Source organism: Diadema antillarum, unplaced genomic scaffold (assembly GCF_040938485.1).
Source record: "Diadema antillarum isolate AM-2024a unplaced genomic scaffold, OU_Dant_1.0 seq00001411_RagTag, whole genome shotgun sequence".
In the NCBI taxonomy this organism is placed as follows: domain Eukaryota; kingdom Metazoa; phylum Echinodermata; class Echinoidea; order Diadematoida; family Diadematidae; genus Diadema; species Diadema antillarum.
Window position 1 is genome coordinate 59,929 of NW_027272165.1, and position 144,179 is coordinate 204,107.

A 144,179-nucleotide genomic window follows, 5' to 3' on the forward strand; every position below is an offset into this window, starting at 1 on the left:
TTGTGTCAGTTATAGAGGGTTCACTTAAAGGTGAAGATTAAATCTTATGAGTGAATTGCATGTCTTAACATTTATTTTGTGCAGTATTTGCCTGTGATGTGGCCTTAGTATTAGCTGAATATGTAGTTGAATTTTATTCCCATGGTGTTTCCATAAAATGTTTAGGTTAGTTGCCCTTTTCCGGAAAGCTGCATGGCGTTGGTGTTGAGTTCTGTTTCTACCTACCTACCCTTTTCATTTCTAGTAATGCGACATGTCTTTCATTCAACACATTTCGGCAGACATCGCACATAGAGGTCTTACATTCTAGCTGATAAAGTCTAGTCAACATCCAGTTGCCATGGCAACAGACATACATATATGCTTACATACAATGACACACTAGTGTATAGGTGAAAACTGCACCTTGGATTTAAAGAAAAAAGAAAAGAAGGGACACTGCAGATGAGATCATGTTTTGTATGCACACCTGCAGAGTGATATACTGGGTAAGTGTCAAAAGGAGGCCACAATCCCAGGTACATACTTGCTCAGTTCAAACAAAATTTGCTGTTGGGCTAGTATGATGTAGCACTCACCACAGAGGGTAAACATTGATGCATAGAAAGATGCAATTTACTTAACCTGCCAGAAAACAGTGATAATTGAGACGAAAGGATCCCTCATGCTGAGAATGATAGAGTCTAACATCGCAGTGAGAGTTCCTATTTAATAAAGGAAACCAAAACCCAAAGAGCAATGTGGATTGAGTGAAAGCAGTGCATTATCAAAACACATTGATCAGTGAAAGTTTGAGGAAAGTCAGACAATTGATGCAAAAGTTATGAATTTTTAAAGTTTTGGTGTTGTAATGACTGGACAAGGAGACTATTTCAGTTTATGACATCAGGTGTGGACAACAATGTAAAGAAAATATAAAAAAATTAAACATAGCAACTGATTGACAAATTGCCCTACATCGACGTAAATAAGCACTGAACTGATCAATTCAGTGCTTATTTACGTCGATGTAAGGCAATTTTTCAATCAGTTGCAATGAAAACACCTCGACGGAAGAATTTCATGAATTTGAACAATTAAACATACTTTCACTTTTCTACCTTAATGAAAGAACAATTGACTTACCTTGTTCAGAATGCAGGGGGGAATGATATTACCCTTAACATATATGTGAGTGTCAAGTTGATGGAGTGTGTAATTTTCATGAAAAATGAATTTTTGTGGATTGTGATTGTCACAGTGTCCAAAGGGTGGCAAAGTTCACCAGTTCCATGCACCGCTGCACGCACCACCACTGGAATGAGCAGGGTTCAGTAGAGCAATTTTTGAGCATCGATGAACTGGCTTGTTTCTATAGGAGTCACGTCCACTCTGGTGTTGGAATTCAAGCTCTTTGTGGCTTTTTTACCGAATTATGAGTTAGAAGTATCCTGGGACTGTGCAATATCATTGGCTGCTGTGCAATATCACTGACTGCTGTTCAATATTTTTAGATATCCGTAATTTCCACATTTTGACCTCTGTGTTTTTGTGTGTATATCATTGTTCATTTATACGGAATGTTGTTGCATGCCGTTACCAAGAATCAGTCTATTACGTGGGAGACAAGTGATTCTGTAAGTGATTCTGTAAGTGGTTAGATACCAGTGACTCTAGCCTGACTATGAAATTATACTTTTCAAACACATATAACGCTTTTATTCTTGTGGCAAGTCGTGGGGATCAAGTTTACGTGACACAGGTTGAATGTTTAGGCAGTTGCAAACAGCAATGAGTTCCGCAATGACCAGGAAGAAATTTGAATATGAAACTACGCCGTGTTCAAGTTGACTGTAATAGAGTAAAATTGACGGGATTGGGTAATCAGACACATTATTGGACAAATTTGGGTAAAATGAAGAATTTGATTGAATACAGATTTTTTTTTTCAAGATAATGATGTCAGTCACAATTGCATATTCGCAAATTAAGGCTATAATGATTTTTGCCTCCATTTATGTATGAAAATATTTTTTCTTAGAGGCAGTCATTATATAAGCAACTCAAATTTTTGTTCTTTCTACAGACTTATGGTGCTGAGTTATCACTTTAGATGATCAATTTAAAGTAAAATACAATTTCTGTGTCTTGACTTTATGTCAAGAAGAAGAAAAGAATTTTAATTAAGATTTGTCCATTCAAGTAACTGGAAGATTCTTGAGGCCTTGACATCATCCTCTCATCTAATTTGCATAATGTATGCAACTGATCGACATCACTTATTCTGGAACATAATTTGAAATTTTAAAATTTCCCAACCTTTGTATTTCTCATCCAATCCTTTAAAAATGTTAGTGTTCTGTATCCCTGAGTTTATTCTTATCATAAGTTTGTAAATTAAGTCTCTTTGCCTGAACCCACATATTTTTTTTCTTTTTTTTTTTACCACTTGACAGATTTTGGATGATTATATATCCGCTTGAGACACCAATTAGTGTCTTCAGAGGAATTTTGACTTCAGTATCATACGACATTCTAATCTATGCAGTTCAGTCAGGAATGGTATGTAATTGGCATTACCATAAAAAGCAACAACAGCATTATATGGTAGGACAATAGTAGTTCTGAGTAACTTGTAATTTGCCTGTTTAGAAAGTATAGCAAACTGTTGCCATTATTCAGTCTTATCTCATCAAATTGGAATTGCACAAAATCAGAGCAGGGTTTCATGGAAGGAAAATAAATAGTCAGTAAATAGCAGCTTTCGTGAAAGAGAAAACTTCAATCATGAACAGTAGAGCACAGAAAGGGCAAGTAGCATCATATAAAAAGCCATGAACTATGACTTAAGTTCCTGTCCAGTATTCTGGTCAGAATTATGAAAGCTTATCTCTTTCAGAAAACTTTGTTATAATTTGTCAATGTAAGAATACGTAACAGCCACTCTTACTCTTCAATTGTAATGTGCAGTACAGTATATCCTAATATCAACTAGGCAAGTAATTTTTATCATTATTATAACTGCTATGGCTACTTGTACTATTACTGTTGTTTTCATCATCATCATCATCATTATGAAATATCATTATTGTTAAAGACTGAAAATCTGACACTTTATACAAAAACAAAAGAAGAAAGGAAAATTTGTTTGCAAATGTGGTAAACTCCCCTTCGCAATTCCGCCCAGTTCTTGTGAAATTTTAGGAGCAGATTTATGATGGTGCTTAAAGAGAGATGTGTCAAAACTCTCTCCACCCAACTTGTCATCTAAGTTGGCAACAAGAACTGGCACTCTCCTGTAAATTCCCTCGCCGACTTCCTGTCACTTCTCAGAGCAAGTCATAGCTGCCTTGAGAAGGAATCGAAAAGTCTCCTCATAAATCATATGACCAGTCAATAATGACTTTCAAAGAAATTTTGAAATATGCCTACCTGATGACATATTTCATTTCATTTCATTTCATTTTTTTGTGTACCTGTAACAACTTTTCCGCATACAGGATTTGGCAGAGAGAACACAGAAATATAAAAATCATTATGAAATTGATGCATATGACATGGCAACTGTATGAGGTAATTCAGATTGTTTCGCAATCAGTGTAAATGATGGTTCATTGTATGATGAATTTCATTTCAACTGAAATTATTCATTTTTTTAAATTCATTTTTTTTTTGTTGCTTTTAAGGGTGTGTACAGTTCTGGTTGAGGTGAGGATTTAGTCTTTAACGTTTTGCGAGATATTCAGAAACCACTCTATGAGATGTCAAAGAGCATGCAATTCTAAGGGGTATTAAACAGTTTATTTGATGAAAATCGGTTTTGAAATGGCTGAGATATCCAAAAACAAGGTGAAACAAAGAGATCCTAATAAAAGGCGTGGCCTGTCGTCTTTTATTATTATCACTTTTTTGGATATCTCAGCCATTTGAAAACCAATTTTCATCAAATAAACATTGAATCCTTCTTAAAATTACATGCTCTTTCATATTTCATAAGAGGTTTCTCATTATCTCACTTAGGAATGTTTAAAACATGAATCTCCATCTCAACCAGTACTGTACAGTCCCTTTAAGGTTGTTTCCCAACATATGTGATACTTGCTTCGATACTATTGCACACACGTGTTTGACCTGCCTGAACTCATTGCTCAATGTGTGTAGCCTTCAAAGTTACCGTTAGTGTTCATTTGAAAAGTAACATGAAAAAACAAACAAACAAACATGCACACATACAAAAAGACCTGTAATTTGTCAGGTGGCTATTCCATTCACAGAAACAAAGCTGACGATCCTTTTTGACCACAGCTAATCTGGGAGATAACAAGGCCGTCCCTTGGCCAGTGAACGGAATTGGGAAGTCCCAACTACGGCGGATTGCCAATGGTTCCTGTGCGAATTTTTCACCACGTCTTAGTCACTACATTACCTAGAAATTGGACAGTGGCACATTAAGGGGGGGGGGGTTATATTCTGCTAATGTATTGTTGGTTTATTGTAAAGGATGTACTCGATGGGAACGAGTGTGGGAGAATGAGGGATTTTGTTTCCAGACCCCAAAGGGGGACAAGGGATGTGATGAATTTACCCATTAGAGGGCTTGTCACATGATACTGTTCATATGGTGATATACCTTTTTCTTTTCTTTTTTTTTTTGGGGGGGGGGGGGTTAAATGCCTGGCAATAATAGTTATTGCAAAAGTTTGTAGCACTCTGTGCTGGATTTCTTTGCTGATCTGTGATAAGTCGAAAAACATATCCATCAAAATCTGGAAACCAAAGAGGAAATTGATGATTCCCGCATGCCAGTCAAGAAGCGTGAACTGTCACTCTGCAACCACACTTTGCCTAAAATCCAATCACTGTACATAGTCATTTGATGCTGAAACAACAGGCATAGAACACTGATCACTTGAATACTGTTTGAGAATTTGAATCCTCGGATTGAATAGTAATGTTAGATATCTAATTGTGGTACTCTAACAGAGTAATATAAACTCCCAAGTCTTCATTTGTTAGTGCCGAAGTGAATATAAGATTTTGATATTCTTACAACTTGGTAAACTTTCATTTACCGTGTGAATATCAGATTTTAGTATTCTTACAAAATGGTAAACTTTCATATAGCCCAAGAGAACTCATTTACCCCAGGAGAGCCCAAGAGTGTTGTTGGACGACACTTGATTGACGATTGTGACCTTCTGCCTTTAATGTCTATGAAGACTCCAGATGATATCCTGTTTTTTCTTTACTGTAATAGCCTTAGCTTGAGTGATGACAAATTCTGTATGTGTTTGTTTATGTTTACTCTATTTTTTTTTTTTGGGGGGGGGGGGGGGTAAAAGAAGAGATAAAGTAATCTATCCTCTTGTTCGCAAATGAAAATTTGTTCTCACCGTTGTAAGTTGACGAGGTGAATGACTTGTGACCATCACTGCTGATTAGAGCTGTAAATCCTTGTGATGCGTTTCCTTCCATTACTCTTAATTACTTCCTTTCCCATGATAGTAACTCCAAGAATTACAAAAGGAAGTAAATGTTGGACAGCACTTTTTATTGACAATTGTGACCTTCTGCCATTAATGTCAACAACAGCTCTAGTGTCCTGTTTGCTTCTTTACTGTGATTGTAATGAGATCATCTTCTAATTGCCTTAATTTGAGTGATGATGCATTCTGCTCCTAAATGTTTTATTTTATGTCATGACAGCTACACATTTTCTACTTTTTTTTCCAATTCAGATCAGGTTATTGCTCACCAAATCATTGCCATGTGTTTTGCAGTCTATTTCTTCAAGGTTTATGAGTACTCCCAACCCCCCAGAAGAGTTAACTAGGAAATGTTCTGTACTGAGCCCTGTCATTATGAACATAACAATGTAGAGTAAAGGAAAGCTGTCCTTCCTCGCTAATTGCATTTTTATCAGATCCGATAGGTACATGTTTGAACAGTTCTGCTCTTGCAAGTGCTTACATAAGTGTATTTTAACACAAAACACACACATAATGTACGCACATACACACACACACACACACACACACACACTGCTGTAGAAGTTTATTTTTATTCTTTGTATATCCAGTAAACAGTAATCGGGAATATGTTTAATAACATGTTGGATTTGACAAACCAACAAGAAGTAAACAGAAAAGATAAAACTTTTTTTTTAAACTGATAAAAATTTCTGCAATTTGACGAGTGAATGTTGATATTCTTAAAGATGTGAACTATACCTTACAGTGTGAATGTGTATTCTGTGGTATCTTGTTTGTGTCATTTGTGTTATGAGGATATGCCTTGAAGCCATGCTTAGAGGTCGCATTGATATGACCAGACAGGAGTGGGAAATGCATTCTGGTGTGTCAGATGGTGATATCCCTTCCTCTGTTGAGAAGTGTTTCTGTGGCTTGCAGCACACTGAGGTTATATTGCCGTAATGCAGTGTGTGGGCTTGCTCCTGTCAAAGAAACTTTTTCACAATTGTTCCTCCTTCATCAAGTTTTATCCTATTTCAGTAACATCACTAACAGCACTTGACCAAGAGGCATGAAATGTCAGAATTATGAAATGAATGACATGCAGCATAGTGTGCATATATGGTATCAAAGATTTGTAAGGGAGTTCATCCATTCCATACAATCTGCAGAGCTTTGTGTGTGACCCACCTGTTATTCATAACCAAGTATGAGGTAATGTGGTGTCATGGAGTCAAACGTTGTAGGTTTTAACCATCAGAATTGAAACAGGTTGATTTAAAGATGATACTGGGATTCAGAATTCTGTCCGAATCTCAAAGTAGTGTTGAAGGTTCTGATGCTCTCGGGCAGGAGTCCTAGAGCAAAGAGAGCAATGAGTGGGAGTAGGAAGGGTGAAAGATGGTTAAAGATCTAGAGAGTAGATCTGTGTTATTGGTTTCCTGATTATATTCTCTAATTAACAGGTGGCCTACTTACTACAGACAGGTTGTGGTTTAGGGAGACAGGGGAGGGGGGGGGGGGGGAATGACTGAGAAGTAGAGAAGAGGAGGAAGGAGAACAGGGGATAGGGAGAAGTGAAAGTAGAGAAGAGGAGGAGGAGAGAGTAGTGGAGGGGAGATAGAAGAGGAAAGGGAGGAAAGGGAAGGCGGGGTGAGAGGAAACTGGATGGAGGAAGAAGGAGGGGAAAGGGGTGGGAAAACAGAAAGTAGAAAGGAAGAAGAGAAGGAGAGGTGGAGGGGAGAGAGAGGGAAGGGGAAGAAGGGGAGGAGGAGGAGTAGTTAGAGGAAACTTGATGGAGGATGGAGGAAGGGGAGGGATAGGAAAAGAAAAAGTAGAGGGGAAGAAGAGAGGGAGGTGGAGGGGAGATAGAGAGGAGAGAGGAAGAAGTGATGGAAGGGGAAGATGGAGGAGGAAAAAGGAGGAAGAGAGAGATGGAAAGGAGAGAGAGATAAGAGGGAAAGTGAGGGGGGTGGGGTGAGTGAAGGAGGAGGCAGAGGAGGTGAGGGGGAGAGGAGGAGGGGAACGTAAGAGAGGATAGGGTGAGTGAAGGAGGCGGAAGAGGCCAGGGGGAGAGGATGAGGGAAAAGTAAGAGAGGATGGGTAAGTGAATAAGGTGGAAAAGGGGAGAGGGAGAGGAGGAAGAGGGGGAGGAAAGATGTGAAGGGGGAAAACTTGTTTACAAAAATATGGGCAGTGAGACTGTTGACTCATAGCAATGGCTGGGTGCCCCAGCCTGGCCGGCTAAGGTTGTCAGGAAAAGCCCCATTGAAGTGCCATCCTCTTTTAAGCTGAAGATTGAATCATTTATTGAGAATTGGGAAAGGAAGGGAAATTGCACCTCGTGGAAGCACATGTGGAAATCCCCGCAGTTGAAATATCAGCAGCAAACAGTGTACAGAATTTAATGTGAATAAGTTGAATGTAGTGGCACCGAATGAAAATTTTTATTTTGCTTTTTCCACAACTTCCCAAGTTTCCTAATGAAGAAAACATTTTGACTACCTAATGTCTGATCTATTGTGTTGTGTGTGTGGTTTTTTTTTTTGTGAGAGAGAGGAAGAGCAGGAGAGTACTTGACGGCTTAGATTTTTAGGAAAAAACGGCAGTTGTTTTGGAGAAACTGACTAATTTTTCCTCTCACTACTTAGGTATTATGCAAAATCCTATTGAAATATAAACTTTTTATTAGATGATTTACAGATGACAGTAACAATGAGATTTTGAAGACTTACTGATGACCTTCAAAAAAACCCAAAAAACAAGAAATACCAATATGGGCTATAGGCCTTGATTATTATATCTCTCTTACTGGTATCAAAAGTTTGAAATCAGTGGTATGAATTATACTTCACACATGTGTGCACACACACACACACACACGCATGCACACATGTTACATTTTTAGTGATGTAGTACAAAGAATATTTTGTCTTCAAGCGTTTTTGTTAAGATCTTATGTACTATGAAGTATTTTCTTTCATGTGGCAGAGAAAAAAAGATACTTAGATTTTGCCATATTCTCACTGTTTTTTGTCATGGTATCTCTGGACTTTGTTTACCATTCAATATTTGAAGTCAAAAAGTAGTCAAAAAGTAGTCAATTACACACTACCAATTCCAGATGAGAATTACATTGCATTGCATGTAACAAATCAGATTTGAAATTCAAATGTGGCAGTCTTGCAAGATGAAAATTTAGATTTTTAGGAGATGAATACAGACTATAACTACCGGGGGCAGGCAAATTTTTACTTTTCATGAAATCCCTAGGTTGAATTTTTGAAATCTCATGAATTGGAAGTTGATGTTTGGAATGAAAAGGGGCTTGAGATTTGATGTTTGTTAACATTCATGCGGCTAGCATCTGTGCTAAAAAAGACATCTGCTTCATTTTGCCATCCGACAGCCAAGTAGCGGACAGGCTGCATTCTCTGTTGTAATAATTTAATTAAAACCACGTCCATTGTAAAACAGCTAGTGCTAAGGTCGGCTCCAACTTGGCTAATCATGAACAATTTTTGAAGTCCTCGCTCATGTTGAGGGATGCCAGCAAATGTCATTTGTTTCAAGGTAGCCAAAGGGACATCTGTCAAATCTCTCTCCCCTGGGTATTTTGAACCATTAGCTCATTCAAACTTAACATATAATATAAGATATAAAATATAAGATTCATCTGATATGATATTGATATGTTAACTGCAGGCTCTTGTATTTATTGTAGATATTATTTGTGTCCTATCTCAAGTTTATGTTTTTTCTTTATCATGTCATATGTTTTGTACTGACAAATAAATCTAAAGAAGATATTAATATTGAAAACTCATTCAAAAGAATCTGGCCTGTAGTGACATCCATTGTCATCACTTAAGCATCAAACATATATATATATATATATATATATATATATATATATATATATATATATATATGTATATATATATATATATATATATGTATATATATATATATATATATATATATATATATATATATATATATATATGTATATATATGTATATATATATATATAGATATTCATTCATTTGTATATTTATCTATTTCATGTATCTATTTCTTTGTTTAGCATTGCCTTTGCAGTACATATAGTCTCACAGCTGACACATTTATAATCATATGCACTTGTTGCCATTCTTGTCTGTAGTGAAGAGTAGTCTGGCAATTGGACAGCCTGACTGTATGAATGCTTGAAGATTGTGATTCCCTTTTTGTAAAAGTTGCACACTGGTCTTTAGGATTTGGTGCAAAAGATGCAATTTCTTTTCATTCTCTTCTGTTGTTGTTGTTGTTGTTGTTGTTGTTGTTGTTGTTGTTGTTGTTGTTTATTTCATTTAAAATGGGGAAAGTCAGTCGAGATTTGTATGTAGATTAATGGGAGACTTATATTGTATTGCACTGACATAATCACCTCTTTTGGTTTAATATAGCATTGTGACCAATATTATGAGAAACTCAAGTTCAAAAAAGTCCCAAAAACTGTCTCATATCATACTCAATTTCAATTTGAAAAAAAAAGCATTTAGGCCTACAGGTCTGTTTGCCTGACTGTAATTCTCAGTCAACTTGACCCAAGGGCGGAGTTTCACTTTTCAGTTTGTGTGTCTGTCTGTTTGTGTGTGTGTATGTATGTGTGTGTGTGTGTGTGTGTGCATGTTTGTCCGGATGGTCGTTGTTGGACTTCCTCCTGTCTGGCCAGGATCTCAGCAGTCTTGAGCTTAATGGGACAGATGATAGCACAGCTACAACCTCTGTCTTCAGAGTTTTTGGCAGAAATTCAAAAATATGAAAAATAGGATGAGCAGCATGTACCATGAGCATGAGGTAGTCACTATCTTTCACGTTCCTTATTAGGACTGCTATTCTCTTTCCTACAATAAGGTATCCCATAGGATAGCCTTATTACCTTTTGTTACTTCACAAAATGGACAACCTTCTGTAGTCATGCATTTTACTACAGGATGTTGAGTGTGAAAACAGGCCACTGGAGATATCTTTCAGTGAACAAACTGCTACGTAAGTGTTGGTCAATGCCAGTTATGCAGAAAACAAGAAGCTACATTCTGAATATTTCTTTCTCTGCCATACGATTTTGAGGTACCATAAGACTTATTTAGAGATTTAGGACAGATTGATATAGAATGCCTCTCAATGGTGAACTTAAGAATTCTTTGAGGTACATGTAGGATAGTGACCTTCAAAAATGTCACATTGTGTAGAAATCAACTTGAGATTTTGAATAAGATGATACTGTAAGTTGAGTGTGGAGGATAATGGTATGTTGTTTTTATTATCTCTTTTCTTTGTGACATAGTCTAAAGTCTTTATGATATAATCGTGTCATTCGTTTCATTCATTCTGTCTTTGTTTTTTGTTTGTTTATTTCTGTGGAATCACCTTCTATTACACAAGATCAAACAAGGAACAGATTGCCAGCATAAAATGTAGACACACAGGACATTCCTCTTAGTGTCCTGTGATATTTAGTAATTATCTGTCTTTGTGTCATTCTGTAAAGATGACACATGCACACGCATACACATACACACACACACACACACACACACACACATACTCTCACACATAATACACACACACCCTCAGCACATCAGAACAGATTAACTCGATGCCACTGTAGTTTCCATTTCACAACATTTAATTTACTCCTCTTCACTTGAACAACAAACTATGAATATGCTTCAAATCATGCATGTATTTAGTACTGACAACAGGGTGTGAGCCCAACACTTAAATCTACCTATGAATATAAAAAATGTCTGAGATCAAGAGCATCAAAACCTACAGGGTTCTATCAGTGATTAGAAATGTGACACAGAGTCGACAACTATCCTTATACAACTTGTATCTTTTCTTAATTTATATCAGAGGAATCTAATGTGGGGAACAGGTTTTTTCCTCTTTTCATTATAGTCAACCATTGTTATATCATCTTTGAAGGGAAACGTTATACTCTCACTGACAATATATTTTGTCAGCATGCCAATAAAGATTATATTGTAACATTTAAAGCAGCTTGTCAATATATAAAAAAGAAAGGGGAAATGTACATTAAAAATTGTAAGATTAGAACATGAAGGACAAAATATGCAAACCTGGAGAATTGATGGAGGTTTTTCATGATTATCAACAAGAAGTATAGACAAGTGTCAATAACTTAGGACATTTCAAAAGCATACATTTTGTAATTGTCATTTCGTTCTTCATATTTCAAGTAGAATACCTGGAATAGCTGTAAAGACTTCTGTCTCACATTTAGTTTTCAGACATAAGAAGAAAACACTATGAAGAAAAATGATACAGCAAAATGTTGTGGTCATGACAGGCATTGCACAACTTTAACTTTTCTGCACTCTTTTTTTGCATTTTCAACAATTTGTTTTTTTCACAAAAACTCACATCTTTTTAACCAACTAGATCAAATTGACCCTACAACGAACATTTTTTCTGTAAAGGGCCTCAATGACTGATGTGTCAAAGAATCTACATTATGGTCTTCACAATATAGAGGTTTAGTGTCAGACCAGTCAGCCTTGTTCTAGAAAGTTTCTTTACATATGATACAATGAGATCAGGCTACACTGAACTTTCAGGTCAAATTTCTGCACTAGATTTTACATCTTATATTTGAGCTTCACATCTATTTAAACTTTACTTTATGTAAATATAAAAAGCTCTGAAATCAAGATGCAGAATAAGATGTGAAGCAGCCAAACTACCTCCATGTTAAGAAATTCAGTTATAACAGGATAATTGTATCATTTTATGACAAGACATGAGGTCATCCACAATGATACAATTGAAATGATTTATTCACAAGCAGATCATTCCGTTACCATTGTTTCATGTGTTGTAGGATACAATGTGTTATTTTAAGAATACAGTTGAATAGTGTTCCTTGTGTAACTATTGTCTTGTACTTACAAGTTGATTTTTTAAGGGGGCACGGGACTGATATTGAAAAGATTTAATATTGCTGGCGTGTATAGTATATACGGAGTGTATGACTAACACATGTTATGATTAATAGTTTTTCATAGGTATGCATACCTCACTTGGCTGTGTTAACTGACAATGGCTTTCTGGCTGTTTGACAAAAAAATGAGATTACCCTGATTTAAAAGTACTAACATGTACATGTAAAATGCCAACCAGGAGGTACTAAGGCGAGACTGAACCAAAGCTGAAAAAATTCATAGGCAGATTCTAAAATGCTTCCTCGGTAACATCAGTATTATTTGTGATCAATGGTGGACTTTTGCAGTCCCCGTCAGTGCAAATCCCATCCAATGAAATGTTAATGGTCACATGTGATGGACATGTGTAAAGGGAGGAAATCCATTCTTCATTTCATTATGATTTCTTTTTCTTTTGGATGTGATAGGTGGAAATGTGAGCCGAATAAAGTATCACTCATCTATTACTGGTGTTAGCAGTCAAGAAGTAAAGACAACTGCCTAATTCATTGTTTCCCTTTGTGGCTTACTTGCTTCTCAAATCAGACGCAGACACGTCATTTTACTCTTACAATTGGCAGTCTGCTGCCAGGAGGTCTTATGTCACTACGACGTGGAGTCAATACCATCACGTTTGACCAACAGTCAATACTCCTTACAAAAGAGTAAAATGACGGGCAACCAGAGACATTTAAAATAGCAACATAAAATCCTGTCCATCTTATATGAAAAATGGGTATGATAGGCATGATTAAACCCTGTCTGAGATACAGAGAATGGCAATAAAGGCTGAAAACTGGTAATGTAAAATGGCGCTTCCTGCCTTAGTCTGAGCTGACTGTGATTCAATTACAGACTTCCTGTATGATGTGTTTGACTGTAACATCATTCCCTGTTGTCTGTCAGTCTGTCAGTCTTAACCAATGTTAAATTATCTCTCCCCCTCTTTCTCCCTCCCTCCCTCCTTCCCTCTCGCTCTCTTTGTCTCTGAGAAACACATTTGTTCTTTAGAATTAGAATATTACAGCAAAATAAAAACAACTTGCATGCAAAATTCCTGTAATTTCAATAATTCTCAGGAAAAATAAGTCAACATCATGACAATGACTTATCCATGATGTTGATGCTGTAAAAAGGGTTCAGTATTGAGGCCTCCATTTGCATTTTGTTAACTAGTTAGCTGAGACACGGTCAAAACCTTCCATAGTGGCCACCTGTCTGTAGCGGCCACCTGCCATATACGGCCACTGAAAACAATTCTCTCTCTAGAGAAAAGCCAAGGCCCTGTTTATAATGGCCACCTGTCTGTTATGGCCACTTTTTTGTCTCCCTTGGGTGGCCACTATAGACATGTTTGACTGTATTTAGATTTTTAGGATTTTGATGTCACGTTTGTGTCATCTTTGTTGGTTTGAGTTTGTTCGTTTGTTTGTTTTTTTAATCTTTTTTTTTTTGCAGTTGTAAGGTGATGCAGACAACCAAAGTCAACCAAAGTCATGCATGTTAACGTACATTATGTACACCCTGTTCCCACTAAATGTCAGAAAACAGATACAAACAAACTTCATAATTGTCAGGGTTTGGGGACAGGTTTAACATCTTGCAATAGAATGCGAAACATCAACCATCAAAAGACCCTCTGATACAAAGCATTCCTACCCATGAACTTCATGCAAATGAAGTCTGGTTAGTGATAAAATTATGCAGAACAAAAATACAAGGTTTTCATCAAAACACGATAGGTTCTTTCTTAAATTCTGTCAGTAGCAAACTTTTCATGTCAGTCAGGCATCAAGATTCAAATGTGATGGAAATCATAAAAAATTTACATCATATTAGCAGGAAGGCACATAAAGGCATGTAGTCTTTGACAAAAAGGCATACTCATTTATAGTCAATGCGCCTTTCCCACAATCAAGTCATCAGATCTCACAGTGGCGGCATTTATGTACTCCAGCATACAAGTCAAGCCACAAGTGTCATCGTTAATTATTCAACACTACATCAATCTTGGTTTCCGTGGATTGGTTCTTTCACACGTTCATTTTTGTATGATAAAACAGCAGTTGGTTCTAAATCCCAAAAGCACATCCCACACTATGCAATGTTTTCATAGATGTGCGAGTCATCATGCTTTTGTTGCTGCTTTAGCCTCATATACACAGAGTCCGTGCTGTGAACATTACTCTTGTCCAGTCCCTGGTACTCATGGACTGTCGCCGCCTTGCCCTCCTTCCTTGGCAGCGTCGGGGCGCGATCCTCTGGTGTTTCGTCAGTGATGGGCACGTCATCGTCCAACAGGGGTCTGCTGTTTCGGATCGCCTGGTAGTATTGGTGGTTTTGGTCTACGCTCTTCAAGAGTGTGCTCTCGGTGCTGTAGGCGCTCCCGCGACCGCTGTCGGTGCATGTGTCCTTCTCTTGGTAAATGCTCTCTGCGTCCTGGTAAATGCTCTCTGTGTCCTGGTACATGCTTTCGTACTCATCGGCCTCCTCGCTGGCGAGCTGTGGCCGCGGCTTGTTCATGTTGATGTAATCGTTTTTGACTCCGGAAGAAATGGTGTAGGGTGAGATGTCCTCAGTGCTGCAAACCTTTTGGCTGTCAGAGAATTTTGTGATACCAGTGTTCAAGTAGGGGAAATCGTTGCTCAAGCTGCACTTTGGAGGACTCTTGTAAGGTGTGTCAGCATATTGGTAGATGTTGTTACCCTCGTCATCTGTGTCATACGGTATCAGCTCTGGATGGACCGGCGGTCTGCTACTGATGCTTGGTGGTCTGGGATGTCTCTGAAATCTGGCGTTTGCTTGTTTAGATTTTCCTTTCATGAACCAGAGAAGAACATTGACAAGGATCACTAGAGAAAAGGCGCCGGCAATCAGCGCTGCAATGAGGGTCGTGTTGTATTGGGCTCCCGAGGTTTTCTTGAAGATGGAGTCTGTTTCATCGTTCGACAAGATCATCATGGCATCGGCACTGCCGTTACCAAGGATTGAAGTCACAAGGCACTGGATGTGCTCATGGCTATCAGACTTTGTGATGTTCCTCACATGCAATTCACCAGCATGAGTGTCCACTAAAAACCTGTCAGTGACGTCATGGGTGTCAATTTTGGCACCATGGTAGTACCAAGTCCGCTTGAAATCTATTCCGGGAATGCTCATGTTGACCTTGCAGGTGAATGTGGCATAGCTGTCCTCTGGAGTGTCCTTAATGTGGTAGAGTGAGTTGATGACCACACCCATGGTGGCTTGGATGGTACAGGATTGCTCCAGACTGACCTGATTATACATGATCTCACATACATACTCATGGGTATCATTTGGTATCACTTTAGTTCCATTCATCAGGTATGTGGATTTCATGATACCGTTTGTCTCGTTGGTTATCGCAGGCAGCACTTGGTTTCCGTTTCTCCACTGCAGTGTCAATCCATCTTCCGATCGTTGCTCGGACTCGCATACAAAAGCCAGGGACTTTGCTCCCGACTGTGTCACCTTGACCTTCTTGCTACATTGTGGATACAGGGGTTTCGGTCGCTTTACCACCAACACCTGCGACACGACTTGCTCGTAGTGGAAGTAACCTTCATACCAGATGAAGATGCAAGCATAGTCTCCCGCCTCCTGGGCAGTCACTCCCTGAATGTTGAGGGTGTAAGTGCACTGGACAGTTTCATTCCCATCCTGATGGTCAAGTCTGGCAGAGTACTTGGGGTTTTTGGGAACAGTGTTGTTCGTCACCATTACACTGTTGCCATGGTACCAGAAGAGGTATCTCCCATTACAGGTGATGCTGGGGCTGACTTCGTAGTGGCACTGGAGCTGGACCGACTCCGCCGGCTGGGCAAGAACTCTGGCAGGCGACGTACTCAGTATTCCAGCCTGTGAGAAGTGTAGCATGCAGGACACGGCTACCAGCAGGACGAGGCATGATCCAGATCTACCCATGGTGATGGAGTGAACCGCACTGTATGCCGAACTGACCAGCGGCAGGTTAAAAGGGGCTGCCCATTTCGCAGTCATGTTTGTCAGATTCACAGTATTTGAGGCTATATCAGTCTATTTCATAACCAATGACTGCTATGTCTTTCCTGTTGTGATGCCGATTACCAGAATACTTGGAAACTTAATGCGAAGGAAAGGGAGCAAGGCTCTTGTCATACAATGTCCAATATTCCCAATGTCCTCAAACTCTTGTTAGGTGTTGGAGGAGCTATGAGTAGAAAGTGTCAAATTATTCAGAAGTGAGATGGCTGATCAGTTGTGCTCCATAAAGAAGAAAGCTTTGTGCAGTGGGATAACAAGAGTTGGTGAATCAATGACGTACATTCGCATTTGCCCTATCCACCGTTGGTGCTTAACTGGTTGCCATTTGTCCTCTTTTCTTGAGAAAGATCCGCTGTGATTATACCTCAAAATACTGACAAAGCCAGCACGTCTGCTTAATTCGTTGACCCTCAGGGAAGTCGGACAGAATACAAGGTGAGAGCTCTGCATGTGTGTGTGTGCAGCATGAGAGTACGAGTGTGGTCTGAGTCTGCGGAACCTCCGACCCAGCGCTCTTATACCCACGGCTACCTGTTTGTTGGGGGCCTTTTCCTGTGCGTCGTCGTGAAGAGAGCAGTCAACAACAGAACACGACAGCAGCAGTGGCGCAAGCCGATCTGAGTCAGGAGCCTGCTGGATGAGTGTGTCATGGGAAATGGCAGGAAGTCTGACGTAGCCCGCTGAGACCCGTGTGCACATGCAACATGACACAGACGCACGCACACGCTGATTTACCCTAACCCTTTCCAAGGCTTGGAGAAATGAGCGCAAACTGCACCCAGGTTTTTATTTTTGTTTTGTTTGTTTTTTTGTTTGTTTGTTGTTTTTTTGTGTGTTATCTTGCAACATCGTGCATGGAATTTGCAGCAAGCCGGCAAATTCTGTTTTGACATTTTCGGGAAAGTTCTTGAGAGCTACACTTCACACAGATTTGATCTGAAAGAGGAAATAGCAGTCTGTTTATGTTGTTGTTGACATGTTCTCTTTAACTGATGTCTGAATTTGAAATGAAACAAGAGAGATGAGGCATAAAATTGCCTAACAAACCTGTGTGATAACCATGATTTTTAGGAAAAAGAAATTGACTCTTAACTAAAAATTTGCTGTCAACAGACTTTTTAAGTGAGACTTCTGTCATTATTTCAAAGCAAAAAATGATGATTTTTATGACTCTGCAAGTTTTGATATTTGGAATGAAGACGCAGTGCTTCTGTAATTGCAGTTTCTGTGAGTTGTATCATACAAAAGAAAGAAAAGCCTGTACGTATACAAATACCGCCATATTTTTATTATCTTATAATGCTGATCACACTTTACTAAATAGCATTCTTTCCTGTAATTGATGAAATGCTGTGTATCGAACACTGAAGAACATGGCATTCAAATAGTGAGAATATACCACTAAATCAGTATGAAGTAGCACAGAGTCTACAGAAGCACAGTCCAGTTTGTCTAACAGAGATGGTAAGACACATTATGCCGGCCGCTGCAGTAAATGCCAGTCATTGGCAGAGAATAAAGTGACCTGTTTCTTGGATGCTTCTTTGAGGAAATGAAGAATGAAGTGAAGAGATAGAAAGAAGGAAGAGGAAAATGACACACATTGGTCATTTATTATACAGGAGTTGGTGAAGAGACACACATTTTTGTTAGTCTTCATAAATATCAAAAGTTTATTTTACTGCAGCAATTCAAAGGCAAAGCAAAATTTTGTGGCTGGCAGTCATGCATTGTTGCTATGTTTATAACTTAGTACCTCAAAACTGACAAAAACTGGTGTAGAAGTTTTTTTACTCGCTCTCTTTCTCTCTCTCTCTCTCTCTCTCTCTCTCTCTCTCTTAATTGGGTCACATTTTGAAAGCAGTAAAAGCAGATTCTCACCTCTAGAATGATGTATAATTCATCAAAGTTAGACTGTCTTTACAAAAGAAAAGAAGTGATAGAAAGAGGGCTTTGGAGTTTTGAGTCCACAGAAGCACACCGACTCGCTCTTTATTGCACACCCGCAAAATGGGAATTCATATCACCATAGCAACCACCATGAAAGGAAGCCGAATCAACATGAAACTTTTCCCACTCATGAAGCACATACCAGTCATGATTATCCTAGCATGTCAATGCTAATTTTTACAGTAAAGGAAAGTTTTGGTAGGTTCTCATTATCATACTTTCAAGTGCCACACATGGACAGAAAATGAAAAAAAAAATCCACTTAGCAAAAAAAAAGACACAAAAAAGCATGTGACCCTCAAAAAGATGGAACACATTACTTTTATTCCACAAGTCAGACTTGGGTAGAGGATGAATTAATACTCTTCAGCAAATACCTCAAATCAGAAAACAAAGTTATTGACCTGAAGCAGATACTCAAGCCCACCAGGAAATTGACCTGTGCGACTTTTTGCGGCTCTAGTGCTGGAAGGTCACATATCTACCTGTTTTGGGTTTTTTTTTGGTGAATTATTCAGTGATAGTGTCATATTGATTTCCTTTTCCATGTGTGGGAAGAGCCCTAAATATCACATATTTCCAAAGTTACGCCCACACATCCAAACCTGGTTGTGTTTTGGTTCTTTTATCCTTCTATTTCTTTGTAGATTGACGTCTGGGAAGTCATAATTGTAGTCTCTAGTTTTTGATAGCTGGGAAGTGAGATTCATTGTGTTTTCTGCAAGTCATTGACTCTCAATTCAAGTGTTTATCCTGGTGACTTTAGGGAATCCATAACACTTTTTGATGACAAAGCGTGGGTCTGCTCCCTGCTTTCTCTTCTTTACATCCAGTTAATCCTCATAGAACCAATTCTGTAAAAGTGGACATTTTTCGCGATGCTGACATTTTCGCACATTTCGCGCAACCAGAAGCCAGCGCGAAAGTATCAAAAGCATGCAAATATTTTTGCTTGCTATATGTTCTAGTAGTTCATGTCTTGATTCCGTGGAATTAAGTACATGAGAAACTCATCTCACCTGGCCGGTGCGAAAAATTATTTCCGTGAAAATATTCACTTTTACAGTAACTCGGAAAATACCACAAGTAATATTGATAGGGGTAATGTAGAGAATATATTAGAGTAAATTTGCTGTAATCACCTGTTGCATATAGATTCCAGATAAAAAAAAAAAATAGTTATACTTGTATACTGTATACACCATATGCTTCGTGGAGTTTTCATTTTTGCAAATTTTACGAGTTGGGTGCTAATCACGAATTTAACAACTCCCTAAGATATTTACTCTGATCCCGGCATAAATGTGACGTGCACACACACATTTCTCTGTTCATTACTGTATTCCTCAATTGCAAATTTAACTACTCCCAAAATTGTCAGGAAGTCCTGATTCGTGAAAATTTAGGCTTGCTAAATATTTGTTGTATGCAGTATACGGTATAAATGCAGATAATGCTGTATTTGTCATACTCTTTTGAACGTCAGCAAGGAATGTCCAAATAAACAGGATAATAATATTTTCTTCATGTAAACAGGATATCATGGGTTGACTCTCACAGCCGGGGGTCTGAATCACAGAACTTTCCTCTATTTCTTCTTGATATGAATTAGGAACCATACTTGTGATAAAATGTAGTGATGGATGGATAAGGCCAGAGGTGGCACACTAGCAGAATTGCTCTATTGAGTTTTTTTTTCAAGTATTGTGACTCAAGTCTATTTAGGGCTGACCGTGTTTATGGCATCTCTCTTCTGTAACTGACTGTAATTGATGATGTCATTTCTAGTCAAGACCAGTTGTTACCACTCTGTATAGAGTGTTAATGAAAGGTTTTCCCCTGTATGCATGTTGACACAAACAAGTGTTGCGTAACAATGATTGTATAACCCCGTTGCCAAGCGATAAACTGTAGTATTGTCTCAAATCATTTGAAACCTTTTTTTTTGTGTGTGTGTGTGCATACTGTTAAAACAACCAACAGAGAGAAAACCGCAAATTGAGTATACATGTGCAATAAAAACAAAAACGATGTGATGGGGGATGTGGTTGGATATTCACAAACTTCAACAGTGGAATGTCATTTCATGCTCTGGTGTGCTTCAATAGAATAGATTAAAATCGAACAAACAATGTGTAACACAGATGCTATTAAAGTGAGGAAGTTACACATTTTCACAAAGCTAATTTGATCGTGACAACTTACAAATATTTAGATAAGGCGAAGGTGTCACTTCATACTCCATTTGACTTAAACGGTATGGATTAAAATCAGACAATGTGCTGAAACAGATGGGAATGGAGGAAGTGACACATATTCACAGAGCTAATTTGATTAACACTACATGTGTACATACAAAAAATTAAATGAGGCAGTGGTGTTCCTGACTCTCAACTCTTCTGTGTGTTTGAATTATTGAAAATTCTAAATTAATCAAATTTGAATTATTGAAAAGTATTAAGATTTTACATTTCCTTAATCTTGTAATGACTATAACCCCTGTCAGTATGATTTGTGATTTATTTTCTCTTGTGGCCTTTAAATGCAAAAGATTTTATTCTGTTTAATTTCACTCCCAAAAATGAAATTAAGTAAAGACACTGATTGTTTAGTGTTTGTTAGTGATAGCCATGATAAAAATCATGGTCATACATACTCAGGTGGGATTCCAACCCATGACCTCCTGACTGCTAGGCTATCATCATATCCACTAGACTTCTGAGCTTCCATGTGATATCCAGTAATAGTTCTGACAAGGAGCTATCACATAATATCTCCTTGGTTCTGATCTCTTATGATAGCAGGTACTGCATATCAACTAATTATACTTGTTTCAAGTTTTTTTTTCCTACTCTTCTGTAGCTGTGATTTCAGTCTCTTTATTATGGTCATATTGAGCATAGGAGTGGCTTCATTTTTCAGTCTGTGCTTGAGGTTCAACAAGATTGCATTGATAATCCATTCTCCAAGATTGTAACCATATAGACATTTACAGTTGCATGTTTATTTAAAGAGGGATTTTTGTCCCCGCCGAACGAGTTCGAGCAGGGGACTATGAAACGGGCTCCGTACGTGTGTGTGTCCGTGTGTCCGTCCGTCCGTCCGTGTGTCCGTGTGTGCGTCCGTGTGTGCGTCCGTGTGTGATCAAAATCTTCAATTTGCTACTTCTCTGTCATTTATGAGCCAATTTTGATTCTGTTTGCTTTATATGATAGAACTACATGGGAGCTTTGAAACTTCTACACAGAATTTCAGTCGTGACCTTTGACCTTGACCTTTGACCTATATTGTACATTTTGCTACAAAATGCTACTCCTTCGCCATTTCTAACCCGATTTTGATTCCGATTGCATTGATAATCCATTCTCCAAGATTGTAACCATATAGACATTTACAGTTGCATGTTTATTTAAAGAGGGATTTTTGTCCCCGCCGAACGAGTTCGAGCACGGGACTATGAAACGGGCTCCGTACGTGTGTGTGTCCGTGTGTCCGTCCGTCCGTCCGTGTGTCCGTGTGTGCGTCCGTGTGTGATCAAAATCTTCAATTTGCTACTTCTCTGTCATTTATGAGCCAATTTTGCTTCTGTTTGCTTTATATGATAGCACTACATGGGAGCTTTGAAACTTCTACACAGAATTTCAGTCGTGACCTTTGACCTTGACCTTTGACCTATATTGTACATTTTGCTACAAAATGCTACTCCTTCGCCATTTCTAACCCGATTTCGATTCCGTTTGCTTTATGTGATGGCACTAGGTGAGGGCTTCAAAACTTCTACACAGAATTTTGACCTTTGACTTCTTTGACCTTTGACCTTGATTTTTTGACCTATATTGTACATTTTGCTACAAAATGCTACTCCTTCGCCATTTCTAACCCGATTTCGATTCCGTTTGCTTTATGTGATGGCACTAGGTGAGGGCTTCAAAACTTCTACACAGAATTTTGACCTTTGACTTCTTTGACCTTTGACCTTGATTTTTGACCTGTATTGAACATTTTGCTACAAAATGCTACTCCTTCGCCATTTCTAACCCGATTTCGATTCCGTTTGCTTTATGTGATGGCACTAGGTGAGGGCTTCAAAACTTCTACACAGAATTTTGACCTTTGACTTCTTTGACCTTTGACCTTGATTTTTTGACCTATATTGTACATTTTGCTACAAAATGCTACTCCTTCGCCATTTCTAACCCGATTTCGATTCCGTTTGCTTTATGTGATGGCACTAGGTGAGGGCTTCAAAACTTCTACACAGAATTTTGACCTTTGACTTCTTTGACCTTTGACCTTGATTTTTGACCTGTATTGTTCATTTTGCTACAAAATGCTACTCCTTCGCCATTTCTAACCCGATTTCACTTCCGTTTGCTTTATGTGATGGCACTAGGTGAGGGCTTCAAAACTTCTTCACAGAATTTTGACCTTTGACTTCTTTGACCTCTGACCTTGATTTTTGACCTATTGATATTGTACATTGGCTACAAAATGCTACTCCTTCGCCATTTCTAACCCGATTTCGATTCTGTTTCCTTTATGTGGTGGCACTAGGTGAGGGCTTCAAAACTTCTACACAGAATTTTGACCTTTGACCTTGATTTTTTACCTATATTGTACATTTTGCTACTAAATGCTACTTCCGGCGGGGACATATATTACATTCTACTTTTCCTTGTTATTCTTTGCCTGAATCATGTCATACCATTGTGTCATTGAAATTTAGATCTAAATTTTCATCTTAGATATTGTTCTTGTGTTCTGAAATGTTCTTCATCTCCAGTGTACAGTACGTATGCCTTAAGTTCACACACTGTAATTAATGCATTGACAATAGCCCTATTGTACTCAGGGGGCTGATTTGATCACTACCTGGTAGCTATTTTTGCCTGATCTGTTTTTATTTGCACTGTATTTTGTTTAATATCCATTTACGAGTATGTTTTTGAACTGCCTTTTGCAAGTAATGAATATACGATTAAGAATAGAAATCTGTTAAACCTGACCAAGCGTACTGAGAGGTAGACAATAACATGGTTCTGGAAAGAGAAGGAGAAGAAGGTGTGTGCCAAAGAACTGCTATCAAAATTATCCTTCCAGAGTATTTTTATCGTTACAGCAAGAGAATGCATTCTGTTAGGCTCTCCAAAATAATGAAACAAGTAAACATTATCATTCATTGTAGAAGTTGTCCTCTGTTATAAGTGTATTGTGGTGCACTGGAGAGCTTTTGTCATTTTTGTATTTATTCAATCTAACAACAGTGTAGGACAATGCACAAGCTTTCTTGATATGATATATTTTGCATTGTTCAATATGCAGATATATATATATTTTTTAAATATGGAATAGCGCATACTGAAAAGAAAAACAAAACCTAGTGCATGCATGCTCCCCGTGTGTATGCTGTCTTTGGAAACATTGGCAGTGATATTTTGCTTTGTCTAGACATGATATGTGAGGTTAAATGTAGCTAACAACTAGCAGTGACTTGTTGGACTGCTTCTTCCTGTTACTTATAAAAAATATTTCCATTAAGTCCTTATTATTTTTTTGTGAGAGAACAATGAATTATAGTAATGAGATTTTCCTCTCTATGTTCGTTTGTTTTTCATTGTGGTGTAATATTTACTATCCATACTAGGACAAACATTTACTCGAATTAGTCTGGGTATATAAACTGCACATGGTGTTTCTCTTCATACGGTCAAGTGACAGAAAATGCAGATTTTCTCAGACTTGCAAAAGAGACCAAAAACAAAATATTTTTGGTTATTTGTTAATGCAGCCATAACATGCTCAAAATCATAAATGTATTGCCATCAAAGATACACATTGCATTTTCTCCCCAACTATTTTTGTGAAATATTTCTTTGACAATGAATGCATTCATACATCTTGTGTTTATCAATTTTCTAGGAATACCAGAAAGTTGTTGCTGTTGTTTGTGTTGTTTATCTTTTAAGTAATCATTATTCTGCTTTTCTTTATTCCTTTCATTACATGTCTTTATACAGATTGATTCCAGTATGGAAGCGCCTGTACAAGCATCTCAATAGGCTCCTGGACCGCTCCACTCATTCGAAAGGGGTGCCCAGCTTCAGCAGGGAAAATAATCAACTCATCCAGCTACTGTGCTGTGTGCAAACGAAGCTCCACCATCTCGGCTACAGCGTGCCGCTCCACCTCCATGACAAATGGACTTCACAGACTAGCAGAGCATACATGAAAGGTGCGACAAATCCTTGACTGTGTGAAATCAGGCTGTAAACTTCATTGGCCTCGTTTGCATATTATTTTCTTTTATGTATGATTGCATTTTTTTTTTCAACATTATGAACATATGCATACTTCAATACATGATTTATTAAGAGAAAGTACATAGTATGTGCCTTCATAAATGCATATGACAGCACATACAAATCAATACATTTTTAGAACATTATTTTATTATCATATTGTGAATTGTATCTCAATGGCCCGAATTCACAAAGGTGGTACAATTGAAACCATGGTTTAAACCATGGACAATTAGTATCAACGAAATGACTGATTTCGTGACGAAATAGGCCATGCGACACTTGGCGCTCCATACAAATTGTCCATGGTTTAAACCATGGTTTCAATTGTACCACCTTCGTGAATTCGGGCCAGAGAGTTTAGCGAGTTCAGATTGTTTTCACTATGAATTTCTCAACCCAGTTTACAGGTAGTGCAGTGGTATGTACAGTGTAGCTCGCCACTTGGCGGCACGTGTGTTTCATGAGGTGTTCAACAGGGATTCAATGGGGTGACCTTTTCACACCAGTATTTTGCACTGAATCATTGGGATTTACGTGTGTCAGAGAAGGATTGCCTTTTCTCAAAAGTTCAAGTGTTTTATCGATGATACAGCAGTGAGTTGATCAAAGAGACTTATCAGACCAAAGAAACTGAATGAAGCGCACATACTGACATTTTCCCAGCCTGCAAGGGATGTATTAGTTTTACACCTCTTACCTCTGAATACATCAGATTATGCTTATTAAGCTATCACACCTCTCCGCACCCTGTTGAACGGGCACATGAGGCAATGCATGGTACTGACCCCCATTCATCATTTACTGCAATCAATGATATGCAGGTTTCCCTAGTAACTCTGCAGGAGGCTCGATGAACACCATAATATCTCTTACTGTAAAAGTGTGACATTTTTCTGCATTTTGAACAACATGAAACTAGTACGAAAATAAAAGCGTGTTTTCAATTTTTCTGCTTGTTATATTTATGCAATGCTATGCCATACATTGACTCCGTGGAATAAAAAGCACACAGAGTCATCTTACCCCAGTCGAGTGCGAAAAATTGTTCCTGCAAAAATTTCCACTTAAAAGTATGTCCTGACAAGAGAATATGTTAGATATTTACACCTACAGGAGACAAGTAACAGATATTCAATTATTTATTGTTTTAGCAGTAGCCATGAAAAAAAAAAATCATTTGCATTCATTTTTTATCATGGCTTTACTAGAACATAATGATTGGTTCTTATTTATGTCAATGAAGGGCACTTTTTCAATCAGTTGCAAAAACACACACACAGAAAAAGAAAAAAACAACTTGATGCAAAATGATAAAAATTCATTTATTTGAATAGATATATGCAGTGAACCAGCACTGGCTGTTGGGGGGAACTTGGTAGTCAAGTGGGGTTTATATGACGCCTGTCTAGTAATCAAGGGATCATTGGTTTGAGTATGTATACCCATGATTTTTTTTGAATATTATGTCAACTCCAGAATCATTGAAAAATTGGTGATTATTTACATTAATGGAGGGCTATTTGTCCATCAGTTGCAACAAAATATGTAACACACATTCGAGCATCTCCCTGACTGGCTCTAAAGAACCTTCTTGATTGCGACGTGCTAACGTTGGCAGCAGTGTGTTTGTAGCAGTAGGATTCATCGCGGTAGTGTCATGGAGAATAGTGGGAAATACTGCACACAAAATGTGTGGTGAATATAATGCTCAAGAAGCTTAGGTCATTCCGCTCCCTTGTCAAGGTCAGCTTGGATCATCTGAGGGACATCTGCAGGTGCTGGGAATGTTCCTTTTCTCCCGTGTGACTTGCCTCGCCAGAGTGGTGCCTGTTTGCCCCTGTAAACAACCACTTCCACGTGTGGAGTCTCCCTGGCTAATGACCCATCATGCCCGTAGTGCAGACACACCCTTATTTATGAACCCTTACCCCTAAATTGGACTAAACTCTGCCAAGTTCTCCCCTTTTTTCGTCGTTAACAGTAATGACACAATACCCCTTTGGGCTCATTTTAATCATCATTAGGGCGTCATGTTAAGAGTGTTTTTTGATTGAGAATGACGGATATAATGACATTCATGTTGTGTCAGCAAAGATAAACCTTGATTAGGTACTTCTCCACAAACCTACATTTATGTGCTGACAAGAAATTATAGCAAAAAATGCTGAAGAAGCATAAAAACGCGATTGGTGAACACAATGCATGCATGCTTTAATTCCCTTGTAGCGCTAAACCAGTAGATTAAGGCTGACAGAGATTAATTAGTGGTTTGACAGGGATAATCGTTGTTTCTCGGCTTCCAGAAAAGAGCATTATCAACCCAGCTGCAATGGCTGCCTACTCATCATCCGCTTATATGGCTCACTATAATTTGCAGTAATATTTTTTTTTTCACTTGTGGCTTTCCATGGTGCACACTGGAACCAAATGCCTTGAATGTTTTTATAATTATGGCAATCTTTACAGTAATTTGTGTATTCATATTTTGTTTGCACATAATCTTTATTGCAGTATAATCTTTATGATTATACTCTCTTATTATGCACCTAGATATTTTGAAAGAATCCAATGCAGGAGCCTAAATTAGTCTTTTATTCCAGGATGACTGACTTTACAGCTTAGACATTTGTCAAGCAGCATCCTACTAGGAATGTGGAATATTTTGTGGTGTGCACATTTTCACAAATTTCTCTGATGGAAAGTGGAATACTTTGCGATGTGGAAATGGTCACAAATTTCTCGCTCTATTGAAATATAACAAAAATGGAGCACACAAGGATATCTTTTTAGGCATCAAATAAATTCTGTACAGAGATGCTTTCAACTATAAAATCATTAACAAACGCAATTCACACAACTTGGCCTGGTGAGAAAACTAAATGATGAGAAAATGTCCACTTTTAGAATTTTAGAATGGGAATTCTCATAAGAGCCAATTAAAGTAACAGACATGGAATGTAAGATACAAGTTGATGTATTTGAACATCAACTGAATGGCTTTGCATGAACAAATAATTCTATTTAATATTTAACACCGCTGGTTGTTTAAACACACTGTCATATGATAGCCGGGAATCTCCACCAGTTTCAGGAAAAGGAAGCAAAGCTTTATTAGGATCTGCTCAGAAAGAAGAAGAAGAAGGGATCTGTCAGTTGTTGTATATCCGGATAATTCCCATCCCAATCGGCGTTCGAGATTTCCCCCCTGTGCTCAGGTTTCACGCCGACTTCCATACTTGAATCAAGATCTGAGAGAGTTGTGCATCGTATTGGCAAACTCCCCTCAGTATTTGACATTAATTTTGGAGATTAGCTGACAATGATCCATTTGAGATGGGGATGGTTATCTCATCTGCCTCTATCATCCTCCAAGCACTGATGTCAAGATACTCCTGTTTTCTTTTCGTTTGTTTCAAACGTTTTTCCCAGGCCCTTGCTCAGTAATATCCTATCGTTTTCCTGCCGTAAAATTAGTGCATTAGGGTAGTTGAACTTCATTTCCTTCTTAATCACCCCCCCCTCGCCTCTCGTGCATCCCCATTGAAATGTGTCTAGGAAGTAACATCAGTATTCATAAAATGTGATACAAGGCCTATTCTAGCACCCATTTTTGCCTATTATGCAGTGCATCTGATACTGTACAATCAAACATACTTTTACTGTTGACTTGCAGACAGAAAATGTTGTCCCCCCCAAAATGTAATAAAAAGCTGATAAAAGAAAAGCATTCTTAGGATAGCAATCTGTGTGAGTACCAATGGTCTGATGGCCCATCACTATTCAGATAAAAGGGCAGACATGAAAACCGAGAGAACTGCCAAAAGAGCTGAGATCAAAAAAAAAAGAAGAAATTCTGTATCTTTCAAACATCGGAAATTTGATAATTCCAAACTCCATATAGATTATGTCTTGAAGTTTGAAACTTGCTTGTTTCAAGAAGTTTGTTCCCATGGCATTTCTGATGGACTTTTTCTGTTCGAATGCCCAATCCCCTCTTAAACATTTGACGGAACTTTTACTAAACTGCAGAACTGAGTTTCTTATAACTATGTCTGTCTGGCTTTCTTACAATATTTGTAGTAAGTTATTTCATATGAGTTGGGACAAATTGTATGCCACCTAGATAGTTTTAGAGCCTAGAAACATTCAGTAATTAAATCAGACTCTCATGGTGACCAGTCACAGATCCCAACCAAGTTAACATGCTAGCCACTGGGAGTATAAATCCCATGTGAAGAGCTGTGCAATGAAAATATCCACCACATGCAGGCAAGCACTGTGATGTAATCATTTATCTGTTGTGTCTTCCTTTTCCATCTCCTCCTCCTCCTCCACCTCTTCCTCTACCTCCTTTTCCTCCTCCTTCTCCTTCTCCTCCTCCCCCTTCTCCTCCCCCTTCTCCTCCCCCTCCTCCTCCCCTCCTTTTGCTGAATTCTCCAGGCTGCGAGTGTTACATCAAAGGTCTTCCGGAAAAGGCTGTGCAATTCTGGCTCCTTGCAATATCCAACTGCCACCAGCAGAAGGCAGACACGCCCGTCCAAGACCAGCAGCAGGGCGTCGCCGCTCCCCACCCCTCCTCCACCACCGGTGCCCCCGCATCAGCAGGATCGGTTGAAGAGGGCGGGGCGGAGTCATGGAGCCAGAGGCAGAGGGGCTGGTCTCCCCTGGAGGACGGGGTCGTGGAGGCCTCCTTGCTGGGGATTCTCTACACCCACCTGGGCACTGGGAACCTCGCCGGGGCCCTGGAGCTTGTGGACTCTCTGATAACTTGCCACCAAGTCGGGAGTGTCTCTGGTGGGGGAGAGAGAAAAGGGAGGCGGCTGCCGGACCTCCCTCGCAAGGATAAGCAGGTAAAAAAAAATCACTGTTGTCACTCGTAATCCTTGTCTGCTCACCCTCCTTCTCTTCCCGCCCACACAGTGTATAAGAATTTGGTGTTTTATTTGCTGCTGCAGTGTCACGTGAAAATAGATTTTCACCTTTTGCCTCCGACAATTTTTGGAAAGATCACTTTAAAGGGTTACTGTAATTTAGGTTCATCATTTTTATAGTGTGGTAAAGATTGTTTAGTAATCAATCAATCTGTTTTTCCATTGTAATACATACCAACTGTACAAATCAAAAATAGACTGAAAGGTTTTGTTTTTTTCTAACTCCAGAGAAATGAGATTAATATACAAAATTCATGAATTTAGCTTTGCTCAAGCCCTTGATTTTTAAAGCAAAAGCTGGAATATACTACTCATGTTTATCTTCTGTTATGTATGTCATCTCCAAGTAAACTTCAGGAAGCTAGATGCTGACAGCCATGTAAAAGGAGATAAACCCTTTAACCCGGTGTAAGAACTCACTCCCCTCATTACCTGTAAACACAGAAAACCACAAAACATTACACTGATCCCACAGGGAGATTCTGTGGAAAAACATAATCAGCCATAACTTGCGAAAACTGACGCATGGAATGGATTGTTTGGAATAAGGAGTCACTGCCTCTTTACGTCAGCGCAATACTTCCCAGGTGCCGTGGAAACGGTGAGGCAGTTCATGAGAGGTTTATAATCGTCGTTCTTGTGAGGGTGAGGTCAAATCCGTTTTCCTCTGCCTCTTTCACTTAATTTCTCCCCTCTGTTTTTCTTTAGCACTTTGATGACACCATAGCTGTTCTGAGTCAGTATTCTTCATTTTTCAAGGCAAAGTGGCTGAAGCAACACATGTGCAGAACAACAAGTTGATTTTAAGATTTTTTTTTGACAGTAAATTGCTACCTTTGCAATGCAATGGGAAAAAAACAAAACAGAGCGATTGCCAGCAAAACCAGCTTACAATGCTGCAAATCTGATTTTGTGTTGCTTGAAGGTTTTGAAATTTGATTTTGTAAAAGATAAGTTTCCATGTTTCTGTGTGTATGATTGTTTGTTGTTGTTTGTTTGTTTGCTTGCTTCCTTGTCTGAGGAAGGAGGAAGGACCAGTTCATAGTTGTTTGTTCAATCACTTGTGACGTGTCATCACGATTATGCATGGTCTTGTCAACAATGATTTATAACTTGTCCTACATGATTTCCAGACACCTGTCACAAAAAAGGTAAGGAAGCCTGTCACAGGACAAACATTGTTAAGAGAAAGTTGTGATGTGGTTAAGCATCTTCTCCTTGAAAGTGCATGGTCAGATTTTCACCACACTTACCAGGGGGCCCAGAATCCACATTTTAGAGAATCCCTAAAAGTTATCTTATGTAAAACTACAGTTAGATGTGATGTACATTATGTGAGCAAATGTATTTTCAAGTTTGTTTATGGCAGATCCAGGGATGGCCCCCTTTAGGCTGGGACCAAATTTAGGGCCAGTGTTTACATTTTGATCTTCTTTTTTGAAACAATCATGTGGTCACATATTCTTCAAACTTGACAGGTATTATTGCCAGTGTGGTGTATTACGATATACGACTTTAACAGCATGCACTCTTGGAGGTCCCCCAAAGTTCCCTTGTCCGTCCCCCAAAGTTCCCTTGTCCCTCCTCCAAAGGTACACTGGAGGTCCCCCAAAGCTCCCCTGTCCCTCCTCCAAAGGTACCCTGGAGGTCCCCCAAAGCTCCCTTGTCCCTCCTCCAAAGGTACACTGAAGGTCCCTCAAAGCTCCCTTGTCCCTCCTCCAAATGTACACTGGAGGTCCCCCAAAGCTCCCCTGTTCATCCTCCAAAGGTGCACTGGAGGTCCCCCCAAACTCCCCTGTCCCTCCTCCAAAGGTATCCTGGAGGTCCCCCAAAGGGTCCCTGACCCTCCTCCAAAGGTATCCTGGAGGTCCCCCAAAGCTCCCCTGACCATCCTCCAAAAGTACCCTGGAGATCCCCCAAAGCTCCCCTGTCCCTCCTCCAAAGGTATCCTGGAGGTCCCCCAAAGGTCCCCTGTCCCTCCTCCAAAGGTACCCTGGAGGTCCCCCAAAGCTCCCCTGTCCCTCCTCCAAAGGTACCCTGGAGGTCCCCCAAAGCTCCCCTGTCCCTCCTTCAAAGGTATCCTGGAGGTCCCCTAAAGTTCCCCTGTCCCTCCTCCAAAGGTACACTGGAGGTCCCCCGAAGCTACCCTGTCCCTCCTCCAAAGGTACCCTGGAGGTCCCCCAAAGCTCCCCTGTCCCTCCTCCAAAGGTACACTGGAGCTCCTCCAAAGGTACACTGGAGGTCCCCCAAAGCTCTCCTGACAATCCTCCAAAGGTATCCTGGAGATCCCCCAGACTCCCCTGTCCCTCCTCCAAAGGTATCCTGGAGGTCCCCCAAAACTCCTCTGTCCCTCCCCTAAAGGTACCCTGGAGGTACCCCAAAGTTTGCTATGATATGTAATCCATGAATAATAGTCTGCATGAATATGTAGAAGGTGAACTTGCGATACTCAGGTTAGCACAAGACCCCCTGGTCTCTTGTATAGTTTTCTCGACTCTTATATTCAAAAACTTAATTGCAGGGTCATGGTAATTGGTCACATTTGTACTTATACTTTATCTAGTATTCTTTTGTGTATCCTTTGAAAAGTCCTAGTACATTTACGTAGAGGTTTTTATTGGGAGGAGTGTGGGGGAAGGTTTTACTTGTTGAGGGTAGGCATATATACTGAAATACTGTCACAAGCATACTGCATACTCTACCCTGCATCATAATCCTTTATATTCTTTCTGTCTCGCCTTGTCGTGTAAGCCTCACATGTCTGTGCTGACATTTTGGCCCAGTGAACCTTTTGGAACGGGATGATCTCTGCGTGGTCGTCGTGTGACGTTTGTCATACAATATGTTGTTTGTTTTCTTTGTTCATTTTTTTTTTCTGCACAGCCCATTTTCATACCTCTGCTTTGATGATCCTGTGTAGTCATCTGCTGTCATGCCAAAACCTTGGGAGATAATAATTGATCAGTCGGAGAGATTAGAACCTGTCTTTGATTATGGTAGTACCTGTAATCTGGCCTACTGACATTTAACACTCCAGGGACTGCTCCTCACAAATGGACACCAAACAAAGCACGAGGGTATCACTAATTGCCTGACTAAAATGAATGTTTTATATCTTGATGGTACTTGTGTTTTTCTTTAGATCCTTTAAACAAGACTTTCATGGGTACCTTTTTGAAATACTAACAAGTTTTTATTTGCATTTTTTAATGTAAAGTGTACAATGTGAATTGATATGAATTCAAGAATCCCATATTTCATCCCAACGTGAAAGAGATATAAATTAAAATTAATGTAATTTTGTGTAAAACACATGATATCAAGTGATATCTTTTTTTCCCCTTTTCTCATGAATAATTCATGTGGGTGATGGAATTTACTATCAGGTTACCGTAGCAACAGGAGGAATTAAGGTCGAGAGATGAGATTAGAAGAGGAGAAAAGAGACCAAACACCGTCATCACTTGAGCATTGTAGACATGCTGCAAGAATGCATTTCTGTCGAAGAAATTGCAAGTTGCGATTGTCAGATTTCAAACTCACTAATGCATGGTTGTTGAATTGTGTGCGCATTAGACTCTGTCAAACATATCTTGGGTGTGGGTGTGTGGGTCCTGACTTAATGCGGGGATTAGAATGTAATCCGTGGCAGTCTACAATTTCTTGGAATGCTTTTTGTCTTTCCCCAAGTTTGTTTCAGAAATTGTGTTTTAAATCTGGCAGTGATGTATCCTTTCTTGGTTTTTAAATGTCATGAGTGTGTTTTTGGATTTGATGTAACATTCAGAGCACTGTTTGAGTTGATTATGACTTATGAATAAAAAAACAACAACTAATGATTGTTTGTTTTGCAGACACTTCATGTTGCTAATCACCATCCATGTTAAATATTCTTCTGTAATAGAAATTAGCCATGTATGCACAAAATATCTTCTATCTTGTTAGTCATATTAAAGTCAACATAAGATTATAATGAGATCAGTGTTGGGTTACTGTTCTTTTCAGGACATACACTATCAGTTAATATTGCCCTTGCTGTAAAACAATATTGTCTTCAACTTTGACCCTCCTCAATATGATTTTAAGGAAACCCCAGGCAATAATAGTCAGATGTCTTCATGGCCATTTCATATTCACTTAGCAAGGCTCAAGACTCTGAAGGTTTTCAATGAGAATTGAATGAACTGTGAATAAACTTTTTGAATCCTCCGTGATGAATGATGTAATATTTTTTTCTGCCTCAGTCCCATGTTGAAAGAAGTCAATATTGTTCAGCATCAATTTACCTCTTACATTGTTATACAATGCTATGACGCTTGCCAAATCACAATTTGTGCAGAGGTCGAAAGTGCATTTGCTGCAGCATTTGGCGCAATGGGCTTGCTTCTGTTGATATTTGTCGCAAGTGTTTTGGGCAAAAACATGCGGTCTTCATTTGGAAATGGTCCCAGTTGAACCCAGTCTGCATAAAGTCTGCCGTGCTGTTTGTCACACGATGGAGGCCAAAAGTCTTTAATGCAAAGTGATGTATGACTGAGAATCAACACTCCAAGATTTGATTTTCTAGACCGTCGCTTGTGCGTATCAGTCTGAATTTGAGCTCAGGAAATACTGAAAGACAAGTTATGTGTGGACAGCTAAGTTCCCGCTGCGAGTGTTGTATTCAATCCTCGTACTTGATAGTAACCGAGACTTTCTCTTTCTCGGCGAAGATAGATATAAAGTGAAGATAGATGTTTTCCCCCATGTAATGTACCTCTCTTTATGATTTTCAAGTTTGAACAGAATGTAAAGTTTAGTAATTTGACAAGAGAAATGAACAGGAAGAAATGCAGCGGAGAAAAAGATTTGATCTCTAGAAAGCCGCACGCTAAATGTCATTGACATGACGTCAGGGTAATATTGTTATCACGTCGAGCAGAAGTAGACTGTGCAGAGAATGCTATGGAATTGCGAATATTCCAAGCCAACAAAAAAGAGCGGAGCTGACAACTAATAGGTATGCAAGTGGAAACCCAAACTTGTTAAATTGCTCCTGTTGAAATGCTGTCATCAAACTGTGCGCACAGAGATCTTAACTCAGGGACAGGCTAGACGTTTGGGGATGATGAAGCAGAAATTTGCCGGACAAAAACAAAGTCTCAAGAAGTCAAAATCAATCAGGGCTCCATCTATTGCATTGGTCATTTCATGCCTAAGTTAATGAGGGAGCTGGAGCGTAAAGTATATTTCAGGAATTGACATTTTAGATGAAGAAGGGCAATTAATATGTGCTTTTTTAAATGTCTTATTAGATTAGGTTTAATGCTGCAATGATGAATGAGGAAAGGCTGGGCTAGAGTCGTGAAATTCTTCATTAGGGTCAAAACAAGTGATTTTTTTTTAAAATTACTATTTCGTGACTACCGGTATCTGTATTAAATCTTTTCCTCTGTAAAGTGTGTGTGAAGTGGCTGTTAATGGATTGTATGTTCACCAACATTGCTGTGTCATTTCTGAATGACTGTTTCATAATGATTAGACAGAATGTATAGACTGAGACAAAGTGCATAGAATTCCCACTTGTACTGGAATGCTGACCATAGACTTTTGAATATCATCTAGATAGCAAAAGCTATGAGGATGAAAGACAGCACCAGCAGTGAATAAGTTGATGTTTATTCCAGGCTCCAGCCCAATCCAGGCACAGTCTAGATTTAATCTCTGATCTGTGGCTTTGAAACTGCAGTGCTGGTTGGAGGCTGAAATCTAATTATGAAGTTTGTCGTGTAGATGAGCACACCCATTATTTTAATGATCAGTATTAAATTGTCATGGTGATGTCGTAAAATGATCAGACGAGTTGCAGAATGTGACTTTAAATCATACCTGTTAACCACACGACCCTTTTCATAAACTGATATTAGTAAATAGTAAATGTAAAGTGTACATAGATACGTAAAGCTATGTTTGAGTTGTATCAGTCAAGTAGATTTAATCAGTTATATGTTAGTCTTCCTGCATGTTGTCATGACAACACAGTGATCATTGCAACTGATTGACAAATTGCCCTACAACGACGTAATAACACTGAATTGACCAGTGTTTTAGTAGAAAAAGCACCTCAACGGAAGAATTTCATGAATTTGAATAACACAGTGATCTTTGTCAAATTGTCTAATTTGTTCCATTCGTCAGAAATTGCCACCAGCCCCAGCCACGACAACTCCGCTGTACGTGCCTTATTTGAGCCACTCTTGCCAACAGGGGGCGGTGCAGAGTTTGGCCCGCTTCATGGCCCTGTACTTCACCAATCGGCCCCTCTACGTCTTCCCACCGTGCTCAGCTCTCCCGCTTCCTCCGCTGCACCTGCCACAGACTCTGGGTAGGTAGAAGCTGATCATCATTTGTGACAGCCCAGCTCAAAACCCTCAAAAGAGTGTGCCAAAATGAATTTTTCGGTTTTGTTTTTGTTATTTTTTGGTTTTAAACATACAAAAAGGAATATTGCTTTAAAATGATACATAACTCGTTAACCCGTTGAAGACAGGCTGATTTTGCTATAACATGCGTTTCCCATAGACACCTTCCCAAGTATACTCGGGGCTAGTCTTCACTGGGTTAAAATTGGCCTATCCTAACTCATTCAAAGAGTGATGGAAATAAGAGAGAGTTACAGTAGGAGGTGCAGTTTCATAGAAAGTGGAGAAAAGATGATTTCAAGATTACGGTCGCTCAAGAATGCTGTGCAGAAGAATCAATGAAAAATTGAAAATAAGTCCAGAAAAAATAAAAGTAATATTCAATTTTCGTTTTGTTTTAAGCTGCCAAATTTTGACAGTAGGTAAAAAAAAAAAAAGATCACTCTCTCGGGTAAGGCAAACTTTAAAGAGTCAAGTTGGTCAACCAAAATGACACATTTTGGTCCATGACAGAGAATCTTAATTTGCAACTTTTTGTGGGGTTTTGAGCTGGGCAGTCACATTTGGTGTTGCAAAAAGGTACATACATTCTGGCAACTTCTTTACTGAATCTCGTGGTGCATGCACCTTGGGGCATTGCACTTTCATTCATGATATCTGTATTTCCATACAGACCTCAACTTTTGCCTTACATCACCCCTTCTCTTCCTCCTCAAGTCCAGATGTCTTCGTTACGGAGATTCTTGAATATATCAGAACCGGTCCCACCATCGCACTCCATAAATCCCATGCTACAAGGTCTTTTGAAGACAACATTTCTACAACTTTTGTTTGTTTGTTTTTTTTTTCAAATTGATTCATTAATTGCAACTGATTGACATATTACTCTTCATCGAAGTGAATAAGTATCAATTATTCAATGTTTTAGTAATGACCATGATAAAAAAAAATCACGGGCATACACTTGGGTTGGATTCTCACATTTCTTTTTTCTTTTCTTTTTTCAATGAGAACTGGTAAGATAGTGCAACAAATTGAGTCACATACATTTATGAGTACATTTGAAATTTTTATTACACATGTTATCCAATTTTTGCTGCTAATGTTATGTATTGAAGACATTTACATAACTGGTATCGTACTTGGATATTATATATCTGGTTATCTTCTAGTGTATCCGTGTCATTCCTCAAGTAGCAGTTAGGAATCTGTACTAGTAACCATACATGTGTTTGAAAAAAAAAAATACTTAACACTTTTTTTTTGGTAGCAAAGGGAAGGAAGAGAAGCAAAACTGAATTTATAAACATAAAGATAAGTAACATGGTTACAAATGAATCCAGTAGATCAAGTCCACTGGAATGAAAGAACAAACAAACAGACATTATAGATTCAGTTATGATAGTCTGTGACTGGTTGCCAGTACATGAAACTCCTTCGCCAGTTGTTTGAAGTTGACAAGAGAGCGCTTTCAGTCAAGGGCAGTTCCGTCAGCGATTGTTTCAAGCAAACCCCTCACGCCGTCGAGTCAGCCTTCACCTGTTTGGACTAATCCTGTGCCTCAGCTAGTGACGACATTGCGTTGCCATGGCAACTTGTGAGTCTTTCAATTTTTGGTGCCGAAGTGTTCCTTCTGATCATCAGCCATTTGGGAAGTCCAAAAAAATGTGATTGTAGCATTTTTCATGTACACAGTCATCTGTTCCTATTCCATGACAGCCTATTTTCCTATAGAGTATTTACTTCTCCTTCTTTTTTTTTTTTTTGGGGGGGGGGAGGGGTATGTGACTATTCTGTTGTTGTTGTTTAATCAGTAGTTTTTAATACATCAAATGTATTTTGCATTCTAGCATGTGTGTTTTCCATCACAAAAGAGTGGACTTCCATTCTAGTATAATGCTGATTTCAACCTATTTCATCTTTGAAAAGTTAGTCTACAGTCTACTTACACTTACAATGTATTACATTTAAACACATTGATACATTTGTTTTCCTTGGTGTGTTGACAATTGAAATGTTAAAACTGCTGGACAAAAATAAAAAAACACAAAACAAACAAATGGAGACTGTCTATGATACTGTATTTACAATCTAGAAATGACATACAATGTATAAGGGAAACTGACTTAAAAATTCAGTTCTATGTTATAAAGTTTACTAGTAATTGACCAAGTAATGATGAAAACAAATTGTTGCCAGAAAGTTAAGTATTATAATTGCTTAATATACAGTAAAGCCATTTTAGTTTGGCTGCATGATCTAATGCATACTTCATACTACATTCATTTAATTTCTCTTACATGTGCAATTTTTCATCAGTTCTTAGTATTGTGTACTTATTGATCTTCTGACAGTCTTCTTTATTAAATGCAAAGTTTATTCACCATTTGTTTAGGATTGGTGTTGCTCAACATGCCTTCTCTACTTCTGCACGTAGGAAAAAACAAAATAAAACATGGAGACAGAAAGAAAAAAAAAGATAAAAGAAATGTTTAGTCGTTAAACAAGTGTTTTGTCAAACGCACTTTACCGTTATCAGATTAGCGCAGTAACATGTGCCGTCTGCAGACGGAAAACTTTCGGCTGCCAGTGTTTTGTGATGGCAAACAAAGCTCCACCTGACCGAAATTCAAAGTCATTGCGTATTCATTTGGGCGGCACTTGTCAGCCAGGTGACTGGATGTTACTGATAAACATGCGAATTTCCCACAAAATAAGAAGAAAAAAACAAGCGAAAAGGAATACAATACAAGAAAGCAGACGAGGAGAGACATTAAGATTCAGGATAGACAGTCGCTTACATCCCGTTTAGCAGAGGTCGGTTGACGGACTGGCGCAGCTGTGAGGGGCAGTCAGCGCCTGCCAACCTCGCACTTCTTGTTTACTTGACACTTGCGAGCTGCTGCGAGCATTCGCACATATACCTTGTGTAATGATGATGATGTAGTTGCCAACGAGTCTCTCTCTCCCCCTCCCCCTCTCTCCTCTTCCTCTCCATCTCTCTCTCTCTCTTTTTGATGTCTCTCTCTCTCTCTCTCGATCTATCTCTCACATGTCCCCATTGTGGTCGCACTCTTCGACCGCAACATTAAAAGACGAGAGTCCAGACACACGGTCCCTACCTGTGGTTTGTGTGGTGACTGTGTCATACTGACCTTGGGCTGAGCAAAACACCCAGCCTTTTTGGAGATCATCCATATAAATTTATTTATTGCATTCATGTTGAAGTTCATGCTGAGATTCAACCCATGAATAAAAGAAACAATGGTCAACTTAAATCTATGCAGTCAGTATGGTGTTTATATATCTCAAGTAAATGATATCAAGTTTTTGTGATGCAAAGTTTTCTATTCTACAAACATCTTTTTGTGACAGAAATCATGGAGGATCTTGCTACATAAATGTATTTGGCTGGCCATTATTTATTTGTGCATATTGTTCTTTACTCTACTGTGTGTGAGTGTTTGCAAAGTCCATTCTCGAAAGTCATGACTAAGATGAACTTGAAATAATACTTGAAATTGAAATTGCACAAATCTTCCTGAGTGCATTTAATGCACTATTATAACAAAGGATGAGATCTTATCCATTGTACCTGCATGGCCTGCCATTAGATAGAAAAGACAAATCTATCCCAGAATTTGGAAACATGGAGCTTGTATTGCAAACAAGAACTTATGAATGTTGCCAATAATAATGGAATACTTCACCTTGAAAAGAAATATAGCAGGCAATTTTATTGTTCAGTTGTTGAGGTTTGATGTTATTCTTTTCTTTAGAGACAGAACAATACTTGCAACTGATTGACAAATGTCCCTACATCGACGTAAATAAGCACTGAATTGATCAGTGTTTTAGTAGTAGCCATGATAAAAAAAATCATGGACGTACATACACTGATCAATTCAGTGCTTATTTACGTCGATGTAGGGCAATTTGTCAATCAGTTGCAATGAAAACACCTCGACGTAAGAATTTCATGAATTTGAAGAACAATACTTGTAGTTATCCCAACGAGCCACGCATAATACAAATAAGATAATAATGTTATCACCTGACAAATGTTCTTCAATGTGAATTCAATCACTTGCAAATTTTCTCCAAGTTGGGAAGTATTGCACAATCAAAACTAGAAAAGTACTGTCTCATAGAGCACAGACCTCTACCAAGCAACCCATTTCCACCCATATATGATAGAAATGACCTTATTTCCCAGTGATATAGAATCCTTTCTAGTGTCTCTACTTTCGAGCACAAACTCGGTGTGGGTATGCGCACCTCAGGTACACTCAGCTGGAATTTTTTCATGTGTTGGCCCTATTTCCCAATAAAAAAAAACCTTTAAAAATTCAGATAAAATCCTGGATCCAGACAGTAATCCAGATCACTACCAAAATTCAATCATCTTTCCCTGAAAATTTCATCCAAATCTGTTCATAACTTTATTGAATTATTTGGCAAACTGACAAACAAGCAAACAAACAGACAGACAGATAAACAAACCAACGCTGACAGATAAACAAACCAACGCTGACAGAAACATAATCTCCGTGGGGGAGGTAATAAAGAGCATAATGCAGTATGCATTTGCCCTTCATATAACTGAATATGTGCATGTACAATGTATGAGATCATGCATTTTTTATTGACAAATCCGTAATCTAAATATCACAGTACATTCATAGCATGATTGATGCACAATCAGTTATTAATAGTTCCGTTTCTTTTCCAAAAGTAGAATGATGATCTATTCTGAAGCTTGGAATTGATTGCCCGTGGGCAGCGTATTGAAATAAATGCCACTATCCAGGTCGCACCTTGACATATTTGGTGTGGTTTTTTTTATCACCTGCCAGAGAATGAATATCTGTGACATCACCTTTAAAATTCCAGGATAGAGGTTAATTTCAGTTGCCATGATGTTAATTAATTAGATGACAAAGATCGCGGTGCAACAAGAGTTAGGGAGAACCTTGACATTTGTCACTTTTGATTGTGAGCGGATACCAAACTTATGGCATCGGTGGTCTACAGGAAAAGATCAAAGAGTCAGAAATGTGGTCCGTTTTACAGATTTGATCTTTTCAATTCAATTGATTTCATTCCATTCAATTGGTTTAATTCATTTAAAAACAAACAGGTAAGCCATTAAACAAAGCACGCATCTCACATATGATTTTGTTTTAGCAATTAATACCACTGACATTAAAATCTCATAAAACAAAACTAGAGAAAAACACCATTAAGAATGAAAGGCTACCTTGGCATGCTGCTTGCTATGTTCACATACTCTGAAGATCACGTCTGAAATGAAGATGAGTATAGGAGCCTTCAGAGTATGTACAAGTATGTGCTGTGTAGAGTGTACATTGGGCAGGTTTAAATGTGCTACAGTTGGCTTTGTCAGATTAATTACATGATTTTGGATTGATAAGCCTAGATACAATGTTTCTTCATATGATATGCTTCAGTTGGTTGTAGGTTTGTCAAAAAAGGTAACAAATTAATTTCAATCAAATTTGAATATCAGTTCTCCAGAAAAATTGATATTGAGTAATGGTACACCTACTCAGAGTGTACATTTATGTATAAATGCATCAACAGAGTTCTTCCTTGTACAAAGTTTCAGTTTGCAGTTTTGTCAAAAAAGTAACACATGAATTCCAAGTGATTGATTGTAAGTCTTTAATTAATACCAGACCTTGAACATGCTTTGTGCTATTGTATTCCCCCCATACCTCCCTTCATCGAAGATTCTGTAATTTGTAATGGACGGAAGCAATCCCCTCTCTCGCAGACTGGAATTCCTACCAAGTGCGCTGTTCGAACTTGGTCTCGTGCCAGCCGAAACTGTCAATTCACCGTGCGCCCAGTGCCCTGCAGGAAATGCCTGCTAATTCGAGCAATTACCACCCCCATTGTTCGGGCACCATCCAGTAAACAGCTGAGATAGGGTGAAAGAAGAAAAAAGGGAGGGCAAAAAAGGTCAAGGAACCCTATTAAGAGCACGTGATTATGAAGAACGTCTTTGCGAGGTATCCAGGCTGGTACTCATTATCTACACAGAGCATAGAGGCACATACAGTGGCACATGGAACCACTTAATACACTACAAGTTTGGTTTTAAATCAAATGCTGGAACTCCTAACCCTTGTTCATTGCTATTAAAACTAGTTGCATTGTACACAAAAATAGTCTGCTTTAATAAAACGTCATCAAATACTTCCGAAATCTTTTGTGATTTTTATCCTAACATTTTGCAGTGTGACAGATGGTAATTCATGATTATTGAAATATTTTGATGGGGTCTCAAAAATTCCTTTGCCTGAAATGGATGGATTATCTTGAAAGGATACATTGGACGTGAGGGTTCTTTTTTCTTTTCTTTTTTTTTTTTGGGGGGGGGGGGAGGGGGGCTTGACATAATTTGCTGATATCATTGTGAAAAGCAGTTTACTGCACTGTGTTACATGTGACATATTGTGAGAGGTCACTTAATTTAGGCCTACTATGTATAACATTTGGCATTTCAATATGAAATGCATTTTAAAATGCATTATTATTGTGATATATTTCTTGTGAGATACTGCCTTTGCCATTTTCAGTGCTCTACTCCTCTACATGATTGGGAGACAAAATAATGCATTTGTGTTGTATGTGCCCTCACAAGCCCCAATGTACGCTCTCGGATGCGGTCCTCTTTTGTTTTTGTTTTCAACAACATGGCCGCCCTGTTGACATCTTCTTCTTCCTGGGTATCATGTGTCGGATGTTGAGGCACTCCGAAGAGCGGGGCACAAAACTTGAAAACTCGCGTCTAGTTCGTCGTCCTCCAGCTGACGAGCGTGCGCGGTAAAACATGCAAACTTCCGCAGCGCGACTTTTGCCCCACATCTGTCAGCACTGTGGAAGCCTTGTCTGTGTCATCTACAATATATGTTCGCTGTGGATGCATGCAAGGTTTAAAGGAAGGTGTTAATGTCATTTGAGGATAAGATTGGGACATGGGATGTACAGATATGTCGATGCTGGGATTGAGTATGGTAGCGAGAGAAGTTCAGGGGGAATGATAAGGCAGGCACGGTGTCATGCGCGCCGTGATGTGCATTCAATGACATTCAAGTTGGCTTATCACAGCCCTCAGCATACTGCATTTATTTCTAACTGTGCTGACAGCCGAACAGCGTTAGTTTCTGGGTACCACTGTTTGCATGACCTTACCCTGCTGCAAGATGAGATGAACAGGGAATGTTGACGTCCTCTACTTTTCTTTATTTCTGAGTACAGGTTATATGTTCTGGAATAGCTGCATGTTATTATTAAAAGACTGGTCCTGAGTATTCTTGGGCTGGGGTGAATGGAAAATGCATGTTATACATAGTATATAGGAAAATTAGTCCATCTTCAATGGGTTAAAAGAGAGATTTGGTTGTAGTACTGTTACTGTATGACAGGAGAGAGATGTAGTGGCAAAAGCAAAAGGGGAGGGGTAGAGAGTCACAGAAATTTGAATAGAATTGCATATATCCAGAGATGAAGGATATACAATTAGATAATTTGATATGTAAGATACAAGTGTATTTAATATATAGACAGGTACAACTGGTAAATGGACATGTATCCATATACATTGTATTCCTGTCATTTTGCTGTGACTTGTTAAGATCTGTAAAAGCAAGCTACCCATTGCCTAATTCTGTAATGCTCAAGAATACCCGCAACTCTAATGTGAGGAAAGACAAAGGAATTGGTGGAAAAACAATGAAAGGGGACCAATCTGTGTGTACAAACATGTTTGTTTGACCATGTGTATTTTTCTTATGAGTGCACATTTCTAGCATAGGAAAGTTACAACCTATGTTTAGTAAGGAGCAGTGTTGTTCTTTTTATGCCTCCGCCACGAAGTGGTGCCGGAGGCATTATGTTTTCGGGTTGTCCATCCGTCCGTCCGTACGTCCGTACGTCCGTCCGCTTTCGTTTACGCGATAACTTGAGTAATATTTACTGAAATTTTACTAAACTTGGTCCAAGTATGAAGTATGATGGGGCAACGATTTGATTAGATTTTGGGTGAAATCGGCTAAAGGTCAAAGGTCAAGGTCAAATCATGAAATTGTATCCGTTTACGCGATAACTCAAGACTGTATGGAGCAAATTTTACCAAACTTTGTTGGAGGATGATGTATGATGGGACAATTACTTGATTAGTTTTTCAGTGAAATCAGACAGAGGTCAAAGGTCAAAGATCAAGGTCAAATCCTAAAATTTATCTGTTTACGTGATAACTCAAAACTGGATGAAGCAGCTTTCATCAAACTTGGTCCAAGGATGATGTATGATGGGACAATTAGTTGAGTAGATTCTAGTGACATTGACAAGAGGTCAAAGGTCAAAAGGTCAAGGTCAAATGCTAAAAAATGTTGCTATTTCCCCCATATCTATGCAATGCCCGCAGTTATTTTCTTCAAACTTAGTGTAGACATGAACTACTGCGCAAAGATTCTCCAGAGAGAGTTTCAAGTCATAAGGTCAAAGGTTAGGTGAAAATGTTGCAATATCACTTTTCTCGCAAATGGTTCAATGTATCTTCATGGAACTTGGTACATATGCATGTACTGACTGGCAGGGATTATCTAGGGAATTTAGGGGTCATGGGTCAATAGTCAGGGGGTCAAAGGTCAAGGTCAACTCCTCAAAATGTTACTATTTCCCTCATATACTAGTATATGCAATGATTGCATTATTAGTTTTAAAATTTAATATATGTACATGTATTACTTAATGGAGATTCCCTTGGAAATTTCTAGCCAGAAGGTCAAAGGTCAAAGGTTAAGGGTCAAAGGTCAGGTTTAAATGAAAAAAAAAAGATATATTTTGTACTGTAATTACACTCTTTCTTCATACCTTGAAAATTATACTCAATGCATAAACTTATGATAATGTCGGTCAGAAATCAAGTAAAAATTTTCAATTCCCCAAATATGTGTACCTGCACTCTTTAATAGACAATTATAGCAAACCCAGTTCATGGAAAGTGAACATTCAAGATATTTCTGACAAACCTGTTATTTCGATATTTTGCCAGTTACATGTATTTGAAACTGTCATCACACATTGTGAAGACATTGTACTATACACCTATTGGGAGAATCATGCATTATGGTGGAGGCATCAGTCGCCGTAGCGACATTTCTAGTTTTAGATTTTAGATTTAGTATCTTGTTTGTTTGTTTGTGTGTATGTTAGAAACCCAAGAAAGACGGCTGGACATTGGTCAGGAGGAAGTGAACCGGGCGGTCAGGCAGCAGGAACTCTCGGAGAAGTGGACAGTGGAGACTGCCCTGAACCTCTTCCTGGTGTCCGGCCTGGTCCCTGAGGCGGTCTGGCTGGCACACCAACTAGGGGACTGGAAGAGTGCGTTCACCTTGGCTGTGGTCTACTCATCACAGGTCAAAGGTCAACTCATGGAAGAGGCAGAAAGGTGATCATTTGAGGCCACAACAGAATATGAATTTTACTGTAGATTTTCAGATGATTTTAACTGTCAGGCAAATATTATATACAACATATAAGTAAGAAAAAATTACCTTGCTTTGACTGCATGAATGCAACAAATTGAGGGGGTACATATGATGATATTCTCTGTAAAAAGTGTATGGTGAGCTTCCGTGAATTTACACATTACAAAAATAAAACCACCCTGTCAAAGTTGTGACTGTTCTTCGTATGTGATTTCAAAATGAGATGTTAAACTTCCTTCAGATATTTCCTGGTAAAAAAGAAAATGAGCTTTTTGCTCCCTCTCAACCTTCTTCCTTCTTGAAAGCAAAGGTTCACTTTGTAACCACATTTAATGTTGGCAGCACAGCCTCTGGACTTTGGGTGCTTGTCTGAACATGGGTAGTGATAGTATTGTCGTGGAGAAAAGCAACAATGTATGAATAATATTTCCCCTCTGTTTTTTCCAGCTTAATTTTGTGCATATATGATGTACTGCAATTTTCAGCATCTTTCTGTCCATACCAACACACTGAAAGAAAAATAGAAAAAAAAAGAACAAGAAGAGATTTTGGTGAAAGGCTTACGAAAATCTGACTGATTTCATATCTGTTATGAAAACAAGCTGTTCCAAATTGTCTGTTCTAAATGCATTTTTTGAATGCAATGTTTTCATTCCCTATAGGAGCCTGGATGAGTGCCTCACCCTCCCTCCCAGCCTCTCTCCCACCACCCTCCTCAGGGAGGGGCTAAACTCCATCCTCCAGACCCCCATCCTTGACCCCCACAACGGTGCCCAGGATGGGAAGAAGGTCCAGCGGGCGGGGTCCTTCTCTGGTGTGAAGCGGTCCGGGTCCTTCTCCGGGGTCAAGAGGACTGGCTCCTTCTCCGAGAGCCCAAGGAGGGGGTCCAGCAGCAGCGGGGGGCTCCTGGAGGCTCCTGCCACACCCCTGAGAAAGAGCTCCTCTGTCTGTGAGTGTGGCATCAAGGCAATGATAATGACAATAGCATCACAACCAAAAATAGATAATATTGTAAAGCACTTCATATTGTCGTTTCCTTTAAAGCACATTGATATAGAATAGAAAGGTGGAAGTGAGATATAGAATATGATTACCAACATTGTGGTATTCTCATCTTTTTTCAGTCATGATGCTAAATGGCATGAGTATATTGAATCATATGGCATTATTGCCCTCCTGCTTTAATAGCGTATGATGTCAGAGTGATATCATAGCTCTGAGCACAGTGGTAGCAGTGCAGTGAGCTTTAGGCTCATGGAGTACTAAAGTGTGATGTCATAGGCATTCACTGCCATGGAAACTGTTTCTAAACAACCTCACTTGGCCCAAGTGTTTATGTACCCACCTGGTTCCAGCCCAGTCTATGTTGTAACACAATAGACTGTGACATCATCACTTCAAGACTCTATAGTAGACATTTTTAGGATGAAGATTTCTCTGAATGACAATTATGATACCATTTCAGGATGTTGTGAAGATGGTACAACAACTTAAATTAACATTATCACAATCACAAATTTGTTGAATTGAAACAATACATTAGGCCGTGAGCTGTCACTATAAACAGCAAGCTTGTGATTTGATAATGAAAATCTTGGATAAATACTGCACTTGTACTATATAAAAATTTGGAGGGTGTGCAAATGTGGTCTCCTTCTTCCAAACACTTACAGAGCTATCAATTCGTCGCTGAATCCACGAACCGGCACAACCGGCCAAAATCGAGTTAATTTTCGATTTTGAGATTTTTGCATATTATGATAGTATATACTGAGTTCTACAACCTGACAATTTTTTGAACCTCAATCTCAAGTAATTACGTAATAATAACGACTATGCCACTTCGTGAAAACTCCGACTAGTCGGTCTGGATTTTCACGAAGTGGCACTATAGCGTGCGTACACGCCGGATGTCATCAAAAATCACTGATCTGTCAAACGTCCTCGTACGCGCTCGTCCAAAATGGCTGCGCCCAGAGCAGCGGAAACCAGACAGATGAAATCGGTAAAGTTACATATCGCTCTGTATTGATAGTTAAATTATTCGAATTTGTCACCTTATTGAATGTAGATTTGTGAATAAGGAATTAGAATATCCAAAGAGTGTAAATATGTACTCTAACAGGTCACAATGACTTAGTTTGGCTCTGTCCTAGCTTCGTGCTCTACGTTTGCAGTCCCACAGCTATTATTCGGTGTAAGTGAAGAATAGGGAAAGCGGTTCGAACTAGAGTCAAATGAACTCGTCTCACATTTGTATCGAATTTGTAACGCACTAAATGGTGATATATTGTATAATTTTATTGTTGCCTGTAATACGAGCTCAAGTATGTAATGCTACGGCCTACTTCTTCCCAGGTAAATTAGCTCTCTTACTCACTCTGAATCTTCCAGGAATTATCTATCCCGCACAGTTCTTCTAGATCTAATGTAGATAGTTAACTGTGTTACAGTGTTAAATTATTGATAGTGATCTTGAATGCCTTTACCTGTCCAGGTTACTGTGATGTTATGTCGCTGATTACCCTTGAAGTCTCAATGGGGGAAAAATGATTTAAAGCTACTTATGCTAAAATCTAAATGAGAAAGGTCTTCCTCTAAATTGGGGGCGAGGCGTTACGAACAACAATAAGGTTTGATAATGTTGTCGTGAATATCATACACGTGTACCAGCAAATTTGATTTGGATAGACAGCAAGCAAAAACATATTTGTTACGCAAGGTTAATGCTCAGCACCTGAATTCATAAATTGTTATATCATGCTATAGGCCTAAATGTAAACATTATAAACATGTACCTGGCAAGTAATTTTGCCTTAGTTTGTGATATTTGCTTGTTTTGATCTTCTACAATCGATGGTTCTTTGAAACACAGTGGGTTTTTTTTTTTTTTTGGGGGGGGGGGGGGGAGGCATGAAGGATTCAGAGCTGTGCAAATTGTAAAAATCGACCATAGTGATGTTCTCAAACTTCAGATTCTAATAAGCCATATAATGTAGACCTGAAAAGGAGGTGGGGAAGGGGGCAGTGTGATGTTTTGGAAATTTGTGGCTCATATTGATGATCTTACAGAATTGTAAGTAGTGATGGATTTTCATGTAACTGACATCTTGCATTCATCTTCCATTCCAAACAGATATTGAGGCATTTGTGTGGACAACGCAACAACTTGCAGACTGGACTTAAATGAGTGATGTTCTTCGATGATGGGCTGCTTTACAAAATTGTACTCCAAACTGCATTCCTGTAGATTTCTACCATCATCACAAGCTTGAACAAGAACCGTAAGTTAAATTACTATCTGACAAGGATTTAGACAGACCAGTGTGTAATACTAGTACACAGTGCAGGCATACGACTAATAATTTGACTTTTCACATATCGTACTGAAATGATTATGTATCTTACTCTTTTTTTTTAAAATTACAACTGTATTTGTAGTTTTGATGGACGTGAAGCACTGACATAACATGGGATCCGACATTTTGACATCTAATTACCTGCAGTCATGCTGCATTTTGGTATAAAGGCAATGCTGTCTCTCAATCTGATCTTGATATGGTACTGGTATGCATTTCTTCAGTGTCATGTATCTTTCACTTCTGTTTTAATTGTAGTTGTGTGTGTTTTTTATGTTTGCTGTGTGTTTTTTTTTTTGGGGGGGGGGGAGGGACAATGGAGATGGGGAATGAGCAGCTCTCTGTACTGATATGCGATACCATCAGCTCTGCAAAAGTCAATGGCACATACGGTATGACAAATACTTGGCAAAGACAATGAAAATGAAAGGTCTCAATATAAATTCAAAGCTTCATTAATATTAATGTTGTTGGTTTTTTTTTACTTTGTACACTCAGAAGTCAAATGTTGTAATAGTCTGAGACTTTACTTACATGGTGTTGACTATGTCACTGATTTTCACTTGTGATGTTCTGCTTTCTTTATTCTTTGTCTTATTCTTTACTTCAGTTCTGCCCCTGATTCTAGTCAACAATGTATTCATTCACCATTCAAAGGTTACATTGTGCACTGAGCTAAAGGTGAGCAAGATATAAACAGCAATCAGTGCAGCACCTACTCATGTAGTATTGGGTTTTATTTTGTCATAGATATTGCTCAGAAAATCCAGTGCCAATGGACAATTAGGAGTTATCCTAGTATAGTCTTGTTATGTACATTATCACATTGATTAAAACTTATAATTCAACAGAATTGCATTAGCACTTTTGAGCAAAACATTACCAAAGTGTTGATATGAAAGGAACATTATATGATTATTTTCTCAGGCAAATCAATATAGTTTTACAGATGTGGAAAATTGATTAAGTAGTATGTTATGACTGTTGTCTCAAATGTCATCATTCCCCTCTGCAATATAGAAGTAACATTGTCGTGAAAAACAATTGTTCATCTTTGCATATAGGGAGAGAAGCTGATGACAACTGTCTACTGGATATGTCGAAGTGGAGAAAGCAAAGAGAAACCCGGAACAGCTTCAAATGACTAGGGTGGCTGAGCTGAACATCTGCACCAAAGTCCAAGCCATGGATCATTACGGAAGGAGAGCATAGCAATATTTCACTACAATCACAGAGTTGCTCCAGACAGCACTCAGCGAACTTTTCACAAACGTGTGTGAGTGATGAATGGGCAGTCAGGTTCTGGCAGAACATTACCTCGATGTTCTGCTTAATGTCCTATTTAATGACTTTGGGTTGTGTGTGTGCATAAATGGGGGGGGGGGGGGGGGGTAGTGGGATTATAAAATCATTTTAATAATAATAATTATAATGATAATAATAGCAATAATAATGATACTACTACTACTGCTAATAATAATAATGATAATAACAATAGTGATGGAAATAACGATGATATTAATAATAATAATATAAATGATAATAAAAGTAATAATAACAATAATCAACAGTGCTTATATATAGCACATAGAACATTCTGTATTATGTCCCTATGTGCTCAAGGATAAAAATGATCACACAAAAACATACAATTGCAATAACAATAATACCTTGTTTCATGTTAAGACTGTAATGAAGACATTCCCAAGGCAGACTTAGATTAAGATTTGTAAATTAGTTTAAATTCTGGGGTAGATTATTCCATATGGTAGAGACATGACGAGCAAATATGTATGTTGTTGCTTTTTTATTCAGCATAACAAATAAGTCCCTGCCTTTTGAACAACAGTTTCTCTCTGGTGTGTCTGCTATTCAAAGTAGTTCTCTCAAATAGTGTGTATTCAAAAGTTAATATCAACATTTTGTACTGAATGTGAATTTTGACTTTAAGCCAGTGCAAGCTTCTTAGAACCAGTGAAGTTTGTGTTAATGTATATTATATATATTTCGTTTTAAATTTGAACACTACTTTTGCAGCAGAGTCTGGGATAGCTTGTTATCTCTGTATCTGTTTGACTGACAATCCACAAACTAATTAATGATGAAATCGACATGTCAAATGAAGAAATCATGAACTGAACGTACTGCTATGTGTTTATCAATGGAGTCTCAAATTTTCCAAATGTTGTATGTGATCGAATCAAGGGGACATTAAGGGACATTAATCCTATGTACTGTATCTTACACTGTCACTTTTTTCACTGGCATTACTCGTGATAACCATCAATCCATGGGTCTCTCCATGCAGCTTTGTCACAATGATGCCATCCTCAATTTCCACTGTAGTATGCTTCCATTCTCTTTGGCTTAACAGTGCTTTTCACAGCAAAAACTATATAAGTATCAAAATCCATATAAAATGTATTTTCTTTTACTTTTTTTGTGAAGCAGCTCACCTATCATACTATTCATTTTGTCTCCGTTAGCCAGGCCGCCATTAGGCCAACCCCGTTAACGATTCTCAGTATTTTTTAATCATGCGTACCCCAGCACCTGGGACACCCACAGCAGACATTAACCAAAGTCAGGACCAAGCTTCAAGTCAAGTTGTGCGAGTTAGAAAGGTATTAGGAGACTGCAAGAGGGTTATAAGCAATTGGATGCTTACATTTCCTCTGCTTGCTCTGCAACTCGAGGAGAATGAATAATAAACTCTGACAGAAAATGTTTTATTGGATGATACGTGTACTGCAGTACACATCCATATTCTTGCAGTCTGTGTCCACATCAGGACTTACAGCATGGCCGTCATTATCTATATCTTTTCATATTGAAAATTGTTGTGGATTTCATTTTTCAAAGAAAAAATGAAGAATTGCAGGTCTGATACTTTAACAGTCTACTTGTAAACATGTACAGTGCCAGAAAAAAAAAAACAGTCACCTTGTTTCATGGTGTCAATATTATTTATAGATATATGTGCAGAAAATTATATACAGAAATATTTGTGAAGTAAAGAACCACAGAAATATAAAAACATGAAAAATTTGATTGCGTTAACGAATCTGAATGTGGAAAGTGTGATACTCGAAGAGATATCAAAACTGATAATTTCCACGTAAATTTATAGTAAAAATATCAGGTAGAAATTCATCTCTATGAAATCTTTTTAAAAGAACATTACTTGTGTAGATAACTCTGTAAAGTGTTTAACAATACAGTGCATCTTTGTACTGTTTGGAGAAATGTTTGCTTTGAAGAGGTTGGACTTTATTTCTCCAATTAGAATAAATCATACTTAAACAACAGTAAAGTTTAAGAGGCAAAACTTGTCATTAATTCGTGTATAGGGAATATCCAGTAACTGATTTTGGAGTAAGAAACGAGATTGATATTATGACGATTTGGAATGAAAATGAAATTTCTTTCTGCCAGAGAGCTGAAAGCTGCGAGAACAATACATTTTTATAATCAATTCCGAAAAAGTAGAGATGGCTAGTATTTAATTTGATGATAAGAAAAAAAAAGATTCCTTCTTTTTTTGGGGTGAGAACTGGATATAAGAAATACTAATACTAAGCAATATTTTATTCTATGAAGGTAAAGGAATATTGTGTAAAGGTACAATGTAATGTATTTCTATTTCATTGTGGTATGGGTTCCTGGAAATTGTCTTGTTCATTAGAACATGTATGTCAAGATTTCTTTCATTACGGGAAATATAGTTACTTTAAATTATGATTGAATGAACTACTGTCTCATTTCAACAGCTTCTGATTTAACAGCAGTTTTGCTTATTATATTTTTCGTTACGGAATACCTGGTACCATAGTAATGCACTTTGAATTTGGCTGAAAATGAAATGTGGAAATCCGTTTAATGAATTGTACAACCTATGATACTTGGAAACAATACAACATAATTATAGTAATGAATATATGTTCAAACAATTATTTTTCCTAGATTTCTTTTTTCTTCAGTTCTGCACGAATTAAATGTTGAATATAATCTAATAAAAATAAATGTCATTTGTTAAAAAGGAATGTGTATTTCTTCCTTTAATGAATGATTGAATATAATACAGGACTTGAGAGTGCTTGAAAATGTCATTATTTCTCGAAAAAGACCAAGTGTAGAGGATGATGATGATGATGATGATGAAAGAAACAAAAAAAAAGTAAAGATCTAAACATGAAGCTCCATGATCGAAATAAGAACTACTAATCTACAATACTTTTATCAACGGATATTAGATTTACAATGCCAAGAGCACAGTGCTAGGATTACTAGAAGAGCTAATTGTGATTTAAACTTTTCTTAGTGAAATAACCTTAACCAGGGATAAATTTGACAGCCATGTGCCGTTTCGTGAATTTATTGGGTGCTGTTCGTTATTCCGAAGGTTCGCTATTCCGAAGGTTCGTTATTCCGAAGGTTCGTTAATCGTGAAACACACAAATTCCCTATACCTAGACGTTTGTTAATCCGAAAATGAAATAGGGTTCGATAATCCGAACATTTGGGGCGTTATTCCGAAGGTTCGTTAACCCGAAAGTGAAATAGGGTTCGCTATTCCGAAGGCTCGTTTATCCGAAAATGAAATAGGGTTCTTTATTCCGAAGGTTTTAATCCGAAATGATAGGGTATAGGGTCCGTAACGAACCTTTGGAATAACGAGTTTTGTTTCATTTTCGGAATAACGAACCTTCGGAATAACGAACCTTATTTCATTTTCGAATTAATGAACCTTCGGACCAAAGAACCTTTGGAATAACGAACCTTCGGAATAACGAGCTGTAACCAATTTATTTTGCGGAGAATCCTGAACGCTATGTGCGGCACAAGAGCAGTGTGCCGGTTCGTGGATTTATTTTGCGGTAAATCCTGAACATCATGTGCGACACTAAGCGCTATGTGCCGGTTCGTGGATTTATTTTGCGGAGAATCCTGAACGCTATGTGCGACACTAAGCGCTGTGTGCCGGTTCGTGGATTTATTTTGCGGAGAATCCTGAACGCGATGTGTGACACTAAGCGCTGTGTGCCGGTTCGTGGATTTTTTCGGACCTAGTCTGGAGTTTTCACAAAACGACACACAACTTTATAGCCTTACTGTGTGCATATTTTACATCACTGGGAAAATTGTTATGTATAGCAAGAAAGAGCAGATTCTCCTCGTACGTCACATTGAAATTTGTTGAAAATCAATTCCATTAACATATCTTACTAATAGTTTGAAAAAACAGAAATCTTTAAATGCGATTTACTCGAAATGTACTTCGCGCACCGGCGGTGCGCGTGTGCCGGTTCGTGGATTCAGCGACGAATTCTACTGTCGTCATTATCATTATTGCTTGACTAATAAAGTGATGCCTTTTATCATTCTGTCTTTAAAAAAAAGAGTATGGAGTGTTTACATTCCTATTCACGTATCACCACGACAACACAAATTTTCCCCCTGAAAGGTTCACTTGTGGAGGATGACAAGATGGCCCAGGTGATGGTCAGTCAGACACTGACCGACATCCTGATGGCCGCCACCCTCAGCGGCCAGGACCCCACCCCCTGGCTGGTGGAGAGCATGGTGGAGGAGTGCCTGGTTCTGGCCCAGGGGTTCTCAACACTGGTGCCGGAGGAGTTCTACCTGCCTGCCCCACCTTACTACTGCCCCCAGCCGGACTACATTCCAAATGTAAGTTATATCATTGTTATTGTGTTTTTGCTTTGTAATACCAAAGTTGGATGATTTCAGCTTTTGTTTGTTTGTCTACACTGTACATTCCTTCCAAGAATACAGTGCCTATGTAGTTAGTATTACTGCAGCTTTTTTTTTTGGGGGGGGGGGGAGGGCTGGGGCTGCATTATTTGAATCTATTTAAAAGTGATTTTGTTAGAGTGCTAAGGTATTGTAGTCATCCTTTGGTCACATTAATGTTAAGCATAAGAATCTCTTAGTATGATGTTTTTGTCAGCAAATCATAGCCTGAAAAATATTTGACTAATTATCATGAATAGTCCTAGAATTGGGATATCCTACATTGCAACCCTACAATTGGACTTAATTTTGATGATGCCTGAACTTGTTTTCCCTCAAGCCATTGAAGATGACAAAACACCAACAGACTGCAGAAACCATGCCAAAATATCCCCTCCAATTCTCTCCTCTGCAGGATTCTGATCCTCTGGAGGTCTTGGAGGAGGACGACAAGAGGCGGGAGGTCAACGACCTGGTGCAGCTGATTCTTCTGGTGCTGAACGCATCCCGCTGCAGTCTGCCCTGCGCCCGCTGGTATGTGGAGGAGCTCCGAGGGGTGCAGGAAAAGCAGGCAAAGTTTAAGGTCAGTGTTTTTTTCTCTCTGTGTGTCAGTGTTCCATCGGAACACCATCCCCATAGCCAATCATGGAAGGCTGACTGTGTCTGAGATCAGGCTTGTCATTTTAGTTGTCCCCGCCGAACGAGTTCGAGCAGGGGACTGTGAAACAGGCTCCGAACGTGTGTGTGTCTGTGTGTGTGTCTGTCTGTGTGTGCATCCGTGTGTGATCAAAATCTTCAATTTGCTTCTTCTCTGTCATTTATGAGCCAATTTTGATTCTGTTTGCTTTATATGATAGCACTACATGGGAGCTTTGAAACTTCTACACAGAATTTCAGTTGTGACCTTTGACCGTGACCTTTGACCTACATTGTACATTTTGCTACAAAATGCTACTCCTTTGCCATTTCTAACCCGATTTCGATTCCGTTTGCTTTATGTGATGGCACTAGGTGAGGGCTTGAAAACTTGTACACAGAATTTTGACCTTTGACTTCTTTGACCTTTGACCTTGATTTTTGACCTATATTGTACATTTTGCTACAAAATGCTACTTCCGGCGGGGACATATATTACGCACTGCGTAATTTCTACTTTTCCTTGTTTTAATTGTCCCCGCCGAACGAGTTCGAGCAGGGGACTATGAAACGGGCTCCGTACGTGTGTGTGTCCGTGTGTCCGTCCGTCTGTGCGTCCGTGTGTGATCAAAATGTTCAATTTGCTACTTCTCTGTCATTTATGAGCCAATTTTGATTCTGTTTGCTTTATATGATAGCACTACATGGGAGCTTTGAAACTTCTACACAGAATTTCAGTTGTGACCTTTGACCTTGACCTTTGACCTATATTGTACATTTTGATTCAAAATGCTACTCCTTTGCCATTTCTAACCCGATTTTGATTCTGTTTGCTTTATGTGATGGCACTAGGTGAGGGCTTGAAAACTTGTACACAGAATTTTGACCTTTGACTTCTTTGACCTTTGACCTTGATTTTTGACCTATATTGTACATTTTGCTGCAAAATGCTACTCCTTCGCCATTTCTTACCCGATTTCGATTCCGTTTGCTTTATGTGATGGCACTAGGTGAGGGCTTGCAAACTTCTACACAGAATTTTGACCTTTGACTTCTTTGATCTTTGACCTTGATTTTTTACCTATATTGTACATTTTGCTTCAAAATGCTACTCCTTCGCCATTTCTACCCCGATTTCGATTCCGTTTGCTTTATGTGATGGCACTAGGTGAGGGCTTGAAAACTTGTACACAGAATTTTGACCTTTGACTTCTTTGACCTTTGACCTTGATTTTTGACCTATATTGTACATTTTGCTACAAAATGCTACTCCTTCACCATTTCTAACCCGATTTCGATTCCGTTTGCTTTATGTGATGGCACTAGGTGAGGGCTTGAAAACTTCTACACAGAATTTTGACCTTTGACTTCTTTGACCTTTGACCTTGATTTTTGACCTATATTGTACATTTTGCTACAAAATGCTACTTCCGGCGGGGACATATATTACGCACTGCGTAATTTCTACTTTTCCTTGTTTTAATTGTCCCCGCCGAACGAGTTCGAGCAGGGGACTATGAAACGGGCTCCGTACGTGTGTGTGTCCGTGTGTCCGTCTGTCTGTGCGTCCGTGTGTGATCAAAATGTTCAATTTGCTACTTCTCTGTCATTTATGAGCCAATTTTGATTCTGTTTGCTTTATATGATAGCACTACATGGGAGTTTTGAAACTTCTACACAGAATTTCAGTTGTGACCTTTGACCTTGACCTTTTACCTATATTGTACATTTTGCTTCAAAATGCTACTCCTTCGCCATTTCTAACCCGATTTTGATTCTGTTTGCTTTATGTGATGGCACTAGGTGAGGGCTTGAAAACTTGTACACAGAATTTTGACCTTTGACTTCTTTGACTTTTGACCTTGATTTTTGACCTATATTGTACATTTTGCTGCAAAATGCTACTCCTTCGCCATTTCTTACCCGATTTCGATTCCGTTTGCTTTATGTGATGGCACTAGGTGAGGGCTTGCAAACTTCTACACAGAATTTTGACCTTTGACTTCTTTGATCTTTGACCTTGATTTTTTACCTATATTGTACATTTTGCTTCAAAATGCTACTCCTTCGCCATTTCTACCCCGATTTCGATTCCGTTTGCTTTATGTGATGGCACTAGGTGAGGGCTTCAAAATTTCCACACAGAATTTTGACCTTTGACTTCTTTGACCTTTGACCTTGATTTTTGACCTATATTGTACATTGGCTACAAAATGCTACTCCTTCGCCATTTCTAACCCGATTTCGATTCCGTTTGCTTTATGTGATGGCACTAGGTGAGGGCTTCAAAACTTCCACACAGAATTTTGACCTTTGACTTCTTTGACCGTGACCTTGATTTTTGACCTATATTGTGCATTGGCTACAAAATGCTACTCCTTCGCCATTTCTAACCCGATTTCGATTCCGTTTGCTTTATGTGATGGCACTAGGTGAGGGCTTCAAAACTTCTACACAGAATTTTGACCTTCGACTTCTTTGACCTTTGACCTTGATTTTTTACCTATATTGTACATTTTGCCACTAAATGCTACTTCCGGCGGGGACATATGTTACGCACCGCGTAATATCTACTTTTCCTTGTTTGATATGAGTTGATTTGATCTCGTACATTGTTTTTTAAGGAACAAAACAGACATGAAAATATGCTTGGTTTGATGCATCATGGAAAAGGATAATCAAAGTATAATCATGCATAAATGCAAGAGTATAGATCAATAAATCTGTGAAGCACATATGATGTCACAATCGTTTAACAAGAAGAGAAGCAATTTGTTGAACCTGCAACTAACAGAAAAACAAAACAAAAACTAACAAACAAACCAATGCAGGAGATATCCATGATATATGTTGACAGAGACCTAGTTGGCACTTGAGTGAACTGCAACCATCTCTGTTCTATTATATTTTCGTAGGAAAATTGCAGTAGTACAGTGTATCACAAGCTTAGCATGTCTCAACCTGCATTTTATGCATTTCTGAGACACTTACAAAATTTGTAGCAGTGATAAAGACACACATCTCATGAAAATTCTTGCATTTCTTCCATCTGTTCTGGGCACCTTCCAAAAGCTGAGAAATTGAGGAATCTTCTTTGTCATGTAAAAAGTCATGTCTGCAAAGCTGTTGATTGAATGTTCTGGCTGTGAATCAAATAACATATCATTTTTGGCCCCCCACAAGCATACATCCAGTAAAGTCCAACTCAATATCATGCAGATGAAGACCATTGCTTTGGAATTAATACAAACTAGGTCAACATTTACTGGAGGTGTGCTTGCAAGGCATTCACATGTATTAACTGATTAGAAAGAGATGTGTTCAGTTTTAAGTTGCTCCTAAATCATCCCAAATAGTGTGACTAAATTGTCCTTTGAGCTGTTAAAGTGCCCTCAAGTTTGAAGTGAAAAAACCATAAGTGTGTATTTATTTTCTTTCACAATTTGAAATCAAATTCAAACAGTGAAATGTGTGTGATTTTCATAGCGGGTAACTCTGAAGAGTTGCAGAAACAGCTGCAAATAAATCATCAGCAACAAGTTTTGCTGACACACAATACTTTAGTATAAAACTTGGACATTATAGAATGTTTATTGCTGTTGATCTCCAGGAGTGAGATCACATGTTCACTCTGTATAGTGATAGAACTTTGTGAATAAAAGGAAAAGCAACAACAACAACACCTATGACACAACCACAACCATTCCCCCTCCCATACCCTCGATGATCACCTACCAATCGAATGGCTACTACAATGTACCTTTATCTGCCAGATTTCTCATGTCATAATGTCATCTGAATTTTCTCCTCTACCACCAGGGAGAAAAGTTGGAGCTACCAGACCAGCTCCAGGTACTGGGTTCCTACCCCATCAACATCCTGGGGCACGCCGAGGACCACAATAACAACGTGAGCGGGCGGGGCAGGGGCGTGGTCATGAAGTGCTTCCGTGATCTATGCTGCATACTGTGGATGCTCTACACCCGCGACAAACTGTCCCTGGCCATTCGAAAGTACCAGACCAGCAAGGAGCGGTCACTCCAGGTCAAGGTATAGCTCTTTCCTCTGTCAGTTCAGTGCTGTATCTTCTCTTGTTGCGTTTTGAAAAGTTATACACAATGCAATTGGACAGGTGTAGAGATGTGTCATAGTAAACATGATGTTAGCCTTGTTACTTTGTGAAGCAAAAGAGTTATAGAGTGTCTTGAAACAGCCTGAACATTTACAATGATGTATGCCTCTCTCATTTTCATGGGAATTCCAGGTTAAGCATATTTTTATTTATTTTTTTTTTCTTTGGGGGGGGGGGTTATTTTGATTGTCTATTTTTCTAGGGGGTGGGGTTGGGATTGATTTATTCAACTAAGAGCTTGACTTTACTTCAATTAAAAGAGAAGAATTTGATAAAGAGACTAATTTGATACCTTGTGTTGTCTTGATTACACAGCAAGAGCTTTCTTAGCAACTTCTTAAAATTCTGCATAAAAAGTATACATGCATTCTGAACGAAATCATAATAGAACTTATAGTGCTTATTGTGATAACAAAAGGTTGAAAAACCTGAAGAGAAGATTGGGGATCTATTTGACCTGTGTACTTTCAATGTCTCTTCCAACCTCCAGCCAGCCAGCAGTGCAGAGGAGAAGGAGAAAGTGGAGAAGTTGCTGAAGGCAGTCCTGTCTTGGGCAGAATGTTTGCATCCATTCTCCAGGTTTCTCCACCTCGAGGACGAGGTCAACGACATTCTCCTGACGGTCATCTCAGAGCTACCCCTCTCCAAGGAGACCGTCTCCATCCTCGGCCGCCACTTCCACCAGCTGGACGGGCTGCCACCTTTCCTGGAGGAGAAGCTGAGCAGACTTAGGGAGAAGTTGAGGCGCAAGAAGGTGGCAGTTGATCACGAGAAGGCCAGGAGGAGAGAAAAGGGGGGTGCAAATGATGGCGAAAGGCGTTCCGTTGCTTTTGAAACCCTGATGACCCACTACAAACGGCAAAGCAAGAGGAGACGTGCAGAGCTAGAGACACGTAAATCTGTGTTTGGTAGTCTTGATGATAGTGTCTTTGAGGCGAGTGATGTAGAAGGCGCAAATGAGCGTGGAGGGACTCCCAAGTTAGGGATTGATACTGCTAACACTGCAGAGAGCAATACAGAGCCAAGCAGAAATCCTGGAGAGGTGGCAGACTCATCTCCTTCACAATTCCCACTGGTGGTTGGGTCACGGGAATTCGAGGGCAATGCTGCGTTTTTGCACTTCCTGGAAACCTTTTTCTTGGTGACCTTTGGTAGTCAGGTGCAAGATGAAATGTACATGTCACAGAGAGAACTTCCACTGATAGGAGCATTTCAGAGTCGGATTCTTGAAACAGAGTTTAGGAAGAGTACTGCAAGACACCAAAACAAGTCTCATTTGGAGGAAGTCCAAGTTTCCCACTTGTCTCTCTGTCACAGTCCCTGTGAAACAAGTGATGTTGACTTGAACAAGAAATCCCTGACAACAGGAGTTCGGGGCCCTGGTCTTTTCAAGAAGCTCTTTGGCTGTCCACTTGAGAAAGACAACAATGTGGCAGTTCCAAGGCTATCCCTTCAGCGCAGTGGTAGCTTTTCAAGCCTGCAGGATTCTGATGCGGTAGATAGTCCAGATTTGTTTGTGCGTAGGAGATCATCAAAGAAGTCTGTCAAGATGGGTGTCCAACTGAAAAAGTGCAAGACATCGTTTGTATCTTTAACGCCCTCTGACTGCTTCAGGCAAGTGAGAATGAATCTGGGTGAGGAGTACGTAGAACCAGCAGAGCTCTTGGAATGGCTGACAAGGTGGGCAGGGAGGAAACCCTCCAAGGCCTTCCAGAGACTGGAAGGCACAGGTGATGAATCAAGGGCACTGATGCAGGTGAAGCTTCCGCAACAACTAGTCTTGCTGAGTGTCTGGCTCTTGAAGCAAGTCTACATCCCACATGCCTTCAAGACTGATAGAGTCACGTCCTCACGCGTGAGACGCACTCGCTCTCGCGAACCGAGCCCTCATGGGAAAGTCCAGTTCAAATTTCGCAGCAAGCACTCCTCAAACAAGGAGCCCTCCAGACCCGGGAGACACAGGCATTCGGACAAGATGAGAAGAATCTCCAAAGATCGCAGCAGAGAGCGTATAGAGAAGATGGACAACAACAGGAACTTGACACCTGGAGATGATGAACCAATTCAGATCAGAGCTAGTTCCCCCTATGACCCATCCACTGCTGACACTGTGGGGGTGATACCCCAGATCACTGTGGATGATGACACTTCCAACGGAGTGTCCAGTCTGTCTACTAGAATTGAAGACCAGCCAGGGTACCACCCCCTAAGAGACATCCAACAGGATGAAATGGACTTCCCCTTGACCACTGTGGAGACAAGACCAGCAGCAGAAGTGGCTCAAAACAAGTTAGGGAAAGATGGGTTAAAGAAAAAGAGGAGGCAGCTACCCGAAGTGACAGAGGATAAGCGCAGGAATTCTCCAACTTTCGAGCAGCTTCTCAAGGGAAAGATACCGATGTCAAACTTCAGCCTGAGACGGGGGATAACCAGAACTAGAACCGTCCCAACAGAAAATGACCGCAAGAATGAGAGCCGCGCCAGGAAATACAGTAAGAAAAGGAGCAAGAGTGAGTCTAAGAAACAAGCTGAAGTCAAGGAGTATGAAATGAAGGACCTGCAAGGCCGGTTAGGTACCAGAATTGACATCCATGACTTGCCTCCTGCAAGTCCCCGACAGAGAAGACGGCATCACAAGATCGACGAGAATATGCCCTCAATGGGAGAGCCAAGGTTTCATGACCCTTACCCTGTGATCCAATCTGCTGCCAACTTGACACCATATGATGAGGGTAGCCATGGCAACAAGACAAGGGAGGATGAAAGGCGTCGTTCCGTAGACATCATCAGTCAGAGCTCGAAGGGCGGTGGTATCCTTGGCAGCAACATCCATGTCTACGAGAGCTCCAGCAGCTCACCAAATGTTAGCTCTCTGGAAGACTCTGATGACGACGTCCTCAACGATCGTCACTCGAGAGAGAAAGGACGGACTGGTGCATCGACAGGACAACCTGGGTCTTCCTTGAAGTAAGTAAATGGCACTGCCAGGAGCAGCACCCTCCTCCCAGCATCTTGTGTGTGCATGGCTTGGTCTTCCGTCTGTCTCGTGCTGTCCCTCCAGTCGTCCCCCTTCCCTCACATCAGGCATCGTGTCATTGAAAAAGCTTCATTGTTTCCCCTGGCATGAGAGCAAGCGCTCCCTTAGAAATCACTGCAGCAACATCCTCGCACACACTCACACCTCATCCCCTCACACTGAGATGGATCATTCTCATCCGTTGCTATGACTACCATGTGTGAAGGCATCAACCCCCGCACTCGTCACCAAAGCGCCTTTCATTGTGTCAACATTTAATTACTTTTCACAAAATTATTCTCCTGACCATGTCAACTTCTGTAGTTATGCAGGAGACATTTTTGCTGAAATGAAAGGACTTGATAACAATCTGTCTTCTTCTACTGTGATCCTTGCTCCTACATTAGCCAAAAAATAAATAAACAGTGAGAACACTCATTTTTAGATTTCATCGAAAGAATTTAGACATGTAAGTTTTTTACAAGATCCTGTGCCCTTTAAAAATGCAAATGCAAGGCGAGAGAAAAAAAAAAAAAAAAAACATGCTACAGGATGCGACAGGGTACTCCTAGCTAATTCATCTTCCCACCGTCACAGATTAAAGAAAAGAAAGAAAGAAAGAAAGAAACTTGCGTAGATTTAGCAATTATATCGTCTTATAAAGTTTATGTTGCTATACCGCGTGTCCCAAAAAAAGCGGAACGGTGGATTTTCAGTACCTTGCATTATAAAAGTGATATGTTTTTTAACATCATTAGAAAGAGAATTTTCCGCAGAAGACAATGATACCAAAATCATAAAATTTGGTTCAGTACTTTTTATTCTACGCCAATTCCTGAAAATGCAGTCATTTTCAAATTTCGCCGGATTTCTGCGTCTTACGAGATAATGATTTGAGTGCGACACGCGATCCATACGGTGAATATTGTGTAAGCTCAGTGATCCATGTCAACAAAAGATACAGAAAAAAAAAAAGACTGTGTATGTGTGTGTGTCTGTGTGTGTGTGTGTGTACGCGCCCAATAGAAAGCGTTATCTTTTGTTGACATGGATCAACGAGCGTACACAATTCACCGTATGGAACGCGTGTCGCGCCCAAATTATTATCTCATAAGTCGCAAAAAATTGAAAATGACTGCATTTACAGAAATTGGCGTAGAATAAAAAGTACTGAACCAAATTTAATGATTTTGGTATCATAGTCTTCTGCGGAAGATGCTCTTACTAATGATGTCAAAAAATATATCACTTTTAGACCGCAAGGTACTGAAAATCCACCGTTCCGCTTTTTTTGGGACACCCGGTATAGATTAAAGAAGACTGCAATAGTAGTACTTTTTTGAGTGCTGTGACCGCGCTAGCAAAGCATTTGGTCCTCACGAAACACTGGAACAGCCGATGGGAGGTCTTGGCATGTCCTACATGTCTCTGTGTGGAATCTGCAGCACACTGTAAGTTTTTATTTGGAATTGTGGCTTCAACATTTGTGGTTTTGCATCCTGTGATATAAGACTAGCCTGTCGCCAAGCTTGTCAGAACTGTGGAGATTTCTTTCTTTACCATCTAAGTTGTGTAATCATCCGTTATGATGGTCAATGATAGAATCACAAGAATTTAACTAATATTGTCCCTCTGTTTAGGTTCATTTATTTGCCTTAGCTGAAGCAATCAGATTGAAAGAGCTAATGATAGAAATGACAGAGCAATAATTCGGGATGATTTGTTTTTGCTTCCGAGTTTGATATGTCAAAAAAGGAGGGAGCAAATTTGCTGGCATCTCATCCAAACTAAGTCTGTAATTTCAGGGAGAAGGATATCTTAGATTCTATCATTGTTATACAAATTGGTCCTCCCACCGGTACTAGCCCATTTTGTGAGCTATTCCTGCCATGGTTGACCATGTTCCATGTGGACGTAAGCTTGGTAAGGTCAAAAGTAGTAGCATGTCGAAGTTCAGTGTAGACCCATTCGTGCTGGACAGCAACAACAATAGTTTTAGCTTTTTCTTGTACCGATATTCTTATTTCAATCCTTAAAAGGCATGCTTCAGTTGTCATTAAATAGGTAGGCAGCCTGTATATCATGGAAGCTAGGTTGTTTGGTGACCCTTTTGATGATATCCCAAAGGTTTGATTTGTACACTGTAGAATGCATTATGTTTTTGTCTACATTAAATTGAAACGTGACATACCGCAAAGCTTATTCTCAATGCAAATATGTATGAATGGTGTTAACATTCTACATTGTATGTACTGCCAAGTTGGTATTAATCACAATTGTACTCTACAATATAACTACATTTTATATATTTTTACTTCTGAAACCAAATTTAGTTTTTAATGAGATGCAATACACATTGTACCTTGAGAAACACTCTTTTTTTTGATAATATGATATGAATGGTTTCTTTTGAGATAATGAACAAGTAATCTGTTTTACATTTATGGTACTTTGCATATATCCTTAGCAAAGATATGGCTTTGTTAGCATGACAGAATTTCTTGAGCAATTAAAAATGTATGTACTATGAAATATTTGTTGAAAGGAACAACAAAACAAAGACTGTTTGTAAACATGTCAGTGCAAGTTCATTGTGACCTTTGAATATATGCCAAAATGTAAGGTGATGTTAATATCATACAATTTCACATTTAAGGTACAGACTCGTCCCTGTGAATACTAACCAGAATATTCCTGTGACACAAATGTGCTGTGCTGTGTATCATAACCTGAGGAAAGGAAACAATAAATATCTTTACATCACATAAGTTCTTGATTGCAAAATCAACCATTTTTTTGCGAAATTATCCGGCAAGTCCCAGTTTTGCAAAATATCATTCTGGTTAAATATGTGTATATTGCTTGCAATATAAAATAGCTCTCTTGCCATTCTGCATGTAACAGACATCTATATCGGAATTCATTCTGACCAGATGTTGTACAATGTTTAGGTCCTTCTTTTGCTCAACATTTATGTTGCAGTGTAATTATGGAAAACAAATTCAATTTTTTCAGGACACTGAGCTTTGACTTTTGTTTGTTCTGGAATATACAAATTCCAATATGTCACCAATTGTATGGACATGATGAATAAGAAGTCATGAAAACTTGCCAAAAATCTTCTCCACCAAATGACGCCAATACAACTACAATGTAACATACAAAGTTGTTCTAGTTGTATTTGACTTGTCTACAAGTCATATTATGTACCAAAGCCATTTGACTGCTGAAGTTAAAGTCAAATACTTATAGATAACCTCCACTTTGTGTCCAATTGAATGTTAAGACAGTATCTAAAGTTTACTCAAGAAGAACATGTTTTTTTTTTCTGAAATTGGACAAAAGGTAAAAAAGTTATTCAGTCTTTCAATTTATTATATTTAGTTTGGAAATTATTATATCAATTAGAGTCACATTAATACAAAGTCAAGTGATTGTAGTAGACTATAAATCTTTCATTGTGTAAGTACATGTAAGTATGAAATCAGCCTATTTATCAATGATTCAGCGGCCACAACTTGACAGAATTAAAACCCACATGTTTCAAAAGCTTGTTTTTCACAAATGACCCCAATATTAATTGAGATTGAAAAGTGATTCAGGGAATATACTTCCTAAATGCATGATTAGCCTGGTTTGCGACATGAGTATGTGCATGTTAAATGTGCACATGTATCTGCATGGCATTATTGTGTGTGCCTGGTCATATGACACAAATAATCCTGAGATGATTGGAATTTAAAATGATCCAAGATTATGCTGCCTACATGTGACCCCACAGCAAATTATCCTTTGATTACTTGATGTAGGGATCATTTGGAGTTGTCTTGCAGGCTGTAGCAAAATCATGTTCGGCACTACTAATGGTCTGGTTTGGAGTACATGTGTATGTGCATGTCCGGTGTACATGTATCTGATTTGCATTATTTTAGGTTGTGTGCTTGCCACATTGTGCAATAGAAAGCTTAAGCTAGTTTTCTGCATGTCAGTGTATTAAAATCTTCTTTAGAGACACATTTTTGCTCTCTCACTTAAGTTATCAATGATGCTTTTGATTGTAACTGTGACATGTTTTATCATGTTGTATTATAGACAGTAATTGTATACAGTAGTTTTTGTAGTTATCTACATGATTTTGTTAAATCTCTGGTCATATTACATTGTATGTTTATACTAAGTAACAAAAGAAATGAGATATGATTTATTCCCACTAAATGCTTATATTATTGTAGTCTCTTTTCTCTTTGATTTTACATTGTACATTCAAACATGTTAGCTTGTAACATCAGTTAAAAAAAAACAGACTTTGTATGAACTGATAATTTGAGAAGTTATACACAGAGAGACATCAGAATATCTTCATATCTGGATCTTTTATCAGTTCTCAACCCATCTCTTTGCAAATTTGTCAGGGACTTGCCAGAATGCATCAAGTATTGAAAAGCAAACAAATTTATTATTCCAAGGGCTTGAAATAAAGAAAAAGAGAAATATTTTGAATGTACTGTCCCGTGATGATGGGAAAAATGTAAAGTTATATTTCAGCTCGAATCACAAGGTGCATAAGAACATGGAAACCAAACAAATTCATGTGACTGTGATGTCCCTGTGATGATGTTGCAACAGAGTTATGTGGTTGTAAAAGAAGAAAAAATATATTAAACAGGAGCTTGAAAAAAAAAAAAAAATATATATATATATACAGTGCACTCCCGTTATAACGAACACGGTTATAACGAAATTTCGTTATAACGAAGTAAATCTTCTGGTCCCAAAATTATCACCATTAAAGTCTATGGTAAAAAATTTGCTTATAACGAACACGGTTGTAGCGAAATTTCCGTTATAACGAAGTCTTTTCCGAGCGCCACAGACAAAGAAAAACAAAAGAAATGTGCTCCATTATAACGAAATGCGAATTGCTTTCGAAAATACCTAGCGGAACAAGCATTTATAGCGTCTCTGCATGGGTGAACGCTTCACACCACTGTGTGTTCGCTCTTTGTGTCACACACAGTTTCTGAGGGGAACTTGCGTTTATTATTGTGATACAAATATCCCATCACATTTCACATAGCTTTCCGGTGTATGATGAGTATTCAGCAAACAGAATATGATATGTACGTAGTTTCCTTGTTTTCGTTATATATTGTATTTGTTCGGTTATAACGAAATTTCGTTATAACGAAAGAAAACTGCCGGTCCCGAGCATTTCGTTATAACGGGAGTGCACTGTATGTGGAAAGTCTTGTGACATATGGTACAGAGGCGATCAATGCATTATGCCAGTGTATAAGGTTTATTCTCTCTCTCCCTTTTTCTGTCTCTTTTGGCAGGGACATTATTGTTTTGTTTTTGCTTTTTTTTTGGGGGGGGGGGGAAGGGTGGGAAGGAAATTGGAGTAAACCTGTAATTGATATAACATTGTAATCATGGCTACTTTAAATATTGCCAGTTTATGAGAGTGGCTCTATTTTTTTTCATTTTTCCCTTAAGAAGGGGGTAATATTTTCACTTTAGTAGATAATGTGACAACATATCTGTAATATTCCCATTCTAAACAAGCATTGCATTTATAGCAAGTAACAATTGGTGCTGGTTATAGGCAATGTTTAGTTTTATATATCCATTAATTGTAGAAATATTTCTATTGGAATAATGTGTGATGCACACCATCACTGTCTTTATTTACTCATGACACTGTATAATCATAAATGTAATGTCGTAATTGTATGTTTGTTTCCCGTGACATACTTATTATAGTCATTGATATTACATCACTATAAGTGAAGAAAAGCACATCTCAGATCCATAATTTCCTATCAAAATGTGACCTAGGAATTTAATATCATTCACATTTCAATAATACTAATAATTTTATTTTTCCATTCTATTTATTTACTAACATCCTCTATCCAATATGTCCTTTAAGCCAGATTCATTGATTACTGTCAAACAATTGAAATGTTATATCTGTAGATACACCAAATTGTGCCTAAATGAGAGCTCTGTCTCACCCTTTTCTATGCCTCGTTGCATTATACAAAATACTGTGGATACTCATCATACCTCATTCACTCTTCCTCTACTACTTCTTCTTCCACTTTGTCTTCGCATTATTTCTTAGGGTTACGTTCTTACGTTCGAGCGCTCTCCTAAAGCGTACCGTACCGTACCCTCACCAGAGGAGCGCTCGAACGCTCCTAAAGTGTACCATACTGTACTGTACCGAGCCAAAAGTGGACCACTTCCCGATGTGCTCCAAAAGCGTACCAAAAGCGTACCAAAAGTTCGCTGTAAAGCATGTGCGTATCATGCGAATACGTCACAATGCAAAAACATCATTCTCATTGTTCGGGACAGCTGTAAGTAGTTCAAGCACCAGGTGAATGACATTCTTGCTACAAAAATGTGTGGCCTTTTCTGAAAATAACTCTTGAGGTATGCTTTCTCAACAGAGCGCTCGAACGCTCCGAAACTGGCACAGTTTGGTACGGTACGCTTTGGTTCAGTTCGCTTTGGTTCGCTTTAGAGCGCTCGAACGCACCCTTATTCTTCCACTTCTTCCTCTTCTTCTACTTCCTCCTTTTCTTGTTCTCCTTCTCCTTTTCTTCTTTTCCTTTTCTACTTGTTTTTCTTCCCTTTTTCTTCTATTTCTTCTCTTTCCTTTTTCTTCTACTTCTTTTTTCCTTTTTCTTCCTTTTTTCTTCATCCTCTACTTCTTCTTCTTCTACTACTTCTTCTTTTTCTTCTTCCTCTTCTTCCTTCTCCTTTCTTCTCCTCCTTCTCCTCCTCTTTTGTATGAACTATTTTTTCACACTTGTATTTTTGAAATGTGCTGGTAACAGATGAGATGTATTACGATGTAGCATTGTAGCGATGAAATCTGTTACCAGTTTTAACAACACATGAATTGAGGCATTTCTCTGTAGTGTGATTGAGTAATAAACTATATTTTATGCAATGAATTCAACTCAGTGGAGTTATTAAATAGATAATTTTAAGGTGATTACTGCCAATATTACAAACAGAATTTTCTGTGTTTGAAAAGATGCATGTTGCATGAGGATATCGATCGGGAAAAGTGGTGCACAACTTGCATTGTTACGAAATGCTACTTTTTTCTTCTTTTTCAAGGAAAACTTGAAATAAATGCATGAGAAATATTTTGTAACAGATCATGAATGTTGCCATTACAATGTCTCCTTTTCGGGGTCATCCCACAGGACCAACACCCATGAGTTGTACAGCCCATGAGTTCGACATTTAAAAAAAGGTCTGTAAGTCATACAGCCCATGAGTTCGACACTAGGTGAAAACAGCCCACGAGTTCGACATTACATAACATGGGGCTTACTTTGTCGGTCTCCTTGGCCTTGTTTGTTTTGTGTCAAACTCATGGGCTCTATGACTCGTGGGCTCTGTGACTCGTGGGCTGTATGATGTATGGGTGTCAAACTTGTGATGTGCACCCCCATTGTGTTGGTGTGGTGTTTGTTGTGGTATGTTGCATGGCTTGCTATATTTGTCTGCAAAAGTGTACTTGTGATGAAAGAATTTTCCCAAAGCAGATTGATTGTCAGTTCTTTAGTAAAAGGAAGCTTGTGCTTGAACCAGAATGCAGATGCCTGCTTTTCATTGCAATAATGCACTTTTGGAGAAAAAAAAAATCAAAGCGTAGTTTACAAATTTGTAGCATTCCCTGTATTAATGTCACCCCCATTAATGGCAATGCTGTTGGTCCTTGCTAGTCAAGATGCCATGTGGATTGTACCCTTTCTTAAAAGAGAGAGAGAGAGAGGGAGAACATGTCAATATTATATAATCGCTCTAAATTGCAAACATTACATATTTGCTCATGGAGTATAAATCATCACTACCCGAAAAGAAAAGAGGTTGACACTACAAAGACTTCAATCAAATCTATCTGCTATCAAACTTTGTAACTCAAGATGCTTTTCCTGAAGCTTCAAATAAGGCTGTTGCAAAGTTTGCTTTGAAATTTTTAGTGCCCTCGTATGATATAACACTCGTATGCATATGATATGTACATTGTACATACATTTATGTGACTTGGCTCAGTCAGTAGCACTTATGCCTCCGAATCCAAAGGACCCTCCTTCGTGTCCCGAGTCTGACTGAGCAATGTTGTGTGTAATCATATACCATCCCCTCTAGCAAGAGGCAAAACATTCTGTCCCTCGGGTAGGACATAAAATGGAGGTCCTTTGTGTGAGAGAGTCACAATTCATGCACATAAAAGATCCCACTTCATTTATTCATCGCAAAGAGCAGGGTGTATCACCTGGTGAAGTGGTCCCACCTCGCATCCAACTGGACTCCGTGGAAGACCAGCTAGTGAGGCTGAACATGGGCTATCTAACCATCTTCTCAGATGGAAAATGAAACAAACCATATACGTACATACATGCATACATACACCTACATTTGTATGCTATAAATAAATATTTTTTTAAATATATGTTTTAGAGTGTATAATGAACTGAAAAAAGGCTGGATCATTATGACCATTTTTATTATTAAACGTTAACTTGTTTGTGCTTGTTTGTGTTTGTGAATGTTTGAATATGTGCTGACTGTAAGATTGCTCACATCAGTTGCAAGGACTGTATGTTGTCATCAGAGGAAATGGTTGACTGTAGTCTTCACCGTTTGACTTGTTTGCTTTCATGTTCTCCTCATTTAAGCAATGAAGAGTTTGAATAAAAAAGAAACAAATGATATACTGGTATCAATTTTCATCAACTATATTTGAGATAACATGAAGCTGCTGAAAAGGAAATGAATGATTAGAATATGTGTGATGATTTTAATGATACCTTCAAAAATACTTGTTGTTATGTGATGAGTGCAGTATCACGGAAAGATTCAAGATTTTTCCCTATTTGATGATGACCGTAAAAACTATAAAAATGGCATTTATCTGTTTTTTGGGTGCATTCAAGCTCTCCTAATGATCATTGTGACACCTACAGATTTATTCCTGAAGCATGGCTCAGTGGTAAAGACCATGAACTCTTATTTCTTAGGTCCTAGGTTCAAGTCTGTTTATACAGCAGCAAGACTATTGTCCTTTTAGGCTACTTTAACATCACCGCGTACCGTAGTCGTTTAGGCTATTACTAGTATTGCTGACTTGTATAAGGATACCCTAAACCATAATGGCTTCCCTAGTGACCACATACGATACCCGTAATTCTGCATTCAAACTCAAGCTCAATACTTCAGTGTGTTAGTTGCCAACAGAAATAAGTACCGGTACATTAACTACACAGCCCAGTCACTGTATTTACAGCGAGTGGGCTGTGTATAGTTACCGGTACATGTAGGTATATAACCTACCGATACTGATAATGTAAGAGGAATTGGTGTAAAGAAACAGAAAACAAAAAATGAATAAATAAAAAAATCACATCTGTTTATATATCTCCTCAAGGTGGCCTATGAAAAAGCAGGGATACCGGTTGATGATTTTATTTCGGTGCCTGAATGAAAAAAAAAAAAAAAAAGGAGACTGTACCTGGGTACCGGTACTTAAAATCTAGGCCGTATATATTATATTTTTCTCAGTTCATTAATGGATTTATTTATTTTTTTAAATAAAATGTTCATACACAAAATCTGACTTTTTCAAAACTTTATGGCGATTACCTTTCCTCAGTGTTTAGGAAGAAAAATATTGAGAAGAGTGAAAACAGCCTGTGTATTACTATAGGCCTACAATTTGGAGGTACCGGTAATTCCCTCCCTCCTTTCCTTTCTTGTTTTTGTTTTTGTTTTTGCTTAATCACCATTATTTTCATTTTTATTATGGAGATTACGCCCTCTACTGGACGTTTTTACGCAGTCGAGTAACAGTAAACATTTTTGTGGATACCGTGGACAGATCGAAGAGCATGTCAAATTTTTGATACGGCAGGCCGTGTACGAAGATTGTGTGATGTATGTAGAACTCCTATGTTCATACACAAAACATGGGTGTAGGGATGTGATAACTTACGAACGTTTTTTGATGTTTTTTTAAATTTTCGTCGACGGTTCATGAATGCTCTAGCTCTTTGTTGGTCTGTAGTCCCAGTCACTGAATTTAGTGTGTGTTGTCGTCTGTACACGTACACTGCGCCGTCGCCCGGCCCGGCGGCGTTTTTTTTTTTTAAGACGGCACAGATTGGGGCATGGCGCGTGTTAAACCTATGGGAAAAACGTTGGGTTAGGGTTTTTGGTTGGGGGTTAGGGTTAGGGTTAGGGTTATGGTTTGATGGTTAGGGTTAGGATTAGGATTAGGGTTAGGTTTAGGGATAGGGTCCCCAATAGATTTTTAGGGTCCCCAATCTGCGCCGTCTAAAAAAAAACACGCGGCCCGGCGCCCGCCCGTGTCCACTTTGTCTTACAATAGGCTAAGATTAAAGGAAGACTTAGGCGCTTACACGCATGAAGTTATACTCTTAACGTTTAGTTAGCCGTCTAACGTGTTATACATTTTAGTTCTTTCTAGAATCTGTAGCTAACTGGTGCACCACCCACCTTAACCGCAGCAGCGACCCCATACGGACAAATACGTACCGTAATAAAAAGGGCTGTTACTGTGTTACAGCGCCCTGCGACGGGGTTACACCCACCTGTGCCGTGTCACTACCGTCAGCATTCTGTAGCTCATACATGAGTGTACAAAGCCGAGTGCAGGCTGTGTTTGCATAATAATTTCCATCTTATTCTTTTGGAAATTATTACCAGTCTTTATGGCCTAGTTGTATTAACATGCTTTATACTCTCATTTGTGTATATTTTCCGTCCCCATTTGGCATTGAAATTCAGATCTTCCATGGAAGATGCAGATGAGAATGGGAAACTCGCTGCAGATGCATCTACTCTCCAGGAAGAAGCAAACGAGGCATCTGCAGCGGCAAAGAATGGAGGAGGGAAGAAAAAAGGAGGAGACATTCAGAGACTTGTCAGGTCTGAAGTGAGGAGAATAATGGAGGTAAAATTAAGTGTCTTTGAAAGCATAAGTAGAAAAAACAACAGCAAAAATATGAAAAAGCTCTTGCACTGTAATGTACTGATAACTCATTCAATAATGATTAGACACTAGCTATATCTGAAAACAGAATTTACCATTGACTTTTTATATCTTCTTCAGAGTACTGTTAAAGTGGATATTTTCACACGAGTGATTTTTTCGCACTTGCCCGGGTATAATAGATTGTGCATGTATTCCATTCCACATCATCACAACATTATCACAAGCAAAAATATTTGCATGCTGTTATTTTCATGCTTGTTACTTGTGCGAAATGCGTGAAAATGTCCACTTTTACTGTAGTTAATTGTCAAGGAGCAAAGCTGTTAAGAGTGGAACAAAAAATGGAAAGTTAGTCATATTTCATTGTTTGATAAAGGACAAAGCATAAAGTATAAAAGGATAAAGTTGACAAGGAGGTGGTATTTTTTCAAGATGACATGAGAATTGTACTGCATTTATTGTCATTTCTGTTCAGGCTCAGCACCAGTCTATGATGAGTATGCTGGAAACCGGAGGCACCCTGCTCCTAAAGGATCTCCAGTCACTACCAGGTCACTCCCTGCAGGATGCAGAAGTCAGAGAAGCTGAAATGCAGCAGGGAGGAAGAGACCCCCATGATGCTAGCTCTGCAAATCATCAAGCAGGTCAACGCCCTGATGCTGACATGAACGGTTCTTTGGAAACTGACGCAGCAAGGAAAAACTTGGATGGGGGAGAAGTCTTTGTAGGTAATGCTAAGAATATGGACCCAAGGAACCAGAGGCTGAACATTGAAATCACACCTGAGGAGTCTTCACAGTCACATCATACCACAGGTGTTCCAGCCTTGCGTCTTGAGGACTTGGAAAGTGCACGGGAAGGAGACCATCAATCAGACAAGGAAAACATTCCTGGCTTGATTCAAGGGTTACCTCTACTCACCGTACCCAAAGAGCCTTCAAGGTATGGTGGTCAAGTGCAGGGCTATGGCGGGGATAGCTCTGAATATGATATGATACCAACCAGGGAGAGGGATGGAGCAAGAATTGATATTCCCGGAAAGCAAGATATAGTCCTCCTTAGGGCTACTCCCCGTGGGGAGGAAGATATTATTAGCAGCAGAAATGTTGCTCCACCAAGGTACAAGCAGACGTTTACATTTGATTCGCAGAGTACTCATGGCCCACCTCTCTATGCAGATTCTGAGCTTCCGGTGCAAAGGATTGGTGGTATGCCATTGTTGAGAATTCCCCCACAAACTAATTATCGCCAACCCCTGCCGCAGCAGCCCCACTTCAACCCAATCACATCACGGTCTCAAGTTGACCATCCCAGCGATTCGCATGGCATGGGACCAAAACCCACAGTTCCACACAGTGTAGGGATGGTCGCACCGGTACGTCACACTCCTCGTGAAGCGTGGGTGAATGCCACTTCGCAAGGGAGAACTCAGCAAAACCATTATAGAGACACAATTGACATTCCATTGCTTAGAATTGACCCTGAGAAGAGGCTGCCGGGACACCAGCCAGTGCTGATGCAGCCCCTACACTTAGTCAGCAAACCTCCGGCAGGAAACCACCCCGATCACGCGCCGATCAACCTGCCCCTTCTGCAAGCAAAAGATCCCAACCCTCCTGTGCTCTTCCATCCAGTGGTACACCAGAAGCCTGCTCTCCCTCTCATCTCGAGGGAGGAGCTCCTGGCCTACCAGGAGGAGAAGCGGAGGCAGGAGCTGGAGGCGGAGCAGGAGTTGAGAAGACAGACAGGGGAGCCAATGCAACTTTTGAGAGCCACACCCAGGGCACCAGAACTTGCATCAACTTCAAGGTTTGCCAGTGTTTTTTCTCGCAAATAGAAAAAAAAGCCACAAGGTTGCTGTACTGGCAAATGTCATTATGATTAAGTCCTCAGAACTGGCATTATTCTTTCATTATAACAAAATTCGGTTAAAGCTGAATAATAGATTATATAAAGAGTCTAAAAATGCTAATTTTGGAACCTGAATTTGTAGATCATTGTAGCAAGAATTTCGTTGTAACCATGTTCATAATAACAGGAGTGCACTGTACTGAACAGCATCCATACAGCATTTTGTCAAGCTGCAAATTACATCCTTCTTAGCGTGTATATCTATGGCAGAAGACAAAACATGACTTGCAATTTAGTGTGACTTTCCTCCTTTTATTACAGTTGTTTTGTTTTATGTTGTGTGGGGGTGCCTTGTTTTGTATTGTTTTGTAATTGTCCTCCAGGCATTATGCTTCGTCATTATTGAAGTGCTCTTTTTTATATCTTTTCTTTCAATCACAAAAATTCTCCCCCCCCCCCCCATCAGACAAAGACGGCGTGAACAAGCAGCCAATAGGGCCAAAACTTTGTCAGAAACACAGGGACTTCCAAGGAAGAAGCGGGTGAAATATTTCAACAGGCAAGCAGACTCCAAGCAGGGCAACAGAGACGAGGAGACAAATGACTCGGCAGAAAATGGAGACATCGGTGTACAGGATTTGGAATCTCCCAGGGAGGAGGGCGAGCAAGAGAGGGAAGGAGAGGGGTGTGACACCCCCCAGAGGAACCAGATTTTGGTGGTGAAGCCCAGGACGGAGAAATCTTCCACTTCAACGACGAGGGCTGAAGGAGGAACTGCACATAAATCAAAAGTATGTGCTTCAGATTTCAAGCTTTGCCCTTATTGTCCACCTCTCCTTTTGGCAAACACACAAAAACAGACAGACAGACAAACAAGGAAACAACAACACACAAATAGAGATTAATTTCCACCATATTCCCAAAGACATGCAAGAAGATATAACTTGTCTATTAAGATGTTTATGAAGTTTTGTGAGTGGATGGTATGATTAACAGGTTGACTGACAGTGCATACCACATACCACATATTAGTCAGAATGTTTTTCAACTTTCTTCTGGCACAGTCATTCAGGATGTTGTCATGAAATTTTGATTGTGAATGGCTGATGGATTTTCAGTGTGACCTAATTACAATTATCTGAACATCAGATTAACACGTAACATACAATTATTTTGACAACCCAAGAATGTCAAACAATTTGATAATATACGATATCAAGTTCATATTCGTGCATCAAAATCTGGACTTATAGTATACCTTGGTTCCTTGCATTTTAGCTGGTCTCTCAACCCAGTCCACCATCCAGAGTTTCACCAGTGGAAAGACATGATGTGGAGACTCAGGTGGATGATCTTGGGAGAGGCTATGCCATCAAACCAGGTGGGGAAAGAAAACAGGACTGCCCTCTCTTACTTTCACCTGTCATCTTTTACAATTACATCAATGTCTTGAGTAGATTACTGATGCAGACATACTTTGACTAAATCTGAAATGTTAGGATAGGATCTCCCAAATCATTGTCTTTTGTTAATCATAAATGTCTTGGTATAGCAACAGTATTTTGAGCACTATATTCTGAAAATTAAATTGGTGAGCCAACCAGAATACCCACACAAATGCAGCTATATGGGACTGCATGTCTGCCAGGTGGTTTTCTGAGTTCCTGCAGAAGGCTAGAGACTCTCTGTCTTTCATTTCTCCATTCAAATGATCATTGAAGACTGCAATGAAACATTTTTAAAGCATCTTGACCCAGTGTTTCCAAGTACTCTATGAAGACAGTCTATTCTGAAATCTAATGACACATGTATATGATTCAATTCCAGGACCGCATTTAAGTGGAAACAAAATAGCAGCAATTTGTAGGGGTACAAGTAATTTCCCAAATTATATAACTGGTAAACTGTGTGTCACTTTGTACAGAACATTATCTGAAGGAAAGAATGCAGTATGAAGTGAATTGCATGAGAGAGAAAAAGAAATCTACCAGTAGCACTCGACCTCATTATTCATGTACTGTATAACAAGCGAAGCTTGCTGAGAACTGACATTCTTTTTAAATAGACAACCAGATTGCAGATGAGCATAAGCAGTGTTTAATCCATTTACTGTTTACAAGTGTGCATGAGTTTGGTAGGGTTAAGTGATATTTGTGATCATATGAAATCTTAATTTTGTGAATAACCATGTCTTGAAGTTCATGCATGATATGATATGACTGTTTGTCTTTCCACACATTATTTCCTATATGCTTGAAGGAACATATGACGAGGCCCTCCATGACCCTGATGCACGCCCTCTGTTGCCGACCTCAGCACAGATCCACTATGAGACAGTCATGAAACTGCAACAGCCTCCTGAGGTGGTCAAACCGAGAGAGGCCGAAACACAGACGAAGGAGACCCTCGATGTCGGCACAGAGACGGAAGGCACGGAAACACTGGACGAAATGAGGGAAAGGCTTGAGGGGATGCATCGCGCTGACACAAAAACAGGTGGGTATTCCAGCCAGGAATGATGGTCAGCCTTCAGAGCAAGTTTGATTTAATTATACCATGTGTAATTAATCTCATGCATGCATTACAGTGCACTCCCGTTATAACGAACGTGATAATAAGGAAACTCTCGTTACAATAAAGTAAAAATTCAGAAAGCAAGAAACAAGCCCATTTTCTGCAAAAGTAGATGCAACTTATGCAGATGCTTCATCCTTGTAAATGTTGTGGAAGGTCAAAGTTCATATTCCAGAAGTCTCATCATCCCAAAATATGTGCACATGAGTTGCATATAACTGCATATGAACTGTGTGTGTGATTGTTTGTTTGTTTGAAAAGATTTTATTTTCTGCATTTCATATTTTCTTTCAGAATACAAAAATAACAAAGGCAGGTTCAATTACACAAATACAATTCTGAAAATTATTGACATATTACATAGTAAGTCATATTTTGTATATAAAGACAAATGAAACGTTAAATAACATACAAAATGTTTATATGGCCAATAATGACTTGATTCACAGTACAATATATAATATATACATATAATGCAGAGGGCCGCCGTTATAAGCCGTGCTTGAACAGACGGACAGCCAGAGTTAAATTACCATTTTTTATTGTAGTACTTGAACACTAATACGGATGGGCCATGTTAAAATGCGTGTAAATCCAGTTTTATACAATTACTTGGTAAACAGGAGTGGTGCCTGTGAGTGCGTGTGCAGGTGATGAAGCGCGAAAGTGTTGATGGTCAGCACTTCTAAGAAAATGATTGAATATGTTATAATATGGGCGAAGGGTCAAGCAGCAAAGTAAAAGAAAGGGAAAAGGGGGTGGACCAAAATATTGCCTTGTTGTTGAGTATAAGAGGTACATGTTTAATGATTACTGTACCGTATGATATTGTGCCAAGAAATATTTCTTTGTATTTGCCTTAAAGGAATAGAGAGATGTGCACTGTTTTATGTGGAGAGGGAGTGAATTCCAAATATCAGGCCCGTTATGCCGAATTGATTTTTGAGCTAATAAGAGTTTAGGGTTATTCAAATGGAAATCATTACGATGGCGCGTGGGGTAAGCATGGACATCCCTGTTAAGGGAAAATGCGTTGTGGAAGAGTGGGAGTAGATTTTGCGTGTATTTGAACATAAATATTGCTGTTTGAAATTTGTGTATATCGTCAACTTTAAGAACTTTTAGTCTAAGAAATAATGGATCAGTATGTTCTAAATAATGTGAGTTAGTACATATTCTTATTGCCTTTTTCTGTAAAAGAAAAATAACATTTACTTTGGTTTTATTACAGTTTCCCCAGACAACATTACAATAATTAATATACGGTAAGATTAATGCATTGTATAACATAGTGAGTACTTTTTCCGTTACAAAATATTTTAATCTCCGAAATATTCCAATGACTTTAGATATTAATGTGGTTATATTATCAATGTGGTTATTCCAATTTAAATTGGAGTCAAGGGTTACCCCTAAGAACTTAGTTGATTTTTTTCCAATAATGGGCATACCATCAATAATAATGTTATTAGGCATTATCGGTTGCAAATGTGAAGTATTGAAGTTTATGAAACACGTTTTATCTATATTTAGTGATAATTTATTGCATTTAAACCATGTAGAAATTTTTGCAAGCTCAGAATTAAGTATATCCACTAGTGTGTTTAAACAGTTGTGAGAGTAGAAGACACTGGTATCGTCCGCGAATAATACATAGGTGAGAAGGGTTGAGGAATTTATAATATCGTTAATATATATAAGAAAAAGTAGAGGTAGAGAGTAGAGGTAGAAAAGAGTAGAGGATTGTAAATGAGCACATTGCAGTGATCGTGAAGTTATTTTGTTTTTGTGTTTCTTTTGCTTGTATTCTGCACAGTTTAGACATTCCAGCTTCTGGTAGCTTGTGAATGTGATGTGTGAACTTGTTGCAATGTGTCCGTTAATTAAGTCACAAATTTGTTTGATTACATTTGACGCTGTCCTCATGGTTATGCTGAAATGTGATATACTGGGGTATGGTAAGTTCTTTGTGTGCAGATATGTGCATAGAAAGTCTGAATAACATCCAATAACATAAACTTGCTTGGCTACAAAAATTATGGTTTGCCTTCTTACATTACAAAGAGTAACTTCTTAAGTACTGTAAAATGGAAATTTTTGTGCATTTTGCGCAACATGAAACTAGCAGAATATAAAAACACATTAATTTTTGGCTGTTTGTAATACCACTTCATATTTCAATTCCACAGGATTAAAAACAAGCAAAATCTATCTTACCAGGCCAGGGACAGAAAGTTACTCATGGAAAATTTCCTCTTGTGTAGTAGGATGTATGATAAGGCAAATTTCACATAGTGACATAAAACAATATGTGCTTCAACAATGGCCACTAAATTTGTGCATCTGCTCTGCACAATTGACTCCTATTAAAGCACAAAATTACATAATATACATATTATGTGTGTGATATTGTAGTAATGTGTGTATAAAATCTTGGACTACAGAAAAGCCTACAAAGGAGGAGGCAGAGGAGCAGTACACATCAGCAGCAACAGGTCTGAACAAAGCTGGGAATATCATCGCACCCGACATCTTCTTTGGCCTCAGGTTTGGATCTGGAAGAGGTACCGATGGTTCCCAATTTACTGGTTCTCAGGTGAGATACTGAGTGCCAAATTGGCACAGTAAACCCCTATACCATTGTACACACTAGCCACAGTACCTAGCAGTGAAAGGGTTAACCTATTCCTTTGCAAGATTTGGAAATCCCCATAGACCTTGCACAAGACCCACCAGGTACCAGTAGACAAATAGGTTAACCCTTTGTATTTTTTGAGCGTCGATGAGCATAGAAAACCCCCATAGCCATGTACACACTGTCCAAAGCCCCTGGCACATAAAGGACTGGTATGGAGTGAGATGAATGTCTGTGTGAAAATGAACAGAAAGTTAAGGAAGTTGTAGGTTTATCCACATTATCACAATCTTGACAAATCAGAACATCCCTAATGATGTGTTTGAATTTTCTCTTGTAGGGTGGACAGCCAGGCTCATCATCAAGAAATTTCATCAATGTTGTTGACATCAATGCTGAAGACGTCTTCAGGGACATTCCTATGCATCCAGACTCGAAACGGAAGGAGGGTCGCCATGGCGACGGTGAGGATCCGAAAGATGGCTCTTCCGGGAGGAAGCCGGGAGAGAGCGATGCAAAGAGGAGGAGAAAGAGTGACGATAGAGAGGGAGACGTCGCGGAGAATGATCCCAGCGTCGCCGAGCTGCACTACAAGGCCCTCTTCCACCGGGATGCGGTCCCGGAGGACGGGCTGGCCCTCCTGGAGGATGAGGAGGACGCCAGTGGTGTGGAGAGGAGGAGGAAGATTGGAGACGAGCTGACCAGGAAATTGCTGGAAGCAAAGCTGGATAAGGCTGAGTGAGTACGATTGGAAACAGAGAGTTTTATCACAAAATGAGCTAACTCCATTCTTGTTAATTGAGATATTTACAAGTAAATCTGTTGAAAAAAAAGAGCAAACAATATGAAAATATGGGATGATTTTAGTCATACCTTCAAGAATGTTCCTTGTTATGTTATAAGTGTGGTATCACGGGAAATGTATTGTTTTGCTCTGTCTGATTATGGACTTACTTTTAAATGTTTAAAATTGGCACAAAGCCCGTTTTGTGATGGAACTCTTCAAATGATGCACTGTAAATTTAACTGTATTTAGGCAGTGTTGCACATGCATGAGTGAATAACACAAACAAATTTGGTGCAAATGCATCTGACTTACATACCACACCACCGCTTAATCAGGAGAGCATGGGACTGGACCTTTATCCAGATTTAAGCGACTGTTCCCCTTGAAAGAGTACAGAAATGTTCAGTCATCCATCCATATACTGCATGTGTCTCTGTGCATCTCATGAACCTTGGCAATTGTACCTTCACTCATTACCTGAGGATACATTTGACATTGACTACATCCCTTGACCTGCAACTGATTAGCGAATTGCGCGTCATTGATGTAAATGAGTGTGACTTATTTGATGTTTTAGAGTAATAGCCGTAATAAAAATCATAGGCACACATATTCTTGGACCTAATGTATAATGTATACATGCTGGTAACAAATCCCAAAAAATGTCAGTATTTGCTTCTCTTGATATCAGGTGAAATATTTTCTATGCTGAATTATCACCACACCCATGCAGTGACCTGAGGTTATGAACATAAGATCGATCCTATCAGTACACACACCCTGGGCTCACCTTGCCCCCATTAAAAGATATGTGAATGGCCTTCATGCCTTCTGGCAAACAAATTTGACAGGTTTATATCCAAACATTGCAGAGTTTTATTGCTCCATCAGAAGTAACCTGTCACATTAACTATACAGGATTTTTATGTCACGCTTTGTGGTGTTGACCCTCAGAAGAACAAATACATGTTTAATATGCCAAAGATGATAACCGATAGAGTGTACTTGTTGCCATAACGATAAACAGTTCAGACAAGCAATCGCAAAACAAATAAATAGTAAAGATATAGTATACTGTCTGTGACAGACTCGAGTATTTATCAGTGATTAACTACCTGGTCCATTTCATCTCGGATAGGGGTATCTGGATGGGAGTAGTAAAGCACTCTGTATTCACTAGGAAATCACATGTGACTATGGAATCTTTGCATCATGCAACTTCCCCCAACAGACGAGGCCTTAGGATGCCATCCCAGCTCAGCTTATCACGGGGGAAGTCTCGTGATCGCATCCAGCGGCAGCTGGCCGACATCGACCAGAGACTTGGAGCAGTCGGCGAGGTATCGCAGTCCATGCAGAGAGATTACAGCAACACCAGACTGGTGAGATTTCATGCTGTTCTGACAGCACTGAAAAAAAAAAATGTGATAATTTGCAGTTTTTACCTGTTTGCAAAGTGTTACAGTAGTATGTTTAATCTTATAAAGGTAACTGCAAGACTCGGTTAGTACTTAAAATGTGACAAGAAAGGGGAGAAAAGAATAGTTTTTTCCTCATCCCCTCCTCTGCTTTCTCTTCCTTCTCCTCCTCCTCGTCCTCCTACTGTTGTTTTTTTTCTTTCTTTCATAAAGCAAAGCTTATAATCATTTTGTCATTCCCAATGAAACATAATGAAATGAAAGTGAGATTGTACCGACTCCCTATTTACAAAAGATTTCAAGCCATATGAGACAAGGTTTTCCCATAGAATAGCATCTAATGCAGGTATGTGAATACTATTTGGTCTCATATTTGATACACTCAATTTCATTCCACAAATGACTTCCTTGATCAGATCTTGATTTTACCCATGCTGGTGTTATATCTTGTTATGACAGATAATTGTTACGTCTAGAGACTATACAACTTGTAGTTATGGCTGTGTGGAATTATTTTTCAGACAAAGTGAAGTTAATTCATCTGTAGCTTTTGCTTCTATACAGTTGCATAGATTAGTTTTCCTTCATATTTGCAACATGTCGAATGACGTAACTGCGGCATTTGACACACGTGAAAAAAACACAAGAAGCGGAGTGTCTTCAGACAGTTGAATCATAATTCTTTAAATCATTATTTAACTTTCTAATTCTTGATGAAATGAAAATTGCTTTGTGCGAGAACTTTTGGCTGTCACAGGTGAGTTACTATGTCATGAGTTTACTTCTTTATTTCTTTATGCCAAAAGGGTTAATCACATACTCAATCTGCCAGTATTCCCGTGTATTTTAATTTATGATTCATGTTTCTCTTCTTTTGCAAAGTTTAAAGCAGTCCACTGACTGATAAAGCATTTATCCGCTTCACAGGCTGCATGTACATGTAGATTCCATACAATGGCTTGTCTCTGGAAAACCTTAGACATGCTCACAAGTTCTACAAGTTGTCATGAGAGTAAAATTTAAGTATGCATAAATACTTAGTTACTTACTTTAACCAAGTCCTTGCAGTTCCTCATTACATGACAGCCCAGTATTTCTTGTCCAGGATAACATCCCCTAGATCTTCCAGCTCAAGTCCTGTGTCCTCTTTTTAGCATGTCTATATATTGTTTCATGGGCATAAAGACAGAGGGAGACAGTCAAGACATATGTCAGGACTAACTTTTTTTTTTTTTCTCAGGAGGCCTGTTCAGGCAACTAAAATCTTTAGATTTGAAATTTTGGTTGCCGTAAAGAGGAAATGTATTGGCCCGAATGAAAGGAAACATAACAATCCACTATGAAAAATTTGGTGGCCTGACATCAATTTTTAGTGGCCTTAGGCCACTGGGCCACTGCTAATGTCGAGCCCAGCATATAGACATGCATAGATAGATGAAAATGCAAATCCCCCCCCCCCTCCAAAAAAAAAAAAAAGAATCAGTTGAATGATAATGTAGAAAGATATTTTTGTTGAAAGCACATTAGGTCGTTTGACAGTTTGACCCTGTTTAATTGCCCCTTGTATGGTCCAGCTTCTACACACCATGGAGAATCTCTCAGATGCCATGGCTGCCTCAGGACCCCAGGAGACCAGGGAGAGACCGGACTACTCCTTCAAGGATTTCCAGGATCCAGCGAGAAGAACTCATAAAAGGGAGAGTGATGCCCCTCCTCCAGGGGCGTCGGCTGCGGCATCGGCCCCTGCTCCCGCTTCTTTATCATCTGCAGCTGCTCCTGCCGCTCGGGATGACACCAAGGAGGAGAGGAGAGAGACCAAAGAGGGGGGAGACGGGAAGGATGATGCGGGAGGCGGGGAAGGGGAAGATGAGGAGAGGATTGATGGAGGAGTGGAAAAAGATGGAGAGGGTGAATTGGAGAGGTGAGGTGAACCAGGGTACTTGTTACAGGCGTGAGAATTTTCAAGCAAATGTGACAAATACTCTAACTTTAATTATGTGTGCTTATAGCACCTTTTATGGTTTGTAGACAAAATGGAATGGAATGGTTAATGAGCCACAATCTCTGACATACAGGTGTTTTGACTGACATAAAAATAAAGATGAACAGAATAACATCTCTGATAGACTAAGTGGAGTGCTTGAATTTTGAATATTCATTCTGCAAATTTCTATGTAGTGCAGCTTTGTCAGATTGGAATAAAGGACAAATGTATTTCACATTGATAAGTATTGAAGAAATGCAATTGTGTTTACATTCCCCAACCATCAACGGAGAACTCAATCAAGGACTGAGAATTGTCAAATACATAGCAAGTTCCTGTGTCCATTCGAATTTGAAAAGTAGTGCTCATTTATTTCCTCTTACATCCATGAATACTATTTTAGATGCAATTGTGATAGTAGTTGATGAATAGGGGAGGGAAAGAGCGAAGTATCTAATGAGGCCAGTATTATATTTTTAGTTGACTGGCTGTTACATTGCATTGTTACAATAGATGGTAATGTCATTTGGATTTTAGCTTCACATGTGAAATAAACTGTTCTTTGGCAAAGCGTTTTCTGTCATTGGATACTTATTTTTTTTTTTTGTTCTTTCATTCCGTTCATCATTTTTGTAGGACCGAGGTGACAGAGGGGAATTTGACCCTGGGTATTTCAGGCATCAGCGGGGTCAGTGACATCATTGCTGAGGTCATTGCAGGCGATGAGATGGATGCGGAGGAGTTTGGTATCACAGAGGAGCAACAGAAGGCCGCCCAGAGGCGTGTGAAGATCAGGTGTGTGTAATCACCTTCTGTTGCATGGCTGATGTCCTGAAGTTGATGAAATTGTCTTATTTATGAGGTTTAAACTGCCCATTCAATCCAGATGATGTCCAGTGTCATTCATAGAGCCCCAAATGAGTTAATTGAAGTTCTGTTTTGAGTGTGGGGTAAGGATGCTCAGCACCATAAGTGGCTAAAAAAAAATAGAATTAATCTCAGTGAAGATGTTGAGTGATCTTCTTTAAAAATAGTAATTATGGATTTATATCAAATGCTTCCGATTACAGAAACACAAAAAAGCACTGATTGTCTGTTGTGAATTGTGTGAATATAGAAATGATAAGGATAACAAAAAGAGTGAAGATTTTCCCTCCTCTATTTATTGGTCAATTCATTAAACCTCAGGATCGCTATAATAGAAGTTTTTCTGTTGTTGGTAAATGACAAATACTTAGAAGAACAAACAGACATCTTTGAAAAGTGTTGCAGCATTAAAAAAGAATGGTAAGTATTTCTTCTATGGAAAAACTGTCTCTGTTTTCTGTTGGAATCCTCTGAATATAAATTTTTATTGTTTATAGAACAGCCATACTAAATCTACATATTATGTTCTATGCACAAATGCACGTAATTTGTGTGAAGACTCGTGTGGAAAAGGACTACATCCAATCTAATTTTTTAGTGTGAATGTCGTGAACCCATATCTAGTCTTGTGCACCATCTCTCCCAGGCAAGCCAAGTACGGGGATGATGACCTGGGGGATCTGGACCTGACCACGCTGACGGACAGACAGCTCCAGGAGATCTTCTCGCCGCGGGACCAGCAGCAGCGGGAGGAGCCACCCGAGCCGTGGCCCTTTGCCGCCAAGCCCAAGCAGAGGCCCAAGGAAGAACAGCAGAGAATCAGGGAGTGGATGGAGAGAAGGAAGAAGGAGCAGGTGGTAGAGTACAAGAAGAAGAGGGGGGAGAAGATAGAGGCGGAGCATCGACCGTTCAAGTCCGCTTCAGGGGCTCTCCGTCAGGTAAGTAGTGGCATTGCTGCAGGTGTGGCAGCTGCTATTAATGTGATGCTGTCCTTGGTTCTGTGTGATATGATGATAATAGTGATGATGGTGATGCTGCGGATGACAATGATGATGAGATGATGATGATGGTGGTGATGATGATGATGATGATGATGATGATGATGATGATGATGATGATGGTAATGGTAATGATGACTCCTCATTTGGCACAATGTGCCTGGTTGATGCCATTTGCTGAAAAATACCAATCACCTTGGGGGAACCACGAGGGGTTGGCATCAGTCGCCCGTTGGTGATAATGGCAATGCTGATGACAGTGATGAGGATGATGATTATAATGAGGAGGAAGAGGAGGAGGAGGAGGAGGAGGAGGATGAAGATTGCACATGATTGTATAAATGTTGGTATTTACATATGCTTCCACTGATAAACTAAAGAGTTTTACAGTTACATGTTTCGATTTCTCAATGTGCATTTTCAATTGTGCTGCAAAGAATGCATGTTGATACAGTTCTTATGCAAAGTCCAGTGCTGTACAAGATACATTATTGTCAGCATTATTGTCATACGGTGCTTAATCAAAATTTCATGACCCATTTCATACTCTCCTTTTCAACCTGCAGATCCCAACATCCACAAAAGAAATCAAGAAGGCTGAGAATGAGAAGAAGATGAAGAGAGAGTAAGTCCCAACGCAAGTAGTTTTTGACACATGGTAGCATTAATGTCAACCAGAGCATAAGTTGTGGTTTGTCACTCCATCAAACACAATTTTGGGAGTCTTTGTTTTTATTTTTAATTTGTTTTTGTTTGCTTTTTTACAGTGTACTTTTCTTTCATCACCCTTGAGCCTGAAAAGGCTTTCCTTTGCATAAATTTAATATGTTATGTAGTGGAAGGCTTTTAATTCGCTCACAATGAGTTATTTGTATAAAATGCCAAATTTTGTTTTGTTAATAGATTCATATTTTGCAAGTTACTACTAAATAAACCTAGAGTGAGGTACCTGCTCGTACCGGTAGAGAGACATCAACAACTGGAAATAGTGATTAAATAATCTAGTTGATTTAACAAGATAAATCTGGAGATGAGCTTTGCTTTTGGTGCAGGAGGTAATTAGCACTTTCTGGCTTTGGCATCAGTTTAAGCAGAAGTGCTTTTTCAAACCCACATGCGCATGGCAGAAAAGTAGGTTTACTTGTTGGAGACTGCAGGGTTAGGACAAAGTACTGTAAATGTGGATATTTTTGTGCAACTAATTTTTCACAGTCAGCCGGGTAAGATAAGTTTCTTGTGTTTAAATTCCGCGGAAGCAAGACATCTACTGGAACATATGGCAAGGAAAAATATTTGCATGCTTTTATTTTTATGCTAGTTTCTGGTTGCACGAAATGCGCGAAAATTTCCATGTTTACAGTATGCCAAAATTGAAGTTTCATGAAGTAAGGCTAGTCTGTTTCTTTTCCTCTGCTTTTCCAAACTCAGACTGAAGCAGAAGGACCACTTTGAAGACAGACTAACCCAGGCTAAGGCTCTGATGGCAGAAATCTTTGAGGAGAAGCCAAACATTCCCCAGAGACCGCCCCCATCAAGACCTTCCAAGACCACCAAGCAAGCAACGACCCTCGCAACAGCCCGGCAGACACCTCAGCCAGCTTCAAGCAGACAGCCCCCAGCTGAACAAGGCCCTGGGTCATCTGGGCTGGCCAGGACGAGAGTACTTGCAGGGGATGCTGGCCAGAGCCGAGATGACCGGCTTGGTCCTTCCGAGAAGACGAGGAGAAATGATGCCCGCCCTGTTGCCAAGGGAACCTACATGTTCATCGACAGTGGAGCATTCAGGGGCAGACAGCCTTTGGCTCCTCGCCAACAGAACTCCGAGCATCAAGACATCAGGGACGAGTCGGGTGAGAGGCGGATTGAGGATCGCAGAAGCAGAGCTGGGGCGGACGAGAAACCTCAACCAGCGCGGCGGACGCTGCTGGGCAGCCTGGAGAGATCTGTGCAGTTTGTCGAACGAAGATCCAGTGACGAGGACTTACAGCTGGTGCTGGATGAGATGTCTGACCTTGTTGCCCCACCGCCAGACGAGGAAGAGGAGGAGAACAATCGCGATGTTGACGACGGGAACGTCACACTGTTGCAGTACATGGACAGGTCCTACAAGGACATCGTTAGAGTTCAGAGGCCGGAGGTGACGAGGAAAAAATATGCGACGCCAAGGAGATCAAAGACGTACACAGATATGCTGCAGGAGATGAAGGCAGAGGTCGGCTCCAGTAGGGCGCCCTCTACCAGTGACCTGAAAGCCAAGCAGAGACTCTATGGTAAAACTTATGATTCATGATTAGCTACTCAATCATCTTAATTTTCTATTCTTTTTCTTCTTCTTCTTTTTTTTTGCATTTGGAACATGGATGACAACTGTCCAAAAACGAAAACAAAATGGAATTTCGTCTAGAGAGTGGTGTGCAATATATTCTTCTTGTGTGTCCAAAAGGGTTTTCAGTTGTTTTTTTTTTTTTATTGGTATTAGTAAGAAGATACTTCATTTATTGCGGAAGTGGATTTTTGCGCACAATTGATTTCTGGCACTTGGCAAGGTAAAATGAATTTTTGCGTTTTTCTTACTTACGCAGGAATTAAGCCATTAATTGGTGGAACATGTAATAAACAAACAAAAATATCTGTGTGCTTTTATTTTCACGCCAGCATGTGGTCACGTGAAACACACGAAAATTTCTATATTGCCAAAATTTCCACTTTCGCAGTAGTCTAAAGCCCAGTTAATTGAGTGTCATGCTGTTTATTGCCTCCCAAGAGTCCACCAGCTCGAGTATGTCTTGATAGATTTAGTTTATAAGAAAACATGTCATTTTGTCTGAACACCAGCAGTCAGTGGTTTGAATGTTATGCCTGTCTTCTGTCTCACCAGGCTCCAAGCGTTTGCCGGGATGGAACAAGAATAGGAAGCAGTACCCTCGGACGCCCAAGACGTACACCCAGCAGCTGGCCGAGATGAAGGGGGCCAGAGGCGGGGAGGGTCAGAAGACCAGGCTGATTCAGAGGTCAAGACCCAGACCGTCCACTGAGAGGCCTGCCACAGGTATTGATAGACTTAATGTAAAAATGGTGTTCGACTATCATGAGGATGTATTTTTTGGAAAAGAGAGAATGCAAAGTTGCAGTCTCGGAGGAACTCATATAGGGGGCCAAAGAAGACCTCAATTTTATAACAATTTGGTGGCTTGGAAAATCCAAGGTGTGTTGTGAGATGATATCTTCTCTTTTCTTCTTCTTTTTTTAAAGATAGCTAGTTGTGGTCATTTTTATGCCTCCGCCATGAAGTGTGGCCGGAGGCATTATTCTTTTCTTCTTCTACATCTGTAATTACTGGAGCTCAGCTTGTGTATGTTATGTGGTAAGTGTTTAAGTGGATGAAGAATAATGAATATTCATTCATTCATTCATTCATTCATTTATTTTTCATTTCCAACAAAAACATATAAATATATTACAAAAATTGAATACAGTGCATAAATTTCATCATACAAAGTAAAGGATAAATTTACAGAAAACTTGTAGGTATAGGAAAATGTTGGAAATGGGGAGGAATGCTAAAAAGCTGAGCTTGTAGGCTGCATTCCCCCCACACGTAATACAAGAAATTATATGATCGATAGACTGATAAGCATTGAAAATGGATGAAACAAAGAAACTAAGACAAAAAGACTTATAACCTAACTTATCCGAAACAAAAACCCTGAACAAATCCCTACACTAAGTCGCTGTCATGCCGGAAAAGAGAGGAGAGAAACAAAATAGTATGTGTGTGTGTGTGTATGTGTGTGTGAGTGTGTGTGTGTGTGTGTATGAGAGAGAGGGGGGGGGGGGGGGGAGAAAGCAGCTTAATGCGTGGAGTGAAGATAAAAGACAAAAAAAAAAATAGAAGGACACAAGAGGTAGTGGATGGATGGAGCTGCTTAGCTGTAATTCCAATAGAATATAAGGTTGGATTTTACACTTCTTTGCAACCAATAAAGAATCAACAATTCTTATAACTGTTCAAAATATTTTTCTTCAGATTACTCTTAAAGGAGCTGCCACTGAAAGCCAAATTCAGTCTTCAGAAGTTGATGGAAAACAGATGCACAAACAAGGGAGCCAAAAACTAGAGAAACAAACGGGCCAATAAACTAAAGAAATTTGGCAAGGGATAATGAACATATGTAAAAGTTCTTATAATCTTCATCCATTGCATGTCAAACTTTTTTTCCACACTAAGCAAATCATCTGTGAGAAATGTCTGATTATTGTTCAAGCACTACAAATGTTCCCTCAACTTTCATCTTAGTCAGCATTGTGAGAAATTCAGAAATATTGTGCCGTAAATGAATTATAATTTCCTGATTGAATGTAAATCCTTTTGTCTTTAGCCACAATGACCCTCGGTCAAACTCGACGTCAGCAAGTAGAGAGGAGGGGAATTACTCCAGAGCCCACTCCTCGGTCTTCAACCCCGTATACATCCAGGCTGGCCGAACTGGGCAACACGGGTACACATAGGGAGAGAGGTGAGTGGATGGAGTCTAGATACAAGACTTAAAAGAACTCAAGGCTTATTTGTTTGTTGTTGTTTTTTCAGGGTCGTTTGGTGCACTAGACATCGGGGCGTTAAAACTGGTACCGAAAAGAAACACATAATTTTGTACATATTCCTTTTTTTTTTGTGTGTGAGCAAAAGACTGGAAACGAAAAACTCCTCAGAGGTTGAGTTTTTAAAAAAAAATCTGCTTTTTTTTTTCAGTTTTTTTTTTTTGGTGGGGGGGGAGGGCAGTGTAAATGCTCACTCCCTAGCTCACCAATTTTATGCAGGTTTTTGATGACATGTAAATGGTACACCCAAAACAAAAAAAAAAAAAAAAAAAAAAAAAAAACTTGGAGTTTTACCCGTTCCAGTTTTTTGTAATGTAAATAATGAGATATGATGAGACCTAGCTGTGGAGTCCCACCTGTGGGATTAGTTTTTAAGTTAATCCTAAGACTTTAATTCAGTCAACATTCAGATGAGGAACTGTTTTGGCCCATTGGATACGACCACAGACCCTTGTTCATGAGGTTCTTGGTTCAAGTCTGCTGTCAGCAGCAGTAATAGAATTGCAGGCAAAGCCATAGATCCCCATTGCCTAGTGCTTTTGATAGGACTTACAGCCATCAACCTCTGGAGTCTTGTGTACAAAGCATTTAATCGCTTCTGTACTAACAGCATGAAGTAAATTCAAATTCAGCTAAATCCAGTTAATGCCAGCAGATATTATCAGCATATGAATTTCATCTAGTATTTTCGGCAATTGTAAGGCTGCACCTTAGAAGTCATTATTAGCTCACCTGAGCCAAAGGCTCAAGTGAGCTATTGCGATCGCCCTTCGTCCGGCGTCCGTCGTGCGTCGTGCGTCGTGCGTCGTGCGTCGTCCGTCGTCCGTCGTCCGTCGTCCGTCGTGCGTCGTGCGTAAACTTTTTACATTTTCATCTTCTTCTTGAAAACCCCAAGACCGATTTTCATCAAACTTGTCAGGTAGCATCCCTAGGGGGTTAGGAACTCAATTTGTTAAAATGGGCACCATGCCCCACCCAGGGGGCCCCCAGGGGGGCCCAAACCCCCCAAAATTAAGGAATCTGTAAAAATCTTCTTCTCTAGAACCAGAAGTGATAGAGCTAAGTTAATACTATGAGTTAGTACATTGATGACTGTAGTTTCAAGTTTGTTCATGGCAGAATCAGGGGTGCCCCCCTTGGGACCCAGGGGAGGGGGGTGGGGAAGGGTTCTAATGGGGCCTAAATTGTACATTTTCATCGTCTTCTTGAGAACCCCATGACCCATTTTCACCAAACTTGGCAGGTAGCATCCCTAGGGGGTTAGGATCTCAATTTGTTAAAATGGGCACCATGCCCCACCCAGGGGGCCCCCAGGGGGCCCAAACCCCCCAAAATTAAGGAATATCTGCAAAAATCTTCTTCTCTAGAACCAGAAGTGATAGAGCTAAGTTAATGCTATGAGTTAGTACATTGATGACTGTAGTTTCAAGTTTGTTCATGGCAGAATCAGGGGTGCCCCCCTTGGGACCCAGGGGAGGGAGGGGGTGAGGAGGGGTCCTAATGGGGCCTAAATTGTACATTTTTATCTTCTTCTTGAGAACCCCATGACCTATTTTCACCAAACTTGGCAGGTAGCATCCCTAGGGGGTTAGGATCTCAATTTGTTAAAATGGGCACCATGCCCCACCCAGGGGGCCCCCAGGGGTCCCAAATCCCCCAAATGAAGGAATCTTTATAAATCTTCTCTAGAATCAGAAGTTATATATAGAGCTGAGATAATACTATGAGTGAGTACATTAATGACTGTAGTTTCAAGTTTGTTCATAGGAGATCCAGGGGTGCCCCTCTTGGGTAGGGGGGGGGGGGGGGGGGTGGTGGTTGGAAGGGTCCAAATGGGGGCCTGAATTGTACATTTTCATCTTCTTCCTGAAAACCTCATGATGGATTTTTGTCAAACTTGGCAGGTAGCATCCCTAGGGGGTCAGGATCTCAATTTATCAAAATGGGCACCATGCCCCACCCAGAGGGCCCCAGGGGGCCCCAATCCCCCCAAATTAAGGAATCTTAAAAAATTTGGGCCCTTATTGTACATTTTCATCTTCTACTTGAGAATGCCTGGTCAAATTTTGGTAGAGCTGTGAATAATTTAGATTAGTGACTGCGTGAAAGGTAAACTTGCGATACTCAGGTGAGCGCTAGACCCGCGGGTCTCTTGTTGTTGTTGCCACTGATTTTCTAACAGATTGGTTAACTTGAAATTAAATGAACTGACTCATTCTTTTTTCTTTTTTTTTCTGTACCCTATCTTATATCTCCAGAAGCCATTGTCAGTCCCAGACAGAACCCCGGTATGAGGACGCGGCCCAGGGCTCACAATCCAATCCCTTACGTCGACAGGCTCAAACAGAACGCAGCAGAGGCTGCAGGGGCTGTTCCTACCAGGAAATACAGGACTGTCTACGGTAAGTATAGATTCTCCGTCACACAACCTGACATAAGAGGAGAAAGTGATGTGGTCTTGAGTCTTCTGAGGTTGCCATGAAACAGTTGAACTGGTTGTACCCACATCTCCTTGTGTATCAGAGGTGGTAATGTTTTGACTTTGCAACACTCCCATTGGTTTGTGCAAGGAATGTCATGAGTTATGCTTTTGGTCAGTGATCGAGCAATAAAAACCTCCTGTATGTATGCTGTCAAAACTGTACAGTAATTTGGTACAAAATATGCATAAATTTATTCTTTGTGATTCTAGCAGAATGAGAAGAGAGATGAAGTGAAGATTTGTTATAGGTTAATGCAAGACTTGTGGAGCGGTGGTATCATCATCTCACTCACATCTGAATGTGTTTATGTGCGTGCATAGAAGGATTTTTTACGTAGATGTTTACAAATTCCTCTTACAGGCAAAGGAGAAGCCGTGCCCACAGCCACCTACACCTACAAGGCTGCACCCCTGCACACCCCATCCCCGAGGCACCAGCCCTATGGAGCAGGGTCCAGGAGACCCCCAGGAGGTGGGGCGGAGGAAGGGTCAGACGTGAGTGACCTGAGTCCCTGGAGCGTGTCAGACGACGTGAAGAGGATCCTGGACAATGATAGTGACCTGGATGAGGTCAGTGATTGGGGGTTGGTTGGTCAGCAAGGTGACCAGCAGTAAGACCTATTTTTATAGTGCTATCATTTAGTGATGTATTTCCTTGTATAACATGTGCTGATTTGTCTAGCCATAACAGACTCTAAATAAAATACCTGGAGTGGTTTACCATGTATTGAATTATATCTTCAGTGGAATCTTGATTCGACTGGAGAACTTGAATTTTCAATTCAATCTTCAAAAGTTCAGTGTTTAATTAACACATTCTTTTTAGGATTTTGATTTTTCCAAAGAGCTTGCACAGGCTCCACACTATACTAATGAGTCACTGTAAGTCAGAAACATTCGCGGCATGAAACTTTCCCAAAATTGCACGTGGCATTCTGTGCATTGTGTAGACAAAACTCTCACATACATTCTATTTTTTGCGAATCATGGCTCCGCGCAAAATTTGTGAGTGTGTTCATGCGCATGAAAATTTTTCATTTTACAGTAATTACAAGAAGAAATGAAGAGCAGTACTTTAAGGGCTTCACAGAGATATGACTGAGAAATTAATTTGAGGTTCCAACACAGGAAACCGTTGAAGTCCTTCAGTTACAGTGGTCTGTTAGTAGTATTTATGTTAATCTTCACTTGTGGAAGGGTGATGGTTTGGTGTGTGTATTGCATGTGTGTATTTTAGCCTGCATTTATATGAAAAAACAAAGAAAAGAATGATGATAATGATGTACGGACTTCATTTGCATTGCTTATTCCTCCTCATAGAAACAGTTTCCAATAGAAATAATGACAGTGAAGAAAATTGGTATGAATAAAATGATACCAGTGTGTGTTTGACAGTCAAAGTGATGACGCAAATCCTTACGCACTGTATTTATACATGAGTGATATAAACACCAAAATGTATTCCTCTACGATTGTCTTGCAATAGGGCCTTCCAACGATTGTAGAACCTCAGTACGAATTCAGCGACGTCGACGATCACGATTTAGGGGAGTACGCCGACTACGCAGCCTCCGTGGACATCAGGGAATTGGAGGAGATCGTGTCTCTGGAAAGCGGGAGCATCGTCATCAACTGGGACGAGGTGGATGAGCTGATTGAAACAGTTCAGTGAAAATCATTAGCGTTACTCCTTGATGCACCCTTCTGCACTAACATGATATTGAGTACCTGGGACTGTGCAATTGATCCGAGCGGAGTACTTGTTTCACCTCTTTAAGTGGAAATTTATTGCGAGTCTTTGTACGCTTTAGCAACAGAATAGATGAGTGGAAAGGACATTCTTTTTGTAGGATAAAAGAATACATAAATTTAATGATTTCGAGGTTTTTTTTTCATTTGTGATGAGATGTGGCTAAAGGTAGTGAGGAACTGAGCATATAGGCTTTATCTCCATGCTGGATTACAGTCAAACTTTATCTTCTGAATGCTTGGTGATTCTTTTCTTTTTTAATCATTTATGTATTTATAATAATCTTGTAAATTTTAGTTCTACTGTGGGCTGATGAATTTATATTACCCATAAAGGAACAGCATTATGGAGTTTGCTGTGGATTTTCTGTTGACTATACACTGTCCTATGATTCCTTTAGCCCATTTAGAATTTAGAAGCTTTTTAAGATTCGGTTAGTTTGTACAATAAGATCGAGATATTTCTATTTCTTCCCTTTTTTAACCAAACATATATTATTTTTCCCATTAGATACGATGACTGTCAAATTCTATTGTATTTGATTCTTTTTTTCCCTTGATATCGTAATTATTATATTTGTGTAACTTTCCTCAAATTTCATCTACCATAATCGCTTTAACTATTTACTGTAGGTTTATATGCCACTGTGTCGGTTTGTTCAGTACTTCTGAGACAATACTAGAATCACTTATTCACAAACATTTTAGAATGCTTGTGTCATATCTTTTTTCTCTAGTTTAGTACCAATATTGTCTAAGACCCACCATATCCTTCTGATGCATACTTTGGCATGGCAGTCAAAAAATGGCAAGGCATCTCAATGTATTGATTTGTCTTAAAAGTACTAAACACCTTGCTGTCAGAGGTGCATGGCTTAAAGAGGATGGCTAGTAACTGATCAGTGGGAATTAGTGAGAATGCTGGGGGATGATTGTTCCAATTCTTGTGAGATTCATTTAAGAGTACATTATATATCTACTGTTGTGTGAAAATTATTTGCTTCAGAATGGTCTCATATTCAAGTAATGTGAAGTTTAATTGCCCCGTCACTGTGCAAGCATGCTAACCTGGAAACATTAAACTGCACATTACTTGAATATGAGACCACTCTGAAGCTAATGATTTTCACACAACAACAGATATATAATGTACTCTTAAATGAATCCCACAAGAATTGGAACAATCATCCCCCAGCATTCCCACTGATCAGTTACTAGCCATCCCCTTTAAGAGATAATTCATCATGGCTGTGGTTCATAAACCTTTCTCTTTAATGTGTATTTATAATGATATATCCAACACCTTGAGAAGACCTGAAATATTCCAAGTCATACCTAGTAGATCACTGGTAATCAACAGTGCTTTGTTGTTCAGAGGGATAGCACACTTTTATCAAATACAGTTGAACCTCTCGTATCCGGACAAGTCGGGACCGGGGCTCATCTGGATAAGGGATTTGGCCGGATACAGGAGACTCAATGCTTTATACATGTACATGTACATACACATGTACTGATGTAGCCCATTGTAGTACCACATGTAGTAATGTGTATACTGCAACCTTTTCATTGTTAGATTTGGGGATGTTTGGGGATGTTAAAATGTCTGAAGGTAAGCAATTCGGAAGGAAATTTGATGTAATGCATGTTAATCATGTTGGAAGTAATATGTAATTCATGTGTGTTTTTGTAGGAGTTCTCAAGGAGTTGGGAATCCCCCTTTCCTCCCGTAATTATTTTTAAAAAAATCACGGCGAGATTGCGTCCGTATAATAGAGAGATCCGGATAAAGGGAGGCCGGATAATAGAGGTTCAACTGTACTCGTACAATATAAGCTAATGTACTCGGTGAGTAGTTTAAATGCTGCATATCATTCTTTACAAGGAGGTATTTTGAGAGCAACTCTGAAGAGTAACTGTAAAATGTTCTTAGTTTCACGAAATGAGAGACTGTCCTGTATTGTTCTTCGCTTTTCAGTAGAGAACACTTTGGTTGACATAACACATGAGAATGTCACTCACAGATTCATATTTTTGTGCAAGACAAACATTTGACACAATGAGAAATGAAGGAACTTTTTAGACCCTCTGTGATAAGAGAACAAGTGAAGAATAATTGTTCAGAAATAAATTGTATAATCTGTAGCTCATATTTTGTTGAAAGAGCCCCCCTCTTCCTCCCTCCCGAAATCTAGAAATGTTTTAAAGTTACCTTGTCTTTCCAAGTCTGTTTTCAGCACAAAAAAAAAAGAGATATCATAAAATATCATTTGAGATTAATTCGGGTCAGAACCTCACCACCCCCATGAACTCAATTTTGCTGCTCCAAAAACAATTCTCAAGGGAAGAGCTCACTGATTCAAGAAACAATTTTGTCCTGTACAATGCACACACAGCACATGAAGTTTTAGTTTTTATGCCTCCGCAACGAAGTGGCCGGAGGCATTATGTTTTCGGGTCGTCCGTCCGTCCGTCCGTCCGTCCGTCCGTCCCGTTTTGTTTTTGTCGATATCTCAAGAACCGTGTGATGGTTTTACATCAAACTTGGTATGAGGGTATATCCTTGGGGGATAATACTTTGTGTGGATTTTAGGGTCACAGGGTCAAAGGTCAAAGGTCACAGGTTATTTTGTGAAAAAAAAAAATTGAAATTTCATGTTTTTCTCCATATCTCGCAAATGGTTCAAGGTATCTTCATGGAACTTAGTATATATGCTTGTACCGATGGGCAGTGATTATCTAGGGAAGTTGGGGTCATGGGTCAAAGGTTGGGGTCAAAGGTCAAGGTCAACTCCTCAAAATATCACTTCTTTCCTTATATTTATGCAATGAATGAAGGTTTTTTTTTTTTTTAACTTGATGTATACATGTATTACCCAATATATATTCTGTGGGAAGTTTCTTGCCAAAAGGTCAAAGGTCAAAAGGTCAAAGGTCAAGTGAAAGTGCTGAATTGCACTTTTTCCTCCATATCTCAAAAGTAACTCAAGGTATCATCATGAAACTTACATATTTATGCATGTTCAACCTAACAGTGATTCTCTTTGGAACTGTGAGGTCAAAGGTCAGAGGCCAGGTGTAGATAATGCTAATTTCCCATTTGATACTGAAATTATACTTTTTCTCAATACCTTGAAAAATTACTCAATGCATAAACTTATAAAAGGGTCAAAAGTCAAGTAAAAATCATCAGTTCCCCAAATACCTGCACTCTGACATTTTAATCATTCATCCAATTGCACCTAGTTCTAGGAAAGTGAACATTCAGCACATTTGTGTCAAACCTGTCATTTTAATATTTTGCCAATTGTTTGAAACTGTCATCACACATTGTCAAGACATTGTACTATAGACCTATTAGGAGAACCATGCATTATGGCGGAGGCATATCAGTAGCCGTAGCGATATATCTAGTTTGTTCTACTTTTGCGTGTTTGTTTTTTTTTGTTTGTTGTTTTTTTTTGCTTTGTTTGCATTCTGTAAAGGAAGCTCATTGCATTTATGAATACAACTGTATACATAAAATGAAAAGTGATACACTGTATAGAAAACAAAATTTGTGCAAATTTTCTCAAACCTTCATTGTTTTCAAGAAAACTCAGTTTCTACTTCTGTCGTGGACACATCATGCAAACTGTCAAAAAATTGAAGTTTATTCTTGTAGCTTACTCTAAATTTACTTCAGGCAGGTAGAGATTGTGTACGTTGTATATGTACAGCACAGCATGGTGTCAGTGCTGTTTGTTTGAAATCTCTTTCGGAGGTTGGAATGAGCCGATACACAACTGGGGACTTCCCCCGAGGTTATCAGTGTGTATGATATGGTGTGTAGGGTGTGACCAGATAAGTTGTTTGCAGCACCTCCCGTGTGTCAAGCTAGGGTCCATCTTCTGTGTGTTCTTTGTCAACAGCCAATAAACTTCAAAGTAACGACCTATTTCAACTCATGCATTAATGTATGTGTGTGTGTGTGTACACATACGCATATACTTGTATGAGATACTGTATCGTAATGTATTAATGCAAATATAAGGACACAAGAGCAGGTAACTTGTACTTATTGATCTGTACTTTTTATTGTATTCACAAGAGCAGTATTGTACAGTATTTACATATTCTCATTGAGAAGTTCTAATCAGTATTAGCAAGGCAGCCCTTGCACACCATGAATGTGATGTATTTATGTACATAACTGACAGAGATTAAAAATGCGAGAAAAGATGAATACCCTTTCTTCTCTGATCTCTCTGTTTGTACTGTGCACCTGACTGTTGAATTCATAGAAATTGATACATGTACTCAATTGCTGTAAGGCCCAAAGAAGACTTTGCCCACTGACTATTTTGAGTGAGTTTTCTGCTTTAACTCTGATTTAAAAAAAAACAAAAACAAAAACAAAAAAGACAAACACAAATCTAAAGCATATTACATTCAACCTTGCCTATTAAAGTCAAATCTATTTGGACTGGAGAAATAGCTTCAACTTAGAGAATGTTTTAGATTTTATGAGAGATTGAAATCAACACAATATATATATACGAAAAGAGGACTTGAAAAGACCTTCAACTTTCTGTAAGGCGATTATTCGACTTGTGCAATGTTGACTTCAGCAAGGTTGACTGTTTTCAGTAAAAGTCATCAAGGGAAGTGTTGACCAACTGAAAATTCAAATCTGTCAGCCTTTTTTGGCATATTGACTTAAACAAATCTAAACTGATCACAGCTATTCTGACTGGATTGTGCAGCCAGCAGTCTTGGCTATGGTATGCAAAACCCATCAAAGTCTTCTTCCTGTGGCAAATTTCCTTTTTTTTTTTTAGGAGAACAGATAAATACAGAGTAAATATATCCTTTTCAACTGATTGGCAGAAACAAATTAAACCATATTTTTCTAAGACCCTCAATACTGCTCTGAGCAGAACGGAGACCATACAAGTGCCCTACAGGGCTGAAGCAAAGCCAAATCATATCTACATAAAATCAACAAATCAAAAATGCTCCAAAAAAAGATCAGTGGGTTTGATGAGTAAGCTGCTTAATACATATCGTCGCTGGGGTGACAAGACCTTGTATCTGCAATTTTGGTGAAAATGACTTTTTTGGATTAATGGTCAAATAATGGGTTAAGTGATGTCCTGTCCAATTCCCAACTGTCTTACTTCAAAAATGAAGCCACCATGGCATGTCAAAGGAAAGGCTATCCCATTCACCATAGTGCTTTGGCCGCCATGTTTTTCGGCTCTCCTGAACATTTGACATTTTGTAGATACGAGGTCTTGTCGCCCCAGCGACGATATCAAGTACAGTGCACTCCTGTTATAGGGAAGTCCTCAGGACTGACAATTTTCTTTTGTTATTTCAAAATTTCGTTATGACCGAACAAATAAATAAAAATACATAGAGCAGATAATGTTGAAGCCTGAGTATTAACTTCCTTAAAAACGGAAGTTCGTCATAACCATGTTCGTTATAACGAGAGTGCACTGTAATGGAATGGATTTTTCTCTTGATTGTTATTTCTGGACATATTAGATAAACTATGATTGAAAGAGTATTTCACTCGGAACGAATATGGAAACAATGAAATTCTAGAACACAATGACTGGCACTGAATTCACTGCCTTAGATTGATTACTGTAAAGGCACATGAATAGGAAATGCTGTCATTCTTTGCCTTCAAAAAGATACACAAAACAGACCACAAACTGTCAGTAAACACAACCCTTCACACAGATCTCTCTGGCTTTCACAATGTTACTACAGCACATTGAATCAATTCTATTTGTGTGAGGGCAAGTTTGGAAATGACATTGGAAATGAAGTGTCCATACAAAAACTATTATACACCACTGGATATTAAGATTAGCCACAGTGAAATCACAATGGTTCTTTGATGTTTCAATTGTTAGTTTCATTTTTTTGTTTTTAGTCTTTTTAAAGAAAGAGAGTGAAAAAGGGAGAGAGAGTAAATGATACCTTTAAATCAATGTGGCCTATATTTTGTGAAAAATATACTGTAAAAGTGGTTTCTTTCGCGGTGGTTTTATTTTTGCACTTTTCGCGATTTGAGGTTGAACCGCGAATTTAACATCACACGAAAATGTTTTGGACTTATCGGTTGTTACAACGCTATCATTACCGGCCGCGAATTTAAACATACGCGAAAAAGTCGGCACCGATGGAAACCGCGAAAGTTTCTGTACGCGAACGAAACCACTTTTACAGAATGCCATGTTCAACACATTAACACTTGAAGCAACTTGGTATGTTCATAAAGAGAATTTTCATACTCGACCACATTTCAGGTACAGAGTTTAATAACCAACAACAAGGTGATACCAAAATATCTTCAATTTTGGAAGCTCAATTCTCGTCTTGATATTCATTATTGCTGTCACCCTCATCAAATGATATCTGATAGACAGCAAATGAAGAAGAACACCCTTAGTTACTGAAGGGTTGGCTACTTCCATTAGTCCCACGCACAAAAATATGTGTATGCCTGCTGTCCCCGGGGGGCATCACTTAGAGGTCATTTGTGGGTGAGCCAGCCATGCGTCACGTATGAAGCAGCTTTGTTAATCGCTGAACCCAGTCTCGTCAGGTACCATGTGGAGTTGTAGCTTGCTCACAGTCCTGGCATGATGTAGGCTATATTATTTAGCAGAGTCGTCTGTGTATGAATATGAATGCACACACGAAATACGTATAATAATACACAAAATGATGAAATATAAACCACTATACAATACAGGGAAACATCATTACAACAAGCTTGCTTACAATGAGGCACTACATTTAACAAGGTGAATTGTGTGGTCCTGATTTTCAATTACTGTATCATGTTGGTCTCTCTTTAGTACATGTTCAAGGCACTCGTCATTATGAGGTAAACTAATGTACCACAAAAATTTCCGCGTTTACAGAAGTTCAATCAAGTGTAAGTTTCTACATCACAATAGACCATACCCCGACACTAACAGAACATTTTCAGAAAAATACTTATCATCAGTGTCAGGTAAGAAAATTTACTTATTTGTAAATCAAACAACTCCATGCACTCACAACAATGTAACTTTTACACCAAGTAAGGTATGCATACAATGGACTCCCATTGTAACGAAGTCCTTGGGACAGGCAGTTTTCTTTGGCTATATCGAAATTTCATTATAACCGAAAACAATAAAAAAAGTGGATAATGTTCAAGCCTGAACTTTTCCTTTGTTGTAACCAGAATTTCATTATAACCGTGTTTGTAATAACAGGAGTGCACTGTACTCTAAACATGATGGGGACAAGATGCCCTCTCCATCGATTTATTTACTTAAATTTGGAGGATTGTTACCTTCGTCCTCTTGGAAATGGCATTCAACTCGGGCACCTGGTCCGTGAGACACATGAGGGGCCCCAGAGCACACAGCATGGAGTCCAGCAGAACGGAGACGCTGCCATGCACCTCAATGTTATCCTGTAGCATGGACGGACAGGGGAAAAGGAAGGGGGAGAGTGCCGATGCTTAGTCCCATGACCTTCGATTCTGGTCTTATCTCCGGATCTTACCGGCAATTTAAGTGCTTGGTCATCTCTTACAGCTGTACCAATTTTGACTGATTTTCAAACAATACTTCTGGAATTCAAGATGGTAATAACAATATCATAATTTTCTGGTGCTGATTTTAGTTAGTACAGCATCTTTCCTCTACACCATGGTATTCAAACTTATAAGAAATATCTTAAGTTTCCTTCTTTCACTCCATTTTTCTATCTGAAGGGGAGGTCAAATTGACCCCCACCCCCATAAAAAACAAACCACAAAACTTGGTCTCAAAACAACCCAGTTAAATACTCTAGGTTTAAGCTTTCACTTCTCAAAACTGTATCAAATTTACCCTGTGTGTCTGGAGCTTTTCACCGACATCGCTCAGTGACTCTCCGAGGAGCCTCAGATATGCAGCACAGTCGATGGGCTGCCACTTGGGCGACGCCAGTCGAGCTGGAATCGGCTTCTTCTTCTTGGACACCTTCCCCTTGGCCGTGGCAGCTGCGATTTTCTTGGCCTTTGTCTTTGACTTCTCAGGAGTCTGAAAAAACAAAGATGACAAAGTAGTGGTAGTGATAGTCGTGGTAGAGGAAGTGGTAGTGGTAGAGGTAGAGGTAGTGGTAGTGGTACTGATAGTGGTAGTGGTAGTGATAGAGGTAGAGGCAGAGGTAGAGGTAGAGGTAGCGGTAGCGGTAGTGGTAGTGGTAGTGGTAGTGGTAGTGGTAGCAGCAGCAGTAGTGGTTATGGTATAGCAACAATGGTAGTGGTAGGAGTGGTAGTGGTAGTGGGGGCAGTAGTGGTAGAGGTAGAGGTAGAGGTAGTGGTAGCGATAGTGGTAGCAGCAGCAGAAGTGGTTGTGGTACACAGCAATAATGGTAGCGGCAGTAGTGGTTGTGGAAGAGGTACATGTAGTGGTAGTGGTAGTGGTAGAATGCACTATTTTCTCCTGTCCACTCTTTTGAAGTCTTTATGTAACTATGCAACATAACACAGTGAAAGAAAACTGTTTAGAGACAGCGCAAAATTTATGGGAAAACTAAAAAAACAAAATGTCATAATTAGTAAGAATTGAAAAAGATTAAAAATCAAATGACATTCGTTTGTAAGTAATTGACAAAAAACAAAAAATGTGGTGAAGCAGAAATTATTCCCTCACAAAATCGGGTCATTGACAACACAGAGTCTTGGTACCTTGAGGCGGAAGGGTGGAATGTCCCGAACAGCGTCCTTGTTCTTCAGCCGTCCCACGGGAACCTTGGTGTTGACTGTGATCTCTCTCAGCCTCCACTGCGCCTTCTCATCGTCCGGAAGCGTCTGCCACAAGGCACCCATGCGACGACTGATTGTCGAGAAATCTGCAGAGTAAACAGGCCATGCTCATGCTGTGATCATTTTTGCAGAACTCAAGTGCTGTTGAGTTGTGTTTGGAGAGATCACTGCACTACAAGATCATATCCACACCGACTTGTTCACCTATTTCACATTGCACTTTGACAGAATACTCCCCTTACCACACGGATCAGGTGTTGGAACTTTGTTCCCCATATTACTAATTTCTGTCACTCATTCTTCTTGTTGGTTTTGTTTGTTTGTTTGTTTGTATATGTGTGTCTTTCTTACAGTTATTATTATCAAGATAATTAGGCGAACTATATTACTATACTTATAGTCATACAACAATCAGCTAACCTATTTTATATCTACAGCCTGTACCAAGTGTGATCTCCAGCCAGAGAATAGTAACACCACTCACAACTTGTTGATATACATACTTCACGTATGTCCTAATCAGTACATTTACATGACCTCCCATTGAAAACAAACAAACAAATGCACAGTGAACAATAAATCCAAAGTTTGACAACTTGTGAAGTTGATCACTCTTACATTAAACAGAATCTTCACAACCAAAGAAAGGAGGGACAGGACAAGCTGGACAGACAGGCAGAAATGAAGAAGAAACTTACCAAGTCCTGGATTCTGGGCAACAAACGTTGACCTGTAACTTCTACACCACAGCATGTATCCAGACAATTTTGTCTTGCGTATGACATACTTTGGAGAGAAAACAGTGAGATAAAGAGAAGAAAAAAAAAAGTGATGAAAAACGTTTGACAAAAAAAGAACTGTTGTTCGACATGTACTGTATCTGGCTCGAACAAACATCTGGGATTCTGGTAGATTCAATTTTTGGATGTCTAACACTCCACTGAAAGTTCAATTTCAACAGAATTGACAAAAAGGTGTATTAAATAGGCACAAAATAATCACTTCAATTTGTAAATATGTTTTCCCTGCATCAGTCTTTCACAAAAAGGACCAAATTCTGCCTTTCTCTTTCTCTTTTCATAAAGTAATCTTCCTTTAAACAAGTTGCTCATCATGCCTGAAATAAAAAAAATAAATAAAAATAAATACACGTATAAACAAGTATTTGTTGTCATGAGCATGTATCTCTTCAGGGCCTATACATTGTTGATACATCACATTCACCACACATTGTTCTTGACTGTTGTAAAAGTGGAACTTTTGCAAGATTAACATGTTTCCATTTGGCAAATTTTCAGATGACTTCACTCAGTCATAATTTGGCAGATCAGAGTATTTCTATAAATGTCCTATCATGTCCGAGACAAATTTGTGTGTTAACATGGTCACTCTAGTTCAGAGGAGAGTAAAATTGCTAAGAACTTCTACATTGCAACTTTTATTACACCATTACAGGATTCTGACTTGGGGAGGTTGAGACAAAGAGTGACAGGTTTGTTTTACTTACCTTCACATTCCCTTGATCATCTCTTTCCAATACCTTTAGCTTCTTCTTCTTCTTTTTGTCCTTGGCCAGCTTCTTCTTTTTCTTCTTCTTCTTTATCCACCCAACATCATGGGGCGCAATACCGCCGTCGGGGGGAAGCATGTAGCTGGGGTAGATGGTCTCCATCTCGGAGCCGTTGGCCGTCAGCTGGGAGATGAGGTCCTCCGCCCTGGAAGACTGGATACCACTCTCCCTCCTCTCGTCCCGCTTGGCCTTTGACTTAACGCTGGACACCCGGCTCTCTGCCGCCTGCTTCTCCAGGCTGTAGTCAGGAACGGGCATCTGAGGCATGATCATCCTGTCCATCTTGGATTTCTTTGCCTTCTCTTTCTTGGTGCTACTCTCAAGGCTCTCCTCCCCATCATAATGTCCCCCCAAACTGTCGTCGTCCATCAAAGACCGCGAAAAGCTCTCATCTCCGTCGTCGTCCGACGTGTCTCTCACATTCAAAAACCTGTTGCGATCGCCCTTGAACTTGAACATCTTCTTCTTCTTCTTTTCCTTGTCTTTCTTCTTCTTTTTCGGGAGCGAGTCCCGCGACACGTCCGAAGCCTGGGGGCTTGGTGCAACATGCTCTTCCACCGTCTGCAGTTTCGCTTTCAGCTTTTTGCTTTTGGCAGAGGTAGTAGGAGTGTCACTGTAGCCACTGTCAGATTCTACCTTGACATTCTTAATCTTTGACTTCTCTGCACTCTTGGGAACTTTAGTGAACATAGGAAGTTCTGGGTTTGACTTCACTTTGACTTTTTCAGGTTCCTTCTTCTTTTTCTTGGCAGATGATGCTTGCTCTGGACTCTGCTTCGTTTTGGCGGATGAGGCAGCTGACTTGTGCTTTTTGCCTGGGGCTTGCAGTTCTCCGTGAGTTACCTTCTCCCCATCTAGAGTCAGAACTTGGTCTCCGAAGACCAGTTTTGCTTTGAGATCCTTTTTCTTCTTCACCTTCCCGCTGCCTCGCGGAGAATCTCCTTCATGGGTGTCGCTCCCAGATGGAGAGTCAGAGTGCATCTTCTCCTTCTTGGGCGACAAGATGAACTTCATTTTCAGTCCCCCATCTTCATTTCCATCTCCAGAGGGTGAGATGCTTGTGGTCGATATAGGCGAAACTTGCTGCTTCTTCTTCTTGGAGTGCTTCTTCCCAGATGCCGCCCCATCCCTGCCGGCTTGCTCTGGAATGGGCTTGATGCGCAGCTTTTGTATGGGAGGCTCATCTGAAAAAGAGCGTTCCGGGGAAGAAGAGTGTTTGCGCTTCTTGCCCTTACTCGACATTGTTGTTTCTTCAGCTTCACTGGTTGATCCTTTCACATGTAGGAAGTGCCTGCAATCAAACACAGGGGAAATACACCACATTAAGCATACAGTTTATAATGTCATCAGCTCTGGTGTCCACTTACAATAACTGACTGTTCTTCAGGAAAGACTTGCCATACCTGTCCACACTACCCTACCCTTGTTCATTAAGAGTAGGTTTATAGTGTACAGTGGCATGGCAAAATTGGAGAGGGGGCATTACATGTACAATGTATTGTAATCTCTGTTCTTCATTTCAATCTCCAAAACACTCATGTACACTTGTTTATATCCATTTGTCTACTCAGAAAAAAAAAAGAAAAAAAATCCAGAGTATAGATGTCAATCAATAACTTTTATGAGGAAATATTCATTACTTCCTCCTTTTTGTAAGGAAATGTCTACTCTTGTTGAATAGGTCTACAAAAAAGCAAAATAAACCACAAAAAAGCAAAATAAACCACAAAAAAGCCTATTATTTACACTACTTCATGAATGTTACAGTTTCATAAAGTAAACAAATGAATAAACAAGAACGAGTCCCTTTCTTCCTGTAATCAAGCTTACAAATGGAAGTTTTAAACTCGAGCTCTCTAGATTCTACTACAAGTAGGGTCTAGAGTCGGGGCACCAGTTTGCTGCAGGGGTCCAGTTTGCGGCACCCCTAGGAATATCTAACCATATCTTCAAAAGTAGAAGGGTGGTTTTTTTTTTTTTCTAAATTGTTTTCTCTGGAGAGCAACTGAAGAGCTTTCTTTTGATACCAGAATCATGAAATAACTTGGATGATGGCCTTCATAATTCTAATTTAAACCGTCTGTGTCACATTGTTTTTGAAAAAGTATGATTTTCTTAACAAAACGTTAAGATTTTGTTCTGTTGCTAGGCAACCACCATCATCCCTTGTTTGTATTTTTAAACAAAATCTTACCATGAAAAGAGGCCTGGCATGGTAAGGATTCCTCCTGTAACTGTGTTAAATATTCTAAAATTCATTTCCTCTGTGAGTTTTGAGGATTGCAACAGTGACCAAAATGTCGGGGATGGGTCCGGTTTGCGGCACCCCTATGGAATTTACACACATAGCGCTATTTTACATGCCAAAATGGGTGGAAATTGATTAAATACATGCGATCTTGAAAAACTATGAAATCGTGAAGGATCGTGATAATAAATCTAAATAAAGCATTCTAACAAGCTGAAATCTAGTTGGACCATCAAAAAATATTTGGATTTTGCAAAATTTTAATGTTTGAAGAAATCATGGGACATTTTTTGTGTGGGGTGCTGCAAACTGGACCCCTCTGCCGCAAACCGGGTCCTCTTGGCGGTAGCAAATTTTCTGCATAATATTGATTATTATGACAAGGGTAATTGTCCACCATGCAAAATTGTGATGCAGTGTCAAGAGGCCTTTGGTACCTCTTCCAATTAAAAAAAAAAAAAAAATGAGTAAAAAAGGTAATTTCTGTTGCCTGTTTTACCAGACTACTACTAAACACCCTTGAAAAGGCCTTAACCTGCCGCAAACTGGGTCCGCTATCCTAATCCTGATACAAGTACTTTTTAATACTAGACTGGCATAGAAACTGTGTGAATGTGAGTAAATTTTCTGGAAATAATCTTTATGGAGGTTTAGTAAGAGTAAGGTGCAGGCCACAGATAGAAGTTGCAGGCAGTGCTTTCATGTGGTGGTGCTGAAAAAGGGTTAGACTTTGCACAAACAGAGAATTACAAGTGTATCAGAATCAGACAAGGTTTGCCTTTTAAAACCTTTATTCCACTTTTCAATACTACTGAATACCCATCGACATAACCAGACATTGATCACAGTAATTTACAGTACAAATGTATGTCAGGTGCAAATACAATGTAATAAGGCCAAGGGCGTTAAGTTACCACTACATTCTAAACCCAAATCATAGTGTTGAAGGCAACTAAATGCCCTTCTCATTCTCAACTGAGCATTACGGTAGGGCCTACCCAGGCCCCCTACAGTAAATTACAATTTCCATTTTTCGCTAGCTCCCGTCCCTGCCTGCACAAAACCCACAATCACAACACTCAACAGCAGTTTAAAAGAATTTTCTCCACAACCGATGGAATGTAGCCTGTAGGGTCATCACACTCAATTAGGTAAACATTCCATCAACATTCCATCAACTCCATCAACTCTCGAGAGAGAGAATCCAACGGCAGGCAGCCACGAACTCCCTACAATGTATACCATGACCAGGGAAGAGGGGTCTGTTACAAGGGCATTATCCGAGTTGGGCTGGGAATCACTCCAGACAAGGAGAAAGCATCAGAGGCTCTGCCTTTGCATGTTGTACAAAGTGAAAAACGGTCTAGTTAATGTCCCCCTGTACGATTACGTTCAACCCAACACACGTGACACCAGAGGTAACAATCAAAAATTAATCCAACAACGGCACAGAGCTACACTAACAGTTTTCCGGGATTCCTTCTTCATAAACGACTGTTAAAGATTGGAAACAACTCCCTAACGCAGTGGTTCAATGTCCATCATTGTCCCCGTTCAAGCAAAATCTGAAGCAATTTCAATAATAGTCGCGTGTGCTCTGTCCACACGTAGTGCTCCTCAACAAGTTAGCATCATGTGTCGTCTTGCCAATCTCGGACATTTTGCTGATTAATTAACCATACACAGATACAGATCACTGATGATGACGATGATGATGATGAAACAGCAATATTAGATATAGGTAGCACCCTACATTCCCTTGGGCCTTGGCCTTGCTTCACAATACAATTATTACAGGTGAAATTCAAACTAACGTTCTTTACTTGTAGGCCCTACACCTGGGACGTTACACAGATTAATTTTACAGTCAGTGACACTCATAGTCATACAGCTACATGTACATGATAATAGTCATACTGTACAGCTACATGTACATGATAATTACAGCTGTACAACCGCAAACAGCTAACATGTACAACGTGTATTACAGGCTGTGGGACTGCACATAAACATTTAACTGAACGAGACAATCAACGAATGTGAATGAAAGTTTCCACACATCTTACCGGTGACAGTATTTATGATCGATGTTTCGTCAACACGCCATGCACTGACACTCTCAAGTGATGAACAAGCAGATTCGCAAGTTCATATCCAAAATGTTTTGGCAAATATAGGAGGCTTTTTATCGTCCTTACGTTGAATACGGACAGTTCGTAATACGCGGTGGTGCGATGCTATCATACAGCGCTGCGCTTTCACACACACTTTATCATGTGTTTCGCTACTGCCTTTTTGGCGTTGCAGGCTGGCGCGGCGTTTTTGCAACCACAACATGCACAATCCCTACTGCCGATGTGGTGAAAGAGAATGATACACGTAACAATGGGGTGGGGTGGGGGGGGGGGGGAGGTGGGGGGGGGGGGAGGGGGTAGTAGGGGACGAAAATGGAAGTCCCATATTCCACACAAGTTATGACATAATTTGTGTGAAACCATTGTGTTCGCCGGACTTTTAGTCATTCTGCATAATTTCTGAGGTAATCTTTAATTGCAAATTTGGTACCCGGTAATGCAGCATATTTTGGTCATGGAATTAATGTACACATATCTTTTCTCCTTTGAATCATGAATCATGTACATTGTAATCTATGTATTGATGTTTTCTAAAGTACACTTGTATTACTGAAAAGAATTTCGATTCATGTATGAAATTATGTTGACGAAAATACATCAAATAAACAAACAAACGAATGACGACGAACATAATTATGCACACGTACAGATGAAGTGATATTAATATTCACTCGATGAGCTAGTTGAAGATGTCGAGTTTTAACTGTTTTAGAGTCTAGCCGCACCTTGGTTTTATACCAGACACTCGAGCTTGATGCATGATTATTATGATTGTCTCACCCAGTCCGCGACCCTCTTGCGGGGCAACCTGTTTCACTGCAGAACGATCGGTGTTAGATTCATATAACCATGGGTGTCACCGACCAAGTGTCAACAGACACCGACAGGTGTAGAAAGTACGTTGTGATGGTGTTAAAAAGTACACCGATCAGGTGTTAACAAAGGACCACACCGACAGGTGTAGAAAGTACGTTGTAATGGTGTTAAAAAGTACACCGATCAGGTGTTACCAGAGGACCACATCGACAGGTGTATAGAAAGTACGTTGTGATGGTGTACACAAACTTTCTCATCTTTATTTAATTGCATTTTATGGCTATGATTTCATACTCAATTTGATTCTAGCTATTGTTAATGTTTTTCTGGTCTCTCCTGTGCTTGGGTTCTTCTTTTGCTTCACTCTTCTTATTTCTTTTATTTCAAGTCAAAAATGTTCATCCTCCAGTCTCTGGTGACAGCGATTAAGTTGAATATTCTGTTGATTGCAATCACTTCACTTTATCTGATGCTAAATTTGTCCATTATACGACGCAAGGATGTGTTTATGATACATAACATTTAATGCGACGTTGGACACAATCCTTTGGTATCCTTCAATAAAAACAATCTTTTGGAAGATTGCAATATCTGTGGTTTAAGAAATAATGCGCACTTGTTCAAGGTTGTTTCTTTACTATTGTGATCATCAGATCTTTAATTGATGCTGTCCAATCTCTAATTGATGCTGGTCGATTAGACAGCAAGAAAGGCGTGAAAATCTGTTCCCGCAGGTCCGTGGTTTTGTCTTGTTCGGGAATTTCGCTTCGATTTACGCGTCAGCGAGAGCTGCCAAATTTATAGACGCAATAAAGTCACTGCGGATATTCATTTCTCAATGGAAATGAATAGAAATAATATTTCAGCTGTCGTAAAATATTGAAGCGGTATACATGGGAAGGGACTTCCAACATAAATACTTTTCCTCAAAATCATAAAAAGTTGTGCTTCAAATTCCCAGTACAAATAAAAACCCCTTAAAACAAAGATAGAAACCAGCAAGACTCAAGGACGTATGCCATACGTATAGGTTCAGGCATACTGAGAGGAACACGTCAAAACTTTCATCGTCCAGAGCCCCGCACACTAACGTCTATACAAGCCGAGACGTCACGGTTTGTCATCCCCGAAGAGAACCACATTCTTGACTGTGATAGGAGACTGTCCTCAACAATTTGCAGGACTTCTGAGAAAAGGAGAAACGAGGGAAGGAGGAGGAGGACCAGGAAGAGAAGAAGAAAGACTTTGGATAAAAATGCGTAAAATTCTTCACCTTTTATCTCGCTTTTGTGCTTATCTATCTCAGTTTCTTGACGACAATAAATACAGTATATATCACCGTCATGACCGCAATGTGGATACAGAATTCTAACAGCTGATTTCACTCCCACCCGTCAGTCTGGATTCGCAAGAGTTCTTTTATTGTCTTTAGACGATCCCAAAAGACGATTCTGACGAAAAGAAAAAAAAATGCGAAATTTCAGATATTTCATAATCGCAAAGGAGACTGTCGCATGTTTAAGAAGTCCTGTCAATCGCCACAGCTTTCATAAAGTGTAATTCTGCAGGTTGCCACGGTTGGTGTTCCTAACGGCGAATTGAAAACGTTGATTTATGACAGTCAGCGACTACAATCGATAAACCATCGATGAGGATGAATCAAGATTCTGATTGCAAATTTGGTAAAGTCGATTTATAACTCATCGGACAGCACAAGTTAATTCTGTACGCCTAATGTTTTATGGGTTTGGAGATGAAATACATTATGTCATTAAAAAATAATCATTGTAATAGAGGAACACTTGATTTATTCATCACGCAAAGTCGTACAGCAGTAACTCATTCTCTTTGTTTTAATTAACACCGGATGACACAAGAATCCAGAACTCCTAGATTTACCGAGTCATCAACGCAGTGACAACGATAAAAGCCAGTGACTGACATCACACATTTTGACTTGACGTGACGAATATGTCAATACCAGCTTAACGCAATATAATCAATAGGCTTATCATTGTGTCATCTGACCCCCCCCCCCCACACACACACAAGCAAGTGGCAATGTTTAGATCTTGAACTTGACGAACGCACACGATGACGACAGCGCTTCTAGCCCTCACACTTGCGGCAAACACCGTGACCATTGCCGTGGCCGTTTCTGGCAATCTGCTCCTCATGATCGCCTTCGTGCGACGGCCGAGCCTCCGAACCGCCTCGCATGGCTTTAGCCTTCTCTCCTTCGCCTCCTGTTTCCTCATTGGAGCCGTCTCCTGCCCGATGCAAGCCCTGGCCGACATCAACGTGATCAACGACAACCCCGCCTGTTTCGTCTTCGTGACAACCGTCATGATGTTTGCTACGATCTTCTCGTGTTCCATTCTCGCCCTCACTGTGGATCGCTACATATTCATCTGTCACCCCCTCCAGGCCCCTACTATCGTAACGCGCCGGCGAGTTGCATGCTGCGTTGCCGGGATCGTTGCCACCTGTTTCACGTTTGCTATTGTGATACCTTTGGCCACGCCCGTCGGGAATAAGGGCCCCATTACACACGTACACGGCTGTCGACTCCACTCAGCGCTACCAAACCAGGCTTACGACACTGTTTTCCCCACTCTGGCCTTGGCTCCTATTCCTTTCATAGCAATCATCTACTGTCGCATCTTCTTCGTCATTCGTAAGCATATCCGACGCGTTGCGACTACCCCGACGCAGGCCGGGCAGTCAACGGACAGGACATCAGGCTCCGTCGCCGAGATGACAACGCCGTTTAGTCGCGCACGCTGGAAGAAGGAGCTGCGTTCTGCGTGCATTTTATTAGCGGTCGTGCTGAGCTACGTCTTCTGTATAGTGCCAACATGGGTGTTTGCCGTAAGTCACCCGTTCAGTAGTCACGTCTCTCCTCTCACGTTTGTCATTTTCCACACCACGGTTTACCTATACCCTGCATTGAATCCAATCATCTACGGCTTGGGAAACAAGACCATTCGGGATGCGGTGAAGTCCCTATTCCCCAGAAGTTTCAACTTGTATCGCAGTTCGCAGGTCGCTACAATCCCCGCTAACACATAGAATATAGACTGACTGTAGGTCCCTCAAAAAAACGTGTCCTAGATTTAATCACTTTTTTTTAGTTTAATTCAAATTCATTTTTTATTTCCAAGAACACATTTTGTTATCGATACAGATTTTTTGTTTATTGAAAACATTATTGACTTATAATGTATAAACAAAAGAATATGCATGTATGGAACTAATCGTTCAAAATAATCGCCTTAATGGAAAAGAGGGACCCGCGTAAAAGACAAGCTTGTGGGAATGTGGGCCACTCAATACATCGGAGCACAATAGAATAAACGTAATTATACTTTGTGACGTTGCGCGTGACGAAAAAGAAAAATCCCCGTCTTACCACTACGTTAGACGAAGATCTCATTTCCAGTTATACTGCCTTGGTATAAGTCGTGCTGACGTTCTCAACATTGGTAACCAGAGATTATCATCAGTTATACAAACAGTGTAATAATCGTGACGAAAAAGATACCTGAATAATTTGTGTTGCATTGCAAGAGATGATTAAACTGAAAATATCGTAATTATCTCGGCAAGGGATTCGCACTTGATTTCGAGATTGATATGTTTGCTATTATCATTTTTTTCAATTGTTTCAATCGGCCTCTACAGAAATGCTTATATAACAAGCAAGTAATCACAGCAGGATTTTAATAGGAACTCATGTTCCGCCCATTCGAAGAACCATAAAGACCACATTGCATAGGACTACCTGGGCCTCTGCTGCTACCCGAACTCGAACCTGGGAAATCAAAATTGGAGGTCCGCGGTATCATCCACTGAGCAAAAACCAGATCATCGATATTTTCGGACCAGAGAAAATGAAAAACAAACTAAGGAGCGAAACAACCAAACATTGAGAATCATCTGGTAGTTGAAGAGCGATGCTCCTCAAAATGCCACTGTTTTAGAAATCTCATATAGAAGGTTTCTCTGCCCCTATTCTGATTCTTTGTTTGTTCGAATTGATATTTCTGCTATACCAAGGGATAGTCGTTTTACTTGCTTGCTTGATTGATAGATAGATAGATAGATAGATAGACAGATAGATAGATTGATTGATTGATTGATTGATTGATTGACTGACTGATTGTGTGTATGTGTGTATGTGTGTGTGTGTGTGTGTGTGTGTGTGTGTGTGTGATGTATTGTTATCGGGTGTTTTTTTTTTGGGGGGGGGGTTGGAAATTGTAAGCAGTAACCATACTCATGTACAGTGCAATGTAGCCTAGAGTGTTTAAAGCATGCACGATATCATATTTTGTCATGACAAATTTACTGCGAGAAATTAACATTTTGCACATGCTCTCATCAAACTAGACCTAAAACCCCTTTTACAACCCTAACTCTAATCCTAAATCCTCTAAGAAAATAAGACCGGAGCAATCATTGTCGCAGGAGCAAATGTGTTTCCATTATACGGTGCATCATAACCAGTCCTCTTTTATCTATCTGCCATTAGCAATGTAATTAGCGTCATCTTGTGTCTGTTCAATGTAAACTTCTTTCTATGTGGTGTATATGGTTGTGTTATCAACAGTAGATGTTAATATAACATTCACGTATACTGCGTATAATTTCTGTATCACGTGGGAATTTCTTCCGGCTGGAAATCGTGTAAGTGAAGACTAAAAAGATATATACAGTCGTGAATTACTGCCCAACATCACATGACTAATTGAGTTAAAGCCCATGTGTTTTTGTCATAAACTATCAGCAACAATATTGCTGTCTTCCTTTTTCGAAGGAAGTAAGTACATGTATTTCGAAAATCAAATGAAACGGAAAACATATGATTAAAGTCTCTGCCAAGCTGATAAAGCTAATCCATATCGGGCCCTTGAGGCTCAAGTCAAGGTAATTTAGTCTGGACCAGCAAATGTATTTTTATGTCTTTCTTCTTCTTCTTCTTCTTCTTCTTCTTCTTCTTCTTCTTCTTCTTCTTCTTCTTCTTCAAGTCTTTGACTTCGTTTCCATGACATTTCCCTGCATCTAGAGGACGTTACTCAGATGGTACTAGAATTTATTATGCATGTACACGCACACAGAATCATGTCATAAACCTCGCTGCGTATATACATCTCAGATTTTGCTTCATTGAAAATATTCTATAGAATAAAGTATATTGATTGTATAACAATCTTGTGAACTGTGACACGTTTTGTTCGGTGTCGTATAGAACGCTTTAGTTAAGCCCGTACAATGTTTATAGTTTGATTTGAAAATAAAGATTACTTTTCTCAGTTACTGATTTTTTTCAGCAATATAGGTTTGTTTCAAAAGGTTTGTGGTGGGATTTCCGGTTGTTATAAGAGTGGATTGAAGCAGTAATTATGCTTTTTCCTTGATGTAAGCGTTAGGTCATGCACAGGAAAATATATGATTACATATACATCGTATATTTCATATCATTTCGTTCATCAGGTTTCCACACAAATTATACAGTGTTGTATTTGTAACAAACATCAATAACCACGTGATAACAATGAAAAGTAACACATATTATGTTGAATAAATTCAGTATATTATGAAAACTATATAATATTGATCGCATAAGGCTCTTTTCTGCAGGAATGTCAGATTAAAATTTTCCCCAAGGTGACAACACTAATATCTTTGTCAACACAATTACATTTACTACGTATAATAAATTTTTGTATTGTAGATGACACATTTTTCTATAGAAGTAATATTAGTTGTTTCGTATAGTATAATTTCATAAAAATTTTGATAACAGACCCTCTTTCCATGTCATATCATTTACCAGTACCGATTATTGAAGATGGAATGCTGTCACATTATCAGAATGTAGAGAGTTTAGACAGCTTCCGCGTCTAATGTAACATAATTATATTTTGGCAGAATCTATCATTGCATAAAAAAATCTATCTCCTCTAAAAGTTATTTAGATGGTTTCTCTAATCGAGAAAATATGAATGCTCGTGATAGCGATACTCTCAAATGATCCGTTGTGGTGCCCGTTCCTCTATAAACACCATGGCCCAAACTTGATTCTGTTAATGTATAATTATTACTCCACAGAAACTCACTCTGGACTTTAATGGTACTAACTTTAAGTTAAAAAATAATAATAAGATGATGATGAAATAGGAATCGAAGCAAACAAAACACTGTCAGAAAATAGATAGATCTGCTTAGAAATACATAGAAATACAAAGAGACATAAAAATTGATACTTCAGAAAAGTGGAAGAAAAGGGGACGTTAGTGATGACAGGAAATCAATTTACTTGACGAGTCTGTATAGCGAATATCTGGGTTACAGTGAAAGAAGATCCATTATCTACTACAATGCTGTATGCAGGAAAATAAGAACAGCGAAACTGTTAACCGCTATCATAAAAAAAAAAACACATTCAAAGAAGTTTCTCCATTGTGAGATCATCAAAAAGCAAAATGCTTTACGACGTAATGATTTCATTTTTTATTACTACAGGATAAGAAAGGACACTCCTTAACTCATAATAATATGCTTTGACTGCTGATTGGCACATCAAGCCCCATAGCACTGTACACACACTCCAATGTCCCTGGCACAGAAAGGGTTAAACGCTAGTGCAAACAGTAGTAGGCGGTAACTAGTATCGATTGCCGTTACCATGACATCAACCAGGCGGCAACCAACCACCAGTGAGTATTTTCAGCGTTGCCACGGTAACTGCAATAGTTTGACAAATCTGTGTTAGGATCGGGAGGATCAAAACAGAATTAAGAAGTTATTGAAGAAAGATTTAGACGATTAACAGAATAAGAAGTTGGGAGAGAAAGAATAAACTGGTGAAAGCAATTACTTATTCAAGGAAAAAGAAAGACCGGCAAAAAGGGCAGACAGGAATTATAGCTCTGTATCAAGAAGTGGCCAACCTTATTACAGCATTTTTTCTTTAAAGTAAGAATATCATACAGGAACATGAACATACTTCAAGATTTTGGCAGAGAGAGGAACATTGACTGAGCGCTATCACAAGCCGCAAAGTCACACGTTTCTGGCTTGCTTCTTGCAAAGCGAATTACCGGCGAAAGTCTGTACTTTCAGTGCTATTTATTATTACCTTTTGTCGGTACCCGCGTGTTCCATCTGTAAAATGTTTTTTAGCGGAAAATATCTGAAGTCTAATTTCTAACATGAAGAGCAATGTGATTTTTTCACACAGGTTGTAATGGTTTTGATGTACAGATTGACTTAGAAAAAGACTGAAGAACAGAAGTATTCATAACACAAAGCGCGAAAATTAATCAATTTCTGGTATGTTTGCGACGACGCTGCCACCCGTCACCGAGTCTCAAAGGGGAACATGGCATCCGGTGACGTTCGCATCTCTGCTCAACATCGGTCTGACTCTTCCGTCCGCTGTCGTGCTCTACATCGTTCTGCGAAAGCAGAGAGCTATCGACGATGCAACGAAGTGGCTTTACGAAATTTTTACATGGTTTAACGCGACGCTAAATGTCGCCTGGTGTCTGTGGCTGGTGTTTTGGTACGAAACACAAAGTAAAACGATGTGTGATGTTTCCAACGCAATTTTGCCGTCTTTTAATCACGTGTCATACATTGGGACTATGTTCTGTCTCCTGCTAATAAGCATCGACAAGTACATTCAAGTTTCGCGCCCCCTGAGGTACCACAGTCTGATCACGGTGGCCAAAGTGAAACGGACCTTTGCAATCATGATGGTCGCCTGGACGCCGTTTGGACTCCTTCCACTCCCGTGGCCCGGGGTGCCGTTCTATTCTTTTTTCGCCGATCGCTGCTCCGGCCTGCGCTCCGTCGAGGATTTTCCTCTGTGGATTCCAATCTTCCAGCGGGCGTGTATCGGCGTCACGGCATTCGTCACGGGGACGACTATGGTTGCCATCAATGCGGCCCTCTTGTGGATCGCCAATCGCCACGCCTATCGAATCGACGTCGCCGAAATGCAAGCGTCCTTGCCTCCACGACATCTCAACGTCGCTGTCACTGCAGGATCCGGTTGTGCTCGAAGGAGATATCGATCTCGGTGGCGGTGGTTTCGGACGAAAGGTGTGACCACAATGTTTCTTCTCACGCTCTCGTTCTGTTTCTGTTGGGCTCTCTACTTCTTTTACGACATCTTGCCGGATTTCTTCATGAAGGACTTGTCGATGGTTTTGGGTGGTATGAACGGGTGGTTGCAGCCCGCTTTTTACGTCGCAACAACCAGGGAGTCCAAGGAAATCCTCTCGCGACTATTTTCGAATTTTCTACACCGTTCATAATGATATCAGATAAGAAAGGACACAACAAGAACGTTTATGTGGTTGATATTACATGTATACACTGTATTTGAACTCCCAAATTGGGCACGAAATATGCTAATTGGGAGATTCAATTGGTATAAGTTTTGATTCATCCAGGTAACGTGCAATAAAGGTGCAAAATTAAATAATTTCATCTGGACTTACTGTTTGATTCGGAGAACAGTTTCACGTATAATCCTGGACACTTCATCAGCTCGTCTGATTTGATGGCGGGAATGAGACGTCGTTGCCAATCGGCGCAGACGCAACGACGTTACTGTTCAGAGTCAGTATCACCGAGGAATTCTCCGGATGACAGAGCTGAACACACAGGAGAGCTGATGAAGCGTCGTGATTTGACGGGAAATCGCTCTCGGAATTAAAACAGTAAGTCCAGAAGAAATGATTTAATTTTACGCCTTTATGAATCAGAAGATTATTCATATCAAGTTGTAATTAGAATGTTAACTCCGACACGGCCTATAAATTGCCGGTATTCGTTCTCTGTAAACAAGTATTCTGTTTTCATGGATGTAATGTGAATCTTTATTCAGTTTGATACTTGGGATTAGTATAAATCCGGCAAACTTTTATGGTCACGAATTCATTTGCATCAACAAAGTTAGTATTACAGCATAAAGATAATAAGAAAGGGTTCGCAATTTCTCTTTGATATGAAATAATGACCCGCTGGCTTTTGAAAATATACCTCCACTCGCAGGAGACCGAATAATCTTACTGTGTCAAACATCCTAGGACGATTTTATATGTCCTTAATAACCCTGCGTTAAAGGGGCATTCCAGACAATCATATAATTTCCCAACAAGTAGGTCATAAATAGAGAGTGCCATGTATGGATTTGTAGAAGTTATTGTGGTCCTTGAGCAGATGAATAAAATCAATACTCTGAAAATCCCCAAGCATAATACATTGAACAAGAATGATAACATAGGAGGCTCATGGTACTTTCCAGAAAGAGTGTAGCAATGCAATTCCCGTACTAAGTCCCCTTGCTTTATAAGTTCATCTGTGAAGAATTTGCATGGTTTCTTTTGTTCTTTATATACTTCCTATAGCACTCAATCATGCATTCTTTTGTGAAGCTGCATGTCATCATCCTTGTTGATTATTATTTGTTATGACTTTTGAAAAATAAGTCTTATTCCTCATCCCAACCACGAAAAATTCTGAAACTCCGTACCCAGTATAACCAATAAGGTTGTTCAAATGTAAAAGTCGAAAATTGTCCGGAGGTCTCCTTCAAAGCTGCTTTTGGTATCTGTACTGTTCCCACAGAGGGCGCTCCATCCTATAAAGTATAGAGTCACTTTCACTTATTTCTATGGAGAGAACATGATACTATAGGGCTCACACCCGTAAATACAATGGAATGTCCCAGACCCCTTCACAAATTCGTACCAAAGATACCAAAATAAATGAAGAAAAAAATTGATTAAAAATCAGAGATGTAGTTTGGCAAAAAAAAACAAAAACAAAAAACTGAATGGCTGTAGATATTGAGTATGAATTCCTCTACAAGCTACATTTTGGTTAGAAGATGAAAGCTTTTCTGATGGAATTTGAGGGGACTATACTTCATTGGGTACGTGTACGGAAAATAGGTGATTTTTTTGAGTGACAAGAACTTTTTTGAGGTTCTGCCTTCCTGTACAATAATTTCATGCATGTGATTTCCTACATGAAAAAGATGGAAAATAAATGTTTCACAAACTTGAAACTTGAAACTTTAAGAACTCGTAGTCTGGCTTTGCGGATCCCTGGACAGAATTTGGACTGAAGAATCCACCCTGAAAATTTGATGGATGAAAGGGTATATCTCACTTATCCAGGTTAGTGAAGCTGAAACACCTCATTTCTCACACATCCCTATGGGAAAATATTTATGGGTGTGAGCCCTATAGTAATCTGCGTACTTGGTGCAGTGTAACCTGTATCTAGTAATGTAATTAGCGCCATCTTGCGTCTATTCCGTAGAAACCTGTACTGAGTACCTATTATGGTGTGTCATCAGTAGTAGATGCTAACATAACATTCACGTACTGCGTAATTTCAGCACCACGTGGGGATTTGAGCCGGCTGGAAATCATGTAGAAAACATCTAAAGACGTTAGTAAAAGATACAGCCGTGAAATACTGCCCAACATCATATGACTAATTGAGTTAAAGCCCATGTGTCTTTGTCGAAAATTATCGGCAGCGATATCGCTTTCTTCCTTTTGCGAAAGAAATAAATATTTCGAAAAGTAAATGGATTGGAAAACATATGATTAAAGTCTCTACGAAGCTGATAAAGCTAATCCATATCGGACCCTTGAGGCTCACGTCAAGGTAATTTAGTCTGGACCTGCAAATGTATGTTTATGTTTTTCTTTTTGTTATTCAGTCTTTGACTTCGGTCCCATATTTTTCCTGCATCTCGAGGACGTTACTCAGATGGTGATAAAACTCATCATGCATGTACACGCACACAGAGTCATGTCATAAACTTCGCTTATACATCTCAGATTTTGCTTCATTTGAAATATAGGTTTTCCCGCCCAATTTCATCAGATTTGCATTCGAATTAATGTCAAATTCAAGGGATTTTTGTCACTGCTCTACTCTCACGGTTCATTTTAATTCTTTTTTTTTATTTCATTCAATTTAGAGAGAAATTCATTCAATTTAACGGCTCAAAGTTGGCATTCACTTTCGCGCCAGCTGGATAGACGTTCAAATTCGCACCGAATACCAGTTTCAATTTTATTTATTGGCACACAACTTCAACCTTTGAACGTTCAAATTCAATTAGCATAACCAAGTCCTGTAATTATATGTAACACTTACGAATATTCTTACGTTGATTAATGGCAAATTCAACGTTCAGTGTTAGCATTTCTTATTTCAACATCTCTTTTTCATGTGTTTTTTTTTTATTCGGCTATATAGTTTCACTTTATTTCCCCATCAAAATGGATATCACATTATTTTGCAGAATGGTTAAACTCAGACTTTGCTAACATAATGAGCCTTCACAGGAGAACATCAATATTTATGTCAAGTGTGATTAAAGTCGCATTACAGATTTTGTTTTCAGTCACGTTTGAGGTTTGAAATGTGTGTGAGATATATTGCATTGGGATATTCTTTCTTTTACATAATTATTCATAATGTCGATGTTCAGTCTCTCAGTCTCTTCAGCCGTCGATCAGTTGACACGCCAGGCGCCTTGGCATGTACGTCTGGGAGTGGTTGTACCATTATTCAAACAGATCTGCAGATGGAGCCTATACAAAGAACATGAGCAGCAACGAAAAACACCGCCCAGATGCTGTAAATGTTTGCACATTCGTTGATTTGAATTCCTTAATGTTCGTTGCAGCTGTGCTGGTGCGAATTTGAAAGCGTTTCACGTGCATTTTTAATTTGAACGCGCTGTTTACGCGTTTATGTGACAAAATCAGGAATTCGAATGCTGATGAAATTAAATTGAATGAAATACTTAGCTTTTTGAATGTTGATGTCGGCGATCATTCAAATTCGCTTGAAAATGAATGCTCGCTGCAGTCGCATCATTAAATCGAATGCAAATCTGATGAAATTGGGCGGGAAAACCTATATTACATAAAATAAAGTATATTGTATAACAATCTTGTGAAATGTGACACGTTTTGTTCGGTGTCGCATAGAACACTTTACACTCTAAATTCGTTAGATTAAAAAGTATTCTAATTGACCATGAGGAGGGACAAATCCAAATAAGATTATTAATTTCAAATCTAATGGATTTAATTTCTAAATCAATTAGACCAAGAATTGTAATCTCATGTGGAATTGTCCCTCCTCATGGTCTTATTAGATTACTTTTTAATTCAACGAATTTAGAGTGTAAGTCTGTACAATGTTTAGTTTGATTTGAAAATAAAGATTACTTTTCTCAGTTACTAATCTGTTCAACTATATACATGTAGGTTTGTATCAAAAGGTTTGTGGTGGGGTTTCCAGTTGTTACAAAAGTGCATAGAAGCAGTAGTTGTGCTTTTTCTTTTTGTATGTATTAGGCCATACACAAGAAAATATATGATTATACATCATATATTTCATATCATTTCATTTATCAAGTTTCCACACACAGTGTTGTAACAACATACACCCATAACAATGAACAGTAAAAAAATCAAAATAAGTAAGATAAGTAAAATAGTAAAAGTACGTAAAATAATTAGCAAACCTTCGGAATAACGAACAGCATCCAAAGAAAGTACCCCCTTCTGTTAAAGTACCCCCTTCTGTCAAAGGCCGCACACAAAATTTCACCCCTAGAAACATTTCTTTTTTATACACAGGTGTGGTACAATGCCCCTTACTAATGGCATGCACTTGTATAAGCAAGTGAATGTCTTCATAACAAAGAAGAACTTGACATGCACAGCATCTTGGTCACTGAATCAAAAGTCCCACACAAAAGCACTTTCCACCATGCAAAAATGGCCACTGAATGGACAACACTTTTAAACAACCAACATTGATCCAAACTCTGCAGGAGGAATGGACAGAACTTCCTCAGGACTACGCCAGACAGCTTGTCCAGAGCATGCGTCAGAGATGCCTGGAATGTGTCAAGGCACGAGGAGGACATATACACATTATTGAAAATTGATGTTTGTGACTTCTCTTTTTCGTCCTGTGAAGGCTATCCTTCCGTCACATTTTGTAACTTTTGATTCAGTGACCAAGATACTGTGCATGTCATTTTTTTAAAAAGATAATCACTTGCTATTGGGTATGTGATTACTAATGGATATTGCAGCATGCCTTTCTCATTTCTAGGGGGTGAATTTTTGTGTGCAGCCTTTGACAGAAGTGGGTACTTTCTTTTGCTGTCCAGTGTATTTTGTTCTATAAGTAGCATTTGTTGTTTCCTAATTTGATAAAATCTTCTTTAAAACAGACCCTCTTTCGATACTCTAGCTGGTTATTGAAGATAGATGGCTGCCACTATATAAAAATGAAAAGAATTTAGAAAGTCTCCATATCTAATGTAACATATCATACTGTCTTGACAGAATATATTACTGTGTACCAATCTATCTCCTCTAAAATCATCTAGAGGGTTTCTCCAAGCGAGAATATGCGAACATTCGTAACAGCGACACTCTCAATGATACGTTACGAGTGCTTGTTCCTCTATAAAACTTATTGCCAAAACTTGAACCTGATAATGTATTCTATCTTTCACAGAAACTTACTCTCGACTTAATGGTAGAAAGAAGCAGAAGAAAAAAATAATAGTGCTCGAGGCAAACACTGTCAGAAAAGGGACATATCTGCTTAGAAATACGTAGAAGTACAAATAAATATAAAAACTGTTACTTCAGAAAAAAAAAAAAACTTGAAAAGGGGACGTCAGTGGTGACAGGAAATCAATTTATCAGACAGGTCTGTAGAGCGAATATCTGGGTTACCTTGAAAGAAAATCCATTACCATATACTTCAACGCTGTATGCAAGTTAAAACGGTGAAACTGTTAACCGCTTTATGGAAAGAAGCGCATTCATATAAGAAATTTCTCCATTGTGTGATCATCGAAGAGAAAATGCCTTACGACCTATACGATTTCATAGCAGTCTATGGCTATTTATTGTGTAAGAATGTATATGTATAATGTATGTAAGTGTATATATATATATATATATATATATATATATGTGTGTGTGTGTGTGTGTGTATGTGTGTGTGTTTGTGTGTGTGTGTGTGTTCAACGACAGGGCAAGAAACACGTCTGACCCCTTTGCATGCTTTGAGTTGAGTTTATAGTTTACTGTCTGAAACTGAAAACATCATAACATTCTCTACACTGTCCAAAGTCCGTGGCACAAAAGGGGTTAAACACCAGTGCAAGCAGTATCTAGCGATAACTAAATGTCGACTGCCATTACCATGACATCAACACCAGTGCAAGCAGTATTTAGCGATAACTAAATGTCGACTGCCATTACCATGTCATCAACCAGGTAGCAACCAACCACAAGTGAGTATTTTCAGTGTTGCCATGGTAACTACAATGGCTTGACAAATCTGTGTTAGGATCGAGGATGAAAACAGAATAAGAAGTTATTGAAGAAAGATCGAGAGAATAAGATTAACAGAATAAGAAATTGGTATATAGAGAAAGAATAAAATGACGAAAGCAAATACTCGTTCAAGGAAAAAGAAAGAACGGCAAAAATGACTGACAGGAATTGTAGCTCAAGAAGTGACCAACCTATTACAACGTAATTTGTTTAAAAGTATGGAATATTATACAGGAACAGGAACATTTTTCAAGATTTTAGCAGAGAGAGGAACATTGACTGAGCGCCATCACAAGCCGCAAAGTCACACGTTTCTGGCTTGCTTCTTGCGAAGCGAATTACCGGCGAAATACTGAGTCTGTACTTTCACTTACTGTTCATTATTACCTTTTGTCGGTACCCGTGTTCCATCTGTAAAATGTTTTTAGCGGGAAATATCGGAAGTATAATCTATAACATGAAGAGCAGTGTGATTTTTTTTTTCAAGATTGTAATGGTTTTGCTGTACAGATTGGCTTAATAGAAAAAGACTGAAGAACAGGAGGAATAATAACATAAAGCGCAAAAATTAATCAATTTCTGGTATGTTTGGGACAATGCTGCCGCCCGTCACCGAGTCTGGAAGGGGAACATGGCATCCGGTGACGTTTGCATCTCTGCTCAACATCGGTCTGACTCTGCCGTCCGCTGTCGTGCTCTTCATCGTCCTACGAAAGCAGAGAGCTATCGAAGATGCAACGAAGTGGCTTTACGAGATTTTCACATGGTTTAACGCGACGCTTAATGTCGCCTGGTGTCTGTGGCTGGTGCTTTGGTACGAAACACAAAGCAAAATGATGTGTGATGTTTCCAATGCAATTATGCCACCCATTCATCACGTATCATTCATCGGAACTATGTTTTGTCTCCTGCTAATAAGCATCGACAAATACCTTCAAGTTTCGCGCCCCCTGAGGTACCACAGTCTGATCACGGTGGCCAAAGTGAAACGGACCTTTGCAATCATGATGGCCGCCTGGACCCCGTTTGGACTCCTTTCACTCCCGTGGCCCGGCGTGCCGTTCTATTCTTTTTTCGCCGATCGCTGCTCCGGCCTGCGCTCCGTCGAGGATTTTCCCCTGTGGGTTCCCATCTTTGAGCGGACGTGTATCGGCGTCACGGCTTTCGTCACAGGCACTACCATGTTCGCCATCAACGTGGCCCTGCTTCGGGTCGCCCACCGCCACGCCTATCGAATCGACGTCGCCGAAATGCGACCAATATCGCCTCCACGACATCTCAACGTCGTTGTCACCACGGCATCCACTGGGAGTTGTGCTCGAAGGCGCTTTCGATCGCAGTGGCGGTGGTTTCGGACGAAAGGTGTGACCACGATGTTGCTTCTCACGCTCTCGTTCTGTTTATGTTGGGCTCTCTACTTCTTTTACGACATTTTGCCGGATTTCTTCATGAAGGACCTGTCTATGGTTTTAGGAGGTATGAACGGGTGGCTGCAGCCCGCATTTTACATCGCAACAACCAGAGAGTCCAAGGAAATTCTCTCGCGACTATTTTCGAATTTTTTACACCGTTCATAATGATATCAGATAAGAAAGGACGCAACAAGAACGTTTATGTGGTTTGATATTACATACACACTGTATTTGAACTCCCAATTTGGGCACAATGCTAATCGGGAGATTCAATTGGTGTAAGTTCTGATTCATCCAGATAGCATGCAATAAAGGTGCAAATTTAAATCATTTCATCTGGACTTACTGTTTAATTCCGAGAACGGTTTCACGTCCGATCCTGGACGCTACATCAGCTTGTCTGACTTGATGGCGCGAAGGTATCGTTGCCAATCGGCGCTGACGCAAAACCGACGTTATTGTTCGGAGTCAGGTGAGGAATTCTCCGGATGACAGAGCTGTACACCCGGTATATAAAGAGCTGATGAAGCGTCCAGGATTGGACGTGAAACTGTTCTCGTCATTAAAACAGTAAGTCCAGATGAAATGATCTAATTTTGTACCTATATTAATCGGGAGATTATTCATATTAAGTTGTTATTAGAATCATTACTCCAACACGGCCTATAAATCATCGGTATTCGTTCTCTCTTAACGTGTCTTCTGTTTTCACGATGTGATGAGAATGATGACATCTTTATTCAGTTTGATACTTGGGATCTTTATAAAACCGGCAAGCTTTTATTTGTCATGAATTCATTTGCATCAACAAAGTTACTATTACATAATTATAAAGATTATAAAAAAGGGTCGCAATTTCTCTTTGATATAAAAGAATGAAACACTGTCTTTTGAAAATGGGAGTATGCCTCCACTGCAGAAGACCGAATAATCTTACGGTGTCCAACATCTTAGGATGATGTGATCAGTCCTTAACCCATTCATACTGAATTGTGAAATCCCCATAGACTTAATACACAGGCACCCAGGTTCCCGTATGGAACGGGTTAATGATCCTGCGTTAAAGGGGCATTCCAGACAATCATATAATTTCACATCAAGTAGAGCATAAATCGATAGTGCCATGTATGGATTTGTGGAAGTTGTTGTGGTCCATGAGTAGATGAACAAATATTCTGAAAAACCCCAAATGTAATACATTGAACGTGCGATGATGACATAGGAGGCTCACATATTCCAGAAAGGGAGTAGTTTTTCACCTGTGTATTAGAATGTGCATCCTTTCTTCTTTGGTTCTGCTTCCAGGAGCACTCAGTCGTGCATTCTTTTGTGAAGCTGCTTTTTATGTCATCATCCTTGTTCATTGTGATTTGTTATGACTTTTGAAAAAAAAAAGTCTTATTCCTCATCCCAACCACGATAAATTCTGAAATTCTGTACCCAGTATAACCAATTTATAGTAACGTTGTTCAAATGCAAAAGTCGAAAATCGTCCGGAGGTCTCCTTTAAAGCCGCTGCAGTATCGGTACTGTTCCCACAGAGGGCGCTCCATCTCATTAATCACGTGAGTCTCTTCCACTTATCTCTATGGAGAGAACATCTAAACATCTAAACGAACAGCTAAATGTATTGAAACTTCATGCAATACATAATACGTTCAAACTTCTGTATTTATGTACAATTGAAAAAAATTTGCTGCCGCAGACCTTTCAAAACTTTTTCCCCCGATTATAATACAAACATTCTTTCGTATACTATACAAGACACTCAACGGATTTCCATTTACACAATCCAAGCAGGTCAGTGAGGCATCACGGACCTGATACATGGAATGCTTTACCTGCCTCCCTGAAAACCCGAACGTCACGGTTTTCCTTAAAAGTTGGTTTAAAGAAATAATATGTTTTAACCCAATATATTCAGTAAAATAAAACATAATCTTTTTTATCTATTTTTTCGTTTTTTGGTTTGATTTTGCTATAGTATATATCATTGTACTGATTCATTAAAAATGATGACACATCATCAAACTGTATGGCCTCAACACAAACATTCACTTAACACACCTACTGCACACGTACAGCGCTCACTCGCGCTCACTCAGAGCTCCTGGTCTTTGTTGAATGTACTGCTTTTTGTGTGTTTATATGCAACCATAAATGTTTTACAATGACTTAGTTATGCGTGTATAGTATAAAATGCACTTTTGCATTGCTCCTTTATCATTTGGTTATGTTTTGTTCAAATTTATCACATCCATATAATTTATTTTGATTTGATTTGAGAAGCAGAATAAGTACGAATGAACGAATCCGTGGCTGATGGGGACATTTTTTTTTTGCTATCAGCATTTAGCAACTGCTTAAAACTTAGCATATACTATTGTAAAATGACAAGCATCTTCTTCAAGTACAGCAATGTACCACCCTCATTCAGTTCAAAAGAAAGTCATGGTATAGCCAATAGGAATTAGGGGATTTCTATTCATCATACAATTTTTCCGGCGTCTGTGCCAATCAGAGGTCTGGAGAAAGCCCTAATTTCACGAACAAGATAATTCAAGACAAGATTAATTCATTTCAAATGCATGTTACATATTTTGCATTATTCTGCAATTGTATCTGACAGAATTTGTTACATTGAAAATAAAATTTGATTTGCATATAGAATTGAAATGATTCGTCTTTCTGTGTCGTTACTCCTTATCATACTCTCATCATTCTTGACTTTTATATACCGTTTGATTGACAAATTAATTGCTTTGTTTAGTGGCCAGAAATATCACAAACGCATACACACATACAAAAAAAAAATCAACACATTTTCACAAGGATTCCGCTAATAACTACAAAATGTATCAACACTTTCGACAGTGATCTCACTCTCTCTCTCTCCCTCTCTCTCCCTCTCTCCCTCTCTCTCTCTCTCTCTCTCTCTCTCTCCTTCTCTAGCTCTCTCTCGTTCTCCCTCTCTCTCTCTCTCCATATACCTCTGTGGATCGATCTTTCTCTTTTTCTATCCTTCTTTGCTTCATGAGCGTCGACGCCCACTTAAAAAAAAAAAAAAATCTTTCCGGTGATCTTGCTTTTAGTTATGAGCATATACTCTGAGGGTTTGCACGAAATGACTATAGATTTTGTAGTTGTTTGGGGGTATATTATACAAATATACTACAGGCCTGAGAAGTTTTCAATCAAATATTTTCTGAGGGGCGCAGCCCGAAGAATATAGTGCTATTGAAGTCATAGAAAATGTGCTATACCTATACGCAGAGTGTAGAACGGATTGTATAGTGATTTGGATGTTCACTATGTCAAATAGTAAAGTAACTAGGCCCCTACTTTGTTCACAACTTTGTTCACAACTTTATTCATATCTTCTTTCATTGATTGATAAAGCGACATAAATCATGAACTTTGATTTCAGTATCAAAGGCTTATCTCCTATATGCCTGTCATGCCTGTACGTGACTATAAAAACAAATAGTGACTATAAAATAAATATCTAACATGAGTTGACGAGAGTGCTCGTCGATTTCTAGAAAGTACACGATGTGGGGCATATTGAGATTGCTTACCTTTCTCTGTACTGTACAGAATAAATTCCGTACACAGAACTAGATTTAGTAATGTGTCAGCGTAGAACGTAGAAACGTATCGTTCATTCTTTCGCGGATGGAATATTATCTGCAATCGGTTGAAAGTCGGCAGCTGCGCTGAATGAATGCAATAACTCACCGTAGGCATCGCTTTCCCTGCACGTAGAGAGTGGGGACTACATAATTTTACAGATACATGTACTGAGTATTTTATCCTACGCATGCTCTGTGATTATGTGTTGTTTGTTGTTTTTAGAAAGTTTACTCGATGAAAAGTAATGCAATGTTATAATGCATAAAGATTGTCAGCTGTGCCCAACGAGGCCCCACTACTATCATTCTTTTTGTTTGTCATAATTTCTACTCTTTTGATCAAGATTGCGTGGTAACGATTCTGTTCAACTCGCTACGTGGGCAACAGGCAGCACCGTGTAAATACGTTACAATGATGTACATGTATATGCGGTATAAGCCCTAATCAGTCATGAGAACATTATTTTAAAAAAGACCCCCAAAAAAGTCATTCCTTTTGACAACACTTGGATTAATGTTATTATTATACAAACACTATAGGACCTATACGGCGGGTAAATAGAATAATCGTTTGTCTTTAAAGACGGTATTAAAGGGATTGTACAGTTTTGGTTGAGACCTAATTTGGGGTTTCTAACCATTTTTGGTGAAATAATGAGAAACCTCTCATGAAATATGAAAGAGCATGTAATTTTATGAGGAATTCAACGTTTATTTGATGAAAATTTGTTTTGAAATGGCTGAGATATCCAAAAAAGAGCGATTCTTTAGTGTGGGACCCACACTTTATTACGATCGCTTTGTTTTACTTTGTTTTTGGATGTTTCAGTCATTCCAAACCTGATTTTCATCAAATAAACTTTGAATTCCTCTTAAAATGGTATGCGCTGTACTACATCATAAGTGTTTTCTTGGTATCTCGAAAAAAGTTCAAAGCCCAATTCTCATCTCCACCAATACTGTACTATCCCTTTAACCTGAAAACTATTTAGGCCTACCTGTTCCTATCCGGCTGACCGGAAGGGACAGATCCTTAAATAAAAATGTCATCAAAATTTGCTTGTGTCTTTTCAAGTAATATTGCTGACATGAAAACTCACTTACAAACAACATTACAAAAAAGAATACAAAAAAGAAAATCAGCAACGTACTATATATACATTCCCAGCCCTCATCATCACTTAGTCTGTTAAACTAAATTTTTCTTCTTGTTGAATGGGCCTACACGTAGTTAACATAACGAAAATAAACATAGGCCTAATTTTGGGAGGAGAACAAATGAAAAGATACTACATCAGATATCGAAGGCCTAACTGTGCATGTGACAGATATATTGATCAAAATTATTACTGAAAATAACATGCGAATCTTTAAAGTGTCATTTCGTTATCATCTTCCATTAACTTTGGGCACAGGTTTTCTCTATTTCCATTTTTATTTCGCTTTACTCTTGAACCAAAGAGGTTTCATATACTCATCTACCCAGTTTAATCTTTTAGTAGGTCCTATGTTCTTACTTGAACAGGATAGATTTTTCGAAAGTTTCCTGGAAGAAGTTAACCTACCTCCAAGCTATTGCCTTCTATTATCTGTATTGATCAAAGTTATTGCTGAAAATATATTCAATTCAATTCAATCATAGTTTATTTCCAATCATCGAAAATCAAAAAACATATACTGTAGTACAAAGTATACATGTCATGAAATAAGGTTCAAACGTTTGCAAAAGATTCATGTAATATATATATACGAGACAAATTATAGAACAACGTATAACGTGTACAATATTTGGGAAAAACACTGTATAAATTCTTCTTGGGCGAGCGGAAAATAAATTCGATTATGGAAAATAGTGATCCACTAAAAAGCAAAGCTTGTCGGACGTGGATCGCTAGATAAATAATGAGTAAATTATATACTATTCTATAATAATATACATGTAATTATTTTGAGATACACACCGGTTGGGAAAAAAATATAGAATACCAATGCTAGTGCCCGGACACTGCTCACTGAACCACGTGTACCGGGAAAATATGACAAGGACAACACGTTCGTACACACATTCGATTACCCACACGTATATACACTGTAAGACGCGAGACAGTACCGAGAGGAGAGAAGACGGTAACAATACAATACAGAGAAGACGGTAACAATATGCGAATCTTTAATGTGTCATTTCGTTATCATCTTCCATTAACTTTGGGCACAGGTTCTCTCTATTTCCATTTTTATTTCGCTTTACTCTTGAACCAAAGAGGTTTCATATACTCACTACCCAGTTTTATCTTTTAGGAGGCCCTATGTTCTTACTTGAACAGGATAGATTTTTCGAAAGTTTCCTGGAAGAAGTTAACCTACCTACAAGCTATTGCCTTCTATTATCTGTCAATGTCGAGCCATTCATTTTGACACCGAAGCGTGTTTACACTGCATGTTTTGAATACAATGGCGCTGCTCTCATTAATTTGTATTGAAAATGGACGTTATGGATCACGAGTTCGATGTATCGGTACCAAACCAACGAACCCCACAAATGGCTGTATGATCAAAACGCGACAAGGCTTGCGAATCACCAGCGAGAGTGAGCGGACCTGTATCGCTTATTCTAGAAAGTGCACCAATCTCGAAAACGTAAAGCTGTAGAGATTGTTCTTTCTTCTTTGTTCCTTGCAACCACACTGTCCGTGTAGCTTTGGGACCAGCCTCGAACAAGAAACGCAGTTCATTCATTCACGGATAAAATTAATTGCAATCGGTGGAAAGTAGGCAGCTGAATGAGTGCAATCACTCACCGTATGCCTTGCTCCCTATATTAGACCCAGCACGATTGTTGTCTGCTCCATCTCCGCTGAGAAGTGTCAACAAATTGTACAAAACACAACCTAACAGCGCGTTACACCAGAAGAATTACTGGCCCTCGGGAACACCGGTTGTTTTCTTTCATTTAAATCAGAACTGCACTGAAAATCTACGATGGATTCTGTACACGATGACGTGAAAGAATACTATGGCAAGACGATTCAGACAGCTACGGACCTGCGGACCGACACATGCCAGCTTGGCGCCGCCAACAACATGGACAAACTCAGCGTGCGCAAGGCGATAGGCGCTGTACATCAGGACATACAGGCCACGTAAGTATGGTGTAAAATTTATTGCTTTCTATGTCACATTAGAAAAAAAAAAAAAACAATCAGACTAGAAAGTAACATTCTGGGGAGATGAAAATCAAAATGTATGGATAAGATACATAAAAAGGGTGGGCACTAATTTCATCACATTCATAGCGTAGATAAAGACACCTCAAGTTGTAAATTACTGAACCAAATTGCACCAAAAATATTACACTTTAGTTACAGGATATTTTATTTAGACAGTAGTTGGTCTACTGTAAAAGTGGAAATTTTCGCGCATTTCGTGGAACCAAACAAAAGCTAACACAAAAATAAAAGCATGTGAATATTTTTGCTTGCCATAGACCATATTCCCATACTAGATAATGTCTTGATTCTGCAGAATTAAAAACACAAGAAATTCACCTTATTACCTGTCCCAGCGGGAATAATTGCTCACGCAAAATTAAATTTAAGTTCGACGCCACGCCACCTGGTCATGACCCAGCTCATCTCAAGGACTAAACCTGGATCTGAATACAGAGGCTCAGCCTGCGTTCAGAATCTTCTATAGGTATCTATAGGTATCCATAGGTAAAAATATCTACTTTGACAGTATTACATCTAATCGCTCGCATAAATTTGAATCAAATCGGCTATCAGAAAGCGTCAATATCAGTGTCAATTTTCAGATCATTTCTCAAAACAAACTCCCTCTTTGCAAGAAATTCCAACATGCACTGCCTGCACAAGTTAGAACTGAAGTTAGCTGTCCAAACATTATGTGAACGAACTCTACGCAGGAGTTATATCAGGCAGGGTGCAGTTATTGTGTTTAAGATGTCCAATATTGTGTGTTTTTCTGTCTACTAGTATTTATCTTTGTCTGTCTCTCTGTCTATATCAGTCTGTATGTGGAATTATGTGATTTAGGAATTGTATCAATTCTCTTCTGACTTCATTCAGCTTTCTATAGAGTATAAAAATCATTTTGTGCATTGCTGTTATGCTCCCCAGTTATGCTGTAGGGGCCTATTAACTATACACAGCCCAGTCGCTGTACGTAAGTACGTCGCGACACAGCGTACTTACAGCGTCTGGTCGGGCTAGGGGCCTATAAGCTGTTATTTTCACATACAGATATTTTTGGGAATGAGAAGGTCATGGACATTTTCGAGAGATGTTGTTTTTGTGAATTAATACAAAGGCTTTCATAAGCGCACTGTTACCTTAGCTCATGGTGACATTTTCACAGGTTGTCAAATTTGCAGTTTAACTGTGATTCGCGAAATTCACAAAAATTAAACCTTCACGAAGATAACAGCTTATACAGTACCTGTAAGATTCGTCTTGTATGATTATTAGATGGGTAACTTCAGTTTCAGATTGTGCAGGCAGCATTCACCCTGATTCTTGCAATTGAAAGCGCACGAGCTGCTCTGAGTAACGACATGAAAGTCAACACCGATATTGACGCTTTCTGACAGCCGATTTGATTCAAATTCATGTGAGTGATTGGATGTGATATCTAGTGTAGCTCTCCTACAGTAGAAGGAGATTTTTTGGGTGAGTAAGTGTTTGTGCATGTTTTTTTTTATGATACCACAGTGTGGACATTTATGTGACATTGAACCATTTTTCTGTCCCTTGTTTTGATTCTCAGGTACTATGGGTGCGGACTCTGCATCCCGCCCTTCATCGAAGGAACTAAGGTGGTTGACCTTGGGAGTGGCACAGGGCGTGACTGCTACGCCATCAGCAAGCTTGTTGGACCGGAGGGTTACGTCCTGGGTATTGACATGACAGATGAACAGGTGAGGCCGGTACTGCAAAGTGACAACGTATGTCAGTGCAGCTTCATCTAGAAGTTAAAGTTGCTCACAGTACATTTGATGTACATGGGGGGGGGGGGGGTAGGGGGGATGGGTTGTCTGTATTTTTGTTCCCAGATTTTCCACTTTCATGCTTGACATTCAACTGAACTACATCAGCCTCTCATTAATTTCTCATTTTGAAAAATGAAATACAGTCGGCTTGTGAATCTATCTTTTCTATTCAACATGCGTGCACAGTGATTAATTCATGTTATACGTTATTCACAAGAACATTCATATTTGTATCTACATCACACTAATTTCCCATGCAGGTCTGAGCTCTTTTAAGCTGTTGTTTCATCAATATGGCAGTTTCCAGTAACACCAGTGCATGATAATCTAAATCAAAGTAATCAATTTGACATACAATTGTAAGTAGGTTCATTTCCCTTTAAATGTCATGCATATTAAAGTTCTGGGTAAGTCCTTGTGCCACCTTCTTTGAATGAAAAAACAATCTGTGATATCTCAATAGTGCAACAAAGATTATATGAGTCTAATATCACACATCTTCATTTCACTAATGAAAGTGCACTTTCCCATGACTTGCTAGTGAGATACTGTATATCAAGGTACTTGACAACCTGTGAAGTTAAACACAACTTTCAAAAAGTGCAACTTTTAAACACATACTTTGCACTGTGCACGTTTTTACATTCACTTAATTCAGAATGTGAATTATATTTGAGGGAAACCTCTCCTTTAAAAGTAAAAACAAATCAGGAATTGGACCTAACCATTTCCAATGGCACGTCAGCTAAATCCCACTATGAACTAATGGATCCAATAAGAAGATGTGACAAGTGTCGAGAGGAAGATGGGAAACAAAACAAATGAGCTTTCATTACTAGAACTGCCTGAGAGACAGGCAGAGCTCTATCATTATTATTGTTATTATTATTATTATTATTGTTATTGTTATTATCATTATTATTATTATTATTGTTATTATGATTATTATTATCATCATTATATTATTATTAATTGTTATTATTATTATTATTATTGTTATTATTATTATTGTTATCATCATTATTATTGTTATTATTATTATTATCATCATCATTATTATTATTATTATCATTATTATTATTTATTCGGCAATTCAACATACAATACAAGCGGACATAGAATACAAAAAGAAAATCGTATTACATGATATAAAAATTGTGGTGATTCCAGGTGCATGCCGCTGGTTGCCAGGGAAGGAAAAGGCAAACTTAATCACCGAGGCTCGAGGCCTTCCTCCCTGACCAGTGCATGCACCCAGAATCAGCTATATCAATGTAAAACAGTTACAAACAATATTATGTCTCTACAATATATATGTCATGGGAAAGGAAGACAACAGAGGGAAAAGGGTGAGAGAGAGAATAAAACTAAGAAATAGCATATATATGTCACATTTTGGATAGCAGGAAAGATTCTTCTCTGGATTTGAGTTTAATCAGATGCACACATTAATGGTTCTCTGTTATCTGGCTCTGAGCTGCCCAGTTTTATGGAGGTGAAGTGCAGTTTTATCATTGTGATTGATTGCCTTGAAAGGGGTGGATCAAACTCCTACATGCATGTACATGCTCTGTAAACTCACACTTTCTGACTGATGAAACCAAAGTCCATTAATACTGTTGGCTGAGTTTACAGATTTTGTTGATTCTTTTTTTCTGTGCGAACAGACTGACTTAATGTGGAATAGGATGAGTGTCTCAGATTTGTTTAATGAACTGTTGTAATTTTTTTGTAGTGCATGGATGAGCATGAATTGCACACTTAAAGTTTATAGCTACATTCGAATGTACATATGCATTGCACACTGTATACTATCTACTGAATCTGAAAGATGTCTGTTTTGGTGCCATTGTAGAAATAACGTATAGTAACACTTGCAAAGATACAGGCGATAGATATAATGGACATCATTGAATATTTCATGTACTACTTGACATGCTTTTTAATTTTTATGAAACAAGTGTGGAAAAGCAAAAAGTTTATTTCAGATGTTTACATGGAATACATTATGGAAAGAAGTGACAATTGATATGCATGCTGGAAATATGGGACTTTAATGGTAAAATTCCACCCCCAAGAAAAAGAAACACAATACAAAACAAAACAAAACCCCAAAATGAAAGATCAGGGAAATTAATCGTACCTAATCTTCAACATAAGTCTGCCTGAGTCAAACAGGGGCTCCTCATTCTGAACTTCAGGGTTTTCTATTATCTAGTTGTTGGTTTATTTTCCTACATGACGATTGTTTCTGTGAAGTGTAGGGTGACCCCATCATATATGAGGGTGAAACTACTGTATACGCTATAATTTTCGCCTACATAAATTTTCGCGAATTGCCGCTGTCACACATTTTCGCGAGTGGTTAAATTCGCGAATGGGGGACCAGATGAAATATGAAGTGTCAAAGAAAGTGTGAATTTTCAACTTACTAGCAAATAAGAATGAAACTAGTTATGCACTGCATGAAAAAACGTACTAAACTCTGCAAACTGGTAAGTTAGAATTCGACATTTTTGAAGTGGTTAAGTCAATCGCGCTAGATTTCTTACGAGTGGTCCCCTTGCGATAATGGATTGGCTCTCTACAGTATTTGGACGTGCTATATGTACGTAAACTAGCTTAGCCAGTGAGTATGGTCTGTTCGGTAAGCCGTGACATGGTATACTAGTACTGAAATGTTCGTATCATCAAGGCAAGGGATTCATTTTGGAAGGTAATATTTTCGCATGTTGTTAATTTTGCAAATAGCTCCCGACTCGAGAAATTCGCGAAAATAAAACCCCGCGAAATATGTAGCGTATACAGTAATCCATCAGTGTGATGATTGTCCCATTCTAACATAATTACTGTTATCCTACAATTTTATGGACTCAGGGGTGCATGCAGCATACAACTTTTTACAACATTTTTCTGTGTGTTTTCAGCTTTTCAGTGTGTCGCATTTCACAATCATTTTCCACAGAATGTGCATACTGAAAAAAAAAAAATCTTGAAACTGTCAAAATGTATCATTTACCCAGCCATGCAGCAATGAGTTCAAGCTTTAGTTAAATTTGATGTTATCATTAGATATGAGAGTTTGGCAAAATCTCAGTGATTATTCTGTGACAGGTCAGTGGAGAAACCACAGTTTAAGTTGTGTTTGAAAAATTAAAGTGCAAGTGTACCCAACACCAATCAAAATATGTGGTGACCTTGCATCACTTCCATACACCCCAACAAAAAAGGAAGTAATACTGTAGTACAGATTTGTCCTTCATTAGAGTGTTCTGGGGTACCTACCAAAGTGATGATTTCACAGTTTTTTGTTATAGCTTGGGTTGGAACCAGATGCATGCATCACACTCGGGCCAGGAGAGATTGTTAAGAACCAGTTTCCATTTTGATGTATGGTTAAAACATCATTCTTTGGTACTCTATGGAAAAAAACAGGAAAAAAATTACTATGGCACTGATTTTGATGATGTTGTTTTTGTTGTTTCCCATAGTTGGAGTTGGCCCAGAAATATGTGACTTACCACCAAGAGAGCTTTGGCTACCCAAAACCCAACGTGGAGTTTCGCAAGGGTTACATCGAGAATCTGAAAGATGCCAAAGTGGAGGATTCAAAATACGACATTGTGGTGTGAGTAACCTTAGCCAGAGATACACTTCTGTGACTTATTTTGGAAACCCAAACCCAAAGAGAAAATGTGGATGGCATACTGAAAGAGCACTTGACTAACCACTTTCAGAAAGCAGGGGGAATGATTGCTACTCTTAACATACACTTGTATCTGATTGATTGATTGATTGATTGAGGCCAATTTAGGCCATTTATTCGGCAAAATAAAACACAAAAACATGTAATAATGACGTTTACAATGAGAGCCAGGCAGTATCAAGTTGATGGAATGTGTAATTTTCATGAAAAATGAATTTTTGTGGAATTCTCTTTATATTTTCTCTATATTATTGTCCACACACAACATGATGAACTCTAGTAGTCTCCTTATTCACTCATTACAACCCAAAACACTTTAAAAATTAATAACTTTTGCATCGATTGTCCATTTTTCCTCAAACTTTCACTGATGTGTTCTACTAATGTTGCTGCTTTCACTCAGTCCACATTTAAAAACTCTTTGGGTTTTGGTTTCCTTGGAGATCTTTTGCTCTGTACTTTTAAATCATGAAATGTTTCATACTGCATATTAACTCTTTATGTGCCATGGTGAAACCCCCGTGTGCTACGTTATTCCGAGACACGAAGGAAGTCATGCTTTGGGAAGGAATTCTGTTTTCTAATTTGTATAACCTCTACAAATTTCTGTTAAGATGGGCATAATAGTAGGCAAAGTTAAAGAGGAATGCCAAACTTTGTTTCGATATAAATTTTATGACGAATCTATTTTCAATTTCTCTTTCGAATGACCAGTTGCTACATTACTGTAAAGGCATGACTTTTGCACATTAAACTGTGACAGAAGCTTAGAATGTACGAGCAAATCTAGTTGGGAACGCCGCTTGATAGTCAATCACCACATAGAATGCAAGCCGTATACGAGAGGAACAAAAGCTCGAAAAATGCTTTCATTGTGCCGCGGGATTAGCAGTGATTAGCGATATATCGATCGGTTTTGGCGGCTTTGTTTGTTGAGCAGATATATGCGAAGTTGGCACGCCATCGACTGAGTCGGACGTGCGAACGTGGCACATAAACAGTTAAAAGTAGTGTCAAGATATCAAAGTTAGCAATCAATATTGTAGCATTGTAGTTAAACATCAAAGATATCTGTAGTCTTGAATGCATAATGGATTTTTTTTTTCTTAGATTAAAAGTCTTTTACACATCTTTTGGCAGTATACAGTTTAGTAGTAAGGCAGTTAAGCTACTCATATGACTCTGACCTCTGTGTGAGTTCTTTCAATTTCTGTATATCTTACACTTTGGGAAATTTCGTTATACACCACTTGCACGTGTATGTGCATTTTTCCTGAGTGATAGTATGATATACCTGACATTTCACAAGACACGGGTTTCATTTATAATCAGATTACAGTTACCATTTTTATAGAATCATGAAAAGTGGATACTAGATGAATGATTGTGAAAGAGTCAGTTTATTTTACTCATTTGGCAAAAAAAAAAGGAGAACTTTGCCAATAGTCTGTTATATTTTACCTATCAAATTATTTGATGTATGAGCATTTCTTACATTGCGGATGCTTTTTTTGAAACACAGATCCAACTGTGTGATCAACCTCTCTCCAGACAAGGCGTCGGTCATCAAGGAGGCGCACCGTGTGCTCAAAGAGGGCGGAGAGTTCTACTTCAGCGACATCTACGTTTCAGAACCCCTCCCCGAACACATCAGAAAGCACAAAGTGCTGTGGGGTAAGACATGTTTTCAGGTTATTTGTGTGTTCTTTGTGTTTTGCTTTTGTTTTTAATGAAACAAATTTAATTAATAATCCCAAACTTGTAAAATGAAAAAAGAAAGCTGCGACTGATTGACAAATTGACCTTGACAAATGAAAATAAACGTTGATTATCCAGTGCTATTAGTAATAGCTATGATGAAAATCATTGGCCAAACATACTTGGGTTGGTTTCAAGAATCATGACTTTGTAGGATTGTGATCAAGGATACACAGTGGTGTTTGTTATAACTCTCAGTAATACAGCATTCTACTGCAATATTGCCAATGCTTTGTAGTTTATCGGTCAGTGACCAGTAGTATATAGAATATGTAAATATCTGAAGTGTGCCAGCCCCACTATTTCAATGTTACTCGAAATGAAGATGAAGTGATACCAAATAGTATGTCCCAACACATATCAAACTGATGTTCTTTCTTTGTGGTTTGATTATGAACAGGTGAATGCTTAGCAGGCGCCCTCTGTTGGCAAGAGCTTGTGCAGTTTGCTGAAGAGTGTGGCTTCACCCAGCCCAGAGTTATGACGGCCAGAAAGGTCAATGTTGAGGACAAGAAGTTGCTAGAGGTCACAGGTGAGATTCTCAGAAGAGTTCAAGGGTCAAAATGAAAGTTTCAAACATTTGTTGTTGTTGTTTTTCCCAGATGGGTCTTTAGAGTTGCAAGATGTATCTACATGATATTGCACTGATGCATCTGAAACTAAGTGAAAGAAAATATCTCTCTGAGGTAAATATGAAAGTACTGGGAAATCCTGCTGTAACGAGGTTCTAGGATCTGGCTAATTAACTGTGATCAACAAGAAAACAGGTGAATCAAAAGTGACTAAGAGTATTCTCGTGTAAAAAAAAAGAGAGTATGCTATTCTGGATGCTTGTCAGTAGATGCCAGGCTTTAGCAGAAGTAAACATATGACAGGTCATATCCACCTTTTTTCTTTTTTTTTCTTTTTTTGCTGAATGATTGTTAAATCAATATTTACTTTTGTTCAATGATGGGACGATTTTGGCCTGCAAAAGCCCATTTTGTCAGTTATGTATACAGGTAGTTGTTTGGCAGTTAAATACTACCAAATAACTATTCTAGTCAGAGTTGTCTCCTCCCAGTTTATGATACTTATTGCCTTCTTGTCTTTGACCTCTCAGGGGACATCACCTTTGTGTCGGTCACCTACCGCCTCTTCAAGCTGTCGAAGGACGCCCCCAGGAGTCCAGCTGTGGCTACTTATCTTGGGACTCTGAATGAATATGAGAAGGAGCTTCCCTTTGACACAGAGAATAAATTCAAGGTGACTGCGTAATTCCACTGTGTAGCTTTAAAAAAATCCATGACAAGTTTTCATCTGATCAGACTACGGTAAATGAATGTCATCAAATTTGAACGTCATACCAGAGATACAATGTTGGAAAATAGTTACTTTCACTTAATGCATAGAGTTATGTTTCATTTTTTGAATAGAATTTCTTTAAATTTGCATATTAGTAGGTTGTTTTGTTTTATATTGTTTGTTTGTTTGTTGTACATTGTTCCCTGGGTGTACCATTTTTCATTTTCGCTTCAAAGCTCTTTGAGCATTTCTGTGGATAAAGTGCTGTATAAATGGCATTTATTATTCCAAATAATCTAACGTATGTCAAATCCTGTTTGTAGTTAAGTACATGACAAGAACGTGCAGCAGTATCACCAAAGTGGAGTCAGGTTTTCAATTATTTTCTGTTATTTGCTTCTCATCTAATAATCTCAGACTGACGTACCCCTGAAGGTCGACGGAGACCTCGCTGCCGTTCTGCGAGCTTCGCGATACTCCAAGCACTTCAAGATGGACGACAACGTTGATAGCTCCACGGCTGAGGTAAGGATTAGCTACTCCAGAACACGGGAGCTTGTTGTCACTTGTAGTGTGACCCATTACCATGTTACCCTGTTAGCTCTTTCTGTGCTGTGGACTTTAGACAGTGTGTATAATGTTGTGGGGTTTTATGTGCCAATTTGCACTTACAGAATGGAAGGGGTTAGATGCTGCAGCCACCAAAGCTGAGTGTTAAATCATGATGTAAATTTGCTCAAAGATGCGACAATGGATGTTTATTTTTTTTTTAAAAATGGAAACTTTGGTATCTCAACCACATTCTAAGTGAGTTTCAAAATCTAAAAAATCTTAAGAAATGCATAATCTGTTTAGTGATTACAGTATGAAATATGTGACAAGTAAAGTGCATAGGATGTGCTGAGTGTGTTTGAATGCTTGACTGTTTGTACACTTGACTTCATCTACACTTCAAAGCAAACTTCATCAAAAGTATGGCGATGTGGTTGGTGTCATTCTTATTCTCTCTGTGGCAGCTTTTGTTGTTTTTCTTTGATAATATTAAGATAGTTTTGAACATATTATATACAACTTGTATATATAAAAAAGATTGGCCTGGAAAAGAAACTGATCATACCAAAATCTGGAAGTCAGTATTCAGGAACTTAATTAGGCTATTGGGATTATCTTGGATGACTGGTGTAGCTGTGAAAAAAGTGTGTTGTCGGTGTAGCTCTTAACAATATCAAAGTATACTGTCAAGCTGATTCAGTGTACATGTCCCCATCCCTCGTAAATGTGAAATATTGAAGGAGGAAGCGGTGGGGTGGTCTGTGATACTTATCACCATTATGGTGTATTATGATGTGTTTAACATGGCTGCAAAGTGAGTAACCACAGGATTGATAGTTAAAAATGGCCCCTCCAGAGGTCTAGGAAATCAGTTTGAAATGCCTCGTTTAGGGACGTGAGTGCTGCAAAACAGGGACTTGAACCAGTGACCTCATAATTGATTGCTGTCGGTGATATCCGTTAGACCACAACAGCTCTATGAAAGGGCCCTTTGTTGCTAGGTGACAAGAGTTTTGCTATGTATGATGTAATTTGATTAATATTTCAATCTTTCTTTTGTGATCTTTCAGACGGCAAAGGCCTGCCCGACGGATCCCTACCAGTACATATGTGCCACAGTCAAGGCTGGCTGCTGCTAGTCTTTTTTCAGCACCTAGAGGATATTATCTCTTTGTCAGACGGAACACATTGAAGGAGCACTTTGGGCATTTTGTGTTTGTGATTTTGCTTTGTTTCACATGGCATGACGTATTCATCAGTCAGTCAGGAATATGAGGGTGTTTTTTTGAGCAGAAATGCCTTTATGGCTTACAAATGTAGTACATTGCGATTGCATCATTGTGATCAAACTTA

At 39.2% G+C, this 144,179-nt stretch overlaps 4 protein-coding genes across 4 annotated transcripts; 3 read left to right on the forward strand and 1 right to left on the reverse strand.

Annotated features, from left to right (window-relative positions):
* The first annotated feature begins 24,439 nt into the window (after positions 1-24,439).
* On the forward strand, positions 24,440-95,536 carry LOC139709165 (uncharacterized). The gene is made up of 28 exons (XM_071621120.1): positions 24,440-24,668; positions 29,179-29,588; positions 35,847-36,033; positions 45,317-45,551; positions 46,254-46,421; positions 46,482-46,540; positions 54,415-54,641; positions 55,120-55,293; positions 59,160-59,390; positions 59,963-62,439; positions 73,325-73,490; positions 74,008-75,341; positions 75,850-76,174; positions 76,662-76,764; positions 77,643-77,879; positions 80,402-80,553; positions 80,933-81,330; positions 82,611-82,761; positions 84,372-84,718; positions 85,418-85,576; positions 86,295-86,586; positions 87,213-87,271; positions 88,075-88,916; positions 89,525-89,695; positions 91,026-91,163; positions 93,504-93,647; positions 94,089-94,297; positions 95,214-95,536. The coding sequence occupies exons 1-28, from the start codon at positions 24,440-24,442 to the stop codon at positions 95,397-95,399; spliced, it is 9,810 nt and encodes a 3,269-aa protein (XP_071477221.1). The 3' UTR covers positions 95,400-95,536.
* Positions 95,537-101,839: 6,303 nt separating this feature from the next.
* On the reverse strand, positions 101,840-110,308 carry LOC139709166 (uncharacterized). The gene is made up of 7 exons (XM_071621121.1): positions 110,170-110,308; positions 105,793-107,146; positions 104,984-105,071; positions 104,208-104,371; positions 103,366-103,557; positions 102,822-102,944; positions 101,840-101,890 (listed from the first exon to the last, which is right to left on the reverse strand). The coding sequence occupies exons 2-7, from the start codon at positions 107,095-107,097 to the stop codon at positions 101,840-101,842; spliced, it is 1,923 nt and encodes a 640-aa protein (XP_071477222.1). The 5' UTR covers positions 107,098-107,146; positions 110,170-110,308.
* A 2,840-nt stretch (positions 110,309-113,148) lies between these two features.
* On the forward strand, positions 113,149-114,126 carry LOC139709167 (5-hydroxytryptamine receptor 4-like). The gene has a single exon (XM_071621122.1). The coding sequence runs from the start codon at positions 113,149-113,151 to the stop codon at positions 114,124-114,126; it is 978 nt and encodes a 325-aa protein (XP_071477223.1).
* Positions 114,127-133,350: 19,224 nt separating this feature from the next.
* LOC139709192 (arsenite methyltransferase-like) lies at positions 133,351-144,097 on the forward strand. The gene is made up of 8 exons (XM_071621144.1): positions 133,351-133,661; positions 135,304-135,454; positions 139,018-139,154; positions 140,755-140,906; positions 141,391-141,522; positions 142,093-142,235; positions 142,692-142,799; positions 143,897-144,097. The coding sequence occupies exons 1-8, from the start codon at positions 133,501-133,503 to the stop codon at positions 143,963-143,965; spliced, it is 1,053 nt and encodes a 350-aa protein (XP_071477245.1). The 5' UTR covers positions 133,351-133,500; the 3' UTR covers positions 143,966-144,097.
* The last annotated feature ends 82 nt before the right edge of the window (positions 144,098-144,179 follow it).

Coding starts and splice junctions, on each gene's coding strand:
- LOC139709165 (XM_071621120.1), top strand. CDS start 24,440: ATGTCTTTATACAGATTGATTCCAGTATGGAAGCGCCTGTACAAGCAT. Junction 45,552..46,253: donor CTCATGGAAGAGGCAGAAAG/GTGATCATTTGA, acceptor CATTCCCTATAG/GAGCCTGGATGAGTGCCTCA. Junction 59,391..59,962: donor AGCGGTCACTCCAGGTCAAG/GTATAGCTCTTT, acceptor TCCAACCTCCAG/CCAGCCAGCAGTGCAGAGGA.
- LOC139709166 (XM_071621121.1), bottom strand. CDS start 107,097: ATGTCGAGTAAGGGCAAGAAGCGCAAACACTCTTCTTCCCCGGAACGC. Junction 103,558..104,207: donor TTCCACCCTTCCGCCTCAAG/GTACCAAGACTC, acceptor TTGTTTTTTCAG/ACTCCTGAGAAGTCAAAGAC. Junction 102,945..103,365: donor AAAAGCTCCAGACACACAGG/GTAAATTTGATA, acceptor TCCATGCTACAG/GATAACATTGAGGTGCATGG.
- LOC139709167 (XM_071621122.1), top strand. CDS start 113,149: ATGACGACAGCGCTTCTAGCCCTCACACTTGCGGCAAACACCGTGACC.
- LOC139709192 (XM_071621144.1), top strand. CDS start 133,501: ATGGATTCTGTACACGATGACGTGAAAGAATACTATGGCAAGACGATT. Junction 133,662..135,303: donor CATCAGGACATACAGGCCAC/GTAAGTATGGTG, acceptor TTTGATTCTCAG/GTACTATGGGTGCGGACTCT. Junction 141,523..142,092: donor GAAGTTGCTAGAGGTCACAG/GTGAGATTCTCA, acceptor TTGACCTCTCAG/GGGACATCACCTTTGTGTCG.